This window comes from Canis lupus, chromosome X (assembly GCF_011100685.1).
Source record: "Canis lupus familiaris isolate Mischka breed German Shepherd chromosome X, alternate assembly UU_Cfam_GSD_1.0, whole genome shotgun sequence".
Taxonomy (NCBI): domain Eukaryota; kingdom Metazoa; phylum Chordata; class Mammalia; order Carnivora; family Canidae; genus Canis; species Canis lupus.
The window spans coordinates 122,935,789-123,037,944 of record NC_049260.1 but is presented as its reverse complement, the minus strand read 5'-3'; the positions used below and the strand labels follow the sequence as shown (position 1 = coordinate 123,037,944).

Below are 102,156 nucleotides of genomic sequence, written 5' to 3'. Positions count from 1 at the left end.
TATTTATTCATGAGAGACACACAGAGAGAGGCAGAGACCCAGGCAGAAGGAGAGGCAGGCTCCATGCAGGGAGCCTGATGTGGGACACGATCCTGGGACCTCAGGATCACGCCCTGAGCTGAAGGCAGACGCTCAACCGCTGAGCCACCCAGGTGTTCCCAAATCATTTATTTTAAATCTTTTTCTTGGGGTGCCTGGCTGCCTCGGGCAGGGGAGCATGTGACTCTTGAGCTCAGGGTCATGAGCTCAAGCCCCACATTGGGCATGGAGACAACTTAAAATCTAAAAAAATAAACCTTTCTTTTTCTAACATAAGCATTTAAAGCTATAAATCGCTTTTGAGAACATCTTTAGCTTCATTCTATGCATTTGGATATGTTCTATTTTCATTATCATTGAGTTCATAATGTTTTCTGATTTCCCTTGTGATGACGTCTTTAAGCAATGACTTCCTTAGAAGTGCATTTAATTTCCAAATATTTGTAGATTTTGCCTCTATCTTTCTGCTGTGTGTATGTGTGTTGTTGTTTTTTTTATATTGTAGTACAGGGAATTTACTTGGTCTGATTTCATTTCTTTTAAAATTATTGAGACTTGTTTTATGGCTTAGCATATGGTCTGGCTTGGTGGATGTTCCATGTTTATTGGAAAAGAGTGGGTATTCTGAGTTGGGTGGCGTATTCTATAAAAGTCGATTTGCTCAAGGTGGTTGAGAGAGTTGTTCACGTCTTCGGTATCTTTACTGATTTTCTCTTCCAGGTCTCTCTGGCAGACTGAGAGAGAAGTATCACAGTCTCCAAATGTGGTTGTGGATTTGTCTTTCTCCTTCTGATCCTGTCAGATTTTGCTGCATCAAATTTGAAGATCTCGTGTGTGCATACACATTTGGGACTGTTGTGTGGCTTTTTTTTTTAAAGATTTTATTAATTAGGAAGAGAGAGGGTGAGAGAGCACAAGCAGGGGGAGTGGCAGGGGAAGAGGGAGAAGCAGGCTCCCCGCTGAGTGGGGAAGCACAACGCTGGGCTCGATCCCAGGACCCTGAGGTCACGACCCGAGCTGAAGTCCCACATCTAACTGACTGACTCTACCACCCAAGTGCCCTGGACCATTGCGTTTTCTTCATAGATTGAGTCTTTTTTTATCTGGAAATATTTCTCTCTATCTCGGGTAATGATCCTTCTTTTGACATCTGCTTTGTCTGGTACAGCCACTCCAACTTCCTTATGCTTAGTTTATTTCTTGATGGAACTTTTTTCCATTCTGTTCTTTTAACTGGTCTGTGCCTTTTTTTAAAGATTTTTTAAATGCATTTATCCATGAGAGAGGCAGAGACCCAGGCAGAGGGAGAAGCAGGCTCTGTGGGGAGCCCGATGCAGGACTCGATCCAGGGACCCCGGGGTCACACCCTGGGCCGAAGGCAGACGCTCAACCGCTGAGCCCCCCAGGCGGACCTTTGTCTGTGTCTTTATCTGAAATGCATCTATCGACAGCATGAGGTTTGGTCTTTTTTAATCTCTGCCTTTTAATTGGTCTCTTTAATTCATTTACATTTAATGGTTGGGTTTAAGTCTACCATCTTGCTATTTGTTTTCTGTTCATCCCATCTGTTCTCTGTTCCTTTTCTCCTCCATCCCTGACTTCTTCTGGGTTAATCACATGTTTCTGGTCTTCTATTTGTTTCCTCCACTATTGGCTTGTTAGCTCTAATAACGGAGACCACTGATTCTCCTCAGGAGACTCCTTCCTGCACCATGATCTGAAAAGTGCCTTGAGGCAGAAGTCCAGGCTGCTCACTGGGGTCACTACATTTACTTTCCTTCTCATCACAGCCTGGCACTGCCAGTTGTTTTCAAAATTTTGCCTAGTATTTGAGTTGTTCACAAGCAGAAGGCTATTCTGGTATTTGTTATCCCACCGTGGCCAGAATGCCAGGTTTGTCTGTTCTGAGCGATTCTTCACTCCTCAGGTCACTTCATCTTTCTCCTGCATCATCAGGCATGTCCCAGTAGCATCCATTCTTGAAGAACTCCTTTGACCCAATACCTCTCCCCAGTCACAACCCCGATTCTTTGTTCCTCTTGAAACTGTTTTATTTTATTTTGGGGGAGAGGGAGGGGCAGAGGGAAAGGGAGACAGAGAGACTCTCAAGCGGACTCTATGCCCAGTATGATGCCCAACGTGGGGCTCTATCTCACGACCTTGAGATCATGACCTGAGCCAAAATCAAGAGTTGGATACTAGGGGCACCTGGGTGGCTCAGAGGGTTAGGCGTCTAACTTTGGCTCAGACCATGATCCTGGGATCGAGCCCCATGTAAGGCTCCACACTCAATGGAGAGTCTGCTTCTCCCTCTGCCCCTCCCCACACCTGTGCAGTTGCTCTCTCTCACTCATTCTCTCTCTCTCTCAAATAAATAAATAAAATCTTAAAAAAGAGGGACGCCTGGTGGCTCTGTGGTTAAGCATCTGCCTGGAGTCCCTGGATCAAGCCCCTCATCGGGCTCCTTGTGTGGAGCCTGCTGCTCCCTCTGCCTGTGTCTCTGCCTCTGTGTGTGTGTGTGTGTCTCTCATGAATAAATAAATAAAATCTTTAAAAAAAAAGTGTTGGATGCTTAACGGACTGAGCTACCCAGGCACCCCGTCCCTCTTTATAGCTAAATTTCTCAAAATAGTTGTTTCCTTCTCCACATTGTCTCTTCAACTCATTTAAAAAAAAAAAAACACATACACACATAAAGATTTATTTATTTATTTATTTATTTATTTATTTATTTATTTGAGAGTGAGAGCATGAGTGGAGAGGAGGGGCAGAGGGAGAGGGAAAAGCAGACTCCCCACTGAGCAGGGGGCCCAATGTGGGGCCCAGTGCCCGGGATCATGACTTGAGCCCAAAGCGACACTTAACTGACTGAGCCAGCCACGTGCCCCTCTTCAACTCCTTCCAGTCTGGCTCCACCCCACCCCTCCACCAGAGTGGTATGTCAAGGACACCAGTAATCATGTTGCCAAATCAAGTGGCCCCTTTGACTTCATGGTCAAAATGGGGGTCAGCCGGCCCTCCTCTTGCGACCTCTGCAACAGTCCCCCCTGTTTGTAGAGGAGTCCCCGGGGGAGCACCCTGGGCCCACTCAGCCCTGTGCTGACCTCACTCATTCTCAGGGCTCTAAACACCACCTGTTTGGGTCATTCCCAAATGACATCCCCAACAATGAACTCTCCCCTGAGCTTTCCTCCCAGACTTCCAGCTGCGTACCAGACACGTCCTCTTCGATGTCCCGCAGCTATCACAAGCCGAAATGAGACAATGGAAAGTTGGATTCCCAGTCGCCGGAAGCTTCCTGTCTCAGTGGGTGGCAGCACCGTCACGGTCCACCTTCCCATCCAAGCCAGATCCTCAGAAGTTAGGCTTTTGCGATAGACGTCATTAAGCAGGTACAACTGAAAAGTCGAGAAGTTCACAAACTGTACCTGCACAGCTCAGTGACTTTTCCTGTGCGTAGACAGCCGTCGGCAGGCACTGGGTAGACTGCGCAGTTGTCTATCGCTATGTACCACTCCGCCCCAAAACTTAGGGGCTGAAACAATGACGTTTATTTGGCCCACAAACCTGCAATGTGGGCAGGGCTCGGACAGGATGGCTCATCGGCTAAAAAAAATAAAAAATAAAAATAAATAAAAATAAATTTAAAAAAAAATTAAAAGGATGGCTCATCGGTTCCACTCCATGGCGGCTGGGGTGGTCTGAAGGCTGGGGGCTGGAACCATCCAGAAGCTCCCCACACATGTCTGGTAGTTGATGCTGGCTGTCAGCTGAGGACCCTGCTGGGGCTAAGACACCTAAACATACCAGGTGGCCTCTTCCCAGCACGGGAGCTGGTTCTAAGGGTGTCTTAAGAGAGCCTGGGAGGGGCTGTGTCACCTTTCGTGGCCTGCATTCTGCCGCGCTCTTCCTTAGAAGCTGGCTGCTCAGGCCAGTCCGTACTCTAGGGGAAAGGCAGTACAGTCCAACTCTTGGTGGGAGGCGTGCCAGAGAACACATGGGCATGTTTAAAACCAGTACAAGGGCACTTCTGACATTCCAGAAAGATCCCTCACACAAAAGAGCCACATACATACATCAGTTTTGCATGGTTTTTTAAAAGATTTTATTTATTTATTCTTGAGAGAGAGACCCAGGCAGAGGGAGAAGCAGGGTCCATGCAGGGAGCCCAATGCGGGACTCGATCCCGGGTCTCCAGGATCAGGCCCTGGGCCGAAGGTGGTGCTAAACCACTGGGCCACCCGGGCGGCCCTGTCCCTTCTCCCGTCAATGGACGTCAGGGTTGCATTCAGTTTGGGGCTGGGGTCAATAAAGCTGCCATGGACACGCATGCCCTGGTGACGTGAGCCCCCATTCCTCTTGGGTGTTGCACCGGCCTCGGTCTGCGAGGTAGACCCGCCACAGGGCAGAGGGTAATCGTGCAGGTGACACCTGTGTCACCATATCCATGAGCTGATGGCATGGGTGGTCTGCAGAGCCAGGGTGCGCCCTTCATCACGAACTCGTAGGACACCTGGCCTGGAACGAGGAGGTTGGCCCCTGCTCCTGGTGGGCACGTGGCCCCCAGCAGCCATCAGGGCATAACAAGTGCCTACTACCTCACTCCCACTCACCAGACCCCACGCACGTTAGTCCTGTGGCCGGACATGGGCAGCTGTGTACGTGGCAGGAGTGGGCACGCCGGGTCAGCGGTCACCGGGGTGGCCTCCCGGACGGTATCGGAAGCGGCTGGGCCCCTTTCCTCCCCCGGCGGTGTGCGGAGCTCTAGATGCTGCACGTCCTCGGCAACACTTGACCTGGTCAGCGTGTTCGACCTGCGGCCACTCAGACAGGGTGACAGGCCGTGTCACCGCGGTGACCCTACATTTCCGCCACGACCGATGACATTGAATGCCGCATCCTTTGCTCACTGGCCCTGTGTGTGCGGGAGGCGCGTGCACGTCCCTGACGCTGCACGGGGGTGGGGGGGGTCGTCCCTCTTGTTAGCGGGTCGGACCTCAGTGAGTGGCCAGGACATGGCTCCTGGGTGACCCGTGTGCCACGGACGCCAGATTTCGCCTTTTCCCTCTCCTAGCGCGGCCTTCCGATGAATCGTCCTTGATTTCAGTGGGGCCCACCCTACCAGCCTTCTGCCCCCCATTTAAGAGAGGTTTGCCGGGCGGCCCGGGCGGCCCAGCGGTTTGGTGCTGCCTTCAGCCCAGGCCGTGATCCTGGGGTCCCGGGATCGAGTCCCCCTTCGGGCTCCCTGCAGGGAGCCTGCTTCTCCCTCTGCCTGGGTCCCTGCCTCTCTCTTTATGTCTCTTTGTGAATAAATAAATAAAATATTTTAACAAATGAATAAATAAATAAAATTTTTTTAAAAAAAGATGTTTGCCTACGCCAACGTCTTGAAGATAGTGTCCTTTGACTTCTAGATGCTTCGCTGCTTGAGCTTTTAAATGTAGGTCTATGCTAGGTGTCCAAGTGACTTCTGTCTCGGGCGCAGGCTCACATCGGACGCCCTCCTCCACGTGCCACAGCGGGTGGGCAACACTGTCTTGCCCCACGAACCAGAGAACCTTCTGGGCTCAGTCCTGCCGCACGCACACCACGAGCTTTGGTACTGTGACCCTACGGGAGGTCTGGGGTCTTCCCCATGACCACCTCGGGCAGTTCGGGTGGACAGACTTACATGCTGCCCTATAGACCTGGGCCCCTGGACACCCCCCCCACGCGCCCCGTGTCAGGTGGTTCCCCGCTCCGGAGACCGTGGGGCAGCGCAGTACCCCGGGCGGCGACCGGCCTGTAGGACGCACCTCGCCATCCACACAAAGTGGTCGCAGGGGCTCTGGGCACAACACCAGACGGCGGCAGCCACCCCAGTGCACAGGAGGCGCCCGGACGAGCAAGGATGTGTCCGCACAGCGGAGGACCACTCAGCAGTGGGGGGGGACGCCCCGCGGTCACAGTGACCACTCAGGGTGACAGCAGCGCGTCCCCACCCGCAGCTCTGGGCTGTGCAGACTTCTCTCTTGGGACACAAAGCTGCTCAGCAGCCGCCTGGGGGGGTCGGGGGCTGCAGGGAGGGGCTCCCCGGAGCCAGGAGGAAACCAGGAGGAAACTTGGGGGGATGATGCTTTCCCAGACCCCCCCTCACAGTGTGCACTTTAAGCACCAGCGCGGTTTTTCTATATCAGTTCTACCTCGAGCAACTGTTTTTGTTTGTTTGTTTGTTTAAGATTTATTTATTTATTGGGCAGCCCCGGTGGTGCAGCGGTTTAGCGCCGCCTGCAGCCCAGGGCCTGATCCCGGAGACACGGGATCGAGTCCCACACCCGGTTCCCCCCAGGGAACCTGCTTCTCCCTCTGCCCGTGTCTCTGCCTCTCTCTCTCTGTCTCTATGAATAAATAAATTAAAAAGTCTTAAAAAAATAAATAAAATCATCTTTAAAAAAAAGATTTATATATTTATTCATGAGAGACACACAGAGAGAAAGACAGTGACACAGGCAGAGGGAGAAGCAGGCTCCATGCAGGGAGCCCGATGTGGGACTCGATCCCGGGTCTCCGGGATCACGCCCTGGGCCGAAGGCGGCGCTAAACGCTGAGCCCCCCAGGCTGTCCCTCCATCAACTGTTTTTGAAAAATACAGTATCTCAAAAAAATAGGCCGCATCTTCTAAGCAGCATTTTGTTGGGGTTTTTTTCCCCCTTCAATCCAGCCTTGCGATCCTCGTTTGTCCATTGACATTTTAATGTATTTACCAATATGGGTGTGTGCGCGTGTACGCGCGTGTGTGCCTATTGTAGCCAAATACACATGACAATACCCATCATTGGAATGTTTTGGATACAATTCAGCAGCACTAAATATTCACAGTGCGGCACAGCCACCAGCACCCTCCACCCCAGAACTTTTCCGTCCTCCCAGCAGGAGCTCTGGGCCCCATCTGCTCCTGGTTCCCCGCCTTCCTCCTTTTCCCGTCTCAGTGTCCCTGTGTGATGACTGCAGGGTGACCATCATGCAGCCCTGCGTTTCCCTCTCCCCCTTGCCTTTGACACTGTTCTTTTCATATATTTCAAACCCCCAGAGGCGTTACCCTGTTATTTTATTTTATTTATTTATTTATTTATTTATTTTTTATTTTTTATTTTTTATTTTTTTTACCCCTGTTATTTTAAACAGTCCATTTTTACTTCCATTTACTCACATATATTCCTCGGGTCGGTTCTTCCATCCTGGGTCCCTCCCTCCTTCCCCCCCTTTCATCCCCAGATCGCTTCATTTCTTGGCAGAAAATTGGGTCAAGAAAAGCAGCACCGCTCTAGGAGACCTTAACGAACCTTCTGACCTCGGCTGCCCTGTGGACTCTGCCAGAGCCCCTCTCCGGGTCCCACCACGTGGACATCAGCGTATTTCAAGTCACACGTGCGTGACGAGCGCGCTCCGGGGCAAACGTGCGTGTCCTTCCTGAATTCCTCAGGAGGGCCGGGGGCACCTGCGAGGCTGTTGAGCAGCTCCATGAAGATATGCTCCGTCCCACCAGCACCGCGAAGAGGCCCGACTTCCCCTGTTGTCACCGCCGCTCGGCACTGTGCATCCGACTGATGACAGCCACCTAGTGCACGGCCCTAGGGACCGATGGTGCAGCATCCTTTCAGGTGTAGGGCCATTCCCCTCATCCTGAGGAACACCCGCAGCATCCCACAATCCGGGCAGGCCCGCTAGCGTCGAGTTGCCCCATCCTTGGCCGGAAACCTATTTCTTTTGCTTCTATGTATGCATGTATTTATTCACTTATTTTTTTTATTATTTTTGCCTTCATTTGGAGAGGCCACTCCTCTGGGTACAGACGTCCACGCTGGCGCCTTTCTGTTCCAGCCCCTGAGGGACACTGTGCCGTCCATCACCTGTTGGCCTTTGCGCTGGGAGGGCGGTCGGGGCTCACCGGCCTGTCACCGGCTCCCTTGGCCGGTCCTTCCCCGTCCGAGACTCTCCGCGCCTTACCTGCGAGGTGCCTGCCTGTCATTTGCTCCACGGCTGTGCTGTTCAATGTCTGTAATGCTGTGACCTCCTCGAATCTGGGGTTTCGGAATATCCTCGGCCACGATCTCTCCAAGTATTTCTTCCGCCCTCACCTCGGGTCATGCCTTCGCTTCCTGTTCTCCAAAATGTACATTTTGTCCAACTTTTTAGAGCTATTTTCTCTAAGGATTAGTCTCCTGTGCCCTCTCGGGGCCAGAATCCGATTCTCCCCCCCACCCCACGCACAGCCAACACCAAAGAACCAACACATCTTGCCTTCTTCCTTGCGTATCTCTCTCCCATTTGCCCGGTGCCATCTGCGCGGCCCGTACTGGGCCCAGGCCACTGTCATCTGTCATCGCACCGCAGGCACCCACCCCTGCCTCGCCCTGCGGCCTCCTCTGCGGCCCTGCAGGGAGCTCCGCACGGTGCAGCCTCTGGGCCCTCGGTTCTGTCAACATGAGCACAGCAGGGGCGCTTCACACGCAAAAATAATAATAAGATGTTGATCGGTGCCATTGGTTCACCCTCGTTTAGGACAGATGTGTGCCCAGGCCGTGAAAGAAGTCGCTTCCCACCTGTGTCCCTTAGCCTCTCTCTCGCCTGGTTAACGAGCCATATTCGGTTCCACCACTAGTGGCGGGTGGGTTGTTTTGGTTTGCTTTCGTTTTTTTCTAAATATCTCCCAGAGCCAAGCTCCTGGTGGATCCGCCACCAGTTGCTGTAGCAACCTTGGGGAAGCTTTACACTGGCAGCAGGAGGGTCTCGAATGAAGGCTGTGTACTAAGCAGAGCCAAAGGACAGGCTGGCACAGAGACGGGGACCGTGGTGTCCTCGGCACAGGACGACAGAGAAACGGTGCTCGCCTTGGGAGCACCTGGGGAGGGGGTCGACTGCTCTCCCCCCTGCATCTTGCATGACCTCACCAGGCTTCAAATGTGACGCCACAAGTCCTCCCCCGCTGTTGTTTTTGCAGAAGAGAACGAAAGTCAGCAGTGAATGGAGACCTCCCTCTTGGGTTGGCTGTTCTGCTGAGTCACTGCCTTCATGGCTACCCGAGATAACTGACTCCCCCACTTTTAGCTGGTTTCTAAGGCAACCAGTGAGCAGGCTGGGAGCGAAGCCAACCTGGGATCACAGGGAGTCCCATTCCCGGCCACCATGTGGCCATTTGTTTTTTCTAGCCAGAACATTTTTAGAGTCCTTTTTTTAAAAAAAAACAACAACTTTTCCTTTTAAAAATACCTGTGCATTACAAAGACGTCCAAACAGTACAGAAGAAGAAAAACCCTCTCTCCCTTTCCCAGCCTGGACTCTCCCCCAGCAAGAGTGGCCACACGAGCCTTCACCGTCGCCTCCCATGACTCAGGCCACACTCACAATCCTGCACCTTCCAGGCTCTACTGAGGCTGTTCCCCGTGGCACAGATGAACCTTACTTTTGTCCTCCCGCAGAGCAGACGCTGTGTGAATGCAGCATATATAGATTCGACCGGTACCCTGCGGAGGGTCAGGTCCTTTTCAGTTTTTCTTTTTTTTTTTAATTTTTAAAGATTTTATTTATTTGTTCATGAGAGACACACAGAGAGAGAGAGAGAGGCAGACACACAGGCAGAGGGAGAAGCAGGCCCCATGCAGGACTCGATCCTGGGTCTCCAGGGTCACGCCCTGGGCTGAAGGCAGCGCTAAACCAGGACACCAGGGCTGCCCCCTTTCCAGTTTTTCTGTTTGTGCTTTTGCCATCCTAAACCATCCAGGAGCTCCGGGCGTGTATTTTTGCACACTTAAGCAAGGGCATCTCTAGCTGAGAATTCTAGAAGCCGGATTACTCGGTCATTTTGCTGGATGTAGCCGAAAAGGCCTCTGAAACACTGGGTTTGGGCCAAAGTTTCACCTTTGTAACTCGAATCCATGAAAAAGCATAGTTTGCTTTTTACTTGCATTTCTTTCAGTACGAAAGAGGTTATGCACGCCTTCACTGTCTTCACCGGACTTCGAAGCTGCTTTCTCTCTTTGTAAAGAATTATTTATTTGAGAAAGAGCACGTGTGCACACATGCAAGGGGGCGGGGTGCAGAGGGAGAAACTCAAGCAGGTTCCCCGCTCAGCACGGAGCATGACGTGGAGCTCGATCTCATGACCCTGAGATCATATCCTGAGCCGAAGCAAAGAGTCAGACATTCAACCGACTAAGTCACCCGGGAGCCCCGAAGTTCCTTTCTGGGCACAATCTAGTCATTTCTGTGGTCAGATTTCCACAACATTTTCTTTTTTTTTTTTTTTAAGATTCTTAAAATTTATTCATGAGAGACACACAGAGAGAGAGAGAGGCAGAGACACAGGCAGAGGGAGAAGCAGGCCCCATGCAGGGAGCCAGATGTGGGACTCGATCCTGGGACCCCAGGATCACACCCTGAGTCAAAGGCAGATGCCCCACCACTGAGCCCCCAGCTGCCCCTCCACAACTTTTCCTTATTGGTAGGGAGAGTTCTTTCCATACTCGGGAGCATAACCTTGATTTGTGCACACATGGGTTGTGCATATTCTATCCCGGCTTGTGATGTGTCTTTGACTTTGGTTGTGGTGGTTTCCATGCAAAAATTTACTAATCTGTTTCTTTACGGCTTCTGGCTTGCGATATCAGGCTTCAAAAGGCTTTTCCCAGTTCAAGATCATTTTGAAAGGTCATCCGTGTTTTGTTATGAGTTTATCTTTTAACGTTTAAATGTTTTAGGTAAAAGACTAACGTTGAAAAAAAAAAAAAGACCAACGTTGATCCGATACACAGAGAATTGTACCCAACGAACAGAGAATACACGCTTTTCAAGCATACGCATAACAGTCGGAAAAATACCACGCTGTTTGCCACCGAGAAAATGTTACCCGATTCCAAGATATGGAAATGCGACATGTCACCGACTGCAATGCAAAGAAATTAGGATGAACCGGGAAAAGATAGTACCTCCTTCCTGCGGAATCTCCAACTGGAAATTTTTTTAAAAATATTTTATTTACTTTAAGTAGGCTCTGCATCCAGTGGGGATGCTCAAACTCACAACCTCGAGGTGAAGAGTGGCATGCTCTTCCCACTCAGGCAACCAGGCACCCCTTCAACTGGAACTTTTAAAACATCCTTGTAAATAAAGTTTGGGTTGAGGAAGAAATTCAAATAAGGGATCCCTGGGTGGCGCAGCGGTTGAGCACATGCCTTCGGCCCAGGGCGTGATCCTGGGGACCCGGGTTACGTGCACGGAGCCTGCTTCTCCCTCTGCCAGTGTCTCTGCCTCTCTCTCTGTGTCTCTCATGAATAAATAAATAAAATCTTAAAAAAATAAAAATAAAAAATAAAAAAATAAAGGGCCAGACAGGCACAACCCATGGTCGAGTTAAATAAATGGTTCTCGGCTTGCAGAGAGGCAGTGACTCCAGGTGGCGAGCCCGGGAAGCCTCGAGTGTTAGAAGAACCGACTCTTCCGACACCCGGAGGCCCTGCCCTGGCTTTGGACCTTACTCTGCATCTTTGGCTAATTAACTTGGGAACCAAACACAACCGACTTTGAGGACGTATATGGTGTCTTTCTACCTTGTGCGCAGCCACCAGAGCCACCAGAGCCATCAGAGGTCATAAAGGGGGTCCCCGCCTCATTTTCCGGTTGTACCTATTGGCCATGGGGCCCCTGAAATGACCACCGGAAAAACCTGTTGATCAAGCCAGGCTGAGTTTCTCGGACTCTCTGCAATGAGGAAGAACACCGCCTCGACAGAGGGAAGGACAAGAAACGCTCAGAGCCGTAGAGTCCGGGGTTATGACATCATCACAGTGGCTTGGTGGACGCAGCCTAGAGCATGAGTCAGCAGGCGCTCCAGAAGCGTTGGGCCGCAGGCTTATCTTCCGGGAATGAGCGTGTCCTGGCGCCAGAAGCCAGTTTACTTTGCTCTCACCCATTTTGACGACGGCATGAGAAGGGACACCTGTCCTGGACGTGTTCCTCACGGGGACAGGAAGCCACGTCTGCTGCCACCGTGGTTTAACACAGGCCTAGGAGAGGATGGTGGTTTCAGATCTCTCAACTGAGCCCCCTGGGCCAGTGCTGGCTCCCGCTCCCCTAGAGGCCAAGCAAAATCAAGCTTCTTGGAAGTGTGAGGTCAAGGGTGGGGTGTCTCTAATTAGGGCTGTTGGGCCTGGTTTAAGGTGGCAGCTTCCATGAGCGCACGTGATGGGCACTGGGAGAAGCTGTCCCAGATGGGTGGACGCTTCAAGGCACGGGCCCTCTGAAAACCCCACTGGGCGAGCCCGTGTTCTCCTGTGGGACGCCAGGGTATTACCCTGATGAGGGCTAGTTGAATAATTTCATGTTTGGATAAATGGATTTTGGGGAAGTTCCTGAAATAAACAATCAAGTTATTTTCAACTTCCTCTTCCCAGACGAGAATTTCCTGGCCTGGTGAAGGCATGTGAGTACTGGGAGACCAGAGGCTGGGTGATCATCTACGGTTTCAGTTCTCGGCCGGGTAGCTCACATTCTGAGGTCAAAAGCTGCTGCGTTTGGGGGGGCACCTCTGCTTGGAGCTAGCTGAGGGGTGTAACGGAGCAGAACTGGCCCTCCCGACACCACCAGCTGTCACACGCGCGTCCTGACAATGAGGGGCGTCAGCTGGTGTGACTTTGAGGGGAGTGAACGGGGAGCTTGCCCCCTGCTCGAGTCCCCCTGACTCATGCAGGCGTGGGAGAGCTCCCAGGGCCAGGGGGCTGCAGCCATCAGCGGCCCCGGAGGGCCCAGCCCCCGTTTGGCAGGAGGTGGTGGGTTTCAAGTGCTTGTCTCGCCGGCTCCTACCCACGAGGATCCCCTACTGAAGGGCCACCAGCAGCAAGGACTGTGGGGTAGGCAGGGCCGAGGGGTGAGGCAGGGGAGTGCTTTGCACTGGGTACAAGGGTCATGTTTGAAAACAAACACCAAAAAAAAAAAAAAAAAAAAAAAAAAAAGAACACCACTGCAATTAAGAACCAGAATGAGAATAACTACAGGATCCTGAAAAGCAGTGGATGTGGCCTCTGTTATCTTAGGAGGGATCATAACCGAAGGGAGGGGCAATTAATCGCCGGTAAAACTTAAATCATCACATGTGTCTGCTTCTACAGAGTTGAGAGTCCTCCCAAGACTGGGTAAAGGGGCCAACCCGGTGCCACCATCCCACAACCCTGGAGAGCAAGTGGGGCCCAGTCTCAAGTTAGGCCCAGTGGAGAGATGGGAGCCCAGGCTGGCAAGATGGTTCTAGCACATGGGACCACGGGACCCTGCCCTGGCTGATAAGGGGCGCCCGCCGGGCTCAGTGCCACCACAGTCAGAGCTGGGGCAGGGGACGAGCCCCTTCCACGGGGTCACCGACTGACATCTCACCCAATGGCACTTGATCACATACAAACCTCAGCTCTCTTGCGTACTGGTTGGTTTTTCTCGTTGGTGGTGTTGCTACAGGAAATGGGTACAGAATGGGGTCCTCCGCTACATTTTCTAACTTTTTTTAAAGAATTTATTTATTTATTCATGAGACACACAGAGAGAGAGAGAGAGAGAGGCAGAGACCCAGGCAGAGGGAGAAGAGGCCCCATGCAGGGAGCCCGACGCGGGACTCGATCCCAGGACCCCGGGGTCACGCCCTGAGCCGAAGGCAGGCGCTCAACCGCGGAGCCACCCAGGGGCCCCAAAATATATATTCCTGAAAAAAATATGGCTGGGACGCCTGGGTGGCTCCGTGGTTGAGCATCTGCCTTCGGCTCAGGGCATGACCCCGGGGTCCTGGGATCGAGTCCCACATCGGCCTCCCCGCAGGGAGCCTGCTTCTCCCTCTGCCTGGGTCTCTGCCTCTTTCTCTCTCTGTGTCTCTCATGAGTAAATAAATAAAATCTTTACAAAATATATGGTTGGAGTAAATATTTCCCGTCCCACTTGCTCTTCTAGAACATTTCCACCCCCCCCCCACCAGGAGGTGGAGTCTCCTTGACCCTGGGCGGGCCTCTCCGTGCCTTGGCTACATGGAGTCTGGCCAAAGGGACACTAGTGACTTCCAAGGCCGGATCCTCTCACGGGCCGCTCTCCCTTGGAGGGGAACACGGTGCTGTGAGGAAGGCCACATGGAAAGGCGCATGTGCCCCCCACCTTGAGCCCCGGCTGAGCGCCGGCCGACATCCAGCACTTCTTGGCGACGGCAGCTGCGGCCCTCTGGGAGCTGGGCCCGGCTGTGCCACCCACGGCAACAGGAGCCCTGCTCACTCTGTACATTCGCAAGCGTAACAAAGACTTGGCGTTGTTTTAAGCCGCTGTTTGGGGGGGATTGTTGCAGCAATAGTCACATCACTGATTCCTACATTGTTAAGAGAAGCGAATTTCATCAAATACCTTTTTCTTCTGCTTTGTTATTGGGAGAAAATATGCATGTAAAATTGCCTACTTGCACCATGTGGAGCTGTACGGGTCAGCGGCATTGAAGTTCGGGTCATTCACCTGGTCGCGTGACCATCCCCACCATCCATTCCCTCAATGCTTGCATCTTCCCAAACTGAAATCTGGCCCCATTAGACATCTGCTCCCCACCCCCGGCCCCCGCCCCAGCCGGGCACCCACCGTCCTAGGTTGCCTACTGCAGGCACCTCACAGAATGCAAGCGCACACTGCGCGTCCTTCGGTATCTTGGCTTCTTTCACTTAGTACGTTTTCGAGGCTCATCCCTGTTGAAACGTGTATCAGAATTCTATTCCTTTTTGGGGGCCCTTGTTGGCTCAGTCCGTAGAGCACATGACTCTTGATCTCCGGCTTGGGAGTTCGAGCCCCACATTGGGTGTAGAGATTACTTTAAAATAAAATCTAAAAAAATAATAATAATAAAATAAAATCTAAAAAATAAAAAATAAAATAAAATAAATAAATAAAATAAAATAAAATAAAATAAAATAAAATAAAATCTAGGGGATCCCTGGGTGGCTCAGTGGTTGAGTGCCCGCCTTCGGCCCAGGGCGTGATCCTGGAGTCCCGGGATTGAGTCCCACGTCGGGCTCCCTGTGTGGATCCCACTTCTCCCTCTGCCTGGGTCCTTGCTTCTCTCTCTCTCTCTCATGAATAAATAAATAAAATCTTAAAAAAATATGAAATCTATCAGGGGATGCCTGGGTGGCTCAGCAGTTGAGTGTCTGCCTTCGGCTCATGGTGTGGTCCCAGAGTCCCAGGATGGAGTCCCACATCGGGCTCCCCGCAGGGAGCCTACTTCTCCCTCTGCCTGGGTCTCTCATGAATAAATAAATAAAATATTTTTAAAAAATAAAATAAAAATAAAATCTATCTAGTTAAAAAGCCTTATTTATTTATTTATTTATTTATTTATTTATTTATTTATTTGAAAGCGAGACAGAGAAGGGGGAGGAGCAGAGGGAGAGGGAAAGGGAAAATCTCGAGCAGACCCCTGGCTACGCATGGAGCCTGACGGAGGGCTCAATCCCAGGACCCTGAGATCAGGACCCGAACTGAAATCAGGAAAAGCATCCCCAAGATAAAGTCTTTTTTTAAAAAGGGAATTTTATTCCCTTTTAAGGCTGAATCACATTCCATTGTCTGTCTCTATCCCATTTTGTTTATCTATTCATCAGTTGATGGACACTTGGGTGGCTTCCACCTCTCGGCAGCTGTGAGTCACGCTGCTGCGAACACTGCTGTCTAAGTCTCTGTCCCAGGCCCTGCCTGCAACTCGTTCCAATCTACACCCCGAAGTGGAATTGCTTCAAATACCTTTGACATCTCCTGATGTCATGTTTTCCTCCTCCGACACATTAATATTACTAATGATAGTAACATCATGCCTCATTGAATCATCCGGGCACTGTCGGAGTGAACTCTGATTGTGCTTGCTCGCTCGCTTGCAATCGTGCCCTTTTATCATTTTTAGAAGTGTCCTTCTGGGGCAGCCCGGGTGGCTCAGCGGTTCAGCGCCCGCCTTCGGCCCAGGGCGTGATCCTGGGGTCCCGGGATCGAGTCCTGCATCGGGCTCCCTGCATGGGGCCTGCTTCTCCCTCTGCCTGGGCCTCTGCCTCTCTCTCTCTGTCTCTGTGTCTCTCATGAATAAATAAATTTAAAAATCTTTTTTTAATTTAAAAATCTGGGGATCCCTGGGTGGCGCAGCGGTTTGGCGCCTGCCTTTGGCCCAGGGTGCGATCCTGGAGACCCGGGATCGAATCCCACATCAGGCTCCCGGTGCATGGAGCCTGCTTCTCCCTCTGCCTGTTGTGTCTCTGCCTCTCTCTCTCTCTCTCTCTCTCTCTCTGTATGACTATCATAAATAAATTTAAAAAAAAAATAAAAAAAAAATAAAAATCTTTAAAAAAATAAATAAATAAAAATAAAAATCTTAAAAAAAAGGAAGTGTCCTTCTGTAGATGATAAATTATCTGGGCATAGTTCAATACAGGGGAGCTACAGTGGTTATTTCTACTCTATAGGTGAAAGGGGAAGGTTCAGAGAGGTTAGGTGACCTGCTCAAGGCCACGCTGCTAAGTGCGCAGAATTTAGCCAGTTAAAATAAAGGTGCGTAGCAGGCCAAGTGTTACTTCTGCCTGGAGTAGTCCCTCTCCTCCCACCCACGACACAATCCCACGCTTGATATTTGCACGTGTGTGTGTGTGTGTGTGTTTATTAAATCCTCTCCTCTATTAGATCAGCAGCCCCAAGGGAGTCCGAACGAGGCTGGTCTTATTCATGACCGTACGGCAAGATATATTCATTTCTTAATCTGCTTTTGGATCATATTAACGAATATATTTTTTTTTAACGAATATTTTTATTTTCAAAACGTGCATCAATGCTCACGGGTGACAGTGATCTGCAGCTTTCTTTGTGGGGTCTGTGCAGGGGGCTGTTATCCTTGTCAGGTGTGGAAAGCAGTTTCCCTTATTCGGTCGGCCTGGACTCCTGGGACGAACCCACAGAGAGTAACTGTGGCTGCTGGTGTTCTGGGAGGGGAAGGCTCTTCTGGTTTCATAAAGCACATTTGGAAGCTTTTCTTTATTTTCTTTAATGCACTAGAACGACCTGTTTCTGAAGGGCCTGAGGCTGTTGCAGGGGTGGCTGTCTGGTGTCTCTCCCCTGTTTCCTCTCTGTTCAGCTGTTCTCTTTCTTCCAGGGTCAGTTTTGGCCACGCAGCTTCCCTGCTCTCCTGGCTGTCCCACGACGGAGTGGGAGTGAGCCTGAAAGCCCTGCGGCCCACGGGGCCTCCCCACCCCCAGCCAGGAAGCCTGGAGCGAGGGCGGCAGGGGCCCCACCCAGAGCCCGTGGCTCTCCCCTGGCTCAGGGCCACGGACCCAGAAGGCAGCTCGCCTCCAGTTACTGCGGATCCAGAGTGGGGAGCCCGCCCGAGGCCCCCGTGCTTCTCCCTGCGGGGCTCTCGGCCCCCCGGCCCTCTCCTTCTCTGCTGTCCTTGCCTCCGGCCCTCCCCACTAGGGCGGACAGAGAGGAAGAGATGCCCGACCTCCTCATCAGTCAAGGGGACATGCAAGAGAAAAGCAGGGGACAGTGACACACACACAGACACAGACACACACACACACCCCAGAATGATTCCAGTAAAAAGACTGGTCATACTAAGTATCGGTGAGGACCTGGAGCCAGGGGAAGGGTAAATTGAGACAGTCACTACGGATACCACGGATAACTGTTGGGAAGTTTCTCTTTTTTTGCTTTTTTCTTATTTTTTTTAAGATTTTATTTATTTATTCATCAGAGAGAGAGAGGCAGAGACACAGGCAGAGGGAGAAGCAGGCTCCCTGTGGGGAACCGGGTGTGGGACTCAACCCCAGGACCCCGGGATCATGCCCTGAGCCACCCAGGTGTCCCAATAAAATCTTTTTATTTTATTTATTTTTTAAAATATTTTATTTATTATGAGACACAGAGAGAGGCAGAGACACAGGCAGAGGGAGAAGCAGGCTCCATGCAGGGAGCCCGATGCAGGACTCGATCCCAGGTCTCCAGGATCACGCCCTGGGCCCAAGGCAGCTCTAAATCGCAGAGCCACCAGGGCTGCCCTCTTTTCTTTTCTTTTCTTTTCTTTTCTTTTCTTTTCTTTTCTTTTCTTTTCTTTTCTTTTCTTCTTTTCTTTTCTTTCTTTTCTTTTCTTTTCTTCTTTTCTTTTCTTTTCTTTCTTTTCTTTTCTTTTTTTCTTTTCTTCTTTCCTTTCCTTTCCTTTCTTTCTTTCTTTCCTTTCCTTTCTTCTTTCTTTCTTTCTTTCTTTCTTTCTTTCTTTCTTTCTTTCTTTCTTTCTTTCTTTTTCTTTCTTTCTTTCCTTCAGACCTAGAAGTTTATTGAATAGACCACAGAGGAGCAGAGGGCAGGACAGCAGAGCAGGGGCTCTCTGTTGCTTGGCAGTTTCTTACGATCTTGACCTTCACCCCAAGCAAGCAATTCCACTTCAAATTTTTATACCAAAAAAAGAATGGAAGCATATGTCCACACAAAGACGTGTGCGTAAGTGTCCGGAGCACTTGGAAACAACCCAAATGCCCAACAAAAGGAACAAATCCACAGAACTGCCCAGTACCCACACTGATGTGGGCCGGGTGGATCTGAGAACCCAGTCAGGGGCCCTAAGACCAGCCAGGAGGGTCCTCGGCTTTACGCAGGATAGAAACCCAATGCGAGCCAAGAGAAAGTGAGGGTAGAGTTCATTGAAGACCTAAGAGAGGGGGTTGGGGGTGACTGGGTGACGGGCACTGAGGGGGGCACTTGACGGGATGAGCACTGGGTGTTATTCTGTATGTTGGCAAATTGAACACCAATAAAAAGTAAATTTATTATTTAAAAAAATAAAATGATTATTACTAAAAAAAAAAAAAAAGACCTAAGAGAGTCTAGATACAGGTAGTGTCCAGGAGACTCAGAAAGGAAAAGGGAATGAGTCTCATGCTTGCTTGGGGCCGGGATTTTTATTGAGGACGGTAGGCTGGAGCACGGGTCTTTGCAGTAATCAGGGAACAAAGAGGAGTGTTTAGGTGTCCTCCTTAAGTCTCGTACGCACTGGAGCCAGGGGTCTTGATGACTCGGTGGGCTTGGAGAACGTTCTCGACAGCCCTGCCCAGTCCCCCCTTACGCGCTATCCGTTGCACTGGAAGACTCCAAAACATCACCACCTCCTTGACCTTCACAAGGAAGACATAGACTATCTGTTCCGTAAAGCGTGTGTGAGGGGCAGGTATAGGTCCTAGCAAGAACAGGAGCAGGAAAACCAGCGGGAAAGGCAGTTTTTCATGGGGTCCCTTTAGTTTCCCTGTGTCAATACGGTGGAATGACACTCGGTGATAGAAAGGAATGTACGTGCTGTTATGAGTATGACGGTCGCTCGGGACACGCTGCCATTTCTGTGAAGTTCCAGAACATGCAAAACCAATCTGTAGGGGATCCCTGGGGGGCTCAGCGGTTTGGCGCCTGCCTTCGGCCCAGGGCGCGATCCTGGAGACCTGGGATCAAATCCCGCGTTGGGCTCCCTGCATGGAGCCTGCTTCTCCCTCTTCCTGTCTCTCTCTCTCTCTCTATCATGAATAAATAAATAAATCTTAAAAAAAAAAACAAAAACCAATCTGTAGTGATGGAGGTCACCCTAGTGTTTACCGTCGGGGGTTGGTTTGATGGGGCCTTCAGTGTGCATATGTGGAGAGTTCCGGTCGTCCCCCTAATATGCTCATAGAAAGAATTTCTGTCAGCTTCTAAGGCCGTAGGACTCACTTGACGCGCCATCAGCCTCCAGTGTCATTATGTACTTGTTCCTATTAAGGTGGTTCTAAGAATCTTAAAATTCTCATCACGACTTTTAAAACTTTGCCATGTATGGCAATTGCATGTGCGCATGCTATGCGCCTCCGACCTAATTGCGCTGAGCTCCAAGAATGTGGTCTAACACCAAGTCTTTCTTTTATGTTTTTTTTTTTAAGATTTGATTTATTTATTCATGAGAGACATAGGGGGAGAGGCAGAGACACAGGCAGAGGGAGAAGCAGGCTCCCTGCGGGGAGCCCGATGCAGGACTCGATCCCGGGACACCCCCCCACGCCCCAGGCGTCCCGGTCTAACACCAAGTCTTCAAACTTACTTGCTTCTTGCTTTGTGGCCACGATGCTATTCTTGGGTTTCAATGCCACTCGTGGATGTGGGGGGACGTGGGAGGCCGCCTGCCCGTCAGAGCGCCCTGAGTCACAGGCTTGTTCACATTTGCTGCAACTCCACAGAGCTCTTGTCTCCTTGACCCGCACACCTTTGAGGGAAGCCCATAGAAACTTCCATCTGGGATGCTACATCTGTCTACTTCTCCCTGGAGTCCTGTCAATTTTTGCTTTGTGTGTTTTGAAAGTATGTTAACGGGATCCCTAAAATGTTCTTGCAGCGCATTTTATCCCATAGCTGTGCCAGCTCTCTGGGTTAGCAGGCGCCGAGGTAGATCTTCTTTCTCACTCGTCCGCGTGTAATCTTGCACAGTCATGTTGTAGGTGTGTCTCGAGTAAACAGCATATGCCTGGACATCATGGTTTTGATACAGTCTGACAATGTCTGACAGTGTCCCCGTCTGAAGTCCCCTCAGAGGTGACATCTGTTGTAAGTGGTGGCTGTGGCTCAGTCCCTTGGGGGCGTCACAGGCTCGGCTCCTCTACCTGTTTGGGATGTGCCATATAAGCAACAATCATCTGGGAAAACAGCCCATCCCAATGCAGAGATGAGTTTCATGGGGAAACATCTCTGACTAACTCGCCCGGCCAGGGCAGGGTTGTCTCCAGTGGAAGCGACGTTGGAGGACTCCCGTGTCCACTCCTGGCCCCCAGCTCTTGCTAGGGCACCTACTGTGGAGGTTCTGATTAGAGGCTTTGGAAATTTCAGAATGAGGGGCACCCGGGGGGCTCAGCAGTTGAGCATCTGCCTTTGGCTCAGGTCGTGACCTCGGGGTCCCGGGATCGAGTCCCACGTCGGGCTCCCTGCATGGAGCCTGCTTCTCCCTCTGCCTGAGTCTCTGCCTCTCTCTCTGTGTGTCTCATGAATAAATAAATAAAATCTTAAAATTAAAAAAAAAACTCAGATAGTGTTTTCAAAGCTTCACACCCACTAGAATGGCCATAATGAAGCAATAGTAACAAAAGCCGGGACGGAATGGCCTTGGTGGCTGGTAGGAAGCTAAATGGGCTGCGCCTGTTGGAGACAGTGTGACGGCTGGGACTTCCACTCGCAGCCAGACACCAAGGGAAGGGACAACTTCTGTGCTCAAAGACATGTATCCAGAAAGGTTCAAGCCGCGTTCCTCCTAAGAGCCAAGAGGTGGAAACAGTGTGTCTGACGAGCAGATAAGTGAAAGTGGCCTGTGCACGTACTGGGGTACGATAGGGCCCTACGGCCAGGGGAATAGGGACGCGCTACAGAAGGAACAGACCTCGCGCCCACGCTGGGTGAAGGGAGCCTGACTCCAAACACACTGAGCGGTCCCGTTCCTATCAGGTGTCCGTGACCGGCAAGTGCACAGGCGCAGAGCGCAGCTGAGCGGTGTCACGGGTGGGGGGGAGGGAACGAGGAGTGACCGCTCATGGGTCCTGGGATTCTTTTCAGGATGGTGACAACGTTCTGGAATGAGACAGTGGTGACCGTTGTACAACCCTGTGACTATACTAAAAGCCATTGAACCGTACCCTTTAAAAAGGCGAATGGGGGGCACCAGGGTGGCTCAGCGGTTGAGTGTCTGCCTTTGGCTCAGGGCGTGATCCTGGGGTCCCGGGATCAAGTCCCGCGTCAGGCTCCCTGCATGGAGCTTGCTTCTCCCCCTGCCTGTGTCTCTGCCTCTCTCTCTCTCTCTCTCTCTCTGTCTATCATGAATAAATAAATAAATCTTTAAAAAAAAAATAAAGCCCCGGAGCAAAGCCCACCTGGACTACTTCCCACCTCCAGGAACTTGACGGTCCTTCGACGTCTGTAACTCACCTTCCTGGACAGTAAGCCCTTGATTCAGAGCTGTTAGCTCCGCCGGTCGGACCCCTGTCTCCCGTCCCGGGGCAGCCGCAGCGGTGCCGCAGCGTGTGCCGGGCTGATGGCGTGGTCGCCTCGCCAGGTGTAGACGCTGCCTAAGGGCCTGCAAGCCCGCGGCCGCACAGGAGCGGCAGGTGAGGCACACAGAGCTCACAGAGCCCACCCACACTCGTGAAAGGCAAAAATCAACACTGATTTTTTTAAATGTGGTTAGGGGGCGTCTGGGGGGCTCGTCGGTTGAGCGTCTGGCTCCTGGTTTCGGCTCAGGTCACCATCTCAGGGTCCTAGGATCGAGCCCCGCATCGGGCTCCGGGCCGGTCGTGCAGCCTGCTGGAGGCTCTCCCCTCCTCGACTCCCCCACGCAACGCTCACTCTGTGTCTAAAATAAAAATGTGGTTAAACCCCGAGGACCTCAAATTCACCATGTTAACCATGTGCACGGCGCGGTGGCACCAAGAGGGTCCCTATTTTGTGCAGCCGCCCCTGCCACCCTGCCCCGGCACCTTTCGGACGTCCCCACTGAAACCCTGTCCCGTGAGACACGGACGCCCCCTCCGCCCCCCCCACCAGCGCGCCCACCGTCCCACGTCCCGTCCCTCCGAATCCGACTGCTCCGGGCACCTCGTAGACGCGGACTCCCGCGCATCTGTCCTTTTGTGTCTGGCTTCTCAGGCTCAGCAGGATGTCTCCCGCGTTCACGCGTGTCGTGTCGTAGCAGGTGTCTGAAAGTCCTCCCTCTGGGGGACCGCACGGCGTGCCATTGCACCGCCGGCCACATCGGGCTTATCCCCCCGTGCCCCCGGGGCCCTGGGGCTGCTCCTGCCTTTTGGTTTCTGTGAATTGGACTGCACTGCGTGGAGCATGAACACGAGTGTGCAAGCCTCTCTTCAACCCCCCACTTTCTCTTTTTTTGGGGAGACACCTAGAAGTGCCATTGCCGGCTCCTATGCTAGGTTTCATTGACGCAGGCAGCCTCAATTTTAAGCCGGGAGAGGCAACCAAGAAGGAAATGACATTCCAGGCCCCCCCGCGTTAGATCGGCCCACGGTAAGGCCTCTGACAGCACCCCGTGCGGGTGTGGACGGGGAGCGGCGGGACCTGTGCGGGGCAGTCATTCCAGCAACCTCTTCGGCGATGGATTTGGCTCCTCCGAGTCACGCGCGGCTTGCGAAGGGCTTGCACGTGAGAAGAGAGGCGTGGACGTGGCACCAGAGGAGGAACCCCCTGGGTGGGCACCCCGGGAGCCCCGGGGGGAGCCTGCCGGCGATCCACATCTGCAGCCTGCGAGAGAAGGGGTGTGGACCATGCGGTGCGTGTGTAGACAGTTGCAAACATCGCCAGTGCGCGGCCCCAGACACGGGAAGGGGCCAGGGCACGTGGGGAGCAGCCTGGATGGGGGTCACCTGCGGGGCAGGAAGGCAGGCCTGGGGCTCCAACCGAATCGGCCAGGTTTCATGTCTTTTTAAAAAAATATTGTAGTTATTTATTCATGAGAGACACAGAGAGAGAGAGAGAGAGAGGCAGAGACCCAGGCAGAGGGAGAAGCAGGCCCCTCGCAGGGAGCCCGACGCGGGACTTGATCCCAGGACCCCAAGATCACGCCCTGGGCCGAAGGGAGACACTCACCCGCGGAGCCCCCCAGGCGCCCCACGGTTTCGTGGTGTCGGGGCAGAGGGCTGAGCTGGCCGGGGCGCAGGCCGCCCACACGCCGTGGCGGAGGCCCCGGTGGAAGTCAGGCGGGGCCCAGAAAGAAGACACAGAAGTAAAACCAGAAGTCAGCGATTCTGAAGAGAAACAGAGGGCAAAGATCAAAGCGAGGGGCAGGAAGTGGAAGAAAAGACTAGAAAAACACGACCACGGGTGAAGGACCTGCCATGCGACCGTGGCCCGGGCCGCAAACTGAGCAGGCCCTGGAAGTCAGGCGGCCGGTGGAAAGGCAGCGGGCCCAGGGCCGCCGGGGGTGGGGGTGGGGTGGGGGGAGCACACCGCCTCTGGGCACCGGGCACGGGGGTTCCGGCAGGACCAGGGGCCCCGCCTCCACCGAGAGGCGGGGAGGTGCGCCCCAGCCACGTTGGTGTTTGGGGGCTCATAAACCGCCCGGTTCCGCTCATCCTAAGATTTCACCTGCTGGAGATCTCCCGGGGCAGGGGGCTGCTCTACCTGTTGGAAGGGCTGCGTCCCCCCAGGCTTCGCGGAAACCCCGGGCACAGAGCTTTGGGATCGCCTCGCCTCGACGGGACGTGACCCCAAGGAGCGCCGGCTGACTACTACCGTCCGGCAAACTGTCACGTAGACAAGAACAGCTGAACGGTGTTATTTCTAAATGTACTTTTTAAATTTTTTTTTTAAGATTTTTTAAATTTATTCAGAGAGAGAGGCAGAGACCCAGGCAGAGGGAGAAGCAGGCTCCATACAGGGAGCCTGATGCGGGACTCGATCCTGGGACTCCAGGATCATGCCCTGGGCCGAAGGCAGGTGCTAAAGCGCTGAGCCACCCAGGCGCCCCCGTTTTAAGGATTTTTTATTTATGATTACCGCTTTAAATGATTTTTGAGCGTACTCTCTATGCCCCACGTTGGGGAGATGACTTTCACGACCCTGAGATCAAGAGTCGCAGACTCCACCAACAGAGCCAGCCGGGCGCCCCTGCCTCTCCCGGTATTATAGGGCAGATTTTATACTGAAAAGGATCGGAAGCAGCTGTAGGAGATGTTAAGATTTGACAAAGCTGCCTGATGAGTAGACAGTAGGCACCTGGGAAAGCGTCCGAAGTGAGACCAGAAACAAAAGCTATGTAGAGAAACACAGCCGTGGACACGTAGAGGGCCATGGGAACCTCCAACCCCGTGACTTTGAAATATCCACAAAGTCCAAAGACAGATGATCAAGAAAACATATTCATCATCTGCACGCCAGGTGAACGGTTAATGTTTATAATATAAAACAGAGTTCCTACAAATCAAGAAGAAAAAAGATCAGGGCCTGATCCTGGAGACCTGGGATCGAGTCCCACGTCAGGCTCCCTGCGTGGAGCCTGCTTCTCCCTCTGCCTGGGTCTCTGCCTCTCTCTCTCTCCTCTCTGTGTATTCTGATGAATAAATAAATAAATAATCTTTAAAAAAAAGAAGAAGAAGAAAAAGATCAATAATGAGGAGGAACAGACCCAAACTTCCAACAGACAGAGGCCTGAGCCCTGGCTGCCTCCAGCCACACGGCTGACACGCGCTGAGCGGGGACGGAGCCAGGGCCCTGCGTGAGGGTGCGACGTCGGGGGAAGGCGCCCGGAGCAGCCCTGGCCACCGACACCTCATCACTCAAGCACGAAGGGGCCTGGGGCAGCATCTGCACCCAGCACGCAGGTGCAGGGGCGCGCGGCCCCGTGGCAGGGCCCCTGGAATCCTGACAGGCCTCCCAGGGGGCTAGTCCCCCCCCCCCAACATGCAACCTCACCCCAACAAGCCCGTGTTACCTCCACGGTCAGCAAAAGCACCCCAACTACTTTCACTGGGGGGCAAGTGCCCGGGCTGTGGGCTGGGAGGGCGAGGCCGCGGCGCCAGGGACAGGTGGGGGCGCAGCGGGCAGGACCCCGGGCAGGGGTGGGATGTGGGGTTTCTGGTGCAACTGTCGGCCAAGTCCAACTTCTAGAGTTTCCGTTTCTCTGAAACTCGGTGGGGGGGGGGGGCGGACAGCTCTGCAGATCCCTCCCAGCTTAGGGACCTCTGAACCGCTAGGGCCCAAAGCAGGGAGGGGGCCCCGCTGGTGCCCAGGGGCTTCTCGGGCTTCTCGGGCAGGGGCGGGCGGTGGTAAGACGGAGAAGCGAGCACACGGGGCGGGGAGGACATGAAAGTGCCGCAGGGCCCAGAGGGGGTGGGGGACGGGGTGGGGACGGGCGGGGGTGGCACCGCCACCAGCCTTCTTCCTCTAGCGCCTCCAACGTTGCTCGCACCCTGGAGCCCAGGGGCTGGGTGGGGGCGGTCAGCCCCGGAGGGGATGCAGGAAGCCGCGTGGCCCATGCTGGTCACACTTTGAGGAAACAGGGGGCAGGGAGAGAAGGTTCTGGGCCTCCGGGTTCGGTTGGGTTAGCTGATTGAGCAAATAAAAGTGTCTTTTTTGAGTGCACCCAGTTAAATCTGAATTTATTTATTTATTTTAAAGATTTTATTTATTTATCCAAGAGAGACAGAGACAGAGAGAGAGAGAGAGAGGCAGAGACCCAGGCAGGGGGAGAAGCAGGCTCCATGCAGGAGCTGGACGTGGGACTCGATCCCGGGTCCCCAGGATCACGCCCTGGGCCGAAGGCGGTGCTGAGCCGCTGAGCCGCCTGGGCTGCCCTAAATCCGAATTTAAGATAAACAACGGAACAGTTTCTTTTTTCTTTTCTTTTCTTTTTTTTTAATGCAACAGTTTCTTAGTATAAGTGCGTCTGGTGGTATTTGGGACACGCTTCCTTCGTGGAGCTGCACTTTATCTGCCAACCCGGATGGGAGATGGGAGGACGGAGGGTCTGGCCTTCGGGAGGTCTCGCCCCCGCCCCGTGTGCCTTCCACAGCAGTGTACACTTCGGGTGCCGTCCACCCTGCCCAGGGGCTCCCCGGGCCCCGGCGCTCCCCCACCCCCACAGTGGCGTGCATACTTCTCCATGAAACCGTCCTGAGTCACCCTAATCTGAGCATGCCACCTGTTTCCTGTGGGGACCCAGCCTGACACAGGGGTGGAATGAAAACCAGAAGGTTCTCGAGCTTATTTATTCAGTATTGGTAAGAAATGAAATGAAGTCGAATGAAAAGTCATTGCTCAATGAACAAGGCCGGGCGGAACCCCAGCCGCCCTCAGGGGACCTACTCCTCGATGAGGCAGACAGCAGCTGCGACAGAAACAGCCCAAGGGGGGAATCACCAGCTATTAGGTGGAGAGCCCACCCCGTGTAAGACCCCGGGGCCCTCTGCCTGCACCCCCATCCTCATCCCTAGCTGAGCCCCCCAAGCGGGTGAGTCTTCCCCTCGCTCCCGCCGGCCTCGCTGAGGTCAGGGTGGCCTCCCTACGGACACCCATAGCCTTTTTCCTCTTCTTTTTTTTTTTTTTAAACTTTTTTTAAATTTTTATTTATTTATGATAGTCACAGAGAGAGAGAGAGAGAGAGGCAGAGACACAGGCAGAGGGAGAAGCAGGCTCCATGCACCGGGAGCCTGACGTGGGATTCGATCCCGGGTCTCCAGGATCGCGCCCTGGGCCAAAGGCAGGCGCTAAACCACTGCGCCACCCAGGGATCCCCCTCTTCTTTTTTTTTAAAGGTTTTATTTATTCATTCACGATAGACAGAGAGAGAGAGAGAGAGAGAGAGAGAGAGAGAGAGGCAGAGACCCAGGCAGAGGGAGAAGCAGGCCCCATGCAGGGAGCCCGACGCGGGACTCGATCCAGGAACTCTGGGATCGTGCCCTGGGCCCAAGGCAGGCACCAAACCGCTGAGCCCCCCAGGGATCCCCTTTTCCTCTTCTGAAGCATGCGGAGACTTCAGAGCTGCTTCCCCGAGCAAATGCCGCCCTGCTCCTCACCCACTAGCATGCCTCGCCCCCGGGCCCCACACCCTGAGCCGGGCCACGCCATGCGCCCAGGCTTCGTGGGCCGGGCAGACGCTGCTTGGCTGCTGCCCAAGCGGAGGCGCGGCTCACGGGCCTTCCCCTGCGGGGTTCCTCAGGCGAGGCTTGGTTCACTCCCCACCCCCCTTGAGAGGTGCTCGGGTGGGGCAGGACGTCCAGTCCCAAAAGCTTCTCAACGCTCATGGCAACGGTCTGCGGGCCAACCTGCAGGCTCCAGGGGGAGGGGCCTCGGGGGACACGGAGCAGGTGCATGTGGGCAGCCCGTCCTGAGATGCCACTGGGCACAGACGGCGTCCTCCTTACCTCCGCCTTTGTCTTCCAAACTTTTTTTTAAAGGATATATATATTTTTAAGATTTTATTTATTTATTCATGAGAGAGAGAGGGAGAGAGACAGAGAGAGGCAGAGGGAGAAGCAGGACCCACGCAGGGAGCCCGACGTGGGACTCGATCCCCGGTCTCCAGGATCACACCCTGGGCCGAAGGCAGGCGCTAAACCGCTGAGGCACCGAGGGATCCCCCAAACCAGATGCCCTTCTGAAGACGGGATGGAAAGAGCGTGTAAGGGCGTAGTAACACGCGGGAAGAAGGAACATGGCGAGAAGAAGGAACACGGCGCGGGTGGCCCCCAGGGGTCTGTAGAGGGCAGAGATCCTCAGCATGTCTTCAGCCACGGCGTCACCCCTGCGCTTGCTGCTTCAAATATTGTCACCTGCATGGCAAGCACGGCAGGGGGTTTCAAGACGCCATCCGGACACCATGGCTCCTAAGGGCCTAGGGTTGGGGATCCCCGGGGGGCTCAGCGGTTTAGCATCTGCCTTGGGCCCAGGGCGTGATCCTGAAGACCCGGGATCGAGTCCCGCATCGGGCTCCCTGCATGGAGCCTGCTTCTCCCTCTGCCTGGGTCTCTGCCTCTCTCTCTCTCTCTCTCTCTCTCTCTCTCTCTCTCTCTCTCGGTGTCTCTCGTGAATAAATAAATAAAATCTTAAAAAAAAAAACAAAACCCTAAGGGCCTGGGGTGACAGGGAGGCAGGGCTTGCTCAGACCATGCTCTGGGTCTCTCTCCAATGGAAACAGCCACACGACGCTTCAGTGACCCCTGTCGCTAAGAACATCTCAGCCACCGCCTGGTTCTGGGGGCGACGTTCCGTTGAGAACTCATTCTTTAAATTTTTATTCTTTTATTTTTTTAAGATTTTATTTATTTATTCATGAGAGACACAGGCAGAGGGAGAAGCAGGTCCCCACGCAGGGAGCCCGACGTGGGACTCGATCCAGGGTCTCCAGGATCACGCCCTGGGCTGAAGGCGGCGCCAAACCGCTGAGCCACCTGGGCTGCCCCTAAACTTTTATTCTTTTAAAGATTTTTATTTATCCATTTGACAGAGAGAGAGCAAGAGAGCCGATGCAGGACTCAATCCCAGGGCCCTGAGACCATGACCCGAGCTGAAGGTAGACACTGAACCCCCTGAGCCACCCAGGCGCCCCTCTGTTGAGCATTCAACTTTTGACGTTTGTGTTTCCTTCATCTAGACCCACCGTGCCCTGCCCCACAAAGGAGCTGACGTGGTGTGGCTTCTTCTGCGTGACCTGCTGTCAGCTTGGCAGTCGCACTGTTGATTTCCCCATCAGTCTGCTCACCATGTGTCTGATGTGACTCGGTCTCCCTGAACCCACTCGCCTCTGGGGACGCCCGCTGGCATCCCCGCTGCCTGGCCTGGCATGCGGGCCAGAAGCTACCCTGCATAGTGGTCAGCAGCCCACGTGCGTGACCTACAGCCTGGAGCTATTGCGGGTCACCATTTCTCTCCAACTGTGACAGCGATAGATTTCTTGGGGGTCATTTGCCCCCAACATTTTATTTTGAAAAAATGTCAAACTACAGAAAAGTTACAAGATTAGTACAATGCCCCCCACATCCCCTGCACTTGGATACCTGCTCTAGGTCTTTGAAAGTTGCCGACAGCATAACATTTCACCCCTAAATATCGAAGCCCGTAACTTCGAGGGGAGGGACAGTCTTTCATGTAAGCCACATGTCTTTTTTTTTTTAAGAATTTTTATTTTATTTATTCATGAGAGACACAGAGAGGGGCCGAGACACATGCAGAGGGAGAAGCAGGCTCCACGCAGGGAGCCCGATAACTGGGTGCCCCTTTTCTTCTTCTTCTTCTTCTCCTTTTTCCTCCTCCTCCTCCTTCTTTTCCTTCTTCTTCTCCTTCGCCTTCTTCTTCCTCCTCCTCCTCCTCTTCCTTCTTCTCCTTCTCCTTCTTCTTTCTTTTGTTTTTCTTCTTTAGGTTTTCCTCTCCACACTTTAGTGCACCTTCCCCTCAGGAGGAAGTCTTTGGCCAGTGTTTAAATTTGTCAGAAACAAAAATGCAAAGTGGAACTGGAGCACGTCACAGACTTTGGACCAGAAGTGGCCCGTGAGCCGCTGGAAGGGGTACCAGCGCGCGAGCCGATGGTCACACAGCTTGAGGACCACGAAGCCCAAGCAGGAGAGCGTGCCCAGAGCCAAAGAGGTTCCTGAGGTGGCACTGCCATAGCGCCTGTGAGTACGCAGGGCCTGGCCCACGACAGCTATGATGTGGGCGCCCAGCGCGACCTCAAAGCCATAGGGGTGCAGCAAGGCGAGGCCGTAACTGCCCAGAGAGAGACACTCGATGGCAAGGAGCAACCAGGGCTCCCAACCCCTGTCGAGGGAGAGGCACCAGGCCACCGGCCATGCGAAGATGGGCAGGGTGAGCCACTGGTCAAGCACGGCGGCGTGGTGCAGCTGCGTCGCGATCCGCAGCCACTGAACCGGGCCGTAGACCAGGGCCATGCTGGCAAAGACGTCCTTCAGGTAACGAGCCCTCCACACCTCCACGGCGCGCCCCGGGGCCCTGGCACGTCTCCGTAGCCAGTACATCCCCAGGAGGACGTAGGCCACGTTAATGAGGGAGTTGAAGGGCATGGCCAGGAAGGCGGGGAGGCTGGCCACCGGCGCTTCGGCATAGTGCTCGTAGCCCACTTGGATGAAGATGCCATCGAACACCCCGGCGTAGACGGTGGCCGTGCAGAGGCAGCTGGCCACAGCGACATGCAAGAGGGCCTGCCTGGACTCGGGCTGCATGTGCAACCCCGGGTATGGCTCGAGGCGGCCACCACTGCTGGTTCAGAGCTGAGAGAAACCGCTGCTGCGAGCCAGCTTCTCCGGCAGGAAGACGTCCCCGTGATTTCCGATGCAGATGCCGCGGCCTTGCCCCAGGGCGGCGGACGCCCGCGAGAGAGACGTCGTGGTCCTGCTGATTGGCTGGCAAGAGTGGAAGAGCGCGCTGCCTTTTTCCTCTGTGGTTACCAAGAGAGTGTGGTTAGAAAGCAAAGCATCCTAAAGACAGGCCCCGTCTTCCCCCCCTCGGCCTCAGGAGCCGCCAACAGTTTTCATCAGAAGAAAACAGACGTAAGAGTGAAGCGATACCCACAGCGCGTTCACCTTCTGGAAGCTTCTAGAATCGTCTGTCCCCTAGGGGCTTCACGCCTCTCTCCCCTGCCAGCCTGCTCATTGCACTAGTCCCCTTAGAGCCACTGCTTTTGGAGACTCAGACCTTTCCTAGGTCTGTCGTTACACTGCAGAACGGGCTTTCCCGCCTCAGCGGCAGACAGAGGAGGGGCATCACCCCTCTGCTTCTCAGGTGCGAGGCCAGGCAGCGCAGGCAGCTGGTCCCCAGGCCTGCCACCTCGGCCAGCCCTCCTGCCCTCCCCTGAGGTGCCACACTGTCCCAAATCACCTTCTTTCCTTGGCCCACGACAGAACCTTCCATTTCCTGCAGCTACAGAAGCAGAAGGTGTGAAAGCGGCGTGCACTTATCATTCGCTGTCAACTGCTTTGGGACCAGCTGTGGTGTGAGTTGGCCTAGTGGCCGAGAAATGTGTCACCGTCGTAGAGAGAAAAGGTCCAATGCTCTGAAATTGGCTCAGAAGCCAAGGTGGTGCCAGGTGGGGACGAGAGGGACTGCGGCGCTCCAACTCCGGCTCCCGCCACCTACCGATCATGTGCCCTCGGGCCTCAACTGGTCTGGGCCTCAGTTTGCACACCCGGACGGCGGCGACGCCGCCAGTGCCTCCCAGTGGAGTCATCGTGTGGATTAAGTCAGTTCTCAGACGTGAAGACCACAGAGCAGTGTCTATTTTGGAGGCATTACAATGCCCATGTCCCCTCCTGCCACTTAGGCCTGGAAAGGGCAGGGCGGGCTCTGACTCTGCTCTACTTCCCCGGCGCTCAGCGGACCCCTGCTCAACTCCAGTCCAATCCAATCGAAGCTTCCACTGGCACATTACCATTTCGCTTCCCACGCGGGCCCTGGGCATCCCCCTATATCCTCTGGGGAGGGAGCGGCTGCGCCTCCCACGGCCGTTCCCATCATGCCTTGGGGGTCCACTGTGGAGGAGGGCCACAAGGCCCCGCATTTCCACCAGTGAACTAAAGCCCTAACCTCGACTCTGCATCTCACTGACCATAAGCCTCCATCGCAGCTTGTGGCACTGTCACACACCTCCCCCAACCCCCTCTCTAAGGAGTTTCCAGGTCCAGGGGGCTGCCCCTGCCCTGGGGTTCCCATTTCCAGGCTGGCCACTGTCAACGTGGTCTGCGCACAACAGCCCCCAGTATCGTCCTCAAGTATCTCCGACGGGTTCGTGCCAGGTCCCGCTCAACACGGTTCAGTGGCTGGCTCTCCACGCCATGCACGAGCACACCCCAATCTCTTGGCCACACATCAAAGTACCATCCCCAGGGAGCCCTGAAAGCTCCCTAGGCCCAGGCTGTCCTTCAGCTGCGATGAGACTCTGCAGTCGTCATTCCCTCCTGCCTCGGGTCGGCTAACACCTTGAACTTGGCTTCCCCATTGAGCTCCTGGCTCCAGCTGGGACACCTTACCTGCACGTATCTGGGGCCTGGCTCTGTGGCATGAAGTGCCGGGCCTTTGGGACCTCCTGTCTGCCAGCCAGTATGGATGGGAGCCGGGGACAGGAGTCAAACAGTGTCAACTTGATAGAGAAGGAGGGCAGGAAGGGCGTGGAGAGTGAGTCCTCTCTCTGGCTGTGGGGCAGAGTCCACCTGAGCCCTTGTGCAAGCTGAGAGTGACATGTTATGAAACCAACTCACCAAGTTCACCAAGAAGACCAGTCTGGGTACTTTCTGACCTAGCTCCTCCGTCTACCTGAAGTGCCACGATGCTTGTTATGTGACACTACAAGTTCTTCACAGATTTCCTCAGCACCTGGCACACGAAGGCCAAAGGCACAACAGCATTGGCTTGAAGTTTTGGGGGAAGTTCTGCAAAGCATGACAATCACCTGGCTCAGGGGTTCCTTAGAGTCTCCTGATTCCTGGGATCCCTGGGTGGCTCAGCGGTTTGGCACCTGCCTTTGGCCCAGGGCACGATCCTGGAGTCCCGGGATCGAGTCCTGTGTCCAGCTCCTGGCATGGAGCCTGCTTCTCCCTCCTCCTGTGTCTCTGCCTCTCTCTCTCTAGGTGTATCATAAATAAATAAACAAATCTTAAAAAAAGAGTTCCCTGATTCCTGCAGCTATATGCCTTTAAGCAGGAGTCACTGTCACCCATCACAGTGGTGGCTTCTTTCCTGTAGTGTTTATGACAATAGCAAGTCGTGTCCCCTTCCTGCACATGAGGGGATGCCAGCCCGAAGGGTGTAATGTGTGGCACCCCCAGTGGGTGAGGCCAATCTGGGCCACCTGGATACCTAAGAAGCCTGGAGCAACTGCAGTGATCCCTGAACTCTAGGGAGCGAATAGCTGAATTCGGGCAAGACCCTTGGAAACCAGCAGCTTTTCTTCTTTATTTTACCGGGGAGGGCCTTGGGGCCACAGAGGTGAGGTGGATGCCCAAGGTCATTTAGGGCGGTTGGTGGCACGGCTATTTATAGGAGAGGGCTCTTGTCCTTTGGCAGTCCTAGGTATCTTTGGCTTTTGTCAAAGAAATCCTTCCAAATACATAAAAACATAGAAGTACACCATAAACTTAGTACATGGAAAGGTGATACAAAAATGTCTTTGAGGGACACCTGGGTGGCTCAGTGGTTGAGCGAATGCCTTTGGCCCAGGGCGTGATCCTGGAGACCCTGGGATCGAGTCCCACATCGAGCTCCCTGCATGGAGCCTGCTTCTCCCTCTGCCTGGGTCTCTGCCTCTCTCTCTCTGTGTCTCTCATGAATAAATAAATAAAATGCTTTAAAACAAAAAACAAACAAAAAAACCCCCCAAAATGTCTTTGAACATGACTACGTAACATGCGCTGCTCGGAGAGCATCTCGGAAGAAGAGTAACTACAGCCTTTGCAAAGTAGCTACTCTGCCCTCCGGGCAGATCCTGCTACTTTGGTTATCTACAGCGCACCTGCAACAGTCAAGGATGTGTCACTTGCACTGGTAACAGTCACAAGGCTAACACGCTCTACTTTGAAGCCTACGGTGGTAATTGCGGGAAAGGCCACATTTTCATCAGCAGTTGGTGTAAAAAAAAAGGTACAATAAAGCTGAGCAAAAGTGGAAGAAAGCCGGGGTTGCGCCTGCAAGCTCCGAGACCCGGGCGCAGGCCGCCCGCAGGCGGCCCGAGGTGACAGCGCACGGAGGCGTCCCGCACGGCCTGGCCCGCGGGATCCGCGCGGGCACCCACCTCTCCAGGCGGCTGCGACAACTTACAGTATTGGCGCGAAAGGCCAGGGATCACCATCCGGGTACTTGCCTCTCTGTATCTGCTGGGGAAAATTCAAATCTCGGAAAAGGGCGGACCCGAAGGGCGGCCCCGCGCCTGCGCGCAGGGGCGGGACGCGGGTCTGGGAAGCAGGCGGGGCAGGGTGACGCGAGGTGACGCGAGGCGACGCGGAGCTCTCCCGCGCCCGCCTGCGCCGCCCGGGGACCGCCGGCCCGGCTGCCCGCCCTGCAGGCGGCGGCGCGGGGACCGGGGAGCGGCGCGGGCGCTCGGCCCGGCTCCCCTCGGCGCGCAGCGGACGGCGCCGCCGGCTCCCGGGGGCGGGGCCCGCGAGCCTGGGAGCCGGCGCGTCTCCGCCCCCCGCCCCGCCCCCGGCTCCCCCGCGGCGCGTCTCGGGCCGCCTCTCCCGCGGCCGCTGGGTGTGGGGACTGCGAAGGTGCCCGCCCCCGGGCCCGAGGCGCAGCGCATGTCTCCCGCCGGCCTCCCCCGGCAGTCCGTGCCCCGAGCCCACGGCTAGTGAACGGCAGCCCCTCGCGCGTGTGTTCCTTCAGCGACCCGGGGGACTGTTCCCAGGGGGGCGGGGCCGAGCTCGTTTGAGGCTTTCGCATCCGGGCACTCAGCAGATGCCTCGACCGCCATCTTTGTTTTGTGCTGAAAGTCGCTATTGACGCCCGTGAACGGCCGGGCGAGGGGAAGTGGCAAGATGGCGGCTCCCAGGGCGGAGGCGTGAGGGCGCAATGGGGGGGGTGGGCCGCGGGGCTGGGCGCGCCTGCGCCAGACCCGAGAGCGGCCAGAACCCAAGCTAAGTGTGCGGCGGCCCAGGGCCCTCGCCGCGGGGCAGCGCGGGGGTTCTTTAAGAAGCCTCGGCTCACAGAAGCTGCCGTGCGAGGGCGGGGGCGGGTGTGGGGGGGGAAACAGTGACGTAGCCAGACTCCGCCCCCTCGCCCGACCGTCGCTGCCGCCATGTTTAGTTGTTACTTCTTCACACAAGATGGCGGCTCCCAGGGAGGAGGCATGAGCGCCCTGCCGTTACCGCTCCTCCTGCCGTACAGTTGCCACTTCGGGGCCTAACTCTGGCTCTTTGAAGCGGCTCCTGTGGGAAGGAGTCATAAGGAGGGAAGCGAGGATCGGACGCTGCCTTGCGTTTGGTTTGCAGTGGAAGAACTGACCCAGGAGGAAGAGAATAGGGGGGAAGGGGGAGTTAGTCTCAAGATGGCGGCTCCCAGGGCGGCAGGCGCAGTCTGAGCAGCTGAGGCGGGCTCGGGGAAGAGGTTCGAGACCTCACAAGCTGTACGGCGCGAGTCTCCGAGCAGCCCCCGAGAGTTCGAGTTCGTTCCACCGGCCTCCGGCGCGCCTCTGTCCCTTACGAGTGTCGAGGCTGTTTCGGGAGCGGCGGCTGCACTAAGCGCTGGGCGGGGAAGCGGGACGGTCTCAAGATGGCGGCTCCCACAATTGTGGTGTGAGCGCCGGCGGGGCTGGGACAACCGCGGTGCTTGTGGCTCCTTTCCACCCGCCCCGGAAGCCGGCCAGTGCAGGGGACTTGGGGGGTGTGGGAACCGGGCCGGGGCTCCGCCATTTCCGGCGGGGGAGGGCTACGACTGAGGAAGGGAGGAGAGAGAGGCGGCTCAAGATGGCGGCTCCCAGGGCCTCCCGCCCGAGCTTGTAAGCGGGAGCGCCCGGGCGAGTAGTCAGGGCGGCGGGACTTGGCGGCCTCCAGCTTCTCGGGGCTAGGCGCTCGAAAGTTTCGGGAGGCTCTTGAAGAGACGGGGTGAGCTAGAAGCAGGGGAAGAGCCAAAGGGAAGGAGGGTAGTTAAGATGGCGGCCTCCATGGAGCCGTCCACCGCTGTGTGAGGAGCGCTTCTCCGTGAGAGCTACCTTAGACTGAAGGGGGTGTGTGTGAGAGCAGTTGGGGGGCTCCTTTCCCGCCTGGTGACTTTTTTCCACCGCGGCCTTTCCCGCAACTATGGCTTCGGCCGTGTCGCCCGCCAACTCGCCAGCGGTGCTCCTGCAGCCTCGCTGGAAGCGAGTGGTGGGCTGGTCGGGTCCAGTGCCCCGGCCCCGCCACGGCCACCGCGCCGTGGCCATCAAGGAACTCATCGTGGTGTTTGGCGGCGGCAACGAGGGGATAGTGGACGAACTGCACGTGTACAACACGGGTGAGTGCAAAGCCCGCTGGGTCCTGGGATCTTTCCCTCCCTCCATCTCCTCCCTCTCCCTCTCCCTCTCCTTCCCTCCCTCCCTCCCTCTCCTCCTCCTCCTCTTCCCCCACCCTCCTCCCCTCCCTCCTCTCCCCCTCCCTCCCCTCCTTTCTCTTCCCCTCCCCTCCTGCCTTCTCTCCCTCCTCCCTTTCCTCCCTCTCCCTCTGCACCGATCTGCTCTCTCCTCTGTTCTGCGACCCTTTGCTCAGCCCGGCTTCCCTGCCCCCCCCCCGTCTCCCCGTACCCCCCCCGCTCTCGCCCCCCTCCCGCTCCCCTGCATTTGAGGGGCGCTTTTCATTATCAGAAATTCTCTAGTCCGCTTGGTGAGGGGGCGGGGGCGTTGCCGGCGTTGACTTGAGACCCACACCGTTACCCGCCGGGCAGGCTGGCGGATGCGTCCCTTTGGCGCAGGGAGTCCCACCCCTTTCCTCCCTCCTGCGCCTGCTCGGCTCTTCTTCATCTTTGATGCTTATTCGGGAGAAATGACAGCTTCTAGATTACGGATTAGGGGCAGAGTTGAGCAGCCTAATCCCGACTGGGTAGGGGGCGGGGAGGGATTGTGTGCCCGGCTGGGGAGCCCTGGGGACTGGAAGATAGGGCGGCATTGCTGGCTCCCCCCTTCGCCATTTACTTCTGTACTATTCTTCTTTTCGGGTTGCTTCTTTTCTTCATCTGGGGGCTCCAGTGTAGGAGCTGCATTCCAGGGATCCGTAGTGCGCTAGGTGGGCCCTTAGCTCTTCTGCTTCTGGGCTTGACGTTATCCTCTCCATTTTCATTTCTCCCTCAAACCCGAGGCGTTGTTGATTGGGAGGAGTGGGATTGTCGGACACGGAAAGACCTAGCGTCCTTGCTAGGTCTGGGACTGGGCCGCATATTCCCCTCTTCCTGCGGCCACTGGCCTGTAGTGGCCTCTTGGCCTGGTTTGCGCACCATGTTGCTGCCTGTTGTAGGCACGTTGGCCCACCGCACCTTGCCTCGCTTGGAAGGAGGGCTAGGCACTCTCCCTGAGGCCACTGGGCTTGCAGGCCGTCTTTCTGAGGAGAGCCTGACAGACCAAGACACCCTGAGGGGAAAGCACAGGATGGCTGGCGCGCGTGCACGCACACCCACACGCCTGTCAGCGGTCTTTTAGGAAGTTCCCCTCTGCAGCAGGGGGATGCGTTCGGGTTGGTGGTGGCCAGGAGCTGTTTTCCAGCTCTTCCTCCTGACATGACACCTAGCACAGTCCACTTGCTCCAGATCCATTCTTTCCCACGGCTCTGGCAATACCAGGTTCTCGAACCCGAGCACCTCCTCCCAGCTTTGAGGTTGCTCTGGCGTGGGGACCTGGCGCCCAAGGGAGAAGGTGGTTAGCATGGTGAGAACTGGGTGCTCCTTCTCCCTCCCCTGAGGCAGAGAGGGCAGCTCTCTGTGCTCCCGGTAGGTTGTTGCCCCTACCAAGTTGACTTTCAGAGGCTGGTGGGGTGCTGGTGACCCTTTGCATTCCGGGACTCAGCACCTGTTGCCTCCAGCAAGGCTGTGCTGCTTGGTGGTGCTCCATGCCAGCTCAGACAGCTGCTGTGGCAGCAGTTAGCTCGGTAAGGTAAGGCCGAGGGGCAGGGCTGTTTTTAGAGAGGCCACTGCCCTGAGCAGAACCTTCTAAACTCCTTGGACTGACTTTATTCTCATAAGGCCTGGAGCAGCCTCCTTAACAGGGAAATACAATTTTAGAAAGTAGGGCAGGGGCCTAATTACCATCCGCTCTAAAGTCCACTGCTTCCAGGGGCTTGTGCATATTCATTAGTTTATTAAAATGAATTGGCCACTTTGGCATTAATTCGTTCCCCATCTGCTAGGGCATGTCATGTACTAAAGGGTAGGCAGCTTCCAAAGGGCTGCGGCCCTGGATTCCTTCAGGTTAGCAGTTTGGAAACTGCGCTAATCAACTCCTTAGGCGACTTCTCAGGAGAGCCGCTAGCTGACCCAGCTCCCCGTTCCTCGCCAGGTGTTTACCCGTTATTTGAACGGAGCAGGAATTTGGCCTGTGTTTGGTGTCTGCTCCTGGTTCTGGTAGTGGAAGGTTTTTGAGTTCTTGGGAGACACCGGGCTCAGTGTTGCCCCTCTTCCCCCTGTGGTGGCACAGATGCACGTGCCCGTCAGCCCGAGCTGTTGCCTTGACAGATGCCCTTCTGCTTACCGTTACTGTTTCCAGGCGGGTCAGAGCACGTATTCCTTAGGCCTCTTCTACTTTGCTTTCTGTGGGATGAAAGACCTTTTGGAGAGAGAGCTGATCTGCCTGGAAACATTCCCTGTTGCTAAGATTAAGGGCTCCAGGGGGCGCTTTCGGGTGTATGTGAGCACTTTGCTGCCTTGGTTAGCTCAGCGATCTGGGGGTGACACTTGAAGTGTGTGTGCTTCCTCTTTCGCGACAGCTATCACAGCGGCTGGGGGACACTTGTTTGGCCTTTGGGAGGTCTTAGGGTAGCTACTGTGCTTGGCCTTAGGGAATTTTATTTCATCGTAGCCAAGTGGATTACCGAGAGGACCTGGTACTGACAGTGGGGTGCGCCCTGGCAAGGGGAGGGTGTGGCTGGCCACCGAACCAGTTGCCCAAGGCTGGTCTACCTCAGTGGTCCTCTAACATCTGGTGACTGTGACAGCTGCAAGGAGCCTTGGAAAACATGTAGTATAACTTCCTTGTTTTTGCACATGAGGAAATCGGGGTCCCAGAGGGGAAGTGACAGGTCTAGGGTCACCCTACCAGCTGGCGGTAGGGTCACGCGGAAACGCTTGGGGTACAGATCTTCATGAAGACCGTTGGGCTGTCTCTTCCTTCAGTTAACAGGCACAGGCCACCACCTTGGCAGTACCTCCCTGTGCCTCTGTCCCTGTAACTAATTGGCCGCTAAGTTAGGTTTGTGTCAAATCTGTTTGCCCTCTATTCCGAGACCTCCTCTCTTCTCACTTGGCTCTTGCAGTCACTTCCTGATTGGCCCTGTTAGTTTCATTTGTCAGGAAATCCTGTTCACCCTTCAAGGCCTGGCTCCAAATTCACCTTTTCTGAGAAGCCCCCCCTGCCAGATGCCCTGTTCTGTGCTCCCAAGGTTTGGGTGTGGTGCAGAGAGACCTCTCCCAGGCTGCTGTTCCCCTTGCAAGTGGAGGGCATGGCAGCCTTCCTACTAGGTTGGGAGTTCGAGGATGGGAGTGGTCTTCTCTGTCCCTCCCCACGTTTGGCATTGCGTCTGCCACACAGGAAGCGCCCCGGCATGACAGAGCGAGCAAAACGGGCACCTGTGGACTGTCTCCCCAACTGGGTGGTACGGTCTCTAGGGGGTGATGCGTAGAGGTTGACAGGAGCTACTACAGATGGGTTTTGGCGAGTGTGGAAAGGGGTGCGGCAGCTGATAAAACCCAGAAACTGTGGTTTCAGGCTTGCTGAGGAAAGAAAGGGTGGAGTCATGTTTCTGGTCATCCCATGAAGGGTCCTGCATGCAGGTGGCCTCGTCTCCTCAAACCCCCCCCCCCCCCAGCTGAGAGCACTGACAAGCCAGACTGAATGGAGAATGCGGGATCCAGAGGGGGTTACGAGATGCCCTGCTCGATGAGCTAGAGATAATATGATTACGGGACAGCTGAGCAGCAGGTGTGTTTGAGACGGCGGCTGTGCCATCTCGCGGGCAGAACCGGGCGTGTGGCTTCACACCAGAAACAGTGCTCGCTGACAAGACTGTTCTTGACATTGGCGTGGAGGGTCCCGGCCCTGAGTGTTCTAGAGCATCAGCTCCTCTTAAATGAGCTGGCGATTGTGAGCTCTTGGGACGTCGCAGGTCACTTCCAAGCTGGCCAGCTGGATCAGTGATTAGAGCGTGATGGAAAGCTGTGGGTTGATCCTGTTTGCCATGTGGCTTTGTCCCAGCCCTGAATACTGGGCCCCTAATGGCCCCAGAGCTCTGTGCAGCAGCTGTGAGGGTGCTCAGGTGAGTGAGGGCGGCCGATGGGTCTGGGTACATGGGGCCCTTGGGTGGGCACATAGTGATGACTTTGAAGTTGGTGACAAGGCTCTTGTCTGTCTATTTTGCTCTATGACCTCAGGTAAGTCACTTGCCCTCCTGGCCCTGTTCCTTTATCAACCGCGGGGTCTTGGCTGAGGTGGTCTCCAAGGCTTCTTTCAGCTGTTATCTTGGTAACTTGGGTGGAACCCCACCTCTTCCGATGTGTGCATGGGGGTCTGCCTCGGCGGCTCCACCATTGTTGCTTTTCACATGCAGTAGGGGTGACAGCAAGGTGGGGGGGGGGGACTGGGGCCTGGGCGCATGCGTGTGCCACAGGCACTACAGCGCTGCACCCCCACCAGGAGAATGGCAGGCGGAGGGTGGGGGCGGCTTGCTCCTGGGTATCCTGGAGTCCTGGTGACTCCACTGAACCGTGGAGGAGGGATGGGGGTGCTGCGGAGGAGGATCAACAGCCTGTTCCAAACTGACTTGGAGATTTTGGGTAGCGGTGAGTGTAGGGGCACTTCTACCCCAGGAAAGGCTGTCAGAGTCTCAGGAGGTACAGTGTGCTTTTAGATGAGGGCAGGAGGCCCAAGTGTACATGGGGATTTGGGGTGGTGACATAGGACTTGTCACCTAGCATGCAGGAGAGAGCTGCTAGAGACCCGGTACGTGCCTATAGAGAAAGGCTGAGAAGCAGATGAGCAGCTGGGGGCTCTCAGGGCCCTCTCCATGGGAGGATCCTAACCCCCATTTGGACGCAAGGGCTGCTCCTTTCATGCTCGGGTCCCTTGCGCACCCCCCCAGGCACCTCAGTCTCAAGTCACTCTCATTTGACCACAGCCTGTTTAGGGACGTAGGATCAAATGTGTGTCAGGCACCCAGTTTTTGGAGAGAATGTGGTTTGTTGTTTAGGGACGGTTCTTTAAATAATTAACATGTAATGAAAAGGACCCCTCAAAAGAGGAGGATGTGTACTCTGACTTTTCTGGGAGGCCCTGGCTTGGCAGGTGTACAGGGAGCTGAAACCAGGACACAAGCCTGGAGTGGAGGGGAAGAGTGGGGTGATGGGTGGGGCAAGGGAGGACTTCTCATTCACCTTCTTCGGTGGTGGCCTCTCCACTCCACCCCCATTTAGAGATGATGGATTTGGGGGAAGCTTCCACAGCCAGCAGAAGCTGTAAGGCTGCCATAGAAGCTAATGCTGCTGCCACCACTTCTGGCTTTCAAGAATATTCTAGATCAGTATGGGTGTGGCACGAGGGGAGGGGTGGCTGGTTGTGGACCATCACCTAGGAGACGCCAGCAGAGATTGATTCTTGCCGCTGCCCCCCCACCCTCAGCCAGCAGGCTGGGCTGCTGTGATTGGTCTCCCTCACCTGCTCCCCCCCCTCCTGCCACTAGCACCTGCAGGGAGGGAGGGCCCTGGCTGGCCACAGTCACTCTTTGAGCCACTTAGAGGTGTAGCCCTGCGCTCCCATAAAGAGGTTCACACAGCCACTGAAGGGTGTTTTGGGTATTAGACATTTCTTTCCAATATGGGTCCTACTGAGCAGTGCGGAAAGGAAGTCAGTGGCCACATTCCCAGAAGCTAATAAATTATCTTGGTTAGTGACTTCCTGCTTATTAAGACAGGCTTGATGAGAAACGGGTGATTGCAGGCTGTTTTGAGGTGGCCTCTGAGGTCAGGGGGCTTAGAACTCTAGGTGGCTTGGAGGGAGGGCCAGCCCCTTCTTTCTCAGACTATGTTTGGCAGGCTGCTGGATTCGGGGAGTAAGAGGAGTGGGGACTCTGGTTCTTAGGAGTTCCTGAAGTGTTCTGACTTCTGCTTCCTTTCGTTCCCCAGCAACTAACCAGTGGTTCATCCCAGCCGTGAGAGGGGACATCCCCCCTGGGTGTGCAGCCTATGGCTTCGTGTGTGACGGGACCCGCCTGCTAGTGTTTGGTGGGATGGTGGAGTATGGGAAATACAGCAACGACCTCTATGAGCTCCAGGTAACGGCCCACACTGTGTTCTCAGTGTTTGAGGGGGAGGTGAGGCTGCCCTGAACACCCCACCCTCAGGAGAGGGGGCGACCCTGCGCTGCCCAGGACCTTCCTATTCCATTCGGGTGCCTACCTCCTCCTGCCTGGTTTCTCCCTCTAGGACAAATGGCCCAGGCCCCAATGGGGGCCAGTTCATCCCTGATACAATCCAAATCTTGATTTTACAGGCAAGCCGGTGGGAATGGAAGAGACTCAAAGCCAAGACGCCCAAAAATGGGCCCCCTCCATGTCCTCGGCTTGGGCACAGCTTCTCCCTTGTGGGCAACAAATGCTACCTGTTTGGGGGTCTGGCCAACGATAGTGAGGACCCCAAGAACAACATTCCAAGGTGAGGCTTTGTCCTCTTCATGTGGAATCATGGGGGTGGGTGTTCTTAGCTACGTGCCAACCAACCCCACCGTGCCAAGTCCCTTTCTTCTGAGAAATGAGAGGGTGACAGTAGGTGCCCCATAAGGAGCTTTCTGTCTCAGAGGTCTCTAACGCAGAGGAGGTGGCATGGCAGGAGGGCTGGGCCAAGAGGTAGAAACTCATCTTGCCTTTGGCTGACCCCTGCTCCTCAGACCAAGTTAGAGCTGGTGCTTTCCTTCCTAGCTTTTGCTGCCTGCAGACTTAGCGATGATATTTTCCAAGGCCGGTGGCCGAGTGCCTTTCTGAAGTCTGAAGGTAGTCCGAAACCAGCACCCCTCTTTACCCCAGGAGGCCTTAGCATAACGCCCGTTTTGTGTGCGAGGCAGCCCTGCACACCCCATCCCACTGCTCCTCTTGGACTCCCACTCATCCTTGGGAGCTTCTGGCAGCCCCTTCTTAGGACCAAGGGTAGAAGAACTTGCAGTCCATGTGGACCTAGCCCCTCTTTATCTCCTGCGGACTCTGCTGTTCACCCCTAGAAGCTGGTGAGGCCTCTGGTGCAGGCAGTCAGGGCTTGCCATAACTGACTTTTCTTCTCCAGGTACCTGAATGACTTATATATCCTGGAATTGCGGCCAGGCTCCGGAGTCGTAGCCTGGGACATCCCCATCACTTACGGCGTCCTGCCTCCACCCCGGGAGTCACATACGGCTGTGGTCTATACTGAGAAAGACAATAAGAAGTCCAAGCTGGTGATCTACGGAGGGATGAGTGGCTGCAGGCTGGGGGACCTCTGGACCCTGGATATTGGTAAGACATGGGTGCACCTGTCCCAGGAGCCTTGGAGCACAGCTAGTCTATGGGGTGGTGGGCGTAGGGTGGGTTTGTGCGGAGATGGAGTGAGCATACCACTTAGCTGCTCCTCCTCTTCGTGGCAGAGTAGGAGCGGGACCCTGTTTGCGGCTGTCATCTTTGCCTTGAGCTTGTGGCATTGCTTTTCAGAAAGAGTAAGGCTTCATTGACGGAGTTGGTGACTATCTTAGAGGAGGATAAGGGAGGAGATAAAGCTCTCTCTAGGGTGGTATTGGCTGGGTGAGGTAGCGTTCGTCTCTCTCCATTCGTCAGAGGTCAGACTAACGGGAATGACACACCTTGGTCTCTCACAGTTAGACCGGATGTTGAGAGACCATGAGACCTGCAGGGGCTACTTGGGATCGTAACCAGAGTGGGTGTCAGGAGTGGTTGAGAGAAGTTCAGGTTTTTGGCCTGAAGGAAAGCTGAGGGGACGAGATGGCTGATGACACATCTCTATAGGGTTACGTCGTCCTGTAGGTCAGTGTTGGCACTCAAACCATTTACCGTGAGATTCCTAGCAGCACGGCGCTTCCCAGAACTCGGTCTTAGACAGTGGAGGTGGAATGGGGGTGAACGCATTTTATGGAGAGTAGGGCGTATGAAGTGCGGTGCCTTTTGAGGATGTGCTTTCCGCTCCTACCCCAATCCCTGAGAGCAACACTGGCTCATAGCAGGTGCTCAGTAAGTGTTGGAAGAGATGCAGTTGCCAGGATAGTGAACCGAGCTTGGGAAATGCTGGAACCTGGTCACTAGAGGGCCTCTTGTGCGCTGTAGGGAGGCCAGGCATGGAATTCTTGAACTGGGTGGGCACCCACCTTCCAGAGCCTTCCCTGCATCTGGGGACCATCTTCTGGGGTGGAGGGCCTGGTTCTGACCTAGTGTAGCTAATCCTCCCTTCTCCATTGCTCTGCAGAGACCCTGACGTGGAATAAACCCAGTCTCAGTGGGGTGGCACCTCTTCCTCGAAGTCTTCACTCAGCCACGACCATAGGAAACAAGTGAGTAGCTGGCCATGGCTCCTCTCTTCCCAGCCCACCCCCGCTCCAAAAGGGCTCTCAGTGTTCGTTCCTGCAATTCCTAAGGCCCGAGGAGGCCTCTTCCTGGCTGGGCTAGCATTCCGCAGCCCCGTCTTTACATTACGACCCTGGGAGACCAAGACAGACTCAGGGTAGAGGGGCGCAGACTGTTCTAGATACTCTCCACGAGCAGGTGGGTGTCTTTGTCAACACCAAGGTCCCAAAGCACATATGAGAATGATGGGGACTGAGGTGAGCTTTAGGTGAGCTAAGGAACGGTGCCACATGGTGGAGGTGACACAGTTCTTGTGAGGGCTGAGCCACCTAGGAGAGGGCTGCATCGAGACCTTTCATGCGTCCTGGGGGACTCTCCTGGGGAGAGCTGGAGGACCAAGCGTGTTTAGAACTTTCTGGATGGAAGAGGTGGCCTCTAGCTTGGCACCTCCTCTACAACCCTCTCCTACTCTTCCCTCCCTCGTCCCAGAATGTACGTGTTTGGTGGCTGGGTGCCTCTCGTCATGGATGACGTCAAAGTGGCCACACACGAGAAGGAGTGGAAGTGTACCAACACACTGGCTTGTCTCAACCTGGGTATGGCCTCCTCGGGCTTGGAGTGGCCTGCGGAGGGCTGCGGGAGGCTGGCCCTCCTCAGTCCCGAGAGCTGTGTGGGGTGTGCAGGGAGTGAAGCTGCTTCTAAGGCCTGTGCCTCTAGAATCCACGAGCAGTAGCCACTGGTCAGAGCACTCTGAGGATGCTCCTCGCTTTCATTTTTTGAATAGGCTCTTTCCCTACACATGGTCCGGCATCTGAAAGCACGAAAGCTTAACTGTGCAGAGCCTCCCTCCTGCCTCCCATTCTGCAGAGACAGCCACATTGGTGGCTTCTCGTCCACCCGGCAGGGACTTTTCTACATATACAAGCACCGTCTATAGGTTCCCCTATAAACAAACCCACACCACGGCAGCCTGCTCTCCGCGGCGCTGCGCCTGGCCTTTTCCGTTTACTCTGTCTTGGAGACCATCCCATCCCATCCCCGCACGGCGAGCGGCCTCATTCTTTTGAATTGCTATCAAGGTGTTGAAACTTGCACAGACGCTACTCCGTGAGTATTCTTGCACCATTCTCGCCTACGTGCAAGTGCATTTGAAGGGCAAAAACCTAGAGGTAGAATCACTGTCGAAGGCTGTTGCCCAGCCATCGTGTGCAGAGCTTGTGCCCACGTAGATGTCCCTGGCAGTGCGGGCCCGGCAACCGTCAGACTGCACTTCAGTGAGTCGGATAGGTGATCGACTCTCCCCCCGCCCCCCGGGCCAGCCCCCGCCCCCCGCCCCCTGCTCACCTTGAGCCCCGGCTGCAACAGGCTCGGGAATCAATGCCAGGCGCCTTACGGTTTAAGTGCATTTCTCTTATTTTGAGTGAGGGTATGTATCTCTCTCTAGATCCTTCTGTCGCCTGTTCTGTAACTCGCGTTCCTCTTTGCCCATCTCTTTCTAGAGGCTCTTGTGTTGTTTGATGTGCAAGAAGTGAAACCTTTGGCTGTGCGTTTCAAATAGTTTTCCCAGTTTGTAGTTTGTGGTTTATAATTTTATCTTTTATGGTCTTTTTGCCATACTGAGTTATTTTTCGTTCGTTTGTTTGTTTTTAATTTAGTAATCTTTGATGACTTCCTGTTTTTAATTCCCCATCCCTGACAGCGAAAGGCCAAAGGGCCACTGGGGGTTATGGGTTCCTCTGCCCCCTTGCTGACCTCCCCCCTCCTGCCCTCCCCAGATACCATGGCCTGGGAGACCATCCTGATGGACACGCTGGAGGACAATATTCCCCGGGCCCGAGCTGGCCACTGTGCCGTAGCCATCAATACCCGCCTATACATATGGAGTGGGCGCGACGGCTACCGAAAGGCCTGGAACAACCAGGTCTGCTGCAAGGATCTCTGGTACCTGGAAACAGGTAAGGCAGCTGGATCGGGGTCATAGGCCGCCCCAGCACAGCTGCGCCACAGGTAGGGGTCTTATGCTGAGGCCCCTTCTCACCAGCTGTGCTCTATTGCAGAAAAGCCACCGCCCCCCGCCCGGGTACAGCTGGTGCGAGCCAACACCAACTCCCTGGAGGTGAGCTGGGGGGCAGTGGCGACAGCCGACAGTTACCTTCTGCAGCTCCAGAAATATGACATTCCTGCCACGGCTGCTACTGCCACCTCCCCCACACCCAATCCAGTCCCGTCTGTGCCTGCCAACCCTCCCAAGAGCCCTGCCCCAGCAGCAGCCGCACCTGCTGTGCAGCCGCTGACCCAAGTAGGCATCACGCTCCTGCCCCAGGCTGCCACCGCGCCCCCGACCACCACCACCATCCAGGTCTTGCCGACAGTGCCTGGCAGCTCGATTTCCGTGCCCGCTGCAGCCAGGACTCAAGGTGAGCTGGGGGCCTGGCAGTTTACCTGAGGGTAGGGGCTAGCCCACCAGGAGTTGGTGTCCCTGAGTGAGGGCTGCTCGAGACAGCACACCTGGCGGTCGTTAGCACCAGGGCTGGGAGAAAGGTCAGTTGTGCCTACGGACACACTCACTGAGGGTGTCTGGAAGGAGCAGACATGAAGCACGAGCAGGCACTTCACGTTTGCACGCTGAACCGGGCAGAGGCCTGGGACTCTGCTGATGTGGCCGCTTACTTACCTTACCAGGTGTCCCTGCTGTTCTCAAAGTCACCGGTCCTCAGGCTACAACAGGAACCCCATTGGTCACCATGCGACCTGCCAGCCAGGCTGGGAAAGCCCCCGTCACCGTGACCTCCCTTCCTGCAGGCGTGCGAATGGTTGTGCCAACGCAGAGCGCCCAGGGGACGGTGAGGATCCATTGAGTAGGGTGGGACTTCTTGGTGATCCGTGGTGCCGACTGGGCTTAGACTTTACCCAGCCCCAGCACCGTGCAGCCTGGGCTTTTCTTGGCTGCAAAGCACTGATGAGGCAACCCGTTGTTACCGAGTTAATACAAGTTTGTAAGCTGTTGCCTGAGAAAGACTTCCCTGTTGTCTGAATCTATTCCGATGAAGGCGTCTTAAAACGTGAACTTTCTTGTTAGGAAGCCTGAGGGGAGAATCTAGCCAGGTAGGGTTTGACCCAGGCTCAGGAGGAGAGCGCTGTATCTGACTCCGTGGTCTTTAGAAAAGATCTAGAGTTTCTGGCAGACTCTGGCTGCTGGGTTGCCGCACCTGGTCAGTGCAGGAGGCCAGGTTGGGGCCAAGAGATGCTGCTGAGATGAATGCTAAGCTGGCAGGGCTGAGCTGCTTGATGGGGTTCCCTGCTATGGGGACTTCAGCAGAACCCACCACTGCTGCTCTCTGTGGGCTCACACTCCCCGTGCCCACCACAGGTGATTGGCAGCAGCCCACAGATGAGTGGCATGGCTGCGCTGGCAGCTGCAGCTGCCGCCACCCAGAAGATCCCTCCTTCCTCAGCACCCACTGTGCTGAGCGTCCCGGCGGGCACCACCATCGTCAAGACCGTGGCTGTGACACCTGGCACCACGACCCTCCCGGCTACTGTAAAGGTGGCCTCCTCACCAGTCATGGTGAGCATTACTTGGGCCTGCTTCTGAGCCAGCAGCCTTGGGGTGAGGGCCTCCTGGGCACTAATAAGACAGGGCTCACTCCTTTCGGGCTTTGGACCAACCTGCAGGGCTGTTGGCCCACATGGCTGCTTGCCGTGGGCTGCGGCGTCAGTGGTTACTTTTGGGGGTGTGCTGGCCTTAGGCTAGATGTGCGGTCCGTATCCTCCCTTGCTTTACTAAAGAAAAGGCAAAGCAAATTGAGCCGTTGTTCAGGTGGCTTGGTGGGGGCAGGTAGGAGAACAGGCAGGTGGGAGCTGTCGGCCTGCCGGGACTTTCTGGGTGGAGGCTCGGCCTCTCTGTCCCGCTCATCAGCTCTTCTCTGCCCCTTCAAGGTGAGCAACCCAGCCACTCGAATGCTGAAGACTGCAGCCGCCCAGGTGGGGACATCCGTCTCCTCTGCTGCCAACACATCCACTCGCCCCATCATCACAGTCCACAAATCAGGGACTGTGACTGTGGCCCAGCAAGCCCAGGTGGTGACCACGGTGGTGGGTGGAGTCACCAAGACCATCACCCTGGTGAAGAGCCCCATCTCTGTCCCAGGAGGCAGCGCTCTGGTGAGTGACAGGTTCCACTCTGCTGCATGTGACAGCTACCAGGTCGTGGCACTGCCCTGGGCCTATGCCAGGAGAGCCCGAACCCAAGCCATACTGTTGATTGGTTTCCAGATCACTCCTTGCTCCATCCTTTCCCTTTTAGATTTCCAACCTTGGCAAAGTGATGTCAGTGGTTCAGACCAAACCAGTTCAAACGTCAGCGGTCACAGGCCAGGCATCTACGGGCCCGGTGACTCAGATCATCCAGGTGAGCTCGTGGGCCCCGGGCTGCAAGAGGGGCTTGTATCCCTGCCTAGAGCAGGTCTCTCAAGCACGTGTGGCACAGAGTCCCATGGCTTGGTCCCGTCACTCATGGTCTCCAAACATTCCCTGAGTGCTCAGGCCACCAGTAGAGAGGAGGCACAACAGACTTTGTGCCAGACTTTCCATGTTGGCAGTGATGCCAGTTCCCCTTGCCTTCTACCTGTTTGACTCTTGCAGACCAAAGGGCCCCTGCCAGCCGGGACCATCCTGAAGCTAGTGACCTCAGCAGATGGCAAGCCCACCACCATCATCACCACCACGCAGGCCAGTGGGGCTGGGACAAAGCCCACCATTCTGGGCATCAGCAGCGTGTCCCCAAGCACCACCAAACCTGGCACGACCACCATCATCAAGACCATCCCCATGTCAGCCATCATCACACAGGCTGGCGCCACAGGTAGGGGCCTCCCCTGATGACAGAGGGTGTTGGGAGGCTGACGCTGGACAGGCGAGTGGATGCTGGATGCTGGGTTAGGGCGTGCTTTTGGTTTGGTTCTGCGTTTCCTCTCTTCCTCTCTCTGCCTTTTTTTTTTTTTTTTTTTTAAGATTTTATGTATTTATTCATGAGAGAGACAAGGCAGAGGGAGAAGCAGGTTCCATGTAGAGAGCCTGATAAGGGACTTGATCCTGGGACTCCATGGATCACACCCTGGGCCGAAGGCAGGCGTTAAACCACTGAGCCACCCAGGGATCCCCCTCTCTTTGCCTTTTATTTCACCTTTGTAGGGAGGCAGCAGGGGTGCGGCTGTAATTGGTACTTGGTTTGAATCAAGGGGTGGTAGAAGGAACTACTTTCGAGAGGGCTCAAGGGAAATGGGGAATGGGCACTGACGTGGAGAGGAGCCCCAGAAGCCAAGCTGTCCCTCTCGCCCAGGTGTGACCAGCAGTCCTGGCATCAAGTCCCCCATCACCATTATCACCACCAAGGTGATGACTTCTGGAACTGGAGCACCTGCCAAAATCATCACAGCTGTCCCCAAAATCGCCACTGGCCATGGGCAGCAAGGAGTGACTCAGGTGAGGCATGCCTGCCTCTCCCCTCACCCCAGTGTCCAGTCCAGGACCCCAGCAGGCCACATGTGTCCTCCTGAGGGGCCCGGGGGTGGGGGTGGCACGGGGTCTGGGCAACGTTGGAGTGACATGGGGGTGCTTTCCTCTGGCATTCCAGGTGGTGCTAAAGGGGGCCCCTGGACAGCCAGGCACCATCCTCCGCACCGTGCCCATGGGGGGTGTCCGCCTGGTCACCCCTGTCACTGTCTCTGCCGTCAAGCCAGCTGTCACCACGTTGGTTGTGAAGGGCACCACAGGTGTGTAGCCTAGATTTCTGGGCCCGCCTCCCCACGGGAGAGGTGCCTTCTCCCAGCCTTCTGTTCCCATGGAGTGTGTTCCAGAGCCCCCAGTGCCCTGGCCCCACCAGGTGAAAAGTTGCGGGCAGGGGTAAGGCCCCAGCTGAGGGCCTAACCCTCCCCGTGGCCCCTCCCCTTCCAGGTGTCACAACCCTCGGTACAGTGACAGGCACCGTTTCCACCAGCCTGGCCGGAGCTGGGGGCCACAGTACCAGCGCCTCCCTGGCCACACCCATCACCACCTTGGGTACCATTGCCACCCTCTCAAGCCAAGTGATCAACCCCACTGCCATCACAGTTTCGGCCGCGCAGACCACACTGACGGCGGCCGGTGGGCTGACCACCCCCACCATCACCATGCAGGTAGGGTGCCTGCGTGCGTGAGCGTGCGGATGAGCCCCAGCCCGAGGCTGTCCCTCTTTTCCTCCCCTGTGTGGCTCCTTTTCCTTCCCTGTTGCGCCACTGCGATTCTTAGTCACCATCCGATAGTCTGTTGCGGTGAGACATCAGGTCTCAGGCGGTTACAGGTTTTGAACACTGGCCAAGTGTTTTTTCTTACGGCGTAGAGGATGCAATCGATAGTTCATCTTCGTGCGTGTATAGCGTTTTTCTCTCTTTTGTGCATCTTAAGCTGAACTGGTGGATGGCAAAAGTGGCTGTTGCTGGCCTTTGTGTGGTGCAGGGTGGGTGGGGCTCCCTCCCTCCCTCCCTCCCTCCCTCCCTCCCTCCCTCCCTCCCTGGCCAGGCACTAGCCTCAGCCTCTGCCTCTGACTTGACCCCACAGCCCCTTCCCAGTCCTCATGGCCTTGGAGGTGAAGCCATGCCTCTTCCCTGGTCTCTGAGCTGGGCGACAGGGCGAGCAGGTCCTGCATGTACTAGGGCTGTGGCTTTAGGAGCCAGCACGGGTGACATGATAGGATGGTGGGAAGGCCAGACACATGACAAGCTGCAGAGGTGTACAGGTAACTCTTCTCTTCTGTCTCCTGCCCTAGCCTGTCTCTCAGCCTACACAGGTGACTCTCATCACGGCGCCCAGTGGCGTTGAGGCCCAGCCCGTGCATGACCTCCCCGTGTCCATTCTGGCCTCACCTACTACAGAGCAGCCCACGGCCACAGTCACCATTGCCGATTCAGGCCAGGGGGAGGTGCAGCCAGGCACCGTGACGCTGGTGTGCTCCAACCCGCCCTGCGAGACCCACGAGACGGGCACCACCAACACGGCCACCACCACCGTTGTGGCTAATCTCGGGGGGCAACCCCAGCCCACCCAAGTGCAGTTCGTCTGTGACAGACAGGAGGCAGCCGCTTCTCTCGTGACCTCAACGGTCGGGCCACAGAACGGCAGCGTGGTTCGCGTCTGCTCCAACCCGCCGTGCGAGACCCATGAGACGGGCACCACGCACACGGCCACCACCGCCACGTCCAACATGGCCGGCCAGCACAGCTGCTCCAACCCGCCGTGCGAGACCCACGAGACGGGCACCACCAGCACCGCCACCACCGCTATGTCCAGCATCGGCACCAACCCACAGCCAGACGCCCGGCGTGCCTACGTGGCTGGCAGCACTCCCGCTGTGGTCCGGATTGGCGTGGCCCCTGGGGCGTCAGAGGGAGCCCAGGGTTTTGTCAAGCCCTTGTGCCAAACCCGCCAGACCAGTGTGACCAGCACCACAATGACTGTGATGGCCACGGGAGCCCCATGCTCAGCTGGCCCACTCCTTGGGCCAGGTCTGGCCGTGGAGTCTGGTGGCCGCGGCACCACTTTTGTGCAGCTGGCTCCCGTGAGCGGCCAGGTCAGACCCAGCGTTCCTGGTGGCAAGGACACCCCCGTGGCCAGCCTGAGTCAGCTGGTGTCCGTGGGGCGCCAACTGGAGGCCCATCACACCCACACAACCAACACCCCCACCACAGTCCGCTCCACCATGGGTTCCGGGGAGCCCAGCGAGGCCCGGGGGACCCCCATGCCCGCGTATGAGAGCTCACCTGGTCCTGCTGTGACTGTGACAGCCCTGGAGGCGCTGCTGTGCCCCTCGGCCACCGTCACCCAAGTCTGCTCCAACCCACCCTGCGAGACCCACGAGACGGGCACCACCAACACCGCCACTACCTCGAACGCAGGCAGCACCCAGCGGGTCTGCTCCAACCCACCCTGCGAGACCCATGAGACAGGCACCACCCATACACCCACCACCGCCACGTCCAGTGGGGGTGCGGGCCAGCCCGAGGGTGGGCAGCAGCCCCCTGCCGGCCGCCCCTGTGAAACACACCAGACCACTTCCACCGGTACCACCATGTCAGTCAGTGTGGGTGCCCTGCTCCCCGATACCGTCCCCTCCCACAGGACCCTAGAGTCGGGCTTGGAAGTAGCGGCACCACCCACCATCACCCCCCAGGCTGGTGCTTCGTTGCTGGCTCCTTTCCCGACACAGAGGGTCTGCTCCAACCCCCCTTGTGAGACGCACGAGACGGGCACCACGCACACAGCCACCACAGTCACCTCCAACATGAGCTCAAACCAAGGTGAGTGAAGACTGGCTTGGCGTTGGTTGTCTCCCAGAGCCCAGGGCTCAAAGGCTGAGGGAGGTGACCAGGATCCACCTAGGTAGAGGCCAGTAGTCAGATTTCTTGGGGCTCGGTGTTCCAGCACAGATCCAGGCAACCGAGTACCTGGAGGCTCTGGGGCTCCTGCTGGCCTAGTACTCGTCACCCTCCCATTTGCCTCCTTTCCCTACAGATCCCCCACCAGCGGCCAGTGACCAGGGAGAGGTGGAGAGCACCCAGGGTGACAGCGTGAACATCACCAGCTCCAGTGCCGTTACAACGACCGTGTCCTCCACACTGACGCGGGCTGTGACCACTGTGACACAGTCCACACCGGTCCCAGGTCCCTCGGTGCCGGTAAGAGCCCCAGGATCCCCTGTGCCACCTCCCTGCCACCCACTGCTTTCGGCCTGTGCTGTTCCCGAATTGGACACCAGGTGTCGCTCTTGCACCAGGCACGGGCTGCTCCTGGGCCTTCTTCCTGACCATAAAAGGGCAGCCTGCGGCGCACGCGCTCCCTGGGCCAGGAGGCGGGGGTCTCCCAGGCCCCAGCGTCTCTGAGACGCTTTGATTTCCGTGGCTGTTTCCCATCGCTTGTCGTTTGGCTGTAACCTGTACGAGTGACGCGGCGGGAGCTGGAGTGCCCTTTTGGCTAGACCAGGAAGCCTCTCTGAGGATGGGCGAAAATCGGCCAGCAGGTCCCAAGGGTCTCCCTTGCTGCGCCCCTCGCTTCTCTTGTCACCTGCTGCCCCTTCCCATCGAATGGGGTTACGCTGGCCCACGGAGAGTGCAAATCCAGGTCTCCAGGGAAAGATGAAGGCTGCCTGGTTCTGGCCGCCCTCTCCTCCCCTCTGACGGGGGCTTCTCTCCCTTTCTAGAAGATCTCATCAATGACTGAGGCTACCCCAGGGGCTCTGACCACCGAAGTCCCCATCCCGGCCACGATAACAGTGACCATAGCCAACACAGAAACTTCTGACATGCCCTTCTCTGCTGTTGACATCCTGCAGCCCCCAGAGGAACTCCAGGCCTCGCCAGGGCCTCGCCAGCAGCTGCCGCCACGGCAACTCCTGCAGCCTGCCTCCACACCCCTGATGGGGGAGTCCGCCGAGGTCCTGTCAGCTTCCCAGACCCCTGAGCTCCAAGCCGCCGTGGATCTGAGCAGTACAGGGGACCCGTCTTCGGGCCAGGAGCCCACCAGCTCAGCTGTGGTGGCCACCGTGGTGGTCCAGCCGCCCCCGCCCACACAGTCCGAAGTAGACCAGTTGTCCCTTCCTCAAGAGCTGATGGCTGAGGCCCAGGCGGGCACCACCACCCTCATGGTGACGGGCCTCACCCCTGAGGAGCTGGCGGTGACTGCCGCCGCTGAAGCGGCTGCCCAGGCCGCAGCCACAGAGGAGGCCCAGGCCCTGGCCATCCAGGCGGTGCTCCAGGCTGCACAACAGGCCGTCATGGGTAGGTGCTGGTCGGGGTGGGGGTGGGGTGGGGGCATGGAAGAGCTAACCACAGCATCTTCAGTCTGGGCCAGATGGGAGCCCCAAGGGGAAGATGGGTCCCTCAGGAGGAGCAAGGACTTGGGGTTCTGGAGCCTCTTGCTGACCGCCCTGGCTGGGTGGCTACAGTGATGGGCAGCCCCAGAAGAGGAGGCTCGCTCCCTGCCAGAGTGGCAGGAGTTGGATATGAACAGGAGGATGGGCCCAGCGAGTGGGTTGGGCTTGGCACCCAAGAAGTAGGCAGAGCGCCTCAGTCCAGGGAGGGCCAGGAGGTGGGGCCCACGGCCATCACAGCTGCCCCCAGGGACTCGAGGCTAGGAGGGGAGTGGAGCGGTGGCAGGAAGTGGGGCTGGGCCATGCCGTGTGGCACACCTCTTGAGTAGCACTCCTTGCCCCCCGCTCTCCCCACTGGAGCAGGCACCGGGGAGCCCATGGACACGTCCGAGGCAGCAGCAGCTGTGACGCAGGCGGAGCTGGGCCACCTGTCGGCTGAGGGCCAGGAGGGCCAGGCCACCACCATTCCCATCGTACTGACACAGCAGGAACTGGCGGCCCTGGTGCAGCAGCAGCAGCAGCTGCAGGAGGCGCAGGCCCAACAGCAGCACCACCACCTCCCCACTGAGGCTCTGGCGCCCGCTGACAGCCTCAACGACCCGACCATCGAGAGCAACTGCCTCAATGAGCTGGCCGCGGCTGTCCCCAGCACTGTGGCCCTGCTGCCCTCCACGGGCACCGAGAGTAAGCAGGGGTGGGGGCTGGCCTAGTGCGCCCTTCCCGGGGAGAGAAGGTCTGCGGGCGGGCGGCTGGGCCTTCCCCGCAGAGATGACAAGTGTGGTCCGGCCCCATAGAAGGGCTCCCCCGCAGAAGCCAGGTGTCCAGGGTGGCTCCCGCTGACGTTTTCCTTCCTCACAGGCCTGGCCCCCTCCAACACCTTTGTGGCCCCCCAGCCCGTCGTGGTAGCAAGCCCCGCAAAGCTGCAGGCTGCGGCCACCCTGACCGAGGTGGCCAACGGCATTGAGTCTCTGGGCGTGGTGAGTGTGCTATGATGAGGTTTCAGGGGGTGCTGCCTCTGGGCCCCAAAGGCTGAGGGTTTGATCTTTCCTTCCCACCTTCCAGAAGCCAGACCTACCGCCCCCGCCCAGCAAAGCCCCCGTGAAGAAGGAGAATCAGTGGTTTGATGTGGGGGTCATTAAGGGTACCAACGTAATGGTGACACACTATTTCCTGCCACCAGATGATGCTGTTCCTTCAGACGTAAGTTTTCCTGGGAGCTGATGCCCTGGGGGCGGGGGGGGGGGGTCGTGGCTGTGAGGCAGGTATTGGGACTTGTGGGAACTTCTAAAGTTCCCCAGGACCGTCTTCCAGTTTGAGGCCAGCCCGACGACAGCCACGTGGAGAGCGTGCTCCATATGCTTCCTTTGCCTGTGTCCCTTTCCCCAGGATGACTCGGGCACCGTCCCCGACTACAACCAGCTAAAGAAGCAGGAGCTGCAGCCGGGCACAGCCTATAAGTTCCGTGTTGCCGGGATCAATGCCTGTGGCCGAGGGCCCTTCAGCGAGATCTCGGCCTTTAAGACGTGTCTGCCTGGTTTCCCAGGGGCCCCCTGTGCCATTAAAATCAGCAAAGTGAGTGTGCTGTGGGATGACCGTGTGCCCAGCCGGAGTAGAGCAGGCCTAGGCTGAGTCCGTGCGCTGGGAGTGCCCGTCTGAGGTGCAGCTTCTGGCCGTCCCCCTCCCCGTCTCGGACACTAGTCCGAGCTGCTAGTGTTCAGTGAGGGTCTGTCACCTGCCATGTTGCACGTGTTTTTTTATGCAATCCTTCATCATCTTGAAGAGGTCTGGGATCTCATGAGGAAACTGAGGCGCCAGGAGACTAAGTGCCAAGTCGCATGGTCGGTGGCAGAGCAGGTGAAGGAAGGCTATGCTTTCAGTCCCTGTTCATTGTATTTCGCCGTTCCGTCAGGCCGCCTTCTGGGTCAGGGCAGGCGAGGCCATGTCCTCAGAGCTCCGTACGTCTGCTGTGAAATAGCTCTGTTGTGTCAGGAAGGGGGGTGAGGTATGAGCAGTCGGTTCTGGAAGCTGTGAAGCGTTCTCGCTCCTGTTCCTGGACAAGCAGAGTGAGATAGTCACAAAGGCCACAGGCAGCATGGCTTGACCTCTGGCCCCTTGGTTCTAGAGTCCGGATGGTGCTCACCTCACCTGGGAGCCGCCGTCTGTGACCTCCGGCAAGATCATCGAGTACTCGGTGTACCTGGCCATCCAGAGCTCGCAGGCGGGTGGCGAGCCCAAGAGTTCCACCCCGGCCCAGCTGGCCTTCATGCGGGTGTACTGTGGGCCCAGCCCCTCCTGCCTGGTGCAATCCTCCAGCCTCTCCAATGCTCACATCGACTACACCACCAAGCCCGCCATCATCTTCCGCATCGCCGCCCGCAACGAGAAGGGCTATGGCCCGGCTACTCAAGTGAGGTGGTTGCAAGGTGGGTGTCATTCGTCTGGCTCCTTGGGCGTCACGACATAGGGTGGGGTGCCCGGACTTGGAGCTTTACCGTTGCAGGAGTTAAGGGAGATAGCCTGAGGTGGGTGCTCCATGGTGGAGGAGCCTGGCGGGGGGCACCTTGCCTCATCCGTGGGTTCAGGGAAAGTTTTCCAGGGATGTTTGAGGCGAGATGAGGGATTGCAAGAACTTGAAGGGAAGGAGGTACAGGGTGAGGCCCAAGTCCAGGGGGCAGGGTGTGGAACGGACATCGTGGCATGCCCCGTCGGGCTTTGTGCCAGTTCCCATGACGCTGACTGGGGAGAACAGTGAAGGCCTCTGACCTGGGCCCAGGACGACCGCAGGAGGTGGCACATGCAGGTGGCACACATCAGTCTCCATGTGCCTGCCGGTGACGGCGGGGCCAAGAGGCTTCTCTAGGGTGCAGGCAGGGTGGCCACATCATGTCTGCTCTCGTCCTCTTGGCTGGTGGACTGCTGTGTGGCCGAAGTCGTCCTGCCTGCCCACCTCGCTGACCTGCCCATGGCTCCACTTTCCTTGCAGAAACCAGTAAAGACAGCTCTGGCGCCAAGCCAGCCAGCAAGCGGCCCATGTCCTCTCCGGAAATGTAAGCAGGAAACCCCTTTCGGGAGCCTTCTGAGGCTGGGGGTAGACAGCTCCTGGGAAGAAGCAGCATCGGAGGGGGCTGCTAACGGGGTGTGAGGTACCGGCCCGGGGGAGGCCCACGCGAGGCCCACCTGTGCTTTCCCCGCGTTGTCAAGATCCACGCTGATCCTTCCTTTTTCTTCTCTTCTCCCAAGGAAATCCGCTCCAAAGAAATCTAAGGCAGATGGTCAGTGAGAGGCAGCTCCCCTGCACCTGGATTCTTCGCCAGACCCCCCCTTCTGCTTCAAGAACGCCACCTGCCAGGGCCCACCCATCCTACCCACCCGGCGCTCACACTTCACCCTCAGGAGCCACTGGCCGCCACTCATTCTCTCTCTCTCTCTGTTTTTAAAATACTCTCAAGAAAGCACATCTTACCATTGCTGTGGGAGGAAGCAGAACGCCGATCTGGAAGAGCAGTGAGCAAGTGAGACAACAGTGTGCCCTCCTCCTCTCTTCTCCCTACCAGTGCCGTCCACTGGGAGCCGAGCGAGCCCGGAACTCCGAGGCCCTTGAGGGAGCTAGACAGACACTTCAGATGAAGCAGACACGACGCAGAGAACGGGAAGCACGCGCCTCCAGTACCCGCACGCCTCTTGCAGTTTGTCACCTTGGTTCCGAGGGGGCAGCCAAGGGTGGGAGGGGCTGCAGCATGGAAGCAGAAGAGAGGCGCCCCTGGCCCCCCTCCCCTGCCTCTGCTCCGAGAACGTTGGCGGGGCGCCCGCGCACTAGATGTCCACCTGGTTCCGTTTTACTTTGTTACCTTTACATATCCCACCACCTCTTGGCCCCGGGCTTCAGCTTTGTGCAACCCCGCCTCGGCGGCCTTCGTACTCCGACCCGATTCCCCTTCCTTCTTTCCCCATTAGAGAGCTAGAAAATGAGAAGAAAAAGAAAGAAAGGGGGAAGAATGAGCCCACGGTGGCCTGAGCAGCGTTCCGTGCAAATCTCCTGACTCCCAGCGGGGTGCAGAGCAGCCCCCGCCGAGCCTGGCTTTGGCCCCTGGGTCGGGGCCAGGGGCCACACCACCAACTGCTGCATTTGTTGTATTTTTTTTAAGTTGGAATTGATGAAGTTAACATTTTTATTGTAATTTTAGCCTTAGCGTGTGGGGTTTTGTCCCTTTTTTTTGTTGTTGTTGTTGTTAGCTGTGTACAGAATGTGTATCTTTTTTTTTCCTCCCCCCTTGCCCCTCCCCCCCCTAACTTTTACTTTTTTCTCCTTGGCTAAGCCTTGGCAGGGACCTTTCTGGAAGAAAAGCTGGGGGCAGCCGGGACAGGAGAGGCGTGGGATCTTCCCTGCGGGCCTGGCATTTGCTGCCTGGCCCAGTCTCCTCTTGATGGCCCCTGCCATCCGCCCCTTCGCTTGTCCCTGGGCTTCTGGGACAAAGGAGGGGTGAGCTGTCAAACCTCACTCCCCATGGGTGATTGCTCTTTACCTGTAAGATTGAACTTGAGTCTGTTGGAGCCTAAAGTCAGGTTTTTAAGGAGCTGGTCCTGGGTCCACGTGCTCTCAACACCCCCGCCCCCAGGGTCCCTCCTTGGCCAATTGGCTTATAGTATCGCCACCCTCAACTGCTGCTTCCTGCAGCCACCCACTTCAGGCAGCCTTGTGTCAAAAGGGGTGGGGCGAGGGGATGGAGGGGAACTGGGTTTCGGAGAGCAGATATGTGTGGTGTCATTCCTGATGGACCCTGGGGAAGACGCGGCCCCTGGGAAAGACACGGACCCTGGAGAAGCGGGCTAGTAGCACCAGTCACCAGTTCTGTGAATTTGCAGGGCTGTGCCCATGTTCCCAGGACCAAACCTGGGAGGCTCGGGCTCTGCTTAGCGTGGCTCCTGAGTCAGCTTTTTGCCCCACGCCCAAGCTTTAGGAGCTGAGCAAGGCTTGCCAGCAGGTTGTGCAAAAGGAATTCAAGCGAGCAGCCAATCTTTCCAGATCCCCCATCTCTGCCCTGGAGATGCAGCTGCAGTGAGGGGCCCGGCCTCCGCAGACCCCTGCCACTGGCCCACAGCTCCTGGGGCCTCTGGTCTGTTGTACTATAGTATACTTCGCTGTGGAAAATGTCACGTTTAGTCAGTCACCTTGGAGCCCACTCGCCTGGTCCCGTTGTTTCCCTGCCCTTCTCTTGAGCGCCCTTTGATTTCTCTCGTTTCTGAGAACAGTACATCCGTTCATCTATTGTAGAGTAACCCCCGTGACTCAATATTACCATAGTGCGATGTCGTTTTGTGCTATTTTGAACAATTAAAAGACTTTTTTTGAAATAACTACCTACTCTTTGACTGTGTCTAGGGCTCCCGGGGAGGAGGCTAGAGGTGTGACACAGCCGTCCACCCCCGTGGCTCACCGACACCCCCCCGCCCAGGAGCTTCTTGCTCCGAAGGGCAGTGAGCAGGGTTCCCGATTGCCTCCCAAGCTTCAAGGCTCCAGTGAGGTCAAGGGACTCTGGCCAGCTGCTGCCCATTCCTTGCCTAGAGACTGGATCACCTTCCCTCCTGCACCCAGAGGACGGAGGACTGGGATAAAGGACTGGCAGGTCACTAGCCACCAGCCACCCTGGACAAGTGGGGAGGGCTGACCTGGGCTCTTTCCACTGAGAGCTCAGGTCCCCTGGAGCGTCTGTTCCGTAGGATAGACCTGGATCGCCTACGGGGTGGCTCTTGGGTCTGAGGCTTATTAGCAGGCTCTGTAGGACCGAATACCATGCACACACGAGTCAGGCCCCCAAAAGAGAAGGAGCAGAACTTTCAACTGTTGGCGGCGGCATCATTGATGCGGGTGGTACAGCCAGGGTGAAACGGATGGGCTTAGTGCCTAGCGCCACCTGGTCGGGAGGAGCAGCGCTCTAGCCTGGCACTCTGGCACTCGTGCTAGGGACCCAAGGGCCTTGTTACCCTCTCATCCAGTCGCTCCATCTCCACTCTTTGGGTGCGTGTACCCATGCAGTGCCAGCGCACGGCCACCTCTCGGAAAGCCTCTGAGGGCAAGCTTCTCTCTCCCTGGTGCTCACTCCAGTGGGCTCACAGTGTCCCGTGTGGGGTCCTGCCCTGTTGATCTTGATACCAGGAGCCGTGGGCTCTGTCATCCCCACAGCACCAGTTCTCATCTGATTCGGAGCCCAGGTCTGGTGGGGAGGGGGTGCGGACATGGGCCCAGGGGGAGGGGAGGGCGCACACACACACACACACACACACACACACACACACACACACGCCGGCCAGCTGGTGCAAGGGGCCCGTGGGGGGCTGGCCCCAGGAGGGGAGGGGCCTGTGCAGGTCTGCCGGCTGTTGGAGGGCTGCAAGGATTCCTGCCTCCCCCCTACACCATCCCTCCGCTTGCCTGCCCCCTGCCCCGCGGTGGCCCGCAGGGCACTTGGGGCCAGGCCAGTGTAGCAGCTTTGGGGCCGCGGTCTCCCGGGGAGAGGCCTGTGCGTGGGGAGAGCAGCGGTACCAGTTCTCTGCCTCAGGACTGGCCAAGGCCCCATCCACTGGACCCAAGGCCAGGGTGCTCACCCACAGGAACCTTAGAACCTTCCACATACCAAGGCTTGTCCCTGGCTAGGCATGAAGGGGACAGAGTCCAAGGAAAGCAGGGAGAGGCCGGTCGGGAAGGGGTTTACCGTAAATAAGGACACGCATCTGTGAGCAGGGCGGGTGAGCCCACAGTCCCCTGCCCACTGCCCCCTCAACTCAGTTCGACGGTGGGGAGAGGTGGCTTGGAGGAGCGGGTGTCGGGGAGCCAGTCCCGCCGTCCCGCCCCAGACCCGCCCCAGACCGTCCCGGCTCAGCCAGCGTTTCCCATCAGCAGGATCTCCAGCCTGCTGCGCTCCGCCCAGCATCGGGCCCGAGGGGCGGGGCCGGCGAGCGAGGGGGCGGGGCCTGCGGACCGCCGAGCCCCGCCCCCAGGCCCTACGGAACCTCCCGGAGGAGGGGGCGGGCGGGGCGCGGCTGGGTCAGCTGAGTGACAGTCACGGGACCCAGACCAGCTCGGTCTGGCTTCCTGGAGGAGAAGGAAGGATGAGCGGGGGTCTCCGAGTGTGGCAGGCCAGTGGGGGGGGGCCTAGTGGGGAGGGTGTTGTCCTGGAGGACTCCCAGGACGGTGGGGTCATCCCGGGGCGGTCCCGGGTCGGAGGACAGCCCCGTGCAACGGTGTGGGGAACCCTGAGGTCTGGGCTCCGAGGCCTGGGGGCCGAGGGGAGACGGCTCAGGCAGCCTTGGGGTGACCTGGAGCACAGAGGAGCCTGTTCGGGAGGTTGGGACCTGGGAAGATGGGGAGGGCTGTGGGGAAGCTGCGCTTCCAAGTCCCGAGTCCCCCCCAGGACATGGACAAGGAGCGGGAGGCTCTGCAGGCCTGGAAGGAGCGCGTGGAGCAGGAGCTGGACCGAGTGGTGGCCTTCTGGATGGAGCACTCGCACGACCAGGAGCATGGGTGCGCCTCGCCCTTCCGCCGCCCTGAGCAGGGGTCCTTGCCCCTCCTGAGCCTGCACCTCACTCTCAGCTGACTCAGATCTGCTGAGCCCAGCAGAGCAGTGGACCGAGGGCTGGATGCAAGGCCCCTTCCCGCCTTTCAATACCGTGCATCCCACAGGGGTTTCTTCACGTGCCTGGGTCGAGACGGGCAGGTGTATGATGATCTCAAGTACGTCTGGCTGCAGGGGAGGCAGGTAGGGGTGTGCCCAGCCCGGAAGCTCTCCCAGAGGCAGAAGCCGGAGGCCGCCTGGCCTGTCCTCAGTGTGCACACACAAGGCCGGTCATGTCCACACTGTCCCCCCCATGACGGGGGCCCCTTGGGACTCCCTCTCATCCCAGCCCTGAGAACCCCCGCAGCTCCCACTTTAGCCTTATTCCCTCCACTTGCGCACAGGTGTGGATGTACTGTCGCCTGTACCGAAAATTTGAGCGTTTCCGCAGCCCCGAACTTCTGGATTCAGCTAAAGCAGGTGCCCTCTCCCCCCCCCCCCCGCGCCCACCTCCGCAGAGGCGCCTCCCAGTTTACTCTAGTTCCTAGAGAGGTCCGGAAGCTGTCCAGGGCCTGGGGGCACTCGCGAGCGGAACGAAGGCAGGGGAAGGTGGGGTGTCCTCACCTGGGTTCTAGCGAGCTGACTTCCAACCACCAGGTGGCGAATTTTTGCTGCGTTTTGCCCGAGTGGCACCTCCTGGCAAGAAGTGCGCCTTTGTGCTGACGCGGGACGGCCAGCCCATCAAGGTGCAGCGAACCATCTTCAGCGAGTGTTTCTACACCATGGCCATGAACGAGCTGTGGAGGGTGACTGGGGAGGCGCGTTACCAGGTGTGCGGAAGGAGGGCGGCCCCGTGGGTCTCCGTGCCCTCACTCGAGCCGGAAGGGGCCACCTGATGCGTCCCCGATCTGCGCAAGCCACCTTCCTGGGCTCTGGCCGCAGGCTGGGTTGCTGCCCGTCCTGTCTCTGGGCCTCTGTGGCCCCAGGGCTGCTGGCAACGCCCCCACCCCAGCCCCGCTGTGCTGTGTTGTCATGGGTGTCCCCTCCCTGCCGTCTCTACCTCTGAACCCACGGTAGAGGGTAGAGCACAGGAGCACAGAGGGACCAGTCCTTGCAGGGCCCTGGCTGGAAGGGAGCGCTCCCTCCGCCCTGAAGCCCCCCCTGCTTTCTGGCCTCGCTGCCTGGGAGTGGCCTGCAGCCACACACTGGGAGCCCGAGGCAGGGTGGAGCAGAACCCCTCGGGGGCGAGTGGGCCAGCACCCAACCCAGGGCCGGGCCCGGAGTAGGCCCTTGGTGGAGGTGTCTCCCTGTGCATGGGTGGGAGGACGAGGCTCTCCCAGCCCAGGTCAGGACCCGAGGGACCACACTGCACGGAACGCAGCCTCGGCCTGGGCCTCCCCTCGCCTCCTTTCTCCCCACCCAGAACGAAGCGGTGGAGATGATGGATCAGATCGTGTACTGGGTGCGGGAGGACCCCTCGGGGCTGGGCCGGCCCTGTCTCCCGGGGGCCCCCGCCTCTGAGTCCATGGCGGTGCCCATGATGCTGCTCAACCTGGTGGACCAGCTCGGGGAGGCGGACGAGGAGCTGGCGGGCACCTACGCGGAGCTGGGGGACTGGTGTGCCCAGAGGATCCTGCAGCATGTCCAGGTGGGGGGCACACCGGGGGGGGGGGCGTGGATAGGAGGCTGACACTCGCCTGCTGGACGGGGCCTGGGAGCTGGGGAGTGGGGTGACCCCAGTCCCCACTCTCTGGGGCACCTCCTGTGCCCACACCCACACCCCCAGCTGGGTCCTGACGGCCCCCTTTACAGATGGGGAGACACGGCGGGAGGGGAGAGCTCGGCCTAGACCCTGGGAAAGGTGGGGACCCCGGGGAGCCCGGTAAAGGGCCTCTGGCACCTTAGAGAGCAGGAATCCCAGCCAGATCCAAGGCCTTCTGGGCCTCTGGGGGCAGCCCAGCTGACCAAATCTGTCTTCATTCATTTTTTAAAAGATTTTATTTATTTGAGAGAGAGACAGAGAGGGAATGGGTAGGGGGCAGGGCAGAGAAAGAAGCAGTCTCCCGGCTGAGCCACCCCTGGACCCTGGGACCGTGACCCGAACCAAAGACCCCCAACCAACCGAGCCCCACCCAGGCACCCCCGAAGCCCCCATTGGGTGTGCCACTCTTCTCACCTCGGGGGCCCAGGCAAGGGTCAGAACTCAACCAGGTCCTCGGGCCCCTTCTCAAGTAACCCCTCTGAGCCAGGCCTGCCCAAGACTGCAGATCCCGGGGTGGAGGCGAGGGCGGGGGGACGGAGGGACAGAGGGACGGAGGGCCTGCCTTCCTGGTTGGACGGGCAGGAGCTGAAGGCAGATTTACCTTCTGTTCCTCTCTTGGCAGAGGGACGGACAGGCTGTGCTGGAGAACGTGTCAGAGGATGGCGGGGAACTTTCTGGTTGCCTGGGGAGGCACCAGAACCCAGGTGAGGAGTAAAGTGGGCTGGGGCTGGCCCAGGAGGAAGGGAATGCTCGGTCTGGGGTTCTGTGCTTTAGCTGTGGGGAGTGCCTGGGGTCTGCCTTCCTCCCCGCACCCTCCACCTGCTGCTGAGGACCAGGCAGGGAAGCCGGGACAGGCCTCCTAGGCTGGGGTGTCCCCAGCAGGGACAGACCCGGAGGGCAAACTTCCTGCGGGGCGGTGGCTATCGTGTGAGCTCCGAGCAGCTCCCAGTGGAGGAGGAGGGAGGGAGGCACAGTGCTCAGCACGGGAGGTTGAGCCCCCGCCCGGGAGCATCTGCTGCCTGCCTTATCTGGAGCACTCACCAGGCCATGCGCTGGAAGCCGGCTGGTTCCTGCTCCGTCACGCCATCAGGAAGGGTGACCCCGAACTTCGAGCCCGTGTTATCGACAAGTTCCTGTTGTTGCCTTTCCGCTCTGGATGGGACCCTGACCACGGAGGCCTCTTCTACTTCCAGGACGCCGATGGCCTCTGCCCAACCCAGGTGGGGATGTGCCCAGGGCCACACGGTACCGGCCTGTTCAAGGCTTTCTTCCCTGGGAGGTGGGTGCCGTCATCACCCGGGTGGGTCATAGAGGCGGCCTGGGTCTCAGAGCGAGGAACTTGCCCAGTGAGACCCTGGGGGTAAACTCCTGACTTCGACACCAGCCACCAGCGGCCCTCGACCTCCTGTGCATAGGGAGGCTGTTAGGGAAGGCAGACAATGCCAGTTCTGAGACATGTGTCCCCTTCATCTGTGAAAGGCTCTCGGGTGGGTGACTGCAAGGTGTCAGTGGCGGGGGCAGATCGCTCCCTTATGTCTGTTGCCTCTGATCGCGTTTTGATCCTGCTGAGATCCGCGGGGGTGACTGACCCTGCCACCGGCAGGAGCTGGTGTCCAACGGGCTTTAGACAGACAAGACATGGTTTCGAGTCCAGGGTTAAAGGGGAGGTCACCCCGCCCTGGCCCTTTGGAAGGGGCATCTGGTCAAGAAGCTAGTCCCATTCAGACGGGCCATTCAGACCCTCAGGGACATCCATCCCATGACGAAGCTCCAAGTGCTTGGGCCGCGCGGAGTCTGAGCCATGATCTGGAGGATGGGCTGAGAGTGGTGGCGGGCGGGGTGGGGGGCGGCGGGTTCTCAGACACCTGCCCCTGCTCTGCTCTCAGCTGGAGTGGGCTATGAAGCTCTGGTGGCCACACAGTGAAGCCATGATTGCCTTCCTCATGGGCTACAGTGACAGCGGGGACCCCACCTTGCTGCACCTCTTCTACCAGGTGGCTGAGTACACCTTCCGCCAGGTAGGTGCTGCTTCCTGGTCCAGAGCCCTCTATGGGCTCAGGGTGGGTGTGGATGAGACGGCAGGCAGCCACTCCTCTCCAGGTGGGCCTCAGCCAGGCTTCCTTGGGCTGTGGGAGGAGGCTAGGCCCCGAGGGGGACGCTCATCCCACACCCCCTTCTTCTCTCCCTCACTGGGCACGGTCCCTCAGCTGGCCTGAGTTCCTGGAGGTCCGGCCTCTGCTCCTCTGGAGCTGATGTTTTGGTTGCGGGGTGTGTGTGTGGGGGGGGTGGGGGCAGACTATAAACAAGTAAACAAACATATAGACGGTAATGACAGCTTTGGAAAACAGATCAAGGTCAGGGGACTGGGGGATGAGCAGGAGGCAGCAAAGGCAGAGGGGGTTGCCCTGCACAGAGGAGTTACCTTGTGGGATTTAGGCATTACTGGGTCCTGGGGCTTCGGGAGGGGAGTCTATAGAACATGGGCAAAGGCAAGGAGACAGGAGGCCAGTGAGGATGGGGGCCTGGCCTGGGGTGTGAGCTGCAGTGGGCAGAGGGGTCAGAGTCTGCACTGGCCACGGTCACTTGGGTGTTTTTTTTTTTTTAAGATTCTATTTATTTATTCATGAGACATACACAGAGAGAGAGGGGCAGAGACAGAGGCAGAGGGAGAAGCAGGCTCCATGCAGGGAGCCCGATGCGGGACTCAATCCCGGGACTCCAGGATCATGCCCTGGGCCAAAGGCAGGCGCTAAACAGCTGAGCCTTCCCTCACTTGGGTGTTAGAAGGAGGTAGAGGATACTGTGAGCCGGGAGGCAAAGTAAGCTTTTGGGTACAGAAGGGGAAGAGAAGAGAGAATAGGAGACAAGGATCAGCTGTGAGGTAGGAAGGAAGCCAGGGGTCTCCCAGAAGCAAAGCCCTGTGAGCGGAGTGATGTACCAGCTGGTGCTCAGGGGTCACCTTGGGTGCAGCGCCTGCCGACGAAGACTCTTCATGTGTTTCTAACGCCGTGATCCCCTGGCTGGTCAATCCCAGTACAGTAGGGACGCTGTTATTCTGGGGTGTGTGGGCTTCGAAACCTGGGAGAAAATTATACCTCCATTTGCACCAAATTGGAACCCAGCGTTTGCTTCCACAGTGGTGCCAGTGGTGCCAGACTTTGCCATCAGTAGAGGTCCCCAGTGTGTTCACATTACAAGCATTGCACAGACACACATCACTGCTTCCAAACACAGGAATCCGGAGACCTGAGGCTGTTCATATCGAATGCACTGCTAAAGAGCATGTGTTAAACAGCACCAGTTTTAACTGCATGAAAGGGGATTTAAGGAATACTTTTTTTTTTTTTTTAAGATGTATCTATGAATTTGAGCGAGGGAGGGCCAGAGGGAGAATCTCCAGCCCAGGCCTCTGTGGGGGAGCAACTTGCTTCAAAGTTACATGGAGGTCCCCGCCTCCACCAGGGTTCTGTTTCTTTAAATCATTTTTTATTTAAATACAATTTATCGACATGAACTGTGTCCACGCACTCAGCTCAGCAGAGGGGACAATGTATGCATTTGTAACCACCAGGTCTGGAACATTTTGGTCATCCCCAAACAGGGTGCTTCCCAGTCCCACTTGTGGGGTGTCGAGTCCGAGCCCGTGCCCCCCCCCCCCCCAGGGTTATGTAGCTGCACACTCACATCCCTGGGCAGAAAGGGGAAAGCCCCACGCCTTCATCTCGGCCCTGGACGCGGTCTCGCCTTGAAAAGCGCTGATTCTGGAGCCACCTTCCTGAGCCGTGACCGCGGGGGAGCGGTGCGGTGGGGACGGTGAACGCCCCTTTCCCTGGCCTTGTGGCCCCAGGGAGACTCCTGCAGACCCTGGCTGTCACCGTCTTGTGATTGCAGTTTCGCGATCCTGAGCACGGGGAGTGGTTTGGCTACTTGACCCGAGAGGGGAAGGTCGCGCTCACCATCAAAGGGGGTCCTTTCAAAGGTGAGTGGGGGACGGCAAGGGTGGCGCCGCAGGGGCTTGGGGCCGTCGGCTGCCCCTCGGCCTGCGACCCGCTGTCCTGCCTCTCCCCGCAGGCTGCTTCCACGTGCCGAGGTGCCTGGCCATGTGCGAGGAGATGCTGGGCGCTCTGCTGGGCCGTCTCGCCCCGGCCCCGAGCCCCGGCCCCGGCTCCCCCGCCGCCGTCCCCGCCCGCCAAGCCGCGAAATAAAGCTGAGCCTGCTCCACTGGCCGTGTGCGCGCGTCTGTGGGGTCGCGGGGAGGGGGCGGCCGCCCACCTGGCGGCAGGGTACCTGCGGCCCCCGCCCGGCCCCGCCCCCGGCCCGGCCCCGCCCCCGGGCGCCCGCCCCGCGCCGCGGCCATTGGCTCGGCCCCGCTCCGCCCCGCCCCGCGGACGGGTCCCACCCCCGGTCAGCCGCGGGGGCGGGCTCGGAGGCGCGCACTTCCGGCCGGTGGCGGGGCCCGGCGCGCACCGCCCCTTCCGCCGCCGCCCCCGCGAGTCCCGAGACCCAGCTCCAGCCCCGGCCCCAGCCCCGGCCCGGCCGCCCCGGCGTCGCCTTGGAGCGCGGCGGCAGCAGCTGACTGCGTCTAGACCCGCTGGGAGCCGCGAGCCCCGCCGCCGTTATGAACATCCGCAATGCGAGGGTGAGGGGCGGGGGCGGGAGGCTGTCCGCGCCGCGTGGGTGCGGGGCCCGGGGCCGCGTGCGCATGCTCCCGAGGGACCCGGCCGGGCCCCGGGCGGCTCGCCCCGCACGCCTGCGGCCTCGGGGCACGGACAGGTGAGGGCCCCCGTCCCCGCGGCGTGGACGTGCCGCAACGGGGATGTCGGGGCGCCCGTGCACGGTGTCCCGGAGCCTCCCGGGGCTCCCGGCCGTCCCTGGGACCGAGGAGCTCTGCACGGCGGCTGTGCAGACGGTGACGGCGCCCGCCCGGCCCCGCGGGGGCGGGGGTCGGGGAGGAGAGCGACGGGGAGCTGGCTGCTAGGGCGGCTGAGGCCTACTCGGTCACCACGGCCCCTGGCCCGACCGCGCTCCCTGCCCGCCTTCCCGCAGCCGGAGGACCTGATGAACATGCAGCACTGCAATCTCCTGTGCCTGCCCGAGAACTACCAGATGAAATACTACTTCTACCACGGCCTTTCCTGGCCCCAGGTGGGCAGCTCGGAATTTCGGGAGGGGGCAGAAACCAGGCCAAGGAAGATCCACGTGGGAGGAGCAGCAGTGGGCTGTGCGGCAGGCAAGCCAGCTAGTGGACCTAGGGGTCGGGAGCTGTCACTAAAGCCACCCCTTGACCCGTTTCTGTCATGCACCCAGTGACAGGCCAGCAGCGGGACCAGGGGTCTGCCACGGGCTCGTCCAGCTCTGACAGGAAGTTATTTTCTGACTTCTTTCTCTTCCTTGTCACCCAGCTCTCTTACATCGCAGAGGATGAGAACGGGAAGATTGTGGGGTACGTGCTGGCCAAAATGTGAGTCACCAAGGACGGAGACAGAAGCCTGGTGCCAGAGTTGGGAGTGGATGGCGGGAGGGTGAACGCCAACACCACGTGTGTCTGCTGGATGCTGCCCTGCCTCGCTACTTTCTGTTTTAAGGGATTAATATACTAGTCTTCACTTCACTTTCCAATTTACAAAAAACTGGGTGGGAAGGATAGACTTCCTGGGTACTCCTTACCCTTTGCCCCCTAGTTTTCTCGATCGTTAACATCTTGCAGTACGTTTGTGACCGTGGATGAACCGGTATTGCCACATGACGGAGATGTGCTTTGTGTTGTACTTTCTGTGGATTGGGGCGTGTGTCTAGGAACGCGTATCTGCTGTTCCACACGCAGGAGCTTCAGTGTCCTAAAAACCTTCCGGGTTACTTCACTTCTCCTCTCCCCACACCCCACGGGAACCACAGACATAGTCACTTACCACGTCTGTAGTTTCTCTTCTCCAGAATGTCATAGGATGGGAATCCTACAGTATGTGGCCCTTTCACGTTGGCTCCTTTCGCTTAAGTCTTGTGCATCAAAAGTTCCCCCAGGTCTTTTCATGGCTTCGTAGGTCAGTTCTTTATGGCACGATCAGCATTCCCATTGTACCCCCCCAGACGCTGCATTTGTCTTTGGGCCACTGTGTGGGCTTGTGAGCGTCCCAGCTCTCCTCCCTCTGGGGTCCAGGGAGCGAGGGACTTCGGAGCCACCAGAGGACTTTGTGCTCCTGCTTGGCACGCGCCCCGGGAATGTGGGGTGGTGACTGCATCTGCACCAGGCTCCTTTCTAGCCTCTCCTTTCTTCTTGTTCTAGGGAAGAGGACCCGGATGATGTGCCCCATGGACATATCACCTCCCTGGTACATGAGGCCTGCCCAGGTCCTGGCATGGGTGGAGGTGGGCTTAGTTGAGGCAGCCCTCAAGGTCCCACTCTTCTCCCACCAGGCTGTAAAGCGTTCCCACCGGCGCCTTGGCCTGGCTCAGAAGCTGATGGACCAGGCCTCCCGAGCCATGATCGAGAACTTCAATGCCAAATACGTCTCCCTGCATGTCAGGAAGAGGTGGAAGCCAGGCTGAGGGAGGAAGGGAGGGGTGGGGGGAGGAGGTACTGTCTTCATGTGGGTCCTGGGGTGCCTTGGCTCTTGGAGAAGATCTGGGACTAGTGGGGAGGGGGGCACAGGGAGGGGGGGCCAGGCCTGGACGTGCCGTCCCTGTCTGGCCCAGTCTGTGCAGCTCAGCAGCGCCTTGTTCCCCTGCAGTAACCGGGCCGCCCTGCACCTCTATTCCAACACCCTCAACTTTCAGTAAGTAGATCAAGATTTTTCTAATGGAATGGGGTGGTCCCAAGTCTGGCACATCCAGGCATCTGAGACAGGCTGAGCTGCCTTCCAGGTGGAAGGATGTGGGCGACTGGGGAGAGACCTGGGCTCAGCTGAGATGGCGAGCAGGCCATGGACTTCCAGACATTACCAGAATGTCTCCTTCAGGCTCTGTGGGGACGACAGCTGCCTGCTGCAGTCTGCTCAAAGCACGTTGTGATGCAGGAGCGTTTGGTGTGGCTGGTTGTGTCCCTCGATGCCGGCTAGGGCTAGGTGGAGGGCCATGTGGTGAAGCGCAGTCTTCTCAGTAGAGGTTCGGGAGTAGAGGTGAGGGCCCGGGACATGAGCAGAAGCAGGGCTCAAGGTGGCCTGGCACCTAGAAGCATCTGAGAGCAACCAGGAGAAAGGAGAGTGTGGTGCTATGGAAACCTAAGCACGTCCAGGCAGGTAGAGTCATCGGCAAGAGCAGTGGAGGGATGCAGAGCCCTGGGGTATCCTGGTGGATGAGGGCAAGCCCACTTGAGGACATGGGAGTCTCTGTGTGCCTGGCGCAGAACAGAGAAAACCTGGCAGGGAAGTGATGTGGTGGAAGCTGCTCGAAGGGGAGGCTGGGGGTGGAGGACCCCCAGAGACAGCTTCAGCTTCAGTTTGCTGGGGGTGAAGAGGGACCGCCAGGAAAGGCATTCAGGGAGGGGTCCTGATCTGGATATAGAGTCTCTGGTGGCCAACAGTTGTGGGGTCTCGGGGCTGGCCAGCTCTCCTAGGCCATCAAGTCCAACACCCTTCCAGTGGCAGGGTACCCGAGTGTGTGCATCCACCCTCCACTGCAGGCTTGGCCCCTAAGGTCCTCAGAGCAGGGGTCACAGGGCCTGGCAGTGACTGTCAGGAACCAGAGGTCCCAGCTCCCGTCCTCCTCCATTCCAGTGGCTAGGCCCAGGAGTCAGCCTTGGTTGCTCAGTGAGTGACAGGGAACAGGGCATGGAGGGAAGGGAACAGCTAATTCAGGGCTTGGGCTCACAGCAAACCACAGAAACAGATGTGTGGGAGCCAGCTTAGGGACACAGGACAGTGGGAACCCCCAGAGGGTGCAAGGCGCTGGGTGCTACTTGCTGCCTACTGCTGGCGAGCGCAAAGGGCAGGCCGCGTCGGAATGGGCTTGCTGTCTCCGTCGGGGAAGACAGACGTGCCGCCGCACTAGCGCAGGATGCCAGAAGACTGAGGAGACTTGAAACTCTGATTTGGGTCGTTCTTTTCTGCTCCTCCTGCCCCCAGGATCAGCGAAGTGGAGCCCAAGTACTACGCCGATGGGGAAGACGCGTACGCAATGAAGCGGGACCTCACCCAGATGGCTGACGAGGTGAGTGTCCCTTGGGGTGCCTGAGGCTGTCGGAGGCCCTCAGAGGCTGTGCTGCCCAGTCGGCGCCCCTTCCCCTCACGTTCTCAGCTGCCAGGCAGGGAGCAGGCCATGGCCGGGCTGGAAAGGAGGTATCACCCCAATGTTCCCTTCTCTGCCAAAGCCTGTCCTGTCTGAGGCGTGATGGCAGAGGAGAGGGAGGAGGCTCTTGGAAGCGCCCAGAACTTGGTCCCCTGGTCTCAGGGGTGAGACTCGGCTGGGCAGAGGAGAAAGTCAGGGTCCTGCCCCAGGCTCGTCAGGGGCCAGGGCCGTTCTGAGGGCTTGGTGGCAGCCCGTGTGAGGGAGGCATGTGCACGCTCACTCAGAGGAGATTGCAGGGCCCAAGAGGTCTCCTGCCCCAGGCCTGCCGCCCTTCATCCCCGGTGTGGGGGGCGGCGGAGGGCCTGCGTGCTCAGGAGACTTAGGTCCCGTCTCCCCTTCCGTCCCCCCGGGCTCCTGGCGGCAGCTGCGAAGGCATCTGGAGCTGAAGGACAAAGGCAGACACGTGGTGCTGGGCGCCATCGAGAACAAGGTGGAGGGCAGGGGCAGCTCGCTTCCGAGCTCTGGAGACGCCTGTCGTGACGAGAGAGGCCTGGCTGCTGACGATAGCGGGGGCGACAGCAAGGATCTCAGCGAGGTCAGCGAGACCACAGAGAGCACCGACGTCAAGGACAGCTCAGAGGCCTCTGACTCTGCCTCCTAGAGCCCGCACTTGCTCCTCACCCCACCCTGGCCTGCCCATCCTGTGCTCGCCCCTCGAGGTTTCCCAATAAACTTCCCCCAGTGGCCTTGGGGAGTGTGTGTGTGCGAGTATGCACATGGGGGGCGGGCAGGGGGCCACCTCTCTCCAGCCACTCTGTGTCCCTGTGGTTATGGACATCACAGCCTTTCAGCACCGCATGCCCTCCAGAGCCAAGTAGAGGGGATTTGGAGGTGGGGCTCCCATGTCTGATGGCTTTCGGCACCTTTGGGCCCGGGAGAGGGACACCCTGGAGTTCTGGAGGCTGGTCCCTGCCGGGAGGCAGATGCTCTGCTGCTGCCTTGCTGGGCTCCTGATGCCTAGAGTCCAGCTGCTCACTGGGCTTATCTGGTGCCGTCCTGTCTTGTCATGGCCCAAGCAGCCACCCAGTTGCTCAAGTCCTGGCAGCTGTCCTTGATTCCTCCCTCCCCTGCCATCCAGAAGATCGGGAAGTCTGGTGTGTTCGACTACCGTAATACCCATGGAATCTGCCCCCTAACCTAAGCCTTCATTTGGAAATAGTTGATAAACTTTATTTTTAGTACAGCCTTAGGTTTACAGAACTGAGCCATTGGATAGTTCCCTGGAACCTCCCTCCGGCCTCCTTCACCATCCCTGAGTTACTTTGTATCAAATGTTATATTTTGTATCAAATGTTACATGAGCCAACATTGATACATTATTAGCCCTAGTCCAGGACTGATGGTTCCTTTTTCTGTTGCACATTCTGGTTTTGGACAAAGGCATAAAGTCATTTCCTTTTTTAAAAAAGATTTTATTTATTCATGAGAGACAGAGAGAGAGAGGCAGGCAGAGACCCAGGCAGAGGGAAGAGCAGGCTCCATGCGGGAGCCCGATGTGGGACTCGATCCCGGGTGTCCAGGTTCATGTCCTGGGCCGAAGGCAGACGCTAAACGGCTGAGCTATCTGGCCTGCCCTTTTTTTTTGTTTGTTTAAAGATTTTAATGTCATTTTTAAAAAATTCTTTTGAAAGATTGATTTGGGAGAGTGTGAGCATGAGCAGAGGGAGGAGCAGAGGGAGAGGGAGAAGCAGACTTCCTGCTGAGCAGGGAGCCCCATGTGGGGCTGGGTCCAAGAATCCCAGGGTCTTGACCCGAGCCGAAGGTAGATGCTTTACCTACTGAGCCACTCAAGTGCCCTGCACAGGGTCATTTCATACAGAACATGAGCCCTGTTTTTTTTTAATTGGATTGGTCGGCATAACAATGTTAGATCAATTTCAGGTGTAAACAGTGCTGCGCCACGTCTATAGGTGATGCTACGCTCAGCACAGGTGGAGCTCCCATCTGTCACCACGCGCTGCTGTTACGGTGTCCTTGTATTCCCGGTGCTGTGCCTTTTATTCCCCATACACTCATCCCACAACCGGAAGCCTGTATCTCCCCCTCCTCTTAACCCAGTTTGCCCATCCCCCTTCCCCTCTGGCAACCAGTTTGTGCTCGGTATTTAATTTTTTATTTATTGACAGCGGGAGCGGCCACACGCAGGGGGAGTGGCAGGCTCCCCGCCCAGGGCGGGTGCAAGCGGGGCTCGAGCCCAGGACCCTGGCATCACGACCTGAGCCCGAGGCAGACGCTTCGCCAGGCGCCCCGCGCTCTCCGTGGGCGGGCTTCTGTAAGCCGTCCGTTTTCCGTGGCTTTACTCCAGCCCGGAGATTTGCTCCCGCGCCTTTGTCCCCGTCCCCGTCCCCGCCCGGGGCTGCACAGCGTCCCCCGCGGCGGTTAGGCTCGGGCAGGCTCTGCCTGGGCTGCCCGCCGCGGCGGGGCTCAGCGCCCCGGAGCTGCCCCTGTGCTCGCTGCGGCTGCCCGTGCAGACGGTGCGCGGCTCCCCGGCGAGGCCCGCTAGGCCCCCCCCGCCCCCGGCGGCAGCTCGCTGCCCTCTCCGGCGCCGCCCGCCACGCCACGTGACCGCCGCGCAGCCGGAGCCCAAAGCCGAGGGGGCGGGGCGCAAAGCTGCGCCTGCGCCAGCCCGCCCGCCCGCGGCGCCCCGCCCCGCCCCGCCCCGCCCCGCCCCTGCGCCTGACGTCAGGGCCGCCCGCGTCGCCCGCGCGGCCGCCTCCTTTCCCAGGCTCTGAGTGGCCGGGCGGCGGCGGGGCGGGCCTTCCCGCGCGGGGCGGGCATGCGCACTGCCTCGGCCGCGCCCCAGCGCGGGGCGGGGGCCCGCGGTCGCTCCCACGGCGCCCGGCCGCACCCTCCCCCGCCGCGGCCGCCCGGGGCCCGGCCCGCCCCCTGCCCTGCGTGCCCCGCGTGCCCCGCGGCCTGGGGCGGCTGGGCGGCTTCCCGCGGCCGGGTTTCCTGGGCGGAGGTGGGGGCCGCGGCGGGGGCGGGGCGGGCGGGGGAAGCCGCAGGCCGCCGGCCCCTGGGGCCCAGCGCTTCCCGCGCCTCTGCGGCCGCCGCCCGTGGGAGGAGCGGCTCCGGGGCGGGGCGGCGCGGCGCGGCGGGGAGGCGGGCCCGCCCCTCCCTCCTCGCCGCGGGGCTGGGGGGCTCCGGGGACGGCCCCGCAGGCGGAGCGCCCGTGCGCCTGAAGCCCCATCGCTGGCGCCTCCTAGAGAGCTCGTGGGAAAATAGGGGCCCCGCGGCGTCTCCCGTGGGACCTTCCCTGCCCGCTTAATGCTCCCCCCCTTCTCGCTCTGACGCCCAGGCTTAACGTGGAGCTCGTGTCCCTCTGGCCCATCCTCCGCGCCGCACACCTGACCACGGCGGCCCCGAGGTCGCCCTCAGGACCCAGTGTTTACTCCGCTCCTCAGCTCCTGGACCGAGGTCCCAGAGGTCCCATCGGGTCCTCGCCCTCTGCAGGATAATGGGCTTTGGGATTCTTTGAACGGGAATGGAGGGGCGTGAGGATGGAGAAAGCGCTAGGCCCTCAAAGGCCAAACAAGCGTCCTTTTTTTTTTTTTTTTTTATTTAGTCATGAGACACGGGGATGGAACTGGAGGGTATTATGCGGAGTGAAATAAGTCAGTCGGAGAAGGTCAAACATTGTATGGTCTCATACACTTAGGGAATATAAATAATAGTGAAAGGGAATAGAAGGGAAGGAGAAAAATCGAGTGGGAAATATCAGAAAGGGAGACAGAACACGAGAGACTCCTAACTCTGGGAAACGAACTAGGGGTGGGGGAAGGGGAGGAGGTCGGGAGGTGGGGGTGACTGGGTGGGGCACTGGGGGGGCACTTGATGGGATGAGCACTGGGTGTTATTCCATATGTTGGCAAATTGAACACCAATAAAAAATAAATTTATAAAAAATAAAAATAGTCATGAGAGACAGAGGGAAAGAGAGAGATAGGCAGAGGGAGAAGCAGGCTCCACGCTGGGAGCCCAATGTGGGACTCGACCCAGGACTACAGGATCACAACCTGGGCTGAAGGCAGGCGCTAAACCGCTGAGCCACCCAGGGATCCCCAAACAAGTGTCCTTAAAGCCAGGGCTTTTTATGTCAGTTTTATTTTTAAAGATTTTATTTATTTGTTCATGAGAGACACAAAGGAGAGGCAGAGACACAGAGGGAGAAGCAGGCTCCCTGCGGGGAGCCCGATTAGGATTCGATCTCGGGACCCCAGGATCATGCCCTGGGCTGAAGGCAGATGCTCAACCGCTGACCCACCCAGATGCCCCCCCTTTTTAAAAAGATTTTATTTATTCATGAGACACACACACACACAGAAGCAGAGACACAGGCAGAGAGAGAAGCAGGCTCCATGCAGGGAGCCCGATGTGGGACTCGATCCAGGACTCCAGGATCACGCCCAGGGCCGAACGCAGGCACCAAACCGCTGAGCCACCCAGGGATCCCCCTCCTCCTTTTTTTTAAGTCAGTTTTAAAGCAGCGGCCAAATGGGGCATCGCATGAGTATTTCTGGAGCCATAAAAGGATAGAAGAGAGCATTTGAAAGTAGGGGCTGAGGCGAGTTCAGCAGCAGTTTCCTGTGGGCTTGCCCTCCGTGCATGGCTCTGCTGGGTGGGCGAGGGACTAAAGGGGGCCGGTCAGGGCACAGTTGGAGGGTAGGGGCCAAGGCATGTTGGGGTTAGCTTATGAGGTATGGGGCATGGGTTCCTGACACAGGAACAGGTTTGGGGGCGGGAGTGCCTGGACATGCTTCGGGAAGGGGTAGGAGGCTCGCCTGCCTTGCTGGAGGACTCCCAACAGTGGTAGTGCTGACGTCAGCTCCTGGAAGCCCAGGTCCTGGGCCTGCTGGTGTCTTGCCAGCCCCGGAGCCTTCCAACCCCAGGCGCCTTGGACGCGTGGTGTCTTAGAGAAGGGCCTTGGTCCTGGGTGGGAGTTAGGGTTGTAGGGCAGGGAGGTGGGGAGGTCTGTTTTCCCCTTCTGAGCAAGAGGATTGCTCGTAGCTTACAGGCAGGAAGTGCCTGCACAGTCTCCCCCACTCTCCCTCCCCCTAAGCTGCGGGTCGAGGTCCCATGTGCCCACATTTGCACTGAGACTGACTTTGACATCCTTGCACACACGTGTCTACATGGAGTCCTTGCACTAGTGCTTATAGGCTTGCCTCACCTCCAGGGGCACAAGTCTGAAGTTCAATTGCCTGGCGCCTCGCCCCCCGCCCACCATCTGTACCCCAGGGATTCCCTCCCACCCAACTGAAGACCGTTGTCTGGTCTGCTTTGTCAACTGCCACCTGCATCCTGCCTTCCCAGTTTACTGGACCAGATCCATTGCCCTTTGGCTTCAGGTTGGCAGAGAGGGGTGGAGGGCGACTCCAGCACCCCCGGATGAGGGAGGCCCCCAGATTGGCCCCCAGGCTTGCTACAGCTTTGCGATGGCTGAGGGGGGGAGGACGAAGGCTGAACCCCCAGCCCCAAGCCTAAGACAGGGCAGGCCAAAGAAGGCAGGTGCAAGGGCAGGCCAAAGAAGGCAGAAGAGGCTCTTCCGGCAGCAGGAAGTGGTAGGAAGTGGTAACTACCTATGGGGAAATGAGGCTTGTTCCTCCCTATGGGGTTGAGCAGAAGGGGAACCTCAGCCATGGCCTGGGCTCCCCACCATGAGGGGGCCTGAGGGAACAGTGGCTGAGGTTCTGATCCCTGGTGGTGCCCTTCCTTCCCTTCCCACCCCGGGCGTCCCAGCAGGCTCCCCAGGCTCCTAGCACTTGGCTCGCTCGGGTGGGGCGGGGTGCGTTGCGATCGGGAGGTCCGGCGCGATGTCCGGGGGGAAGCAGGTGGCCCGGGGCGCCCAGGGCCTGGAGCAGCTGTGGCATCAGTGTCCGCTGGCATCCAGGGCCCGGGGCGGCGCGGGAAGCGTGCGGCTCGGGGCGGGGGCGGGCCGGAGGGTGCCAGCCTGCTGGACGCCGGGCGCTGGGCGCGAGGGGGCGGCAAGGTCCGGCCGCCGGGGACCCCGCCGGAAACCCCTCCCGGCGGTGCCAGGCTGGGGGGCGCCCCGCCCCGGGGCCCGCGGCGGAGGCGGGGCGGGGCGGGGCGGGGCCGGCGGGGCGGGGGTGCGGGCGGCAGAGCCCCAGGGCCGGCCCGGCGCGCTCGCGGCCGCGTGGGAGCAGCGGGGCTCGACGGCGCGGCCGCCCGGAAGCCATGGCCGCGCACGGGAAGCTGCGCCGGGAGCGAGGGCTGCAGGCGGAGTACGAGGCGCAAGTGAAAGGTGAGAGGGCGCGGGTGCCTGCGGAGACCCGGCGTCGGGGGGGCCCCCCCAGGCCCGCCGCGCCCGGCCGCTGCTCGCCCTCCCCGCACCCCGAGCCCCGCCGGGCCCCTCAGCCGCGGGCTGTTTCCCTTTCCTCCCCCCCCCGCTCCCTCCCCCCTTCCTTTGGTCGCTCTGCCCTCCTTGCTGCTCCCTGCACCTCACCCAGGGAGGGAAGGGGGCACCCGCTGCCCCCCAGAAAGTGACATTCTAGCCAGAGTGAAATGGAGCACCTTGCTTTTGCTGAGGAGGTCCAGGTAGGGGAGCCTGAGCGCCTCGAGCGCCTGGATTGGGGATAGCTTGGCCTGGAAACCGGTTCCTTTGCCCTCTCTTGGGCACTGAGGTGGCTGGGAGCTGAGGGCCGCCGTGTCGGGGTCTCAGGGTCTCGGGGTCTCGGGGTCTCGGGGTCTCGGGTCGCCGCTTAGAGATTCAGCGGGCCAGCTTCAAAGCCTGCGGGGCGCCGACCTCCTTGGGTTCTGATAAACACTGTGCAAATCACATGCAAATCAGCTTCGCAAACCCTTGGGCGACAGCTTCTGCCCCTCTTATCCAGGACGTGCTAACTCTTGCAAACGAAAGAAGGTGGCATCCAAGTGCCCGCAGTTGGGGCCCTAAAGTTTCCCTGAGTCTTCAGATGTGTGACCCCATATGTCAGTGTCATTCGCTCCGGTTTACCAGTGAAGGAAGCCAAAGCTCAGCGAGAAGGGCCTTGCGCTCGGTCACCCAGCACAGCCCCTTCGAGGGAGAAGGAAATGACCCTCGAGGTGCCTGCCCGACCCACAGATGCGGGTTCTAACGTAATTTCCCAGTTCAAGCCATTTACACCAAAGTATGCCTGAGTCCTCCCCGTCTGGGAAAGGTGGCCTGCTGCCCGGAGCCGGCCTCAGGTGGCCTGCGGTGGCTCTGTGCGGGCCGAGCTGCCCCTCCAAGCCTTGCCCTCATCCTTTCACAGGTGAAGACACTGCCCCCCATCCCTGCTTCCCCCAAATGTCAAGAAGCTGGAGGACTTTGGAAACTCTTCAGTCGGCAGATATGGATCAGTTAATTCACACTGAAAAACTGGGGATCCGAGCAAGGCTGTCTTTAAAAAGTTTCTTGCCTGCTCCGGACCGCCAGTGACTTTAGCTCCTGAACCCTTCCTCTCCCCAAAGAAACTTCTTACCATGCTAAAACAAACAAACAAACAAAAAACCCAGGACCACTGTCTTGACACCCTAAATTCTGAAAGGTCAGCACAGTCGCGGTTTGGGTGGCCATCTTCTCTTCTGCTTTATTTGTCAGCAGAAGTGAGACCGTACGCCTTGCTCACAGGAAGTGTTGGTGGGGCCCAAGACCCAGCCGCGCAACTGAAGCAGATGTAGAAGGCTTCCATCCTTCCTTTTCACAGATGTTCTGCGCGCGTCTATTCTCTCCCAGGCCCTGGGAATACAACCCTGAGCAAAAGACCCAGGCCCTGCCCTCGTCCGGCTCGCAGGTCCTGTGACGGAGGGAGACACGTAGCAAACGACCCCTGACGGTTAGGCTCCTGTATGATGACACCCCCTGTAAAGGGAAAGCACGGATGTCAAGAAAGGAGGGAGGAGGGCCAGACCCAGTTGCAGGGGAGGTCCGGGAAGGGTTGATGACGGGGTGCATGGGAGCTGAGATCTGACAGCTTGAGGGTGACGGCCCAGGGGCTGGGGGCCGTGCACCAGCTCACTGCACTCCGGGGAAGCTCCGTCACGGGTGTTCTTGACACCAGCCAGTGTGGGAGTCCGGGTTGGAGGGTTGGAGGGCAGGCCTCGCAGAAGGAAGAGCCCCCCCCCCCCCCTCCCCGGGAGCTGTTGTCTTCACAGCGCTCAGCTGCCATTGGTCTCCAGGGACAGATTGCTTGGGAGGGCGGGGCAAACACCAGAGGAAGGTGAGGTGAGCTGGGACCTCTCAGGTCTTCCTGAGAATGAAATGCGAGGTCCTTTTAGCCCCCAAATGGTACCCTGATTCGGTGACGAATGTCCAGACTGCGAGGGGCATAGAGCCCACTCACCTGGCCGGGGAGCTGAGCGCCGGAGCCGGCCCCGGAGGGGACAAAGAGGCTCTGGGTCGCTTGGCGCTGCCCTCCCCTGCGCTGCTTTCACTGTCGGAAGGGAAGGGAGCAGCTGCCACCGGCCACCTCTGGCTCCTCTTCACCCAGCTCCACCCCGCCCTGGAAGGAGCACTCCCTCAGTAATCCCCCGGAAGGCGCGAGCGCTGTGGCCCTGGCCCATCCCTGAGCACTGCTGGGGGCGGGGGCAGGGGCTGGAGGACTGTATGTGGGTGCAGCCAAGGCCAAATTGGAGAGAGGGCCGGGCAGGAGGAAGGATGCCTTCTCCAAACGGAGAGCAGAGGGGGCGATGGGGATGCCGGGCAGGTGCACCCCGGGGAGGCTGCCCCGCACCCACCGCCCCTGGGAAGTCGCTGGCAGCACAGAAATGCCATTTGTCACCCCCTCCCAGGCCCGCTCCCTGCTCTGAGCCCTCGCTGACTTCTGCCTAGACTGGTTCAGGAGGTGCCAGCCTGGCCGGGCGCTTTCTGTGTGTCACCCGCCCTCTGCCTGGCCTCCCCGCAGCAGCCCGAGGGAAGCCCCACCGTGTGGCCCAGCTGCTGGGGCTCCTCCTTCCCTCGGCGACCCGCTGCACATCCTCCCCTGACCACGGGCCTCTCGCAGGACTCCGCTTTCCCCCTGCAGCCACACTGCTTCCAACAGCCTTCTCTGTTCTCTCGGCCAGAACACTCTTCCCGAGTGGCCCCGTGGCCCCTCTGTCACCTGCTCACTTCCTGGCCACCTGTTCTAAGAGAACTCCTCCCCGCCCCCACCTGCCACTCTGACCTCACCTTGCTGTTCGCCTCCTCAGCGCCCCTTGCTCCTGGACATTCTAGTGTATATGTGTCCGCTTGTGATCTGTTTTTTTTTTAAGATTTAATTTATTTATTCATGAGAGACACAGAGAGAGAGGCAGAGACCCAGGCAGAGGGAGAAGCAGGCTCCATGCGGGGAGCCCGATGCGGGACTCCATCCTGGGACCCCCCGATCATGCCCTGGGCCAAAGGCAGGAGCTAAACCGCTGAGCCACGCAAAGATCCCCGTCTGTTTTTTTTTAAAGATATTTATTTATTGGAGAGAGAGGGAGAGAGAGCATGTGCATGTGTGCCTGAGTGAGAGGAGGGGCAGAGGGAGCCAGAGAGGCAGCCCCCCCTGCCCCCGCCATGAGTGCAGAGCCCAACTCAGGGCTCGGTCCCAGGACCCCGAGAGCATGACCTGAGCTGAACTCAGACGCTTAACCAAGAGAGCCACCCAGGCACCCCCACTTGTGGTCGGCACCCCCAATCCCATCCCAGCTTCACGGGCACAAGCTGCTGGTCGGCCCTCTTTGCCGCTGTGTCTCCTCATGTGGAACATGCCCGGCCAGACTGGGTATGTCATCAACAGTCTGCAAGATGGGGAAAGCAATCAGTGTGCCTCCCTGGGGACGTGGATGGGGTTAGTAAGCAGGCGACCTGTTTGCCGGAAATCCAGACAGTGCATTATTCCCCGGGATCCCCCGTGCGCACCTGGGCACCCAGTGGGCGGCAGAAGTGTTTGTAGCAGGTTGCTTAAACCTGCCATTCAGGCGGTTCTTTGCTTTGGTGGGGAAAGCAGTGTTGCCAAATCGAGCCAGCGATAAGGTGTCAAAAGCCAGCAGTGTGGGGGCCCCGGGTGTGGCTGTCTCTGGCGGGGGGTGGGGGTGCCCTGTGGATGGGTGATGCCGAGTGGAAATGGGGGACAGAAAACAGGCCTGCCCTGTCTGTCCCTTGGCTTGCCAGCTCCAACCAGCCTGCTCTGGCCATCGGCCCTCACTGTGGGGCTGCCCTTTCTCCTTGGGGGGCCGGGGGCAGGGTTCCCTAGCTACTAAGGCCACGAGTTCGCTGCGGGTTCGGCAGGGTGCCGTGGCAGCCTGTGTGTGTTTGCAGGAGAGGCCACCCTGCCTGGGGTCGTGGGCACCCGAAAGGCAGGAAGTGGCAGGGCAAACAGCTCAGGGGCTTTCCAGGAACCAGGGAGTGATGGGAAGCCGAACTGAAAGGCACCTGGCCGGGGACAGGGCGACGCGGGGCCGGGGCCGCTCTGGGTTCCCGCCGCCAGCGCAGGCCCCAGCCCTCCCTCTGCCCCTGGAACAGCAGCCTTCCCGTCTTCCCCGGCTGGGTCCGGCCCGGCCGTTAGCCGTAGCCCAGAGCTCCCTTTCCCCGAGGGCTGTGCCCAGCACGCGTCCCCGGCCTCGGGCCTGGTCCTGGGCCGGTCGCGGGCCTGAGCCGCCGTCCCCCGCAGAGATGCGCTGGCAGCTGAGCGAGCAGCTGCGCTGCCTGGAGCTGCAGGGCGAGCTGCGGCGGGAGCTGCTGCAGGAGCTGGCCGAGTTCATGCGGCGGCGCGCCGAGGTGGAGCTGGAGTACTCCCGGGGCTTGGACAAGCTGGCCGAGCGCTTCTCCGGCCGGGGCGGCCGCCTCGGGGGCAGCAGCCGCGAGCACCAGAGCTTCCGGTAGGTGCTCGCGGGGCAGGGTGGCCCGGCAGGCTGCGGGACCCCGCTCCCGCCCTGAGCGCCCCTCTGCCCCAGGAAGGAGCCGTCCCTCCTGTCGCCCTTGCACTGCTGGGCCGTGTTGCTGCAGCAGACGCGGCAGCAGAGCCGGGAGAGCGCGACCCTCAGCGAGGTGCTGGCCGGGCCCCTGGCCCAGCGCCTGAGTCACATCGCAGAGGATGTGGGCCGCATAGTCAAGAGGGTAAGGCCGCCTTCGCCCTGGGCGCGGGAGGCGTGCACGGCGTTGGGGTCCAGGGAGGCCCGTGGGTGTCGGGCACAGGGAGCTGGCGGAGCCTCGAGGGCCGATGGGTGGCAGCGGGGGCAGCCGCACTGGGGCTCACGCTCGGCCTCCTCGTCAGAGTAAGGATCTGGAGCAACAGCTGCAGGACGAGCTGCTGGAGGTGGTGTCGGAGCTTCAGACGGTGAGGACAGGGCCCGCCCGCCCATCCCGGCTCCCCAAACTCCCCAAGGCCGGCGCACGAGGACCGAGCGCCCGGGAGAGGCCTGGGTGGGGGCACGGCAAGCACAGCCCCTCTCCCTGCTCTGGGCACGCGGTGGGGATGGGCCAGCCGTCGGCTCCGAGCCCCAGATGCGCTGGGGGGGGGGGGGGCGGGCTGGCCGCGGCCTTGGACTTCAGGAGGGCAGCCTGGCCCCGGTGCTCCCTGCAGGCCAAGAAGACGTACCAGGTGTACCACATGGAGAGCGTGAATGCTGAGGCCAAGCTCCGGGAAGCCGAGCGGCAGGAGGAGAAGCGGGCGGGCCGCAGTGCCGCCTCTGCGGTCGCTGCCGCCGCCGCTGCCGCCGCCGCCACCGCCACCGCCACCGAGGCGGGGCCCCTGCGCAAGAGCTCCCTCAAGAAGGGAGGACGGCTGGTGGAAAAGGTGGGCCTGGGGCACCTATCTGTCTTCGAAGGTTCTGGTTCCAGCCTTTGTCCCTGGAATCCCCAGCCCTCGCCTGTCGGGGCCTGCTGGGAGGTGGGGCTTGGAGGCAGAAGGCAGGGCTGGGGAGAGGAGAGCCCCGGCCCTCTGGTAAGGCTGGGCCTAGTCAACTCTGCTGGCTTTGGAGTGCTCCCCTAGCGGGGTGGGTGACGCGACGGGAGGGGGGGTGTGTGGTGGAACAGTCTCCCCCCACGCTCCTACGTGCTCCTAGCTCTCCCCCACCAGCCGGAAGAGAACTTCCGTGCTCCCAAGTTAGGAAGCCTTCCCCGCCCCCCACCACCCCTGCCTCACGCAGTGCTCTCAGGTGTCAGAGGGGCAGCAAGGCACATAGGATGGGCGATTGGGTGATGTGCACGGAGAGGAGGCTGGAGGTTGCCCCCAGAGGTTGGGGAGGTACCAAGCCAGGAGGAGTTGATGCAGAACTGGGGCTACCGGCCCGGGTTGTGGGGTGTGTGTCCGTGGCAGGGTGCGGCAGAGTGGGGCAAGGGAAGAAGACATTGGGACTTCTGGGCCATGTGGTGGGAGGGGCCTGTGGGACGTCGGCTGCAGGTGTCCCCGTGGAGGTGGAGATTCTGTGGAAGGCCGCAGATGGGGGCTGGCCTGCTGGCCGAGTAGGTGACCCTGCTGTACTTGTGTGGCCTTGAGCAGCGTCAGGCCAAGTTCTTGGAGCACAAACTCAAGTGCACAAAGGCGCGCAACGAGTACCTGCTCAGCCTGGCCAGTGTCAATGCTGCTGTCAGCAACTACTACCTGCGTGACGTCTTGGACCTCATGGACGTGAGTACTGGGTGGGCAGGCAGGGGCTTGGGCCCGTACTCCGGGGGCCCACCCGAGCCACGTGCTTGCCTCCTCCCCAGTGCTGCGACACAGGATTCCACTTAGCCCTGGGGCAGGTGCTCCGGAGCTACACGGCTGCTGAGAGCCGGACCCAAGCCTCCCAGATGCAGGGCCTGGGCAGCCTGGAAGAGGCCGTGGAGGCCCTGGATCCTCCAGGGGACAAGGCCAAGGTGTTGGAGGTGCATGCAGTCGCCTTCTGCCCCCCACTGCGTTTTGACTACCACCCCCACGAAGGAGATGAGGTGAGGGTCACTGCCCCGGCCCCTAATGCCCCAGGCATCGGCACAAAGGTCTTTGCAGCTCTCTGGCCTTCATTGTGACCCTCCTTAAGTCCAATGAATGCCACTTTGCAAAGGAGTGGAGACTCCTGAAAGCAGCTTATTTCTCCGACCCTCATTCAATGGCCTGGAGGCGAATGAGGCTGTCTAGAAGTTTCTCCACTGGCATTTGAAACAAGCAACCTGCAGTACTGCCAATGAATGCACCCCTCCCCCACCACAGCAAACACAGTAAAAATACCGCCAGGTGGACGCCAGATAGTAGGTGGGCATCTAGCTGTTCATACATTTTTCATCCAAATGTTCTGCATGTTTAGACATTTCATCATGCCAAGTTGAGGGGAAATAAACCATACAAGCAGTAGAATGTAGCTGGCATCCTTTTACTTGTTTACAATTATTCCTTTTCTTTTCCCAGTTTGTCCACATGGGCATTGTGAGTGGACAGGGGTTTCATGGAGCTTTTAGCTTTTTAATCTATATTTTGTTTTTTTTTTTAGCTTTTCTTTTTTCTTAAGATTTTATTTATTTATTCATGAGAGACACAGAGAGAGGCAGAGACACAGGTGGAGGGAGAAGCAGGCTCCATGCAGGGAGCCTGACGTGGGCCTTGATCCCGGGTCGCAGCTAAACCACTGCGCCACCAGGGCTGCCCTATTTTTTTTTTAAGATTTATTTATTTATTCATGAGAGAGAGAGAGAGGCAGAGAGAGAAGCATTAATCTATTATTTTGATCCGAGTCATATTTGAAAGAGTCAAGTGTTACTCAAGGCTCACGATGGCACATGGCAGTTCTCTGATTCACCTTTTCTGTTCTCGATTCCGCTCCTCACAAACGCTACTTCCTAGTCTCCTAGCTGCTGCTTCTGGTGCTTCCCTCCCTGGGTTCAAATTGCATAGCACGTGGCTAGTTGCTTTTCAACTGACTTCCTTCCACTCAGGGCTAACCCTAGCGCAGCCCGGCCCCCGGCTCCTCATCTGTGACTTCTCTTGTCTGAAAATGCCTGGATTCTAGCCTTCAAATTGATTGATAGTTTAGCTGGATATCGAATTCAGAGTTGAAAATCGGTTTCCCTTTCGACCGTTGGGCATCGCTCCAATGCCCTTCTGATTTCTGATCCTTGGTGTGCGACCTGCACATTTTCTCCCTAAAGTTTTCAGGAGTCTCTTTCCTGCCTGGTGAAATTTTATGATGATGCTCCTCGGGAGATCCTTTTTCCTTCACGGTGCTGGGCAGCCGGTGGGCATTGTCTGGAGTGGTGTGGCCCTAGGTTTGGGGATCATATTATTGCTTTGATAATTTCCTCCTCTTAATTTTCTTTTCTCTCACTTTTAGGAATGCTTATAATTGGATGTTGGACCTCATGGATTGATTCTCTAATTTTCCTCTTTTCCCTTTCCTATTCCCTCACCTCTAGGCCTTTTAGTTCTGCTTTTTTAGAGATTTCTTCAACTATCTCTTTCAACCCTTTGTTGAATATTCTAAAAAATTTACTTTTGTAGTTTTTGTTTCTGAAAGTTCGGTTTTGTTTTCCAGGTTCCTATTTAAAATGATGCTTTGGGGGTCCCTGCCTGGGTGGCTCAGTCAGTTAAGCATCTGCTTTGCCTCAGGTCAAGATCCTGAGATCTTGGGAGGGAGCCCCACGTGGGCTCCCTCCTCAGTGAGGAGTCTGCTTCTCCCTCCACCTCTGCTGTCCCCCATGCTCATTCTCTCTCTCTCTCTCTCAAATAAATAAATAAAAATCTTAAAATAACCCTTTGTTCTTGTTTTGTGGGCATATCATCTCAAATCATTCTGAAATGTTCATTTTTGTTTTCTGGACATTTTTCTCTGCTCCCTGCATTTTCTAGTTTCTTTGCAGTTAAAAAAGAAAGAAAGAAAAGCTTGCTTTCGCCTTTCTCTTTCATTTTAGAGCTTCCCTCAAATGGCTGGCAATTCTTGGCCATCAGGTCATATTTCAGAGGAGGTGCTGAGTGGTGGATTAGATATCCGATGTGCTTGAGCAGAGCTTGTCAACAGGAGACTTCCCCTCGGGGACTTGGACCATTGCTTTGAGGGAGACCCCCATGGTGGGGAGCGTGGGGCATCCTGGTAAAAGGGTGCTAGAAAGGACTAGTAGGACCTGGGCTGAGACTAGAGGATTTGGGGGAGGGACCCAGCTCCAGCTCTGGCCTAGATACTGTGGGGAAGCAGGGGTAACTCTGATTGGATGTCTTCATAAATCTTGTCTAGAAGGCAGGAGGTGGGGGGGGAGATGAGGGACGCTAAAGCAGCAGTCACTCCTGTTACCTGAACAGGGGGAGGTTTGGTTATTTTTGTGGCTTGGATAAAGTTCTTGTTTTTGTCTTCACCTCTCATGGCCACCGAGTGACCTTGTCTGATGCTGATGCTCTGTGACATTCCTTATGTTCAGTAGGATAACACCAAGTCCCGTCTGGACAGCTCCAGATGGCAGCGGCTGCTTGCTTCCTTCGCGTCAATAGGAATTTGTTTCTCCTTCTTTAGCTGTGACTAGTGTCCCCAAGTCCAGAAGCCCTCTGATTTATCCTTTCCAGAGGCTACATCTCTAGTTTTCTGCTAACTGTATGGGTTGAGGGGAGGTTCTTCTAATGTTAATGTTCCCTAGGACCTGGAGAGACTTTTATTTTTTTTTATGATTCTGGTAAAGCATATATAAGATTTACCATTTTAACTCTATATGTACAGCTGATTGTATATATGTGTGTGTGTGTGTGTGTGTGTGTGTGTGTTGGGTTTCTTTGTTTTTTTTTTTTTTTTTTTTTTTTTTTTTTTTTTTTTAGTAATTACTGTAGCCAATGTGGGGCTGGAACTCAAGACCCCAAGACCAAGAGTCACATGCTCGGATCACTGAGCCAACCAGGTGCCCCCATTTAAGCCATTTTTACCATTTTTAAGTGTGTTGTTCGGTGGCACTAAGCACATTCACACTGTTGTGGAACCCTCCATCTCCAGGACTCTTCCATCTTCCCAGACTGAAACTCTGTCCCCAGGAGACACTCACGCCCCCTCCCTTTCCCCCAGCCCCCCAGCGCCCACCAACCTACTTCCTGTCTCTATGAATCTATATCAAGACTACTCTGGGTCACTCATATGAGTGGAATCATCTGTGATTTGCTGGTTTTGCTCCGCATAGTGTCCTCGAGGTTTATCCAAGTTGTAGCCTGTGAGAGGATCTCCTTCCTATTTTTTTTTTTAAGATTGTATTGAGTCACCATGTACCTCAGTGCTCTGAATGCAATCTGAAATAGCCTTATGTGCTTCTCTATTGCCTGGGCCGCCCTCCTGGCACTAGCCTCCCCGAGCACAGGGACCACGTCTGTCTGTCTTTTTTTTTTTTTTTAAGATTTTATTTATTTATTCATGAGAGACAGAGAGAGAGGCAGAGAGAAAAGCAGGCTCCCTGTGGGGAGCCCAATATAGGACTCAATCCCAGGACCCCGGGATCACGACCTGAGCCAAAGGCAGATGCTCAACTGCTGAGCCACCCGGGCACCTCGATCTTCTTTTTAAGGCTGAATAACGTTCCGGTGTCTGGACAGAGCACATTTTGCTTATCCATTCATCCCTTGATGGGCACTTGGGTTGCTTCCCGCCTTGGGCTGCTGTGAACACGAGTGTGCAAATCTCTCTTTGAGCCCCTGCTTTCACTTCTTTGGAGGATACACCCAGCAGTGGCATTGCCGGCTCGTGTGGCAGGTGTAGGTGCGGTTTTTAGAGGAGCTACAGTATCGTTTCCCAGACAGACTTGAGCCGCTCCCGGCCCCCTGCGGCCCCCTGCGGCTCCCTGCGTGCCCCTGCGTCACCGTGACCTGGGCCTTCCCGCACCCCTGTAGGTGGGGCCTGCAGAGAACAGAGCGGGGTGTGTTTAGCCTCCCGTGGATAAGCCACGTCTTCACTCTCAATTTTCACCTGATGCCAGGGCTCTCTGGATCCTTAAATGTTCAGAGGAGACGAATTTCTCGATTCTGGGGGCCTTCTCCCCCATCCTCCACTCTCCCCACCCCGCCGAGCCACTCACGTTTTGCCTCGGGAATCTATTTCTGCCTGATGAGAGGGGGCCGTTCTTCTGTCTCAGGCCCCAGTCCTCCTGATTATGTTTTCAAAAATAATCAACAGCGTTGTTGAGGTCTGAATCACCTGCCGTGTAATTCGCCAAGTTGAAGCGCACCATCCCATGTGTTTTGCACTATTCGCCGAGTTATGCAACCATCACCATGAGCTCGTGGCAAAACACGTCTACCCCCCGAAAGAAACCCTGGGCCCATGAAGCAGCCCCCACGCACCCCCTGCCCCAGCCCCCCGCACCCGCTCGTCTCCTTTCTGTGTCTCGCTTTGCCTCTCCTGGACCTTCCGTGGCAATGGGCTCGTGTGATGTGTGCCTTCTGTGGCCGGCTCCTTTCACTGAGCAGAATGTTTTCTAGGTCCCCCCCAGCCCCCCGTGTAGCGCCCATCAGCCGGGGGGCCACTCGTTTTTGTGGCTGAGTGACATCCCCTCGTATGGACGTGCTGCTCTTGCTTTTCCACTCATCAGCTGCTAGACACTCGGCTCGCTTCCGTCCCCGGGCCCTTATGAGTAGCGCTGCCGTGGGTGTCAGGGCGCGAATGTCAGTGGGCGAGAAGTGCTGGGGTCCCGCGCGGGGCCGCCCCCCGCCACGCGCCCCCGCCTCTGGGCCCGGGCTCAGCCTCGGCGCCCTGCATGCTGCCCTGCACAGGTGGCCGAGATCCGGGTGGAGATGGAGCTGCGGGATGAGATTCTGCCCAGAGCCCAGAATATCCAGAGCCGCCTGGACCGACAGACCATCGAGACGGAGGAGGTATGAGCACCCTGGCTCGGGGCGGGGACACAGACCCGGACCCCTGGAGCCAGGGGGCAGCGGCCTCCACGCCCCCTTCCTCCCGACTAGGCCTTCCTGTCCCTCGCTCCTGCCCCATTTCTTCCGGCCCTGGTGCTGTCCTCTCCCCAGGTGAGCAAGACTCTGAAGGCCACACTGCAGGCCCTGCTGGAGGTGGTGGCATCGGAAGACGGGGACGTGCTCGACTCCCTCCAAGCCAGCCCCTCCACCGAGTCCCTCAAGTCCACCAGCTCGGACCCGGGGGCTCGGCAGGCTGGCCGGAGACGAGGCCAGCAGCAGGAGACCGAGACTTTCTACATCATGGTGGGAAGGGGGAGTGGGGGTGGGGGGCAGGCCACAGGGAGGGGCCAGAGCTGGGATTAAAACTTCGGACACTTCTCGGGGCTTCGCAGAAGCTGCAGGAGTACCTGAGCGGACGGAGCATCCTTGCCAAGCTGCAGGCCAAGCATGAGAAACTGCAGGAGGCCATTGAGCGAGGTGGGCCCTGCCTCTGGCCCTCGACCCTCCTGCGTGGGGACCCCATGCGGCCCATGCTCCTCTCCGCCCGGAGAGCTTGGCGGGCATGCTGGCAATACCCCAGCAAGGGTCCCGGCCCCTACCCTGTGAGCCCGGCCCCTTGGTGCTGCCCAGGGCGGTGCTCACCTCCTGGCCTGAAAAGCTCACCAATGTTTTCTACTCCCCAGGTGACAAGGAGGAGCGGGAGGTGTCTTGGTGAGTGCGTCGTGCAGGGCCGGTGTGCTCTTTTTTTTTTTTTTTTTGATTTATTTATTCATGAGAGACACAGAGGGAGAGAGAGAGAGAGAGAGAGAGGCAGAGACACAGGCAGAGGGAGAAGCACGTGGGACTCGATCCCGGGTCTCTAGGATCACACCCTGGGCTGCCCCAGGGCCGGTGTGTTCTTTGCAGTGGTTGTTCCGCGGGGGCCAAGCTGCAGTGTCACCAGCCCACCCCTCCTCGGGGCCCAGCTCTGCTGCTCACGGTTCTATCTCTTAAATTTGTCACTTGGCCCCGTGGGTTCTGGAACCACATCGCGGGCTCCAGGACTCGGGGTGGGACAGCCTTTACTCCATGCCCGCTCCCCTCAGAGCCAACTTCCGTTCACCACAGGACCCAGTACACACAGAGAAAACTGCAGAAGAGCCGCCACCCCCGCCCCAGCTCCCAGTATAACCAGAAACTCTTCGGGGGAGACATGGAGAAGTTTATCCAGGTACTGGCTTTGCCTCACGCTCCAGCTGAGTGCGGGCGCTACCCCGCATTTTGGTTTCTGTCCAGCCCGGTGCTTGTGACCCCAGTGTCGCCTCCATTGCCAACAACTGGTCAACCGTCCTTCCTGGATGGGCCTTTGTCAGGTCTCCACTGATGGAAGGGAACGTCCTTAGCTAGTAACAGGCATCTAGAGCAAGCCTCAGGCAGGCGCATGTGCGACGTGGAACCCACAAGCCCCGCTTCTGGCTGACGTGGTGTGGAGGGGGGGTCCTAGAGGTCAGGGTGCGGGGGGCGAGAAAGGTCCAAGAAGAAATAGCGCTAGCCTTTGTTATGAAGCGACTATGCAGTCCGTCCGTATTCAAAAGAGCCAACGGACGATTTAAATGAACAAATTTGAGATTTGCAGTGTCACTCGATTCGAGGTCAACACGCAGAAGTTGCTTGCAGTAGACAGACAGCAAACAATGTCAGGCGCTGCCCAAACTGGCGGATGTCACAAACCACACGCCAACCTTGTTGCCGATACCCATGGCTTGTAAGAGAAAGATACAAGGGAGCGAGTGACACGGAGGGACAGTGAGTGACACGGAGGGACAGTGAGTGAACCCCCTCTGTCCGCAGAGCTCAGGCCAGCCCGTGCCCCTGGTGGTGGAGAGCTGCGTCCGCTTCATCAACCTCAATGGTAAGCCAGACCCAGGCCCTCCTGCTGCCGGCCTGGCCCTTGGCCCTGGCACCGGCCCCGGACCGGCTGGAGAGGGGACCCGGCACCCACCGGCTCTCATCCTCCCTCAGGCCTGCAGCACGAGGGCATCTTCCGGGTGTCGGGCGCCCAGCCCCGGGTCTCTGAAATCCGTGAAGCCTTCGAGAGAGGTAGGGACAGGCAGGATGGGGCAGGGGCGGGGGCATCGCCAGAGCCGGCGCGATCGCCTCCTGCGCCCCGTGCCGCCCTCAGGGGAGGACCCACTGGTGGAGGGTTGTACGGCCCACGACCTGGACTCGGTGGCAGGGGTGCTGAAGCTCTACTTCCGGAGCCTGGATCCCCCGCTCTTCCCACCGGACCTGTTCAAAGAGCTGCTGGCTTCGGCCGGTGAGGCCGGGGCCTGAGGCTGGCCGGGTGGGAGGGGCCGCTTCCCTGTGGCCGTGGCCACACTCACGGGCTTCTCTCCCCACGGGGGGCGGCCCGGGGCCGCAGAGCTGGAGGCCGTGGCCGAGCGGGTGGAGCACGTTAGCCGCCTCCTGGCCCAGCTGCCCGGACCGGTGCTGGTGGTCCTGCGCTACCTCTTCGCCTTCCTCAACCAGTGAGTGCTTCTTGGGGGCGAGGGGGGCTGGCGCTGGGGGTGCAGGGGACCCCAGCTGGGGAGTCCCCTGCCTGTGACCCGCGTGTGCCCACAGCCTGGCTCAGTACAGCGATGAGAACATGATGGATCCCTACAACCTGGCCGTGTGCTTTGGGCCGACCCTGCTGCCCGTGCCCGCCGGCCAGGACCCAGTGGCCTTGCAGGGTCGGGTGAACCAGCTGGTACAGACTCTCATCGTGCAGCCCGCGCGGGTTTTCCCACCCCCGACCCTGCTGCCCGGCCCCATCTATGAGAAGTGCATGGCACCGCCTTCCACCGGCTGCTTGGGGTATGCCCGTCGCGTGCCAGGGTGGGGGGTCCAGCAGGGGGAGCCCTCTCGTCTACTCAGATGCCTCGCTCTGACCTCAGGGACGCCCAGCTGGAGGGCCTGGTTGGGGAGAACGAGCCGGAGCTGGAAGCCGGGACCTCGGCCCAGGAGGATGGTGAGGGGGAGAGGAGGAGGGCCCCGTCCTGTCCCCGCCCTGGGTGCCCACTCCCCCTCCCAGCTCGGACCCCCTTCTCTCCCCAGACCTGGACGGCGGCGTGGAGGCCGTGGCCTGCTTTTCCTACACGGGCCGCACGGCCCAGGAGCTGAGCTTCCAGCGCGGGGATGTGCTGCGGCTGTACGAGCGGGCGTCGGGCGACTGGTGGCGGGGCGAGTGCGCGGGCGCCCGGGGGCTCATTCCCCACAAGTACATCACGCTGCCCGTGGGGTGAGTGAGCTGCTTCTCGTTCACCCGGGCCTCTGGCCCTTCCCCTGCCCGAGTCCTAGCCTCCCTAGGCCTGGGCGCCCCAGACCCCTTCTGGCCAACACTGGGCCCGCCGGCCCCCAGAGCCTGGCCCGGAAGGCGCGCTTTCAGCAGGCTGTCCCTCTGACCCTAGTGCAGAGAAGCACTCGGCGGGCCAGGGGCCACAGGTCGCAGCGGAGCTGGTGAGCAGTCCAGAGGTCCTCCTGGCCGTGGAACTTGGCCATCGGTGAGCGAGGGGGAGACTCATATTGGTGGCCCCACTTGCCCACCTCGGCCTGAGCACTGCTGTTGGGGAGTGAAACCTGTCCCAGGCAGCAGGTGCTGGGCCAGGTCACAAGGGGTGGGCTCTGACTTTGGCCACGTGCAGAGGGGCCCAGGTGGGGGAGAGCCGTCCAGGTGAGGGACCCGCTGGGCCGGCCTCGCTCTTCCCCCTACCTTGGCAGTGCCCTGCCCCGGGAGGGGCCCCTGTGGGCTCACTGTCTGTACCCTGCAGGCCAGAGCCATGCACCCCGCCTGAGGCCCCCCTGGGCATACCCGGGGGGCCCTTCGGGCACAGACGACACTGCTTGGTCCCCACCTCCCCGGAGCGATACGTGGAGGTGGACAAGGTGAGAGCCGGGACTGGCTGTGTGGCAGGTGGGGGGGGCGGGGGACACCTCTCCCGGGGAGTCTGCGTCACTTTAGAAACCAGACTTTTTCCTCCTGATGCTCGGGTCTACCCTTCCTGGCTCCACACCTGCTGGCTGAGCCCAGCCCAGGGAGGGGCAGGCCAGTAAGGGGGTGAGGCCAGAGGGGAAGGACGAGCCCAGAAGCAGGGTTGAGGGGCACACGGGGGCTCCTGCGGTTGGGCTTCACGTTCTGGAGTGGGGAGTGGCAAGTGGGACTCGCAGGCAGGCATGGCATCTAGAGCCAGGGCGGGTGACAGGCAGTCACCCAGCAGGTGTTTGGTGCCCGAGGAGGATGAAAGGGACCGGGGGAAGAGATGCCGGAGTGGGTGGCCGCCTGGGAAGCCCGGCAGGGTGCTGGTTCTCAGTGCGGGAGACCGTGGGTGTTGAACATGGCCCCGGCCAGGGGGCACCCTGGGGAGACACGGCTTTCTGCTCTGGGGAGCGTGCCCACCTGTGGGCTCCCAGTGAGCACCGCTGGGCTAAGACAGAAGCCCTGGGGACATGCGCCAGGGAGAGAGCCCAAGAGCACGCGGTGTGCCGGCGGAGGCCCAGTGGCCCGGCCAGGAGTCGGGGACCAGGGGGCGAGCTAGGTCACATGGCCGCTAATGCCAGAGAAGCCAGAGTCAGGCGTAGGGGAGGGGTGGGCAGCCAGGACATGGAAGGGGGGTGCAGGCAGCAGGCAGCGCCAGGTGGGGTGCGGGTGGACGCTGACCCGTGAGGCTCCAGCACAGTGGTGCTCCCGGGGGTCGGGGGTGGCTGTGACCTCAGCCAGGGAGAGAGTAGGTAGGAGGAGAGAGGGGACCTGGGACTCAGCCAGAGGGACCCCCACGTCAGGGCTGGGCTGAGAATTGCCGTCCCCAGAGGTGGCTGTGACCCACCCCCCCACCAAAAGCGGCAGGAGGGAAACCAGGCAGGGAGGAGGGGCGGCGGCTTCGGGACCGGTGGGTAGGAGGGGTGTGGTGACAGGAAGGTGGCCAAGGACCTCGGTTGTGGAATGAGAACGAGTTCCAGCGGACGCTTGGGCAGCAGAGGGAGGAAGGCCCCACGTGTGGCTCGGGTGGCGACAGCCTGACCGGAGGGTGGGAGAGGGGGCTCTGCAGATGCTGTCCCTCGTCTTCTGTCCTCTAGGCTGTGGCACAGACCATGGATTCCGTGTTTAAGGAGCTCCTGGGAAAGACCTCCGCCCGCCAGGGCGCGGGGCCCGCGTCCACCGGCTCCCCCGGCCCCGGGCCCTGCAGCCTGAAGCCTCCGGCCTCCGGCCGCCTGGGTAGGAGCAAAGGCTTCTCCCGCGGCTCCGGGGCCCCGGCGTCCCCCTCGGCGTCCCATCCCCAGGGCCTGGACTCTCCACTTAAGCACTGAGGCGCTGCCGGCCGCTCTGCAGCCGTCCCCCCCCCCCCCGACGTGGCCACCTGTGGCATCTCCCTGGCCCTGTGTGGCCGGTGCCGGGCTCCTGCTCTTGCCCCTTCGCAGAGGAGGAGACGGCTGCCCCGACGCGCCCCTGCCTGCCCCGACCCTGGCTTTGCTGTGAGGGCTTGGCGGTGGCTGCCGGGCGCTGGGTGCGAGCCCGGTGGCGGCCGGCAGGTGCTGGCTGCCGTTTATAAAGGCCTGCGTGTTGACCCCCGTGCAAGCCAGTCCTCTGTCTCGGGGGGCAGGCGGGGGCACGGCCAGATGCGGGGCGCTCGGCAAAGGCGGCGGGGGTCTCGGCACACGGCCGTCCAAGCGGGGGTCCGGTGTCCGGTGGGGGTCCGAGAATGCCGTTGCACGCTGCCCGACAAGCGCCCTTACCCTGATCCAAGGAGACCCGCTGGGTGGAAAAAGTGCTGGATCTTTTATTAGGGACAGAGTGAGAGGGGAGGGCAGAGGGGGAGCAGAGAGGCCCCCTACCCCTTTCCTTCCTCCCGGGCTCCGGGGAGCCTCCATGTCAGGGGCAGGCACCCGCTGCGTGGAGGCCTTGTGCGCCCCCCAGACGAGGCCCCCGGCTGCCGCCCTAGCCCCCCCACGCTAGGCCCCAAGGAGCTGACCTCTGGCTCCTAGTCCCAGAGCCCCCTCCCAGAGGGTCTCCTCCCCCCAGGGGTCCGAGGGCCAGCCCCAGGTAGGCAGCCGGGCCTCGCAGAGCCTCTGGAAGGAAGGCGCCCCTTGGCTCCTCAGGAGGAAGTGTCCTTGGCCAGGAAGGAGCTGGCCGTGGCGCAGGACTCCTCTTGGGGCCCCAGGCTGGGTGGGGCCCGACTCCGGGCCCAGCAGAACAGGCTGCGCAGCTCGGAGGAGACGCTGCTGCTGAAGAAGGCGTAGATCCAGGGGTTGGTGCAGCTGTTGAGGCTGGCCAGCAACATAAGCAGCACGAAGGGGGCCCCTGTGGGTGGGGAGAGTCCGGGCTGGGGCTGAGGGTGTCCGCGCAGAGGTGCAGTGACCCCGTCTGCTCACTGGGGCATATGTCTGCGGGGTGAGGGCGCGTGCGCGGCCCAGCCCGAAGGTCCCCCACCGCCCTGGCCGCAGCCACACCCACCTTCCAGGGGCGCCTGCGGGTCCCACGCTGCCCACAGCTGCACGAGGAAGAAGGGCGCCCAGCACAACACGTAGACGATCACAATGACCAGCGTCATCCTCACCGTCTTGGCCATGGCTGCGGACACCCGGGCCCCCTCGCTGGGGCTGCCGGTCCGGTGCCCTCCACGGCACCCCCCAGCCCTCTCTGCTGGCCCCGGCACCAGGCTGGAGTGAATCTCCCGGAAGATGAGCACCTGGCAGGCCGCGATGCCCAGGGCAGGTGCCACAAAGACCATTAGGGCGATCCAGGTGACATAGGCTCGGAGGCCCCAGGGCTCAGCGAAGTGGGCCCAGCAGTCAAGGACCCCACTGCCATTTCCCACGTCACGCTGGGCAAAGATGAAGAGCTGGGGCAGGCTGAGAATGAGCGAGAAGGCCCAGGCCACCAGCACCGGCCGGTTCCAGCGAGCTCCACCTCCGTGGCGGTATGCCAGCATGGGGCGGCAGATGGCGCGGTGGCGGTCCAGCGTCATGGCCAGGATCATGTAGGAGGAGGCATACATGCCCACCATCTGCAGGTACTTGACTGCCCGGCACAGGGCATCAGGCCCACGGAAGCGGTCCGTGGCATCCCACGCCAGCTGGGGCAGTACTTGGAACAGAGCCACAGCCAGGTCGGCCAGGCACAAGTGGCCAATGAAGACGTGCATGGGTGCCCAGCGACCCCGCCGGACCCGGCGCGCCAGGGCCCCCAGCACCAGGCCGTTGCTCAGGGCCACAGCCACGAAGACCGTGGAGAGCAGGGCTAGCTCGGCCTGGACAAGCAGCGGGTCCCGGGTGTCCAGCAGCTCCCTGCTGCCGTTGCCAGCTGGAGTAGGTGGAGAGAGGGTCCGGGGCACAGCTGGGCGGGTGGAGGAAGAGGCCCCGTTAGGGTATGTGCTCTGCGGGGGGCCCTGGGCCCGATGGCAGGGCCAGTGGCTGAGCCGCGTCAACCTGGGCCCCCGCTTCCCTGCCGCCTCCCAGGCCCCGGCCCGAAGCGGAGCGCTCACCACTCCTGGCCCGTGTGGGGGGGCAGCCCCCCCCATGAGCACGCAGGGCCGTGCCCGCGCCTCCCCGCACTGGCAGCCCCGACAGGGAGGGTGAAGGAGTCTCCGAAAGGGGGGCTTCTCTGCTTCTGCAAGCCCACTCGGCCTACCTGGCTCGTCCCCGAGGAGGGATTGGTGGGGGGACAGGTTGGGGCCCGGGGGCTGGAACCTTACCCGAGGTGGTGGATGCCAGGAGCATGGTGGGGCCGGGGCAGGTGTCTCGAGCGCCTGGGGGACACAGGGTATCGGGCTCAGCCTCCCAACCGAGGGGCCTAGTCTCTCGACAGGCGCCCCTAGAGACTGGGTGCCAGGGTGGCGGGGTGCCTGTGTGTGGGGGGGTCCCAGCGGTGGGGAGGCACGCTCGGTCGGATGGAGGTCGGTGAGGTCATGGATCCCGGGCCCCGCTGTGCTCCCCAGTACCGAGCAGGTTAAGATAGAAAGGAGCTGTCGCGCAGATGCGTGAGCGTGTCCTAGGACCCACGTTGCAGCCCGCAGATCCGGAGCACACGTCCAGACCGCCTCCCCCCACGCACCCTCGCACAGCCCGGGAGAGGCGGCCGGCGGAGGGCTGGGGCTGGGCAGGAGAGGCCACTGTCCCCGGGGCCCCCCGAAGCCCCTTACCTGGCTCGGCTCTCTGGGCTCCGGGCAGCTGGGCAGTGGCGGCTGCGAAGGTGGCCCAGGAGCTCAGATCTGCTCCCCATCCCCTGCCCCGCCCCAGCCCGGCCTCTGGGAGTGACCTGCCCAGGAGGGGACTTCCTCTCCCTCCCCGCCCCCACGTGCCTCTCCTGGCCTCCTGCCTGGGGCACCGGGAAGTAGGCTCCTGGCCTCCTGCGCTGCCCTTCCTGTCCGGGCCCTCCTGGGTCTGTCCCCAGGACGCCTTGTCCCCCCCGCCCCGGGTGCCTGAGCCCTCCCAGGCTGGTCCCCGGCTAGGCCTGGCTGTGACCGGCAGGCAACCGACACCCCCAGCCGCCGCCTGTCCCCCCATTCCGTCCTCACGGGGTCCACCTTATTGGGAGGTCAGGTCCGGCGGGGTTCTGGGAGATCGCTCAACTCAGCAGCTCTGCTGTAAAAGTGGGGAAACTGAGGCCAGAGATGGCTGAGGCTGACTGAAGGCCACACAGCTTCTTGGTGGCACGGCGCGACTCCTTTCCCAGCCAGGTTCCTTCTGTCCCTGCTGGGCCCCGGGGAGGAAGGGGTGAGAGCTCGTGGAATCCCCACTACGTGAGTGCTGGTGCCCGCCCCTCCTCAATTAGGGCCACCGGAGATGAGGGACAGGAAGGGAGGGGGTGGGGCGGGTTCAAGCCAGGGCTTAATGCACCCCTGTGACAGCCAGCTTCCTCCCCAGGATCCTGTGGGAGCCAGGGACACCCCCACCCTCTTCCTCCCCCCCCACCTGCAGCTACCTGCCCTAGGAGGGGGCGGGCTGCAGGCCTCTGTCTCCCTCCCGCACCGCCGGACGGCCACAGGGGCGCACGCACTCGGCACCCACACAGGCACGGATGGGCTCACGTCCGGGCACGCGTGTGGAGGGGCTTCCCTCCGGGGGCTCCAGGGCGGGGCCTGCAGCCCACCCACCCACCCACCAGGGCTGCCCCTGCAGCCCACCCTCTCCCTGCTGTTCCGGGCGCCCTCTGCCCGCCGACCCTGCTCTCGCCGCAGAGCCTGGCCTCGCTCCGCCAAGGCTGGTGCAGCCCAGCCCCGCGCCGTGGCCCGCTCGCCTCGAGTGCCAGGCCCTGGGCCCACTTGGCCCTGTTTTCCTGTTTGTCCGTCTTCTCTAATGACCTGCAAGGCCGGAGGCCAAGACAGCTTCGCGCTGACCAGGCCCAAGTATGGCCAAGACTCGGGCCTCGCCTTCCTGGCCAGAGAGCCGGGGGGGGGGGGGCAGCCGGGGGGGGGGGCGGCGTCTCGCACACTCACACGCACCCACCCCTGCAGGGGGCACACGTACCGCATCCACACGTGCTGCACATTCACTACAATCACACACACACACTCTACCCCGCTCCCCCCCCCCCCCGCACAGTGCACACGCATATTCCAGTGGTTTCCGCTGCACCATTTGGACGCAGGTTGCAGAATGCTGACACCCGGCATCGGAACCCTTCACTCACACCTCCTGAGACCTAGAGCATCGTCACTCTCTCCCCTGTAACCACTTGCCGTTATTGACCTAGCAGCGTAGAAACAAATTTCTTTTTTTTTTTTTATTTTTAAAGATTTTATTTATTCATGAGAGACCCAGACAGAGACCCAGGCAGAAGGAGAAGCGGGTCCCTGTGGGGGACCCGGTGGGGAACTCGATCCCGGGACCCCGGGGTCACGCCCTGAACTGAAGGCAGATGCTCAACCGCTGAGCCCCCGGGCGTCCTAGGAACCACTTTCTGCCACTGTCCGGGTGGACAGGAATGGTCAGAAGGGGAGCTCCTGGGAAGACTCTAAAACAGATTATTCAAGGGAAAGTTTTGAGCCGCTGGTAAAAAGTCACAGCATACCCAGCAGCCTTTGTCACACACCCCCCCCCCCCCCCCCGGTGCTAGCCTGGCCGGTGAGATGGGACCTCCCTCGTCTGCCGGAGAAACTGAGGCACCTGCGCACCACACATGCTCACCTTGCCCCTCTACAGCTGCGTGACCCTGGACAGCCTAGGCCCAGCTCCACTGGGGTCTCTGAAACGGGGAGCCCCCCGCTGAAGGCTGCCGGGGACAGGACGGGCGAAGGCCTGGAGCCGAGCCCACGGAAGAGCCCACTTTCACGGCGCCCGGGGCCCGGCCGGAAGCCAGAGGCCGAGCCCCCGCACCGCGTCCCCGCCCAGCTCCCAGCGGAGAGCTGGCATCTGTCGCCGGCCCTGCTCCCCGCACTCCTTGTTTCCTGTTGCCGAGTCCGGGGCAACCTCTGCGGGAAGCCCCTGCCCTCCTCGGTGCTGTATCCCTGAGGCAAGGGGAGGCGGCGGCGCCCAAGGCCACCACATGCTCCAGGGACATTGGGCACGCGGAGTGGCTGCTGGCGACTCCCGGAAGAACCGAGAGGCCACCAAGGCAAGAGAGAGGCTGGGGCCTTCGCCCAGAGCCCCCGGGCCTGGGGGACCCACGGTGCAGGCGCAGGTGCCCGTGGGCACTGGGCCAGGCCGGCTGAGTCACATCGCCTGCAGCGAGGAGCTGATCAGAGGTGACAGGCCTGTCGCAGGCCCCCCGCCACCCCCAGGGGACTAAAATGGGGCTGGGCAGCAGTTCATGGGGAAGAAGGCTGACGGGCGCACTCACCGGCAGGGCCACAGGGGGCTCGTGAACAGGGCACGGCTGGGGGCCCTGCAAGACACGCAGGTGGCAGGGGACCCCGGAGACGGCAGAGAGGGATCCCCGACCAGAGTTTCAGGGGGCGGCCGGAGGCACCCGCACTCCCCGCAGGGAGCACCGGAGGCTGGTTGGGAAAGGCCAGAGCAAGGGCCGGGGCGCAGGGCGGAGCACACCCCCAGACGAGCCTGCGCGGCAGAAGACACGAGGCCTGGGGGGGCACCGACCATCCCAGGCGCCAGCACCAGGGCAGGGCATCAGAGGCCACCCTGTCTTCCCCTAGCAGTGGCTCTCTGTCCCCACAATCCCTGGCTCAGGGCCCCCCGGGGGCTCGGGCGGTGACGCGTCTGCCTTCAGGTCAGGTCATGGTCCCGGGTCCTGGGATCCAGCCCGTTCTCCCTCTCGCCCCTGCTACTGTCCTCTCTCTCCCGCGAATTAATAAATAAAATCTTAAAAAAAAAAAAAGGACCCTTTGCTCAGCGAACAGCAAGTGCCGCAGGCCCCGGAAGGAGCCAGTCCCTGCCCCCGTGCGGGGCCCTGTGCGGGTCTGGGCCGAGCGGGCTGCGCGGGGAGGCATCGCCTGGCAGAGAAATGGTGACACGCCGCTAGCTGGTGGATGCCACGGCGAGGAAAGACATTTGTCGGGCTCCTGAACAAATGCTCAAGGGACATTTCGGGGATGAGAGAGGAAGAGGGGGCAGCTAGACGCATGGAGAAGAGGTGATAGAGCCAGGAGAGGATCTGCCCAGGAGGCCGGGGGCAGAGGTGGGCATCCTACGGGAAGGGCGCAAGCAGAGCCGCTGGGGGGTATCGGGCGATGGGGGGACTCCGGCTACGCATCCCTCCCAGTGGGGTCCTCGCTGCAGACGGCTGGCGCTGCATGGCAGCCTGAAGTGATGAGCAAGGAGCGGAATGAGGAGAGCCTGATGTCAACCAAACACCCAGGAGGGGCTCCAGTGGGGTGACAGGGCACTGGGGCACAGGGTGGGACCCAAAGGGGCAAAATACATTGAATAAAAATGCGTGTGTGATATAAAAAAATACACAAAAAAATGTGTGTGTGCGCACGCGCGGGGACGTGCACGCGCCAACGCTGACCCCAAGACGGGATGTCCACTCACCTGAGGTCCAAATTCGAGTAAATAATAATTTTGAAAATTAGACAAAGCCTGCTTGCAAGCTTTGGGAGGGAGGAGACTGGTCCTTGGATTAAGACCCCGAGGCTTGGGAGCGGGGGGTCCC

General features: G+C 58.9%; 6 protein-coding genes and 1 long non-coding RNA gene across 22 annotated transcripts; 4 read left to right on the top strand and 3 right to left on the bottom strand.

Moving 5' to 3' along the window:
• Positions 1 to 21,963: 21,963 nt before the first annotated feature.
• LOC119868252 lies at positions 21,964 to 23,823 on the bottom strand. Its single transcript, XR_005386036.1, has 3 exons — positions 23,701 to 23,823; positions 22,696 to 23,355; positions 21,964 to 22,453 (listed from the first exon to the last, which is right to left on the bottom strand). It is a non-coding gene; the product is annotated as an uncharacterized LOC119868252 (long non-coding RNA).
• A 6,022-nt stretch (positions 23,824 to 29,845) lies between these two features.
• On the bottom strand, positions 29,846 to 34,527 carry TMEM187 (transmembrane protein 187). Of its 8 annotated transcripts, none has more exons than XM_038588693.1 (3): positions 34,372 to 34,520; positions 32,817 to 32,931; positions 29,846 to 31,000 (listed from the first exon to the last, which is right to left on the bottom strand). In XM_038588693.1, the coding sequence occupies exon 3, from the start codon at positions 30,783 to 30,785 to the stop codon at positions 29,985 to 29,987; it is 801 nt and encodes a 266-aa protein (XP_038444621.1). In that variant the 5' UTR covers positions 30,786 to 31,000; positions 32,817 to 32,931; positions 34,372 to 34,520; the 3' UTR covers positions 29,846 to 29,984. The 8 variants fall into 8 exon arrangements, with proteins under 8 accessions (XP_038444621.1, XP_038444622.1, XP_038444623.1 ...); XM_038588694.1 differs by having other exon boundaries at positions 32,817 to 32,987; positions 34,372 to 34,485; XM_038588695.1 differs by lacking the exon at positions 34,372 to 34,520 and adding an exon at positions 34,346 to 34,364.
• A 748-nt stretch (positions 34,528 to 35,275) lies between these two features.
• On the top strand, positions 35,276 to 60,066 carry HCFC1 (host cell factor C1). 6 transcript variants are annotated; one of them, XM_038588687.1, is made up of 26 exons: positions 35,276 to 36,537; positions 42,397 to 42,545; positions 42,764 to 42,924; positions 43,546 to 43,754; positions 44,713 to 44,797; positions 45,300 to 45,406; positions 46,586 to 46,765; positions 46,868 to 47,227; positions 47,493 to 47,653; positions 48,181 to 48,378; positions 48,750 to 48,974; positions 49,117 to 49,221; positions 49,455 to 49,674; positions 50,152 to 50,294; positions 50,446 to 50,584; positions 50,766 to 50,986; positions 51,616 to 53,143; positions 53,358 to 53,521; positions 54,046 to 54,619; positions 55,072 to 55,395; positions 55,570 to 55,688; positions 55,774 to 55,911; positions 56,098 to 56,283; positions 56,834 to 57,134; positions 57,695 to 57,758; positions 57,952 to 60,066. In XM_038588687.1, the coding sequence occupies exons 1-26, from the start codon at positions 36,345 to 36,347 to the stop codon at positions 57,989 to 57,991; spliced, it is 6,294 nt and encodes a 2,097-aa protein (XP_038444615.1). In that variant the 5' UTR covers positions 35,276 to 36,344; the 3' UTR covers positions 57,992 to 60,066. The 6 variants fall into 6 exon arrangements, with proteins under 6 accessions (XP_038444615.1, XP_038444614.1, XP_038444613.1 ...); XM_038588686.1 differs by having other exon boundaries at positions 54,043 to 54,619; positions 55,075 to 55,395; XM_038588685.1 differs by having other exon boundaries at positions 35,277 to 36,537; positions 54,043 to 54,619.
• A 1,644-nt stretch (positions 60,067 to 61,710) lies between these two features.
• RENBP (renin binding protein) lies at positions 61,711 to 68,244 on the top strand. Its single transcript, XM_038588683.1, has 11 exons — positions 61,711 to 61,842; positions 62,118 to 62,227; positions 62,387 to 62,462; positions 62,663 to 62,738; positions 62,916 to 63,088; positions 63,682 to 63,906; positions 64,643 to 64,724; positions 65,065 to 65,240; positions 65,907 to 66,038; positions 67,912 to 67,999; positions 68,092 to 68,244. Exons 1-11 carry the CDS (start codon positions 61,816 to 61,818, stop codon positions 68,223 to 68,225), a joined length of 1,299 nt encoding a protein of 432 aa, XP_038444611.1. The 5' UTR covers positions 61,711 to 61,815; the 3' UTR covers positions 68,226 to 68,244.
• A 311-nt stretch (positions 68,245 to 68,555) lies between these two features.
• NAA10 (N-alpha-acetyltransferase 10, NatA catalytic subunit) lies at positions 68,556 to 72,995 on the top strand. The gene is made up of 8 exons (XM_038588684.1): positions 68,556 to 68,659; positions 69,067 to 69,165; positions 69,423 to 69,481; positions 70,304 to 70,349; positions 70,435 to 70,550; positions 70,749 to 70,793; positions 72,081 to 72,165; positions 72,668 to 72,995. The coding sequence occupies exons 1-8, from the start codon at positions 68,639 to 68,641 to the stop codon at positions 72,902 to 72,904; spliced, it is 708 nt and encodes a 235-aa protein (XP_038444612.1). The 5' UTR covers positions 68,556 to 68,638; the 3' UTR covers positions 72,905 to 72,995.
• A 5,439-nt stretch (positions 72,996 to 78,434) lies between these two features.
• Positions 78,435 to 95,682, top strand: ARHGAP4 (Rho GTPase activating protein 4). Of its 4 annotated transcripts, XM_038588680.1 has the most exons (24): positions 78,437 to 78,565; positions 79,155 to 79,365; positions 79,554 to 80,117; positions 82,920 to 83,127; positions 83,203 to 83,365; positions 83,523 to 83,585; positions 83,832 to 84,044; positions 84,750 to 84,878; positions 84,959 to 85,180; positions 89,952 to 90,053; positions 90,204 to 90,395; positions 90,485 to 90,569; positions 90,776 to 90,803; positions 91,200 to 91,302; positions 91,923 to 91,983; positions 92,094 to 92,171; positions 92,254 to 92,388; positions 92,494 to 92,599; positions 92,694 to 92,927; positions 93,008 to 93,081; positions 93,168 to 93,351; positions 93,521 to 93,613; positions 93,881 to 93,995; positions 95,184 to 95,682. In XM_038588680.1, exons 4-24 carry the CDS (start codon positions 82,922 to 82,924, stop codon positions 95,412 to 95,414), a joined length of 2,817 nt encoding a protein of 938 aa, XP_038444608.1. In that variant the 5' UTR covers positions 78,437 to 78,565; positions 79,155 to 79,365; positions 79,554 to 80,117; positions 82,920 to 82,921; the 3' UTR covers positions 95,415 to 95,682. The 4 variants fall into 4 exon arrangements, with proteins under 4 accessions (XP_038444609.1, XP_038444607.1, XP_038444608.1 ...); XM_038588681.1 differs by lacking the exon at positions 79,155 to 79,365 and having other exon boundaries at positions 78,435 to 78,565; XM_038588679.1 differs by lacking the exons at positions 79,155 to 79,365; positions 79,554 to 80,117 and having other exon boundaries at positions 78,435 to 78,565.
• A 182-nt stretch (positions 95,683 to 95,864) lies between these two features.
• Positions 95,865 to 97,856, bottom strand: AVPR2 (arginine vasopressin receptor 2). Its single transcript, NM_001003177.1, is given in 3 exon segments — positions 95,865 to 96,405; positions 96,559 to 97,440; positions 97,799 to 97,856. Coding segments are annotated over 3 exon segments (1,113 nt in total). The 5' UTR covers positions 97,824 to 97,856; the 3' UTR covers positions 95,865 to 96,199.
• Positions 97,857 to 102,156: the final 4,300 nt, after the last annotated feature.

What these genes read in the sequence shown, in the direction of transcription:
- RENBP (XM_038588683.1), top strand. Translation starts at nt 61,816, where the DNA reads ATGAGCGGGGGTCTCCGAGTGTGGCAG. An exon ending in TCTGGATTCAGCTAAAGCAG is followed by an intron (nt 62,739 to 62,915) that starts GTGCCCTCTCCC and finishes TCCAACCACCAG; the next exon opens with GTGGCGAATTTTTGCTGCGT. An exon ending in CTGAGTACACCTTCCGCCAG is followed by an intron (nt 66,039 to 67,911) that starts GTAGGTGCTGCT and finishes TTGTGATTGCAG; the next exon opens with TTTCGCGATCCTGAGCACGG.
- HCFC1 (XM_038588685.1), top strand. Translation starts at nt 36,345, where the DNA reads ATGGCTTCGGCCGTGTCGCCCGCCAACTCGCCAGCGGTGCTCCTGCAG. An exon ending in CCTCTGGACCCTGGATATTG is followed by an intron (nt 43,755 to 44,712) that starts GTAAGACATGGG and finishes ATTGCTCTGCAG; the next exon opens with AGACCCTGACGTGGAATAAA. An exon ending in CGCAGAGCGCCCAGGGGACG is followed by an intron (nt 47,654 to 48,180) that starts GTGAGGATCCAT and finishes TGCCCACCACAG; the next exon opens with GTGATTGGCAGCAGCCCACA.
- ARHGAP4 (XM_038588679.1), top strand. Translation starts at nt 78,499, where the DNA reads ATGGCCGCGCACGGGAAGCTGCGCCGGGAGCGAGGGCTGCAGGCGGAG. An exon ending in CCGCTTCATCAACCTCAATG is followed by an intron (nt 91,984 to 92,093) that starts GTAAGCCAGACC and finishes ATCCTCCCTCAG; the next exon opens with GCCTGCAGCACGAGGGCATC. An exon ending in TACATCACGCTGCCCGTGGG is followed by an intron (nt 93,352 to 93,520) that starts GTGAGTGAGCTG and finishes CTCTGACCCTAG; the next exon opens with TGCAGAGAAGCACTCGGCGG.
- NAA10 (XM_038588684.1), top strand. Translation starts at nt 68,639, where the DNA reads ATGAACATCCGCAATGCGAGG. An exon ending in TGAACATCCGCAATGCGAGG is followed by an intron (nt 68,660 to 69,066) that starts GTGAGGGGCGGG and finishes GCCTTCCCGCAG; the next exon opens with CCGGAGGACCTGATGAACAT. An exon ending in GGGTACGTGCTGGCCAAAAT is followed by an intron (nt 69,482 to 70,303) that starts GTGAGTCACCAA and finishes TTCTTGTTCTAG; the next exon opens with GGAAGAGGACCCGGATGATG.
- TMEM187 (XM_038588691.1), bottom strand. Translation starts at nt 30,785, where the DNA reads ATGCAGCCCGAGTCCAGGCAGGCCCTCTTGCATGTCGCTGTGGCCAGC.